Source organism: Bufo gargarizans, chromosome 5 (genome assembly GCF_014858855.1).
Source record: "Bufo gargarizans isolate SCDJY-AF-19 chromosome 5, ASM1485885v1, whole genome shotgun sequence".
Taxonomy (NCBI): Eukaryota; Metazoa; Chordata; class Amphibia; order Anura; family Bufonidae; genus Bufo; species Bufo gargarizans.
The window spans coordinates 72949058-73070953 of NC_058084.1; the positions used below are offsets into that span (position 1 = coordinate 72949058).

Consider the following 121896-nt stretch of genomic DNA (forward strand, 5'->3'; position numbering starts at 1 on the left):
AGAACAACTAACTTCTGTATAGAACGCTCCAACTTGAGTGGAGTAGTGAGACTTTTTCCCTTTTTGTCAAGTTTTGAGTCTCCTATTTGTAACAACTCTCTTCTTACTAGTTTGTCTTCATCCTTTTGAACTTCTAGAACTTTGGCCAATTTCCATTGACTTCTAGGTAAATCATCTTTCACTAACACTATGTCACCAACTTGGACATTTCTTCTGGGTGTTTTCCATTTACAGTGGATATAAAAAGTCTACACACCCTTTTAAAATGTCAGGTTTCTGTGATGTAAAAAAAATTAGACAAAAGATACATCATTTCAGAACTTTTTCCACCTTTAATGTGACCTATAAACTGTACCACCCAATTGAAAAACAAACTGAAATCTTTTAAGTAAAGAAAAGAAAAAATATAAAAATAAAATAATATGGTTGCATAAGAGTGCACACCCTTAAACTAATACTTTGTTGACGCACCTTTTGATTTTATTACAGTACTCAGTCTTTTTGGATATGAGTCTATCAGTATGGCACATTTTGACTTGGCAGGATTTGCCCACTCTTCTTTGCAAAAACACTCCAAATCTGTCAGATTGAGAGGGAATCTCCTGTGCACAGCCCTCTTCAGATCACCCCACAGATTTTCAACCGATTTCAGGTCTAGACTCTGGCTGGGCCATTCCAAAACTTTAATCTTCTTCTGGTGAAGCCATTCCTTTGTTGATTTGGATGTATGCTTTGGGTCGTTGTCATGCTGAAAGATGAAGTTCCTCTTCATGTTCAGATTCCTAGCAGAAGCCTGAAGGTTTTGTGCCAATATTGACTGGTATTTGGAACTGTTCATAATTCCTTCTAGCTTAAATAAGGCCCCAGTTCCAGCTGAAGAAAAACAGCCCCAAAGCATGATGATGCCACCACCATGCTTCACTGTGGGTATGGTGTTCTTTTGGTCATGTGCAGATTTGTTTTTGCGCCAAACATAGTTTTTGGATTATAGCCAAAAAGTTCAACCCTGGTTTCATCAGACCATAACACCTTTTCCCACATGCTTTTGGGAGACTTCAGATGTGTTTTTGCAAAATGTAGCCTGGCTTGGATTTTTTTCTTCGTAAGAAAAGGCTTTCGTCTTGCCACTCTACCCCAGACATATGAAGAATATGAGATTGTTGTCACATGTACCACACAGACAGTACTTGCCAGATATTCCTGCAGCTCCTTTAATGTTGCTGTAGGCCTCTTGGTAACCTCCCAGACCAGTTTTCTTCTCGTCTTTTCATCAATTTTGGAGGGACGTCCTTTTCTTGGCAATGTCACTGTTGTGCCATTTTTTCTCCACTTGATGATGACTGTCTTCACTGTGTTCCATGGTATATCTAATGCCTTGGACATTCTTTTGTACCCTTCTCCTGACTGATAACTTTTAACATTGAGATCCCTCTGATGCTTTGGAAGTTCTCTGTGGACCATGGCATTTGCTATGGGATGCGACTAAGAAAATTTCAGGAAAGGGGGCGTGGCTAACTGCCGACATGAGCGCACGCACTTGAGAGCGGCTCCGTTCCCTGAATCCTATCCTGACTAATCCTGCCAAGCTGCATTCTTCAAACTCAGAGTGGCAAGGGCAGAGGAGAAGGAGGAAGCCCAGGCACCAAGATATGGGACCCAGCAAGGCACAGTCCGCGGCAGACAAGCTCAAAGAGTATGCCCGCCAGGAGAACCAACATGGCGCCGCAGCTCCCGCTACTCCACGTGCAGCGGTGACGCGCGGGCAGGCCGCACAGCAGATGGAGCCTGATGATGCTGGGGAACCTGAGATCACCCTGAAAGCGGTGTCTGAACAGCTGCTTACGGCGATATCATCATGCCAATCCTCCCTTACCTGCAAGATTGAGGAGGTGCGCTTTGACCTGGGTCTGTTGAGACAAGACGTGCAGCAGCTGAGGGAGAGGGTCAAGCAAACGGAGGATCGAGTGTCGGAGCTGGAGGACTACACGAGGCCGTTGGACTCGAGACTGACGGAGGTGGAGAGAGCTGTCGGGTTATGGAGACAGAAGTGCGACGATCTGGAGAACCGGGCGCGACGCAACAACGTGCGGATCCTGGGGCTGCCAGAAAGGGCGGAGGGGAGAGACCCGGCTGGCTTCCTGGAGACGTGGTTCAAGGCCCAATTCCCCGATGCTGCGTTTTCCGTGACCTATGCAGTTGAGAGGGCGCACAGGGTTCCGGCCAGACCACCGCCGCCGGGCGCACCACGAGGCCTCTGCTGGCCAGATTGTTGAATTGGAAGGATCGTGATCTAATCCTCAGTCAAGCAAGGAGCAAAGGGGCAATTTCGCATGAGAACGCTAATGTGTCACTTTTCCCGGATTTTTCTGCGGATTTACAAAAGAAGAGGGCCACCTTCGTATCGGTCAAGAGGCGCCTCAGAGAGCTGAACTTGCAGTATTCGATGGCCTACCCGGCGCGCCTTCGTGTGGTGGATGGAGACCGGCCTATATTTTTCACAGATCCGAAGGAAGCTGAGGATTGGGTCGCTAGGCGTCCTAGGCCGCGCTGATATGGGACTTCACATCCAAGATGCAAGTATTGCTGGGACCCTGGAATGCACGACACGGGCGCCTTGCCATTCAGTTAATGTTATCTTGTTTAACGGTGCAATCTAAAGCTTCACTTATATGTGTTATGTTGCTTTGCGGGCTTTCAGATCTCTGAGGCCTTTGATCCAGATATGTGAGGGAAATTGAGTCCTAAGGGGCTGGATAAGCATGCATGCATTCATTGAGGTTAGATTGCACCTGCAGCTTCATCATCTGCATTGTATGGGGAATGGTCGGCTACCTGTACGGGTATAACAACTTTCCTCCCGTACTGGTCCCCGATTTCATTGCCACATAACTGACACTATGGTATATGTACTGGTTGTATGTTTAGTGGTGTTAGTTGTTCACCTGTTAGGTTATATGTTTATTAGAATACTGAAGACATGGTCACATCATTTTTACACTGAGAGTGTGGGTAGGAGGCGAGCTGTTAGACTGAGCAGGGTTTCTTTTCACTCACTGGTTAGCATCCTGCGTTACTGGAGGGATAGCTTCCTGATTGTATTATGGGTTCTTTAGTGGTGATGTCCTGGAACGTGAGAGGCTTGGGCGCACCGCACAAGAGGATAGCGGTATTTTCGCATGTGAGACGTTATTGCCCTCACGTTCTAGGACTTCAGGAGACTCATCTGACGGCTGACACTGGGCACAGAATTGCTAAACAATGGGTGCAGTGGTCACTTCAGTCATATGGCACATTGAATTCTAGAGGAACTGCTTTACTGGTGCGCAAAGGACTCCTTTGGGAGCCGCAGAAATGTGTTGTTGATCCGGAGGGTCAATACTTATTAGTGTATGTCTTTATTAATCACATCCCGTACGTTATTATTAACCTATATAATCCTCCTCCGGCTAGTCTTTCACTTCTTCAAGTGATTTTGGGGTTTGCGGCACAATATCCCACTGCCCGACTGCTCTGTATGGGGGACTTCAACATGGTCATGCAGGAAGAGCTAGATAGATATAGAGAGGCTGGTGAGGGGGGAACTGGGGTTTATTCGGTGACGACACTGTTTAGAGTTACGACAGAACTAGGATGGGTGGACTTGTGGAGACTTAGAAATCTGCGACTGAGGGAGTACTCCTGTTTCACTCCCGCTAGGGGGGCGCTTTCAAGAATTGACTACGTTTTTGGTAACGCTGCTGTATGTACGGACGTAATAGATATTACTTATGAGCCGCGGGGCCCCTCAGATCATGCTGCGGTTGTGGCACGCTTTAACATCCCTGGGGCTACCTCTGGTGGGGGAAAGATGAGAATTCATCCCTTTTGGCTTTCCCTACTGACTCAAAATGATAGGGTCCCTGACCAGCTGAGAGTCTTTTTAGATGCACAGGGGGAAGAGACGGAAGACCTACTGCTATGGGACACCCTGAAGGCTTACCTGAGGGGCTGTTTGAAGTCTTCAATATCATTTGTTAAGAGGGACTCGGCTCGTCAGGAATTGGACTTGCATACTAAGTGTAGGGTGGCTGAGGCCCTTTTTTGTGCTGACCCCACGGAGAGTAATAGGGTGGAGTGGATGACTAAGGGTAGGTCGTATATGCTGTACCTTAAGGAGAAGAGTGAACGTAAAATATTTTTCATGAAGCAGCAGTCATTTGAAGCGGGTGATAGAGCGGGTAGGCTTCTGGCTCAAATCGCTAGGACCAATCAGTCGTCTCCCCCAGTATTACGGATTCTGAATTCGGAGGGTCAGCTGGTAGAGTCTGTGGAGGGAATACTTGAGGGATTCAAGCAGTTTTATAAGTCACTGTATAGCTCAGCAGCACACTATACGGAGGGGGAATTGAATGACTATGTTGCAGAGGTGGACCACCCCAAGCTTGGTGCGGCGGATGTAGCTCTGTTAGACAGGGATATTTCCCTGGAAGAAATTCAGATGGCTATTCGTGATCTCCCTGCTGGGAAGGCGCCAGGACCTGACGGGATCCCGATAGAAGTTTACTCACGGTATAGTGAGATCCTCAGTCCTCAACTTCTTAAATTGACGCTGAAATGATGCCAAGTACATCAGTTACCCGAGACTTTATATGATGCGACTATTGTTGTCATATTAAAGCCGGATAAAGATCCAACTGCGTGTGGCTCCTACAGGCCAATTTCACTACTAAATTTAGATTACAAAATATTGACTAGGATACTGGCCTCCCGTCTGAACGGGGTGATCACGTCTATAGTTCACCAGGACCAAGCAGGATTCATGCCGGGGAGGACCACCTCTGACAATATCAGAAGGGCCCAGATTATCGCTCAGGTAGGGGTAGCGGAGGGTTGTGAATGGGCTCTGGCGTCTCTTGACACAGCCAAGGCCTTTGATTCCGTGGAGTGGCCTTTCCTCTTGCGGATCCTTAGGGAATTTGGGTTTGGACCGGGGTTTTTGCGGTGGGTTGAGATTCTGTACCAGAGACCTAAGGCGAATATACTAGTAAATGGAACCCAGTCGGACTCATTCACTTTGCAAAGAGGCACTAGGCAGGGCTGCCCCCTTTCCCCCCTCCTGTTTGCGGTAGTGATAGAGCACTTAGCATTGCGTATTAGGCAGGATGAGTCTTTTATAGGGGTCGCAAAGGGAGATAGGGTGGAGAAGATAGGCCTGTACGCGGACGATCTCCTCCTGTTTATGGCCGAGCCTGAGCGGACCCTTACCAGAGCTATTGAGGTAATAGAGAGGTTTGGCATATACTCGGGCTTGCACATAAACTGGACGAAATCGGCTATTATGCCTCTATGGGACCACAACTGGCCGGAGTGCATACATAACTTACCGGTGGTAGATCAGTTTAAGTACCTTGGCATCATGATCACGAGGGACCCTTGTGCGTCTGTGGCATTATTCATTGACAAATTTAAAACGTGGAAGGCATTGCCGATTTCGGTGATGGGGAGACTAAATGTAGTTAAAATGATTCTGCTCCCCAAGGGTCTGTATCTCCTGTCGCACGCATGCGCCCCGGTATCTAAGGCCTTTTTTGACAGACTACATTCAATAGTGGCGGCTTTTGTTTGGGGAAAGGCTAGACGGAAGCTCTCATTGAAAGTGCTACAAAGGACTAAGACAAGGGGGGGGGGGGCTGCTCTACCCGATTTTTTTCTTTACTATCTGGCCGGCCAACTAAAGTATGTGGCGGCATGGGTGAAACAGGGGGAGTTACCTGGGCCAGAGTATTGGCTGAAAGAGTATCTTGGCCTATCTACCCTCTGGCCTGTGCTGGAGTCCCCAGGTTCGGTCTCTGGGAGAACACTGCCTGCCCACAGGCTGGCTCACCAGGTTTGGAAGGCGACTAAATTTAACTCATATGTGGACTTGCTTTGGGATAACCCCATGTTCCCACACTTGGTGAACCTGGAGGGTGTGATGACGTGGAAAGGGTGTGGGGTGCTGACATTGGCTGAATTGTATGATGTGGGTGTATTGCGGACCTTACAGCAACTCCAGGAGAAGTTTGAGATTCCCCACTCCTTATTTTACAGATACCTTCAATTAAGGCACGCTCTGTGCACTCAATTTAGAGGGACGAGTCGCTGTATCTCTAGGTATCCGCGGATAGGAGTGCTGCGATCACAGGGGCCTAGGGGCATTGTCTCAATATTGTACACATATCTACTGGGTGAACGCATGGCTCTGCATCCACTGGAGGTAGAGGCGAAATGGAAGACTAATATCCCGACTCTTGACGCTGAAGATTGGGAGGAGGCTATGCTGGTACCCACTAAGGTTTCCCCTTCGGTAAATAATAGACTAACACAATTGTTCATTCTGCATAGGAGTTATTTGTCCCCTGTTAGGCTGCTTAGAATGGGGAGGTCGACTAGCAGTAGGTGTCATAGATGTCAGGAGGAGGGAGCTGATTTCTGGCACTTGATGTGGGGATGCATGCATTTACAGGTGTTTTGGGGCAAAGTAGTTGAAATCCTTTCCACGATAGTACCGGCACCGATAGGGGTCTGCCCCAAAATATGTATCTTGGGAGTGCTGGAGGAAGAACGGTGGACACATCACCAAAGGGTATTTTTGGGGGAGGCGCTCTTCCTGGCTAGGAAGGCAATTGCCTTGAGGTGGATGGCGGAAAGGACCCCCACAGTGGGTCAATGGAAGACCTTGATGAACCATGCAATGGCAATGGAGAAAGTGGTGTATACTCATAGAAAATGTCCTCAGAAGTTTCAGAAGGTATGGGGGGAGTGGTGCTCCTCTACGCACTCTTTGCAGTCTGTGCATTTACACTCCGTGTCAGAGGATCCCATTGCGCTGGGTGTATGATCACTGTAATGTTGATATAGAATGTCTTAATGCTCAATTGTGCAATATTATGGATACCTGCCTAATACACTGTGTGATTTGATGATATGCTAGGAAACAAGTGGCTCTCCTGCGTGGGCTGTCACTGTTTCAGGCTGTGATGTACCATGTCTGTTGTTAAACTTCAATAAAAGGAGTTTAAAAAAAAAAAATTCAGGAAAGACCAACTAGAGCAGCTGAACTTTATTTGGGGCTACTCAGAGGCACTTTAAATGATGGCAGGTGTATGCTGAATCCTATTTAACATGATTTTGAATGTGATTGCTTAATTCTGAACACAGGTACATCCCCAGTTATAAGAGGGTGTGCACACTTATGCAACCACATTATTTTAGTTTTTTTTTTGTTTTCTTCCCTCCACCTAAAAGATTTCAGTTTGTTTTTCAATTGAGTGGTACAGTTTATAGGTCACATTAAAGGTAGAAAAAGTTCTGAAATGATTTATCTTTGTCTCATTTTTTTTACATCACAGAAACCTGACATTTTAACAGGGGTGTGTAGACTTTTTATATCCACTGTACTTCTTAGCATAAGATTGGGTAAGTACTCTTTACTCCATCTATTCAAAAGCTGATCTGATAGATATTGAACACTTTGCCATCTCCTTTTAGCATATAAAAATCCTCTTTGATGAACTTGCCAGGTGGTGGCTGCATGTAATCAGACTTAAGGTGAAGTAGATAGTTGGGAGTTAAAGGGTCCAAACTTGTTGGATCGTTGATATTATCAACTGTAAGTGGACGATTGTTAACAATAGACATTACTTCATAGAATAGGGTCCTAAGTGAAGCATCATCTATTCTACCGGCATTCTTTTTCAACACTGAACTTAACACATTTCTTACAGTTCTGATTGGTCTTTCCCAAACTCCTGTATGGCTTGCATGTGGAGCATTCATATGAAAATCACAGTTTCTCTAACAAATACTCAGTTACTTTGTCTTTATCGATCCCTTTTAGAGCTTCCTTCAATTAATTCTTTGCTCCGACAAAATAAGATCCTTGGTCAGATCTAAGCTCTCTAACAGTACCTCTTAATGGCTATGAAACATCTCAAGGCGTTGATGAATGCGTCAGTTGACATATCCTCTAACATTTCCAGGTGAATTGCTCTGGAGCTCAGACATGTAAATATTAGTCCATATCTCTTGTGCTCCTTGCGGTTCTGTTTGGTGATGAATGGGCCAAAATCCATTCCGCTATAAAGAAATGGTGGTGATGGGTTTACACAATCTGCCGGTAAATCTGCCATTCTTTGTTCTTCAGTAGGTCTACTTGTTTTTCTGCATACTACACATTTACTTACATACTTTGCTATAACTTTGCTTCCTTTCACTGTCCAGTAACCACCTTCTCCCAAACAACTTAGGGTAAAGCTTCTTCCTTGATGCAAGGATTTGTTGTGGTAGTGATCAATAATCAATCTTGTGAAGGTAGAGTTTTTGGGTAGAATTGCTGGATGCTTCACTCTGCTAGGTAACAATGCATTTTCCAGTCTCCCTCCCACCTTCAGTATACCATCCTGCAGAACAAGATTAAGCTTGTACAATGGGTGGTTGTTTGGAAGCCTTTTAGGTTCCTGACTAAATCTCTTCAACTGTTCACTGTAGAATCTCTGTTGAATGAGTCATATGACTGTTTCTTCAGCTTTCATTCTTTCTTCTACATTCAACAATTCCTTCTTTCCTATTTCCTTTTGCCAAACGTTTAATTTGAGCTACTACATTTATGACAATATTCCATTTTGAACATCTGGCTAGTCTTTCAAGTATGTCATCTTGACACTTGGCAGCAGTGCTCAATGCTTGTACAACTTTTACTTCTGGATCACCATTAGACAATTCTGTGTATCCTTTACTGGGCAGTGATTTCCTTTTCCCAAAGGAACTCTGGGCATGTGAACCAATCAGAATTTTTAAATTCTGTTACAATCAGGCCTCTTGAAGCATGATCTGCTGGGTTATACTTTGTGTCAATGTGATGCCAATGTTCTGGATTTGTTATTTCCTGAATTTTCTCAACTCTGTTGGCGACAAAGATGTGAAATCTTTGAGCTTTATTGTTTATGTATCCTAAGACAACTTGTGAGTCTGTCCAAAAATATTCTTCCTCTATTTTCAATTCCAATTCTTCTTTCAGAAACTGTCTTGGTATTGTCCGAATACTGGTAGGTGCAACTCTGGCCTTCCCCATAACCAAGGCACAGTGTATCTTTTCTTCTCTTATCACTCTGATGTAGGAGCACTGACCATAACCATAACTACTGGCATCTAAAAAATGATAAAGTTCTATTTTCTTGTACCTTCCAAAATCATGAGGTACAAAACATCTGTGTATTCAAACTTCTCTCAAGTTTTGCAAGTCTCTTATCCAACTCTCCCACCTTGGCCTCAAATTTTCAGGTATGGATTCTTCCCATCCTAACTTCTGTCTGCATAATTCGTGCAGTATTTTTCTTGCTTTGAGGATCACTGTGGCCAAGAATCCTAATGGATCATATATAGAAGCCACTGTGGTAAGAATGGTACGTCTAGTTGCAACTTTCTCTTCAATAGATACTTCAAAGAAGAACTTATCATTCTCTACATTCCATCCCAATCCAAGTACATTCTGGACTGGAAGATGATCATAATTGAGATCTACATTCTTCATTGTTGATGCACGTTCAGAGTCACTGATGGATTCCAGTACCTCTCTTTTGTTTGAGATAAATTTATGAAGGTTTCCTCTTGCGCATAACTCTTGGCTTTCTTTCACTAGTTTGATTGCAGATTCTGTGGATTCTGTGGCAATTCGTTTAATTCTGATTGGCCAGGTACTTCATACCATAATTGGCACAACCTGGTGATGCTGCTGCTCCAAACAAGTGTACTTTCATTCTGTATTCTGCTGGCTCTGTATCTGTATCTCCGTCCTCCCACTATAGGAACCTCAGGAAGTCTCTATCTTCATTCTTCACATGAAACTGGTGGAACATCTTTTCAACGTCACACATGACGTACTCCAGGCAGAGTGTTTGTAAGATCTTGTCCTTTTAGTAGATGATCATTCAATGCAACACCATCGTACTTTGCTTAGCAATCAAATACTACTCTAATCTTATCTGGTTTCTTTGAGTGGTAAACACCTTGATGTGGGATGTACCACACTTCTTCTTTAGGTTGGTTATTAACTTTCTCTGCATATGTCCTTCTTTGAGGATGCCTTCCATGAATTTCAAATATAATTCTTGAGTTTGGGATCTCTTCCCATCCTTTTCTTCAAATATTTCAATCTTGCTAGAGCAAGATTTCTGTTATTTGGCAGATGAGTTCGTTCTCTAAAAGGTAAGGGCATTTCAAGATGACCTTGTTGATTCTGCTGAATACTTTATTCTAGAGTGTTTACGAACTTTATGTCTTCTTGGGATACACGCTTTTCTTTAGAACTTATGTCTGCAAAGTCAGATTCAAGGATCTTGATTACTTTCGCTGGACTTACAGTTGGTAACTCTTGAACAGATTTATGATGACACAATCCTGTCACCTGTCTTGAGTTAGCGATCTGCCGTTTTCCTCCAGCAACACCCCATCCTAGATCAGTTTGAACAGTGTAGGGTTCACCTTTTCTCCTTTGATTACCTTTCGTGGTACCAAGGCTTCGGGACAATCGTAACCTATCAACAGTCCAACACCAAACTCCTTCAGCAGGGGACATTTCATGAGATATGACAGATAGGTGCTCCCATTCATTGGCTATTTCACAGGTAGGTATGCGATCTCGATCTAGAGGTATATCATCCTTTGCATAAGCTGGAGGTAGATCTAATGTGAAGTTTTAATGAAGTCCTCTAACTCTGAGTCCTTTGACCCTTTGACTGTTCACTAATGTGTCTCTCTCCCGGCATTGTGGGGAGTTGGAGCTTCACTGGTTCTGTAGCCACTTGTAATTTCTTGCAGATTTCTTGATCAATGAAGGTGACATCACTCTGGGTATCCAGTAGCGCATAGGCATATAACTTCTTGTTTGTCATTTTAGGATTTGAAATGCACACTGGTACAACCATTGATGTGCCGTTGCTTTTTCATTCCCTCACTCTGCAGGAGAATACCGATACTTTATTTTCTTCCTCAGTATCTTTAGGTATTGAGGATTTATCCTTCTTTGGACGTTCTTCATGTAGTGGTGTAGGATGGCGTCCTTTGGAAACTGCTGCATGTGGCCTTTTTCTTACACACCTTAGTAACATGGCCTTCTCCTAGACACCTGAAACACAGATGGTTATCCAGTACAAACATTTTCTTTTCATCTGGGGACTTCCTTCAATTTTTGGCACTTGTGTATGGAGTGGTTCTCTCCACAGAACATACATTTGAAGGTTGTCTGAAGATTTGTCGGTTCCGTCTCTCTACTGATCCCTTTGGACTTGCTCTGTAGGTATCTGGACCTTTAGCTGCTGTGTTGGTTGCAAAGCTAGTTGCTCTTGTGCGTCTTATCTCTCTTGCAGGCCTCTCTTATGAGGACTTTAAGATCGTAAGATGATGTTACTGGAATACATGCTATCCGTGCTTCCTTATTGATGAACTCAGAGAACTCTTTAAAACTTGGGGAGGCCTTACCTAGATCTATCTGTTCAGTCACATAACTATTCCATCTAGAAGCCACTTCTTCAGGTAGCTTAGTTAGCATCCTATTGTTTTCTAAATAATCATTCAGTACTTCTAGTCCTCGTACATGTGAGATGGCATTGCTGCATGCTTGCAGGAAGTCACCATACCTTTGGAGTTTGAAGTGTTCTTTAGGACCTATTTTAGGCCAGTTATTCAGTTTCTCTCTAAAGGCTCTTTGTACTAAGAAAGGATGAACATATCTTGCATTAAATTTTTGCCAAGCTTGCTTGTAAGCTTCTTCTTCTTTTCTATAGAAGTTACCTTTAAGAACTTCCTTCTCTACCAACATATCTCTGAAGGTAGAATAACTTGTCAACTGGAGCAATGATGCTCAATGATCATCTCAAAACTTGCCTTCCACTCTATGAACTTCAGTACGTCTCCTGAAAATACAGTAGGTTCCAGAACGGGAAGTCTAGCTAGGACTGTTCTCTGTTGTCTTGCTGGAACAATGGATGTAACACTCTCCTGAACATTGCCGTGGCACCTAGGAATAGAATCATCCGGTTCTATTTTCTCATTTCTGAATTTTCCAGGTGGAGATAGAGGGTAAATCCACACACCCTTTTCCTAACACTGGACTAGGTCTCTCTTTGCCTTTCTGAGCAGGGATAGAAGGATAATGACTTATTTCCTCACTAAGTTCTGGAGATTCCCTTCCATTCTCCTGGGAGTATGTAGGAAAGTAGGAGTCTGCTTCTTCACTTAGTACAGATTTGAACCATCACTACTCTGATTCATATCCTCTTTGTGTACTCTGAGTCTGGCTTATATGATCTTAACTTCTTTTTGCCTTTTCCAGACTTTTCAATTCAGCTTCCATTTGATGGCACTGTGCCTCCATGTCAGCTTTCATCTGATGGCGTTGTGCATCCATTTTAGCTTCCATCTGATGGCGTTGTGCATCCTTTTCAGCCATCAGTTGGCGCTATGCCTCGATGGCAGCTTCCATTTCAATATTTGCTCTCTTAACAGCAAGTTGTTCAGCAAATTCTTTTCTTTTGGCTGAAGTATTTGAGGACTCTGATATGTGGGTGGCACTTCTGCTAGCGAAAGAAGTCACACTTGAGATTGTGGTACCACCTAAGGAACTAGCATAGTCTCTAATAAAAAGCTCATTCATTCAACTTCTTGCTTTAACTTCATCATAGTTTTCTGCAGATGATATTTCTCTCATGAGCTTTACCAAATCCTTAGTGACCGCAGTACATGTGTACATGTTCCTTACAATATCCTGGGAAGGTGTCGTAAATGACCGCAGTTTGACATAAGCTCCGATTCTGATTCTTTATATACTTTCTTGCTTTAGCTTTCTACGAATGTCTTTAATGTATGATCTCCACCTATCATACATCCGGGCAAACTTTTTATCTTTTATTGCTGCTTCTTGCTCCAAATTTTCCAGCATCTTTGAGGTCGGTTTTCTGGCACGTGATGAACGTCTTAGTTCATCTGTTTGGGCTATATTTGTTTGAGGCAAGACTAATGCTGCATCAGACTCTTCTACCTCAGACAGGTTCCCCTGCTCTTCACCTTCTACCCTATCTATCTTTGCATCCTCTAACAGTGGCATGGTAATAGTAGGCTCCGACATTTTACTTTAAATGCTATAACAATCAATATGAATATTAAAGGACCTTTCACTTTAAATGCAATATTAATAAATGCAGAAATAAATGACTTTTACTTTAAATGTAACAGAGATAAATGCAGGTAATAAAGGACTTTCACTTTAAATGCAATAGAGTCCGTGTATTACAAACTGTCCTTTGTCTTTTATTCCTGAACATGAAAATGTCTCTTTATACCAAAACCTATGTGCAATGATTATTAATAAAAGTAAAGCTCTGACCTTATTCTGAAGAGCAGGAACAAATGTCAGTCTTAAAGGAGACGTGTCTTTTCTTGATATGATGCAATGCTATGCGCTGACTTGCAATGCTGTGTGCAGAATTGCGATACGCTGATGCAGACCTTGAACCTAGTGGCGGGAAACTAGCTGGCTGCAGTATGTGGTCTCTCCGTGGATAGAGGTGCAGGCACTCTAGCTCTGGACTTTGGCCTCCCACCTTGCGTCTGCTTCTCTAGGGATCGCAGGAGGGTTGGCGCTCTTTCTCTGACTATTTTGCCTTTGCCGTTCTGCCACTTTAAGAGTCGACTGCAGTTTGACTAATTCACACATTCTATGGCCTCTATAGTAGCTCCGCTGAGGTGTCTTTGCTTGCTCACTCAGGGAACAGCTGCTGCGTGGCGGTATATGCTGGCGCTCCACTGCTCTCTTTTCTGTGCAAGTTGTGGAGCGCTATCACTTCGCCCTCTGAGGGTTATAGTTCCACTGTGGCAGGCGCAGCACTATGAAGTGCCTTTTGAGCTGTGGCATTAGAAGAATTTTGATATCTCTGACTTTTAGTCTAACCACACTGTCTGTTACTCTGTAATTCCTCTAGCGCCATTCTATGGAAACAGTAGGTTTAAAGAGCACACTAAATGCTTGAAATAACTTCTTTAATAGCTTCAACTTTTCTTCATATATAACACTGCCGCCTCCGCAGCAGATAGCCCATGTACATAACACATGTTGAAAAGATATCACAAGATGGCGGTATGCATAAGATGGCGGTTCAACTATTCAGTCTTGTCATTCAACATAAAATGGTCGATATATTTCTCTCTTGAGTATCTGTACTCTCACTTTAAGTTATTTAAACACTTTATGATCTCTCAGAGGTATATCTGAGGTCTAACTAATAGTTCACTTGCTGAATTTGGTTGCAATTTGCAATATGCAGTTAGCAGTAACTATTTGCAGATTGGTATGGTTGTATGCAATTTGGATTGCAATAGGGAATTAGAATGGTTGCAATTGTTTGTATGGTATTTGTAGTTTGCAATAGAATTTGGTGGAACTGTAAGTAAACACACATAACTTGTTCAGTATACAGTTCTAATCACTATATTAACAGTAAAAACATTATATAACGGTTTTAAAATACCTATTTTGGCCTCTTGCTTCCATAAAACACAGCTCTTAGTGGAGTATGTGTCTGTTCAGCCCCTCTCTCTGGTGAATAATGAATCCAGCAGCTCCTGCTAGGGGGGTTTCCAACACAAGCTGTGTGTGAGGCTAGCTGTAATTGGTCAAAACTCCTGGGCTGTGTGAGGCTAGCTAGTAATGGTCAAGACTCCTGCTTAGGAACAACAGTTTAACTCTATGCTTTCTGTTGTGTTTGCTATGTCATTGAGCTTACCTTACATTATATAATGAATCTTAAAGGCGCATTATCTTTTTCTGCTTCTGTGAACAGAAAATATAACTATTACATGACATTTAAACATGAAGTCATTGTAAATAGCTCTGCTTTTGTCTTTAGCACACAAACATAGGAACTGTATTAAGGTTATTGGCAGGTCTAGCTGTATAAACATATAAGATATGTTAGCAACCTAGGACAGGTCTTAGCTGGCCAGCTACAAGGGGATAGCATATTATAACCGTAATACCCCTTTAACGATCCATTGCCTCATTTTGGTAAACAGGTACATTTAAATCGATATGCAAACTGGCACAAGCCACTCTTCTGCGTGTACCCTTACTTCTCCGGCTTCCTCTACCAGCCCCTTCCTCTCCTTGATTGACATGTATAGGATCAAACATACACAAAGTGTGAGAGTCTGAAATTCAAGTGTTCCTGTTTAGAGATGTCGCGAACATAAAATTTTCCGTTCGCAAACGCGAATTTCCGTAAATGTTCGCGAACGTGCGAAGGAAGGTGAATTTGAAAACCCACAGGGACTCTTTGTGGCCACAATAGTGATGGAACAGTTGTTTCAAGGGGACTAACACCTGGACTGTGGCATGCCGAAGGGGGATCCATGGCAAAACTCCCATGGAATATTACGTAGTTGACGCAGAGTCTGGTAAGTTGAAATCGCAATGCGATTTATAGAACTTGAATTAATCTCATTGCGATTTCAACTTAGCACTGCTATATTCCATATTCGTTAACACAACTTTAAGTTTCATTCGTACGCGAATACAACTTAGAGCAAGGTACCAATATGAAATTTTCCTGCCTAATGCCTATACAGTCTACTGTTTGGTTTGTTATTGTGATAATACGTAATTTAAATAATCGTGTTTGTGGGTCTGTACGCTGTACGTGCGTGCCTGTCTTTGAATCGCGAAGAGAGCGGAGAAACACATTCTACAGACGAAAATGGCAAAAAGCAATTTCGATCCAGAAGAGCTGGAATATTTGATCACTGTAAGTAATTCTACCTAACAAGTATGTCACTGTTAAAGGTGCGGCCACTGTTCAAGTCACTGTTAAAGGGGAGGTCTTTGTCAAAGTCACTGTTAAAGGGGAGGTCTTTGTCAAAGTCACTGTTAAAGGGGAGGCCACTGTTCAACTCACTCTTAAAGGGGCGGCCACTGTTCCAAGTCACTGTTAAAGGGGAGGTCTTTGTCAAAGTCACTGTTAAAGGGGAGGGCACTGTTCAACTCACTCTTAAAGGGGCGGCCACTGTTCCAAGTCACTGTTAAAGGGGAGGTCTTTGTCAAAGTCACTGTTAAAGGGGAGGGCACTGTTCAACTCACTCTTAAAGGGGCGGCCACTGTTCTAGTCACTGTTAAAGGGGAGGTCTTTGTCAAAGTCACTGTTAAAAGGGCGGACTCTGTCAAGGTCACTGTTAAATGGGAGGCCCTTGTTGAAAGTCACTGTTAAAGTGGCGTCCACTGTGGAGTTTAATTCTTAGATTTGCTTTGAATAAAAATGTTTTTATTTTTACTTTACTTTCATATAGTTCCATAGGGAACTATAAAAATATCTACTCTTTTACCATTTTTATATAAAATTTTATTTTTTATGGTTTAGATGACTATAATTACTAAATTATTAGGCTGCAGCGGGAGCACTCCAGGCGGATGAGGGGTGTGAAGGTTAAGTTTACGCAAGAAATGAAGGCCATGGAGGAGTGGCATCAGAAGGCCATAGTGGAGCTGCTCAACCAGCATGATGTCCTGAAAGCCTTGCCTTAGTTTTATTTATTTTTTATTTTCTGTTTGTTAAAAAAAAAAAATTGGATTTTATTTATAAAGTGTGGTTTTGTTTTAAATCATTTTTGTTTTCTGTTTTATTTTAACAACTATGGTTACATTAAGGCCTCGTTCACACTTCAGTGTTTGGTCAGTGATTTCCATCAGTGATTTGTGAGTCAAAACCAGAAGAGAAGCCTCCACAGACATAACGTATAAGGGAAAGATCTGCTCCTGTTCTCCCTGTTCTGTGTTTGGAGCCGGACCTGGTTTTGGCTCACGAATCACTGATGGAAATCACTGACCGAACACTGACGTGTGAATGAGGCATAAGGCAAATTTTTTCCAGCCGAAACTCATCAGTATCATGACATACAGCAGCCGCAGGTACATGGAAATTGGGTAGTATTAGGGCTGTTTCACACGAGCGAGTCCATTGTGGGAATCACGCTCAGTGTGTGAGTGATTCTCTGCTCTGGACTTGCAGGAGCGCACGGCATTATCATGCTTTATAATGCTATGTGCCTCTGCATGGCCTATTTTCCACAGAATCATAGTGACATAAAGCTGTCAGTATGATTCTGTAGAAATAGGGTCAAGCAGAGGCACATAGCATTATAAATCATGATAATGCCGTGCGCTCCTGCAAGTCCGGAGCAGAGGCTCACACTCACACACGGAGCGCGATTCCCGCAATGGACTCGCTGGTGTGAAACAGCCCTAAGGCCTACACAGAACTCATAGTGGTGAGGATAATAGCAACAGTCTTTGTTAACGGTGGAGTATAAGGCCTATGCAGAATTCATAGTGGTGAGGATAATGGCAGCAGTTATTGGTAATAGTGGAGTATAAGGCCTATGTAGAACTCATAGTGGTCAGGATAATGGCAGCAGTCTTTGTTAACGGTGGAGTATAAGGCCTATGCAGAACTCATAGTGGTCAGGATAATGGCAGCAGTCTTTGTTAACGGTGGAGTATAAGGCCTATGCAGAACTCATAGTGGTCAGGATAATGGCAGCAGTCTTTGTTAACGGCGGAGTATAAGGCCTACACAGAATTCTCAAAAATCAGGACAACAGCAGCAGCAGGCAGATAGCAAGTTTCCATTGTAGTTCAAGGCCTACGCATAGCTTTGCCTCACTGGACTAAAGGGGCCTTACAATAAAGTTATCAGTAAGAATTACACCATAACATAACATTTAAAAAAAATAAAATGAAATCACGCGTTATAACTCGATTATTTAACAAAATAAAAAAGGCCTCTATGGCAACATTGTGAGTTGGGAAAGTAGCTCCTCCATTTTCTGCATCCCTTTACGGTGCTTTTTCTCCATCTCCTAGCTGATGACCCGACGTTGCTCGGGTAAATATTTATTGTAATTTTACTTTAAAATAACAGTGACTTTCACTATGGCCGCCGCTTAACGGTGACCGCCGTTTTAAAAGTGACTTTGACCACCCTTGGGTAACGAAAAATACCATAAAAACATTAAACCTGCGTTTATACTCCAGATCTCCATTTTCAGCTCTGTAGGCTGACACTATGCTGGAAAAGAGCCGGTGTATGAAGATGGAGCCGGTGTATGAAGTCTGTGTGAGGGAGGAGGTTCTTTATAGAGGAGGAGGGGTGGAGTGTCCCTTTTCGGTGTATGTAAAGTTGAAATCGCAATGCCATTAATTCAAGTTCTATAAATCGCATTGCGATTTCAACTTAGAGCTTCTGCCGACTTCCGTGCTCATAGAGCGTCCCCATCACCATGGGAACGGCTCAATGCTAGAATGTACTGTCGTATTTGAGAAAGTTGTAATCGCAATGCGATTAATGCAGGTTATATTAATCACATTGCGAATTCAACTTAGAGCTGCTGGGTTCCTAATGGTTGTATTGCTAGAATATAACGAAGATTGAGAATATAGTGCTATATTCGTTATATTCGTCAATTCTAGCAATACAACCATTAGGAACTTAGCTCTAAGTTGAATTTGCAATGCGATTAATATAACCTGCATTATTTGCATTGCGATTACAACTTAGATCTGAGTTCCTAATGGTTGTATTGCTAGAATTGACAACGAATATAGCACTATATTCTCAATCTTCGTTATATTCTATCAATATAACCATTAGGAACCCAGCAGCTCTAAGTTGTAATCGCAATGCGATTAATATAACCTGTATTAATCGCATTGCGATTACAACTTTGTGACACTGCAGCTTCAGAATTAATCTAAGATGGATGCTGTCCTTGCATTTGATAGGCGGTGGGAGGGTCTGGGAGGGAGGGTCTGCTGCTGATTGGCTGGAATGTGTCTGCTGACTGTGAGGTACAGGGTCAAAGTTTGCTCAATGATGACGTATAGGAGGCGGACCGAACATCGCATATGTTCGCCCGCCGCGGCGAACATGCGATATTCGCCGGGAACTGTTCGCCGGCGAATAGTTTGGGACATCTCTATTTCTGTTTTGTATACCTGAATATACAAGGAAATGTAGGACAGACATGTTCTGAAGATGCCTTTGTTTACATGCTGTCCTCATGTTCCTAAGAATATGACTAGAATGCTTTGTTCCTAAATGACCATAAACTTAGATTTTTTTTTTGAGGGGGTGTCACGGTCCCTCAGGTGACTGATGTCAGGAGATCAAGGAGACTGGCTAAGCAGTAGATGACTCTAATAGCCTCCTTGATTTCTCTTGATTCAGTGTTGATAGGGTTAATGACCACTTCCTTTTTCTCAGCTGTTGCTCAGTGGTCATCACTTCTACCCTTTATAGTCTGACCCCACCCTTCTGACAATTCGGTAGATCTCTTCATTTGGGTTTGGCTGAGCTGGTGTGAAGTAGTCTATGGTGTTCCTGCTCGTCCATCTCTTCAGAAGTTAAGTGTCGCGTTTGTTGTTTGTGTTTGTTATATTCCCTGTTTGTATCTGGGCCTGAGACAGAGACTTCCATTCATCCATCTGGGGAGGAATAGGTTGTCTCTGGTCCTAACTTTATTCCAGGGCCTTACAGGGAAATCAGGGCCTATGCATCCTGCATATGAATATTCCTACCTTCAAGGTCTATTCATATAGAGCCCGGTTTGGGGTTGTTTAGGAGATGACCTGTTCCTTCCCTAGTTTCCAGGCCCAGTTACTGTTGCCCTTCCCTCCTGTGTTCAGTATGGAGTTTCCCCCCACACTGATCGTGACAAGGGGGCTACCAAATTATTATTTTTTTTCATGTCACATATTGCCGTTTTCAAAATCTTATTTTTTTTCGTTTTATTATGCTATGGTCCTTTATTTTTCAGATTTGACATTGACCTAAAACTACATCAGATTTTCATGCAAGTCCTAAAAGTAGATAAAGATAACTAAATCAAACAAATCAAAAATATTAGACTTGGTCATTTATTTATTGCAGAAAATTTACTAATATCACATCTGTAAGCAGCAAAAGTATGTGAACCTTTGCTTTCAGTATCGGTTGTGATCACCTTGTGTAGAAACAACTGCAACTAAACATTTCCGCAGATTGTTGATTAGTCCTGCACACCGGCCTGGAGGAATTCTAGCCAATTCCTTCGTACAAAACAGCTTCACCTCTTTTAGGTTGTTGAATTTCCTCCCATCAACTGCTTACTTCAGGTCCTCCCACAACATTTGGCAAGGACATTTTCCTTTAGAATTTGCTGGTAGAATTCATTGTACCATTAATGATGGCCTGGCCCAAATACAGCAAAACAAGTCCAAACCATGATACTAATACCACTGTGTTTCACAGATGGCATGAGGTTTTTATGCTGAAATGCTGTGTGTTCCTTTCTCCAAATCGAACACTTCCATTTAAACAAAAAATTCTGGCTTGTCCAGTGTCTTTAGTAAACTGCAGACGGGCAGCAATTTTTTCTTTTTTGGGAGGCAGCAGCTTTCTTCTTACAATCTCGTTAAGCACATAATTTTTTTTCAATGACTCACAAACATTAACATTAGCTAATGTAAGCAAGGCCTTAGTTGCTTAGAGGTTACCTAGGGGTCCTTTATGACCTTGCAGACTATTATATACTTTTCTCTTGGTGTGATGTTTATTGGTCAACCACTCTTGGGAAGGGTATTATTCTTGAATGTCCTCTATTTGTACACAAATGAATGTGGATTGGTTGAGTCCAAACTCTCTAGGGCTCATGCACATGGTCGTAACCGTGGGCCACAAATTGCAGATGCACAAAACATGGATACTAGCCATGTGCCTTCTGCATAACAGAACATCTGGTACATAAAAGAAAAGTCATCCATATCTGTAATGCAGACAAAAAAAAGGACGCGTTTTATATTTTTTGCAGGTGTAACGGAATGGACATACGGATGCGGACAGCACACTGCGTTGTCCGCATCTTTTGCGGCCCCATTAAAGTGAATGGTGTAGCTGACCAGCTAAGACCTGTCCTAGGTTGCTAGTATAGCTTATATGTGTATACAGCTAGACCTACCAATAGCCTTAATACAGTTCCTATGTTTATGTGTTAAAGACAAAAGCAGATTTACTGTGACATGTTTTGGATGTCATATAACTGTTATATTTTGTGTTCAGAGAAGCAGAAAAAGATAATATATGCCTTTAAGATTCATTTTATAATGTAAGGTAAGCTCAGTGACACAGCAGAAACAAAAGATAGCATAGTGTTAATCTGTTGTTGCTGGGCAGAAGTCTAGACCAATCACACCAGCTTCTCACAAAGCAAGAGTTTTCACCAATCACAGCCAGCCTCACAAAATTGCCCAAGCAGGAGCTGCTAGCATCATTATTCACCAGAGACAGGAGCTGAACAGACACACAGTTCCAGTCAGAGTCCAGTTTTATGGGAACAAGAGGCTAAAATAGGAATTTAAATCAGTTATATAATGTTACTACTGTTAGTATAGTGATTAGAACTATATACTTAACCAGTTATGTGTGTGTTTACTTACAGTTCCACCAAATTCAAATTGCAAATACAAATTGCAAGCATACAAACCAGATTCCATACAAATTGCATACTGCAAACCAAGTTGAGCAAGCAGAACTATTAGTTAGACCTCAGATATATGTCACGAGGGTGTCAAGAGCCACGTCTGACTCTGTTATACCCGGGGTCAGGAAGTCGCAGCGGGTGGCTGCGCGCTCTATGTCTAAAGATCACGGTGTTTCTTAGTGTTTGTTTTCTGTGTTTGCCTTGCTATCCTTTTTGTCTCACTCAGGGATCCGTAGCTTCTCCTCCTCAGCTGTTTCTTGTCTGCCACTCCCAAACTCCTTATATTCTCCTCTCACACTTCTCTTGTTGCCAGTTATAGAGCTTCCTGCCTGGACATCTATACTGACCCACTGGAGCTGAGAATCTGGTTGTTGTTCCAGAGTGATACCCTCCGGATCCCTGTTGGGCTTTTGTTGTCTCCTGTTGTTGCCCACCTGGGATTATATGTTTAGTTTGTATTGTCTGTCCTCCCCTTGGTGTTTTCCTCTAGAGCTAGTGGTGCGGACTAGTGTTCCCACCGCCCTGTTCACTATCCAGGGCTCATCCTAGGGAAAGCCAGGGTTTTAGGCACGTGATCGGCGTACGGGTGAGGAACCCGTCTAGGGACGACAGGGCAGCCAGGTGCCAGACGCAAGGTGAGTCAGGGGTCACCACCTTCCCTCTCACTAGGGCAGGGCCTCCCTCTGTTCCTCCCTCCGTGTCACGTATGTGACAGTTACGCCGATCGTGATATTATAACTGGCCCTTATTTTTTGAGAAAAAAATAAAATAAAAATTATTTAAATTTTTTTTTCTCTACTTAGAATCCAATATGGATCCTATTGCTGCTTTGGCAAAACAGCTTCAAGGCCTGTCTTTGGAGGTGGCAGGATTGAAGGCGTCTGTCCTCCAACAGCAGCAGCAAATGCAGCAGACCGTAAGCCCAGCGGTTGCTATGGGTAACCAGGTTGTTACAGAACCCAAGGTTGTTCTTCCTGACAGATTCTCTGGGGGAAGGGACAAATTTGTGTTGTTCCGTGAGGCCTGCAAATTATATTTTAAGCTGCGCCCTTACTCCTCAGGTAATGAAGAACAGCGGGTGGGGATTGTTATTTCCCTGCTTCAGGGGGACCCGCAATCCTGGGCGTTCTCGTTACCCCCTGGTTCCCAGGCTCTCCGGTCAGTGGAGGGATTTTTTGGGGCTTTGGGTCTCATATATGATGACCCTGACCGTGTCGCCCTGGCTGAGTCGAAGTTACGGAGACTCCTACAGGGAGATCGGCCAGCAGAGGAATATTGCTCAGAGTTCCGCAGGTGGGCTACGGATACTCAGTGGAACGACCCGGCTCTCAGGAGTCAGTTCTGCTCTGGGTTATCTGAAAGGGTTAAGGATGCGCTGGCGCTGTATGAGACCCCCCTTTCCCTTGATGCTGTTATGTCCCTCTCTATCAGGATAGATAGACGTCTTAGGGAGAGATCGAAAATTCCTGAGCAATCGGTAACCTCTCCCAAGCAGCAGTTAGTCTGTACGGACTTGGATGAGCCTATGCAGCTAGGAGGAACTTCTCGTCAGGTCCGTCCTCCTGAGGTTCGCCGTAGGTGGGGGGCTTGTTTTTTCTGTGGGGGGAAGGGTCATTTCATTAATGTCTGTCCCTCCTTTCCCAAAAACAAAAGACCGTCGGAAAACTACTAACCCCAGGCTGTGCGGAGGATGTCAGCCGGGGGGTATACGTTTCCTCCATACGAACATCTCAATTTGTGTTGCCAGCGGTTATTGTTTTTGGTGTTAAGACGGAGTCTATTTCTTTTTTTCTAGACAGTGGTGCAGGGGTAAATTTGATAGATGCCCATTTTGCCCGCACTATGGGTTTGTCTCTCTGTACGCTGCAGAGACCCATTCCCATATTCGCTATTGACTCTGCTCCTCTGTCTCAGAGAAACCTCACTCACGTTGTCCATAACTTACATCTTCGGGTAGGGGACCACCATAAGGAGCGTCTTTCATGTTACGTTCTGGAGGGCCTTCCCTCTCCTGTGGTATTGGGTCTTCCCTGGTTGGTAGCGCACAATCCAGTGGTGGATTGGCAGGCCAGGGAGATATTGGAGTGGAGTGAGCATTGCAGAGAGAATTGCTTAAATAACAATTGCTTAATCGCCTCCATAGCTTCCCTACCTACATTTATTTCGGACTTTGAGGACGTTTTTTCTGAAAAGGGTTGTCAGAAGCTACCACCTCATCGTCCTTATGATTGCCCGGTTAACCTGATTCCCGGTGCAAAATTACCCAAGTCCAGGTTGTATAATCTTTCGGGTCCAGAGAGACAAGCCATGAAAGATTATATCTCCGAGAGTCTGGCCAAGGGACACATCAGACCCTCTTCTTCACCCGTGGCTGCAGGGTTTTTCTTTGTTAAAAAGAAAGATGGGGGCCTGCGTCCTTGCCTAGATTTCCGTGAGCTAAACCGGATAACCGTCCGAGACCCATACCCTCTTCCTCTCATTCCTGACCTTTTTAATCAGATTGCGGGTGCTAGGTGGTTCTCCAAACTTGATCTTAGGGGGGCCTACAATCTGATTCGTATCAAGGAAGGGGATGAGTGGAAGACAGCTTTTAACACCCCTGAGGGGCATTACGAAAATTTAGTCATGCCTTTCGGTCTGACCAATGCCCCTGCTGTCTTCCAACATTTCGCTAATGATATTTTTAGTCATCTCATCGGCAGGTTTGTAGTCATATACCTAGATGATATCTTAATTTATTCGGCTGATCTGAAAACACATGAAGTACATGTCAGGCAAGTACTGCAGGTCCTACGGACGAATAAATTATATGCGAAAATTGAAAAATGTGTCTTCGCCGTTCAGGAAATACAATTCCTGGGATATCTATTATCTGCTTCAGGTTTCCGTATGGATCCTGGGAAGGTCCAGGCAATTTTAGATTGGGATCTTCCTGAGAACCTTAAAGCTCTACAACGGTTTTTGGGTTTCGCAAATTTCTACAGAAAGTTTATTAAAAATTATTCAGTGATCGTTAAACCCCTTACTGACATGACTAGGAAGGGGACTGATTTTTCTAAATGGTCTGACGCCGCTAAAATTGCATTTTCCTCTCTAAAAGAGAGATTTACCTCGGCACCTGTTCTAATTCAACCTGATGTCTCCCAGCCTTTTATTGTTGAAGTTGATGCGTCGGAGGTGGGAGTGGGGGCTGTATTGTCTCAGGGTCCGTCTCCTGGCAAATGGCGTCCTTGCGCTTTCTTTTCCAAAAAATTATCTGCAGCAGAAAAGAACTATGATATTGGAAATAGGGAACTGTTGGCGATTAAACTGGCGTTTGAAGAGTGGCGTCACTTCTTAGAGGGAGCAATCCACCCCGTCACGGTAATTACGGATCACAAAAACCTTCTGTACCTAGAATCGGCTAAGCGTCTCACCCCTAGACAAGCTAGGTGGTCGCTATTCTTTACCAGATTTAACTTTGTAATCACCTATCGTCCTGGGGCAAAAAATACCAAGGCAGACGCATTGTCTCGTAGTTTCCCTGGAGGGGGTAATGTTAGTGATCCGGTACCTATTTTACAAAGAGGAGTGGTTGTCTCGGCTGTACACTCTGTTCTAGAGGGAAAGGTGTTAGAGGCCCAGGGGGACGCCCCGGCCTCTTGCCCCTCAGAGAAATTGTTTGTACCGTTAAACCTGCGTCTTGAGTTATTGAAGGAACATCATAATTCGGCACTTGCTGGGCACCCAGGTAGTAAAGCAACCTTGGAGCTATTGTCTCGTCGTTTTTGGTGGCCAAGGTTGCGTCAGGATGTAATAGATTTCGTGTCTACTTGTTCTACTTGTGCACGCGCGAAAGTCTCTCATACACGTCCAGCAGGGTCTTTATTGCCACTTTTCATCCCCAATAGACCATGGACACATCTATCAATGGATTTCATCACTGACTTACCTTTGTCTGCGGGTAAAACAGTTATCTTGGTAGTAGTAGACAGGTTTAGCAAAATGGTACACTTTATTGCGCTACCCGCACTTCCTAATGCTAAGACTCTTGCTCAGGTGTTTATCAGTGAAATCGTGAAGCTTCACGGGGTCCCTTCCGATGTGGTTTCGGATCGGGGAACCCAGTTTATTTCTAAGTTTTGGAAAGCTTTTTGTACCCGTTTAGGGGTACACTTATCCTTTTCCTCAGCTTTCCATCCTCAGTCGAATGGACAGACTGAGCGTACCAACCAAAACCTAGAAACATATTTAAGGTGTTTTGCGTCTGAAAACCAAGAGGTGTGGTCATCATATTTACCGTTAGCCGAGTTTGCCATAAATAATCGCCGTCAGGAATCCACTGGCAAGTCACCATTTCTTGGTGCATACGGTTTTCATCCCCAATTTTGTACTTTCAAAGAGGGGGGGTCTTCTGGGGTTCCCGAAGAGGAACGGTTTTCTTCATCTCTTTCATCGGTATGGCAGAAGGTGCAAGCTAACTTGAAAAATATGAGTGGTAAATACAAATGCATGGCCGATAAGAAACGGTCGCCAGGTCCGGACCTAGGAGTGAATGACTATGTGTGGTTGTCTACTAGGAATATTAAGTTGAAGGTTCCCTCTTGGAAACTGGGTCCTAGGTTCATTGGTCCTTATAAAATTGTAGCCGTCATTAACCCTGTGGCTTTTCGCCTGGAGCTACCTCAGACTTTTAAGATCCATAACGTCTTCCATAAGTCGTTGCTCAAGAAGTATGTTCCACCTCTAGAACCATCACCGCTGCCACCTCCTCCTGTTGTTGTGGATGGTAATCTGGAGTTTCAAATATCCAGAATTGTTGATTCTCGTCGGGTCCGCCGCTCTCTTCAGTATCTGGTGCATTGGAGGGGTTACGGTCCCGAGGAAAGAATGTGGGTTCCAGCGTCAGAGGTAAACGCCAACAGGTTGATTCAGGCTTTCCATGTCTCTCATCCGGAGAGACCTGGTCCTGAGTGTCCGGAGGCCCCTCGTGAAAGGGGGGGTACTGTCACGAGGGTGTCAAGAGCCACGTCTGACTCTGTTATACCCGGGGTCAGGAAGTCGCAGCGGGTGGCTGCGCGCTCTATGTCTAAAGATCACGGTGTTTCTTAGTGTTTGTTTTCTGTGTTTGCCTTGCTATCCTTTTTGTCTCACTCAGGGATCCGTAGCTTCTCCTCCTCAGCTGTTTCTTGTCTGCCACTCCCAAACTCCTTATATTCTCCTCTCACACTTCTCTTGTTGCCAGTTATAGAGCTTCCTGCCTGGACATCTATACTGACCCACTGGAGCTGAGAATCTGGTTGTTGTTCCAGAGTGATACCCTCCGGATCCCTGTTGGGCTTTTGTTGTCTCCTGTTGTTGCCCACCTGGGATTATATGTTTAGTTTGTATTGTCTGTCCTCCCCTTGGTGTTTTCCTCTAGAGCTAGTGGTGCGGACTAGTGTTCCCACCGCCCTGTTCACTATCCAGGGCTCATCCTAGGGAAAGCCAGGGTTTTAGGCACGTGATCGGCGTACGGGTGAGGAACCCGTCTAGGGACGACAGGGCAGCCAGGTGCCAGACGCAAGGTGAGTCAGGGGTCACCACCTTCCCTCTCACTAGGGCAGGGCCTCCCTCTGTTCCTCCCTCCGTGTCACGTATGTGACAGTTACGCCGATCGTGATAATATACCTCTCAGAGAGATCATAAAGTGCTTAAATAACTTAGTGAGAGTACAGATACTCAAGAGAATAATATATCTACCATTTTATGTTCAATGACAAGATTGAACAATTGAACCACCATCTTAATCATACAGCCATTTTGTGATATCTTTTCAACACTTGTTATGTACATGGACTATCTGCTGCGGAGGTGGCAGTGTTATATGAAGAAAAGTTGAAGTTAATAAAGAAGTTATTTCAAGCATTTGGTGTGCTCGCTTTCCATAGAACGGCGCTAGAGGAATTACAGAGTATTAGACAGTCTGGTTAGACAAAGTCAGAGATACCAAAATTCTTCTAATGCCACAGCGCAAAAGGTACTTCATAGTGCTGCGCCTGCCACAAATGGCTCTGCATCCTACCTGCGGACAAAAAAATATGTTCATGTGCGTGATCAGATAGATTATAAAATACAACTGTGGGATCTTCACTCTTTTAAAAAAAAAAATTTTGCAGCTTTCCACTGTAACTGGGACATCCATACAAGCCCCAGTAACAGGTGAAAGCAGTCCCCTGTTTTGGTAGAACTGATCTGGGTAGCAAATCCAGCTAGGTATTCTACAATACTGGGGATTTACCAATTCATAAACAGGCTGATCTGGCATGCTGCAGTCTGGGAAAGCTGGAACAATCTCTGCAGGGCAGTGATGGGGACATACAGTTATATAAAATACACACAGTGCTGCCCTGATACTGTGTGCATCTTTCATTTGGTACCAGGGCAATATAATCTGCTGTCACCAGTGCAGCTGTACAGTGGTGTTAACCAGCTTTATCGCTACATAACTAGGAAAATTTGGAATTCAGCAGTCTGGGAAAGCTGGGTAACAAACTTTGCAGAGATGCAATGGAAGCCACACTTAGTACATACATTCTGTATACACTATGGTGTTCATTTTTAACTGGTGTAAAGTATAATTGGCTTAGTTGCCCATAGCAGCCAATCAGATTCCTCTTTTCATTTTGGACAGCTCTTTTGGAAAATGAAAGGTAGAATCTGATCGGCTGCTATGGGCAACTAAGCCAGTTCTACTTTACATCAGTTTGATAAATGCCCCCTTATATCCATACATATCATGACAATGGAGAATACATATATTATATATGTTGTTTGATCTCCAGCATACCTCCACATGCCCCCCAGCTTTCCAAAGTTGCTGAAAGGCAAATCTGCACAGTTATGCAGTGAAGAAAATAATTTTATTTCAAGCCACGGAGGCTCCTATTGCTATATCTTCCTTTACTACAAAACCACAGCAGCAAAGAAAAAACTTAAGAGATTAGCATATCTCCATGGTAACAAACCCCTCCCACATGGTACCCTATATATATAGTCTGTCACAGGAAACCCTCCTCTTTCTTTGCTGCTGCCACAGCTAAGTACTTCACTGTGTCATTTTTTCTAATGTTATGCATAGTAGATATATATATTTCTTTCCATTACAGGGCGCACTCTTCTTTATTCACTAACTTAATTTCTGTCAGTTTATTGTTTTTCTCTGGTTTGTTTTGCCCAGGTAGTTTAAATTTTTTTTATCTACATTGCGCCCATTAGGTTTTTCTTCTTACTGCTTCCCTATTGTCTTACTCAGATATTACCCTGCAACAGCACTTCCACTTTCGCCGTACCTGACAGGGTTTCCGTCTTCCATTTGGTTCACTTCTCGGCGGCCATTTTATCAACTGTCACTTATCTTTCCTTTGAGCGTGCGTTTCCACTAAGCCACGCCCCCTCTTTTTTCTGAGGTGAATTTATTCCCTGCATCACTTCAGATAGAACTGCTCTGCGTCTTGTGGGGTAACTCACCCCGTTTATTTGTGTGCCTTTTCTTTCAGCTACCCCATACTTTATAATAGTGACATTTATCACTAATCCCAGGCCATTAATTATTCATTTATACTGTATCCTACATAGGCTATTATGGCTCATACCCCATCTAAACAGTCTATGGCAGAGGATTCTGAAGTAGAATTTCACTCCCCTGCTCCTATATTTAGTGGAGCCCCTTTAATGTTAGAACCTTCCCATGTGGATATCCTACAACGCTCTGTGTCAGAGGCTATTATGGCGGCAATGGGATCCATGTCCCATTCCCTATCCAGGTTAATTGCTGATGCACTCATAGTTCAACCTCCCCCACCCAGGGTTGACACCCAATCAGGTACTGCTTCCCATCCAACCTCCAGAACCGAATTGATTGGTGTGTCCAAAGCCACCCATGATAGCGCGCCAGAATCGCGCAAAAGAGCCTATTCCCGCCAGGCAGAAAAGGCGAGGAGCTGGAAATGTGCCAGAGCACAAATAGAGTCAGATTCAGGATCCGAAATTGGTTCCGACTACGAGGAGGTTAGGTTCGAGGATGAGGAATTCCCAGATGCAGACCTGTCTGACTCCCCATCTGCTCGGCCCATTAATAGTTCCGCTACAGCGGCAGGACCGTCTACTTCTCAAGCTGCATCAGGTTCATCGGGCCCTTTGACCGACCCCTCTGGGGAGCCATTATTTGACCCCGACTCACTACACCATCCAAGATCGGCTGAATGGTTACCGCTGAATCATGTAGCCCAATAGCTGGAATCCAGAGTCCGCTGCCCTCTCAGTAAGGAGGCACGTAAAAAGCTCAAAGCCGAATGCCCACGGCCTTTAATAGCAAACAAAGTTTGCGATACACCAGCAGTAGACCCTAAGATGGTCCAATTTATTTCCAAAACTGGCTGGAATCCTAGGAGAGGCCTAGATTCTGCTCTTCGGGCGTGCCAGGACAAGCTCCTGGACGTCTTTGGGCCCCATGCCAAGATTTTCGAATTGGCTGAGACCGCTAGAGCGGCTAATGAATTTGTGGACCCTGAGGTCCTCCATGGTTGGACACAACGTGCCATTTGTATAGCCGGGAATGTTAACACTTCCCTTTCAATCGAGAGACGTAAGGCGATCTTATTTAAGATCGAACCAAAATGATCTAATCTGGCCCTATCTGAAGCTGGTAGTGAGGCACAAGGTCTCCTTTTTGGCGACTCATTTATAAAAGATTTAAGAAACGTGTAGATAGAGTGAGGGGGCACACACAGCAGGGAAACAATAGATGGATGAATAATTGATGTTTATTGCTCTAAAAACACTCCCCTAAAAAAACATAAAACGTACATAAAAATTTCATATATATTGATAGCAGCCTATAATTCATGTACATATAAACCCACTGATGTGAATGGTGATGTCCACTGTACAGCTGCAGTGCTCTGGATACTACTATGGGTGCGATAAAATAAAGTTCATCCAGACAGTGTCCCAGTTCGTACGGTGCTGTGCAGATTTGTGCAGCACAAGGTAACCAATAGTAGTAGTGATGTAGAATATCCAGAAAATAGCACCAACGAATATATTAAGTTCGAATTAGATGAGGCAATAATAATGACTGTATGTCAATGTCCGGTGTTCAGAGATGCGTACAGATGTACATGCACTGATCTCCAGATTACTTACAGTGTCCAGCCGCTTGTAGTCTCCCGGTCTCACCCCTCCTTGCTGCCTAGCTGCAGCGCTGATTTCCCAGGTGGCCGAACACGGCCGTCTGTGGCGTCCCACGTGACCTGGTGATCTGGGGTTCCGGGCGGACGCTTGGATGACGTCACTGCTATGCGGCGGTAATTTCAAATCTGGATATAGATCTCTTGTGCTTACAGCTTGATGTCCAATTTCTTTATTCTTTTCTTTTCCTTGAATCCACGCTCACTCTGTAATGCCAGACGCGTTTCAGGGTCTTGCGCCCCTTCCTCAGTGGCCACCGAGTGAGTGGATTCTCACTCCTTATGTATGGTATTTGCCCACCCACAATTGCACTTTTTTCTGCTTGTTCCAATATGTGGGATGGATTTGGTTACTGCTGCTTTTCTATTTATAATTTAAATGTCAAATTCAAGTTTAAAACATAATTAAAATAAACAGACTCATAATAAATACATAATAAATATTACTCCCCATTAATTAGTACATTGTTAAAAGCATATTTAAAACATATATATGTAAAAATGTTCTTGGTGTAGGACTGCAAGGTCAAAACTGCATTTTTAGAAAAACCGCATCGAAAACGCAACAGTGTGAACTGCGCTCTCCATGCGGTTTTTGTGTTTCTATGTTCTATAGGGTCAGGTGATCCCACCCAAAAGGATTGGACCAGGATCAGATCACTATATTCTAAATCCTATACATGGCTTTGACATTTGTTAGTTATATTCCTCAGGAATCATATATTGCTGGGGTAGATGATAGTTGTATATAGGAGGAGTCATCCGGTGGGGAGGGGAATCACAGTGTCAATTACTGACCCTCCTGCGATATCTCATCCCCACCGGACAACCCCCCCAATAATTACAGGAACCCGAACACCTCCATCTCAGCATTGAGACCCCTCGGCATGATGGTGTCATACTCGAAAATTCTGCGGGATTCCTGTCGTGACATGTGGGCAATGTGATTCCCTCCTCTCCACATTTTTTTGACCCTTTCTATGGCAGTGAATTTTAAACCAGTTGGGTCGCAATTATGTTGAATTTTAAAATGTTTCGATAGGGTATGCGTTTCTAAACCTTTTTTAATATTCGCCACATGTTCGGCTACCCTCTTTTTGAGTGTCCTTTTGGTTCTGCCTATGTATTGTTTCCTACATCCACATTCCAATAAGTATATGACATCAGTGGAATCACAGGTTAGGCACTCTTGTATTTCTACACTAAATGAGTTTGTTGTAGATTTCACCCTTGTTGTTTTTTTGGGGAAACTGGTGATCTTGCAATTTGTGCATCTACCACATTTGAAAAAATCCATTGGTTGTCAGCCAATTCTTTCTTTGTTGCTGTTGACTGTCTTTCCTACCTTTTACGGTTGGGGCTATTTTGCCTGCCAAATTATTTGCCCTTGTGTACGTTATTTTTGGTACATCGCTCAAAAGTGGGCCAATTAATTTAGTCATTTAACAAATGTGCCCAATGTTTTCGGATACTTCTTTCCACTATTCTATATTGTGAACTAAATGGAAGAATGATTCTCAGCGTTTCGTCTCGCGGTTGTGGTGGGCCTATCTCAAAGAAACCTTTTCGTTCCATCTTTTTCACTTTCTCCAATGATTTAGTCAATCATCTGGACGGGGTAATCTCTCTCCAGCAATTGTTGTTTCAAGTCTGCAGCCTCTTCATCAAACTTGCTATCAACCGTACAATTTCGCTTGAGTCTGCAAAACTGACTGGTTGGTATATTGATCAGCCACCGCGGAAGGTGGCAGCTAGCAAATCTGATGAAGCTGTTTTTGGCTACAGGCTTGAAAAACGTTTTACATTGTAGCTGGTCTTCCCTGATCCATATTTCCAGGTCTAAGAACTCTACTTTTTCTTGACTGACAGTCGGACTAAATACAAGGTTCTTGTCATTTTTGTTGATGTTACTAAGAAATAAATCAAGAGATTTAGCAGTGTCACGCCAAATAAACAGAATATCATTAATGTATCGCCGCCACAGCACCAGATCCGTCCCCAGCCTGGGCATGATGGTCTCTCTCTCCCATTGAGCCAAAAAAAGGTTGGCATAGCTGGGGGCGAATCTGGTGCCCATGGCGGTACCGGTACACTGCAAATAGAATTCCTGCTCGAAAGAAAAATAATTGTGAGTTAAAATATATCTCACTCCATCCAGCAGGAACTCCAATTGTTCCACAGGGAGCCCGGCATCTCCTGACAGTTGTTCGTGTAATGCCTGTATTCCCCTGGTGTGTTCAATAACTGTGTAGAGTGACCCAACATCCAATGTCCCCAAGATCCACCCATCTACCCAATTGACTTCTTCCAGTGTCTTAATGATATCAGTCATATCACGGATATATGACGGCACCCGCTTGACATAAGGTTGGAGCCATTGATCGATATACTTGGATAGATTACATGATATAGATTGAATACCCGACACTATCGGGCGACCTGGAGGTGCTTCCAGGTTCTTGTGGATCTTGGGGACACAGTAAAACATTGGAATTCTTCTCTCAGTGTCTAAAATGAACTTAGCTTCTTGGTCAGAAAGGAAATCTGCTTTTATCCCCTTTGCACAGTAATCTTTCAAATGTTGTAATATTCCTGTGTCGGATCTCCTTTTAGTTTTTGGTAGGTATTCTCTGATCTTAGTTGCCTATAGCATTCCTCTATATAATCTGTTGTATTGAGAATGACCACGGCACTACCCTTATCCGCTGGTCTAATAACAATATTACTTTCCTCCTGTAGAGATTTGATGGCCTTAATCTCTTCTCTGCTTAGATTTGTATTAACCCTGCGACTTTTTATTCTTCTCAAGTCGCGTTCAACATTGTTCCTAAAGGTGGCCATTTCACTGCCAATCTCCTGTCTAGGGAATTTTTTCGATTTGACTTTAAGGTCTGTATGTACATATTTCTTTTTGTTACTTCCCATATCCATTTCCCTATTAATGGGATTTTTAAGGAAATATTTTTTCAGACACAAACGTCTGATGAATTTCTCAACTCCTATGTATGTGGCAAATTTATCCATAGGATTAGTGGGGGCAAACTTTAAACCTTTGTTAAGGAGCTGCACCTGGGTTTCTGTAAGTGCAATATCACTGATGTTTATTACATTGGTGGTTGGTGTTTTTACTTTCTGTGTTTTCTCCTTTTGTGCATGTCGTCCTCTCCGTATTCTTCGTTGTGATCGTGCCTTTGTGACCTGCTGGTTGTTGGTGTATAATGATGTATCGTGTTCTGATGGTGTCTGTGCTCCTGTCTGTGTGTCTGATAGTGCCCTCTGCCCTGTGGATATTCCCTCGGACACTCCCTCAAATTGTAGTCGTGGACATAACCCTGTGTTTTGTGACTGTGTTTCTTTATCTCTTGTCGTGGTGGGGTGGGAGTGCGTGTGCTCCTTATTCGTGCTTGGTGATGTGGTGGTGTAAAGTCTAAAAAATATGGTGTAGCCAGTATTTCATATCTATTTGAGATTTTGACATTCTCAAACTGTGTGTTTGTGTGTTCAACCTCCCTTTGTTCATAAGTCTCAGTGATTTCCTTCCTTTCCATATACTGTAATTTCCTGGATTTTTTACCTATTATTTCTCTTTCTAATATGTCTAAATTTTTGCAGATTCTCTCGTGACATTTATGAACTGCTATATACAACTATCACTACCTAGTCACTCACCAGATCAGATGCAGGTGTCTTGGTGAGTGTCAGACCCTTAGGGATATAGCCCTTGTCCAACTACCCTAGTAACATATGATCCCTGAGAAACACAATTAACAAATGTTCAAGCCATGTATAGGATTTAGAATATAGTGACCGAATCCGGGTCCAATCCTTTTGTGGGAGATCACCTGACTCTATAGAACATAGAAATGTAAAAACCGCAGGGAGAGCACAATTCACACTGGTTTTTCAAAAAAATGCAGTTTTGACCTTGCAGTCCTACACCAAGAACATTTTTATATATACATGTTCGTAAATATGTTTTTAACAATGCATTAATTAATGGGGAGTAATATTTATTATGTATTTATGAGTCTTTTTAATCATGTTTTTAATTATGTTTTAAACTTGAATTTAACATGTAAATTATAAGTAGAAAAGCAGCAGTAACTAAATCCATTCCACATATTGGAACAAGCAGAAAAAAGTGCAATTGTGGGTGGGCAAATACCATATATAAGGAGTGAGAATCCACTCACTCGGTGGCCACTGAGGAAGGGGCGCAAGACCCCGAAACGCGTCTGGCATTACGGAGGATTCAAGGAAAAGAAAAGAATAAAGAATTTGGACATCAAGCTGTAAGCACAAGAGATCTATATCCAGATTTGAAATTACCGCCGCATATCAGTGACGTCATCCAAGCGTCCGCCCGGAATCCCAGATCACCAGGTCACGTGGGACGCCACAGACGGCCGTGTTCGGCCACCTGGGAAATCAGCGCTGCGGCCAGGCAGCAAGGAGGGTTGAGACCGGGAGACCACAAGCGGCTGGACACTGTAAGTAACCTGGAGACCAGTGCATTTACACCTGTACGCATCTCTGAACACCGGACATTGACATACAGTCATTATTATCGCCTCATCTAAGTCTAATTCAATATATTCGTTGGTGCTATCTTCTGGATATTTTACATCATTACTACTATTGGTCACCTTGTGCTGCCACAAATCTGTGCAGCACCGTACGAACTGGGACACTGTCTGGATGAACTTTATTTTATCGCACCCATAGTAGTATCCAGAGCACTGCAGCTGTACAGTGGACATCACCATTCACATCAGTGGGTTTATATGTACATGAATTATAGGCTGCTATCAATATATATGAAATTTTATGTACGTTTTATGTTTTTTTAGGGGAGTGTTTTTAGAGCAATAAACATCAATTATTCATCCATCTATTGTTTCCCTGCTGTGTGTGCCCCCTCACTATCTACACGTTTCTTAATTCTTTGTGGTCCTGAGGGTAGGACCAGAGGGTGAGCACCTACCCATACGTGATAGGGGTGAGCCGCTGTATCCCATTTACGACTTTTTCATTTATAAAAGATATGAGCAAATATGTTTGAGCATTTACGGCCCTTGACAAGGCCCAATCCTCTATGAGGAAGGTTTTCCATCCTCGTTTTTCACACAGGGCCGGCAGTTCCAGGGGCCGTCTGTCCGGCCGCTCCTCATTCCAGACCCGGGACTCGGGTCGAGGTTCCTACAACCACCGCTCCTTCTCTGAAAGATCCTCATTCCAGGATTCCAAACAACCATCGGGTTTCTTCCCATCACGAGGTGCTCCCAATCGTAGAGGCTTCCGTGGAGGCTCCAGCTCCCGTCGCCCTTTCGGTAAGTGTACCTCCACTTCTTTCTTCTCCAATTTGTGTAGGGGGCAGACTCCGACATTTTTCTCGTCTTTGGTCCACCATCACCACGGACACTTGGGTGCTCTCCACAATTCTTGGTTTCCAAATAGAGTTGGTAAGTCTTCCGAGTCTCCCCTTCCCTCCCCGTCCTAAGATCACCCCATCAGACACCCTATTTCATATAGACAGGGAGCTGATGGACCTGCTCAGAAAGGAAGCGATCGAACGTGCACCAAATTTCCCTGGGGGTGTCCTGAGCACTATCTTTCTGGTACACAAGAAGGGCGGCCAAATGCGTCCAGTCATCAACCTGTGCCCCCTAAACAGTTTTGTACAGTATCGACACTTCAAGATGGAGGGCATCCATCTTCTCAGGGATCTTCTGCTAAAAGGGGATTGGATGGTAAAACTCGACCTAAAGGACGCATACCTCACTGTCCCAGTAGAAGAATCCTCCAGAGACCTACTTTGGTTTCTGTGGAAGGGAGAAACTTGGCGCTTCACTTGCCTCCCCTTCGGCCTCTCGTCGGCTCCATGGTGTTTCACCAAACTTTTGCGGCCGGTAGTAGCATGGCTTCGCAGTTGAGGAATTCGACTAATTATCTACCTGGACGACATCCTTTTGTTGGCCCAGGACAGACATACCCTTCTATCACATCTGGAACTCACTTCGAACCTGTTAACCGGGTTAGGATTCCTCATCAATTACGACAAGTCCGTTTTGACCCCAGCACGGACAATGGAATTCCTAGGGTTTTCTGTGAATTCGGTAGCAGAAACCCTCAGTCTTCCGACAACAAAGATCAAGGAGATTCGCAAGGAATTACGCAGAACACTGGAAATACCACAAATTTCCCTTCGACATCTGGCTCGGATCATCGGCCTCCTATCCTCCTCCATCCAGGCCGTTTTTCCAGCCCCTTTACATTACCGGGCCCTTCAACGCCTGAAGACGGCCCATTTACACAGGGGAGCCACCTACGCGGATCTTATTTGTCTAGATGACGAAACTCGGGACGAAATCCGTTGGTGGATCTGCAATCTCCAAGCCTGGAATGGGAAGGCGATTTGCGGTCCTCGTCCGGTTTTACAGTGGATTCTGATGCCAGCCTCCTCGGCTGGGGGGCCCACTGCGAAGGCATTTCTACCGGAGGTCCTTGGTCGATGGAGGAATCTCCTCTGCACATCAATGCTTTGGAGCTCCTGGTGGGCTCATTCGCCATTCGCAGTTTTGCGAAAGACATGATCAGAACTTGCATTCGACTACGCATGGACAACGTCTCCGCTGTCCATTATGTCAATGCCATGGGCGGTACACACTCTCCCATGCTTTCTCATTTGACCAGGGAATTCTGGTCTTTCTGTCTGAGCCGGGAACTTACAGTGGTGGCGGAATATATTCCAGGATTACACAACGTTCAGGCGGACTGGAGCTCACACTATCTCAGGGATGCCAGCGATTGGAGATTAAACTCGCAGGTGTTCTCTGCCATCTCCTCAGTCTGGGGTCCTGTTTACATCGACCTCTTTGCTTCCCGTTTGAACAAACAACTACCGAGATTCTTCAGTTGGCGCCCGGACCCGGAAGCGGAAGCTGTGGACGCATTCCTTCAGGACTGGTCCGAAGACCTCCACTACGCGTTTCCGCCGTTCTCAATGATCCCGAGAACCCTGAGTCAAGTTCGTTTCCAATCAGCAGAGATCATCTTGATTGTTCCGTTCTGGACCACTCAATCGTGGTTTCCCAACCTTTTGGAGCTTCTCATCCTTCCTCCTTTTCTCTTTCCAGATTGTCCAGATCTTCTCTTAGGTCCGGGAGACGTTCAACACCCTCTTCTTCTGGAGGGTTCTCTTCGACTACTAGCTTGCAGAGTATCAGGCGTTCCCACGAAGGCCGCGACCTTTCGGAAGCAACTTGGAGATTACTGGAGGAGTCTTGGGCTCCCAGCACTAGACGGGTTTATAAAGCAGCCTGGAGATCTTGGTCTAGTTGGTGCGTGGACCGGAGTCTGGATCCCGTTTCGGCCCATGTAGTGGACATCTTGAGTTTTCTTACTTCCCTATTCGAGGATGGTAAGGCCTATCGGACTATAAATCTTTTCAGATCCGCCATTTCCTCTTTTCACCAGGGTTTCGAAGGCCGTCCAGCTGGACAACACCCATTGGTCTGTCGCTTACTCAAGGGTTCCAGGATGTCCCATCCTCCCAGACCACGTTTTTCTGCCACATGGGACGTTTCTTTGGTTTTAAATTTCTTCTCTTCCTGGCCTTCCAACTCCGAACTTTCATTGCGTCAATTGTCGGCTAAGCTAGTCACTTTGTTCTGTCTTATCTCTTGCAAGAGAGTTTCTGACGTGAGAGCTTTAGATTATGACGCCAGATTTTTCTCTCCTGAAGGAGTCACTTTTGACATTTCTCGTCGAACTAAGACCCAGATTCGCTCCGTTTCTTTTCCTTGTTTTCCGGCGGTTCCCGCTCTGTGTCCGGTATCTTGTTTGCGGGAATATGAGTCTCGAACCTTATCTCATCGTTCCAACGAGGTCCCTCAATTGTTCCTTTCTTATCGCCATCCGTTCGCCCCGGTCTCCACCACGACTTTGGCCAGATGGGTGAAATGGCTCATGTCTTTGGCAGGCGTTGACACTTCCGTATTCACTGCTCATTCTACTCGGAGCGCGTCTTCCACTTCTATGATGGCAGCAGGTGCTCGTCTGGAAGACGTCATGAAAATTGCAGACTGGTCCAGGGTATCAACTTTCAGAGAATTTTACTTTCGTCCTACTCAACATGTATTTTCTTCTGTTATTGGACAGCTTTAAACTCGCAATAGGAGCCTCCGTGGCTTGAAATAAAATTGGATGATTTTACTAATTTATGACGTAAAGTCATGATTTTATTAAAGACACGGAGGCGAGTATTGCCCCCCCCCTCATTTTCTTATTTCCCTCCCTTGTCACATTAATATATTTATTTTACTATTTTGCTTTTGTATTGATTACTTTATGCTTACTATTTATCATGTTGTTTACTGCTTTGCATACATATTTTATTTTAAAGACTAGTATCTAGAGTTGAGCGAACACCTGGATGTTCGGGTTCGAGAAGTTCGGCCGAACATCCCGGAAATGTTCGGGTTCGGGATCCGAACCCGATCCGAACTTCGTCCCGAACCCGAACCCCATTGAAGTCAATGGGGACCCGAACTTTTCGGCACTAAAAAGGCTGTAAAACAGCCCAGGAAAGAGCTAGAGGGCTGCAAAAGGCAGCAACATGTAGGTAAATCCCCTGCAAACAAATGTGGATAGGGAAATGAATTAAAATAAAAATTAAATAAATAAAAATTAACCAAAATCAATTGGAGAGAGGTTCCATAGCAGAGAATCTGGCTTCCCGTCACCCACCACTGGAACAATTCTAGTAAGAAGCAGGGCGGCAATACCAGAGGGTTAGACGGATCGTTAGTGATAGGGATATGTGTCAAACAAGATTAGACGATATGACCAATAAATTTAGAGAGCGAGGCTACCCCCCTGATCTATTGAAAATACAGCGTAATAAAGCTGAGATTACACCACCAGATAGAACTAAGAAAGAAACAAGGATCCCCTTAGTGATTAAATACCATCCCTGGTCCCAGCGCCTTAGGACTATTGTTAATCAACATTGGCACATATTATCTAAGTCCTATCCACGGATAGGAGAGTTCCAGAGGCCACCCATGATATGCTATAAACGGGCAGAAAATATTAGGGATAAAATAGTCCGGGCGGATGTGGGAAGTAATAAAATAGAAAGAGGACAGAGTACTTTATCTACACCTAGACGGGGCACTTTTCCTTGTTTAAACTGTGTCAATTGTTCCAGCGTTATAAAGGGTTCATGTTTCTCCCACCCTCACTCAGGTGAAAATATTCCAATAAGGGGCACGTTCACTTGTGATAGTAGATTTGTGGTTTACATTCTTAAATGTCCATGTGGATTACTATATGTGGGGGAAACCTCAATGAGAATGAAGGACAGACTAAGTAAACACAAATCTACTATCCGTAAACAGAATTTATTACTCCCAATACCCCTTCATTTTTATGATAAAAAACACAACATCTCGCAGTTGAGGTATCAGATTATTGAAGGTGTATCATTACCCCGTCGAGGGGGTGACAGAAATAAATTGTTATTGAAAAGGGAGGCTTACTGGATCCATCGTCTTCAGACAATGGAGCCCAGGGGCCTCAATCGTGAGTACAATGTGTCCTGCTTCCTATAAGGCATTCGGCCTTATGCAATCTGATAAATATATTTCTTTTTTTCTTCAGCGTGATTAATCACTGCAAGAATGGACTATGTGACTGAAAATCTTCGCCAGTATAGAGTGGATATGTTTTTTGCGAATTTACAATTGCGAATTTTCAGTTGCGAATTTTTAGTTGCGAATTTTCAATTGCGAATTTTCAATTTTCAATTGCGAATTTTCAGTTGCGAATTTTCAATTGCGAATTTTTCAATGCGAATTTTTCATTGCGATTATTTGATATGCGAATTTTATTTAATGAGGGAGGCGGAGCTTCTTTGATGATGTCAGTTCCTTTGTGTTTCATTTATGTATAAATAGCTGGAGTGTAAGATGTTTTATGCAGTCTGATGAAAGCACATCTGTGCTGAAACGCGTCACTATGCCATTTTGAATATGTGACTGAATAAATCTACATTGTGATCTACATCAGCGAAGTGCCGGTCCTTTCCTTTGAAACCACCACTGGAACAGTCCATTCTCAGATATTTAGGCCCCGGCACCCAGGCAGAGGAGAGAGGTCCCGTAACAGAGAATCTGTCTTCATGTCAGCAGAGAATTAGTCTGCATGTCATAGCAGAGAATGAGGCTTCACGTCAGCCACCACTGCAACAGTCCATTGGCATATATTTAGGCCCAGCACCCAGGCAGAGGAGGGAGGTCCCGTAACAGAGAATCTGTCTTCATGTCAGCAGAGAATTAGTCTGCATGTCATAGCAGAGAATGAGGCTTCACGTCAGCCACCACTGCAACAGTCCATTGGCATATATTTAGGCCCAGCACACACACAGGCAGAGGAGAGAGGTCCCGTAACAGAGAATCTGGCTTCATGTCAGCAGAGAATCAGTCTGCATGTCATAGCAGAGAATGAGGCTTCACGTCAGCCACCACTGCAACAGTCCATTGGCATATATTTAGGCCCAGCACACACACAGGCAGAGGAGAGAGGTCCCGTAACAGAGGATCTGGCTTCATGTCAGCAGAGAATCAGTCTGCATGTCATAGCAGAGAATCAGGCTTCACGTCAGCCACCACTGCAACAGTCCATTGTCATAAATTTAGGCCCAGCACCCAGGCAGAGGAGAGAGGTCCCGTAACAGACAATCTGGCTTCATGTCAGCAGAGAATTAGTCTGCATGTCATAGCAGAGAATGAGGCTTCACGTCAGCCACCACTGCAACAGTCCATTGGCATATATTTAGGCCCAGCACACACACAGGCAGAGGAGAGAGGTCCCGTAACAGAGAATCTGTCTTCATGTCAGCAGAGAATTAGTCTGCATGTCATAGCAGAGAATGAGGCTTCACGTCAGCCACCACTGCAACAGTCCATTGGCATATATTTAGGCCCAGCACCCAGGCAGAGGAGGGAGGTCCCGTAACAGAGAATCTGGCTTCATGTCAGCAGAGAATCAGTCTGCATGTCATAGCAGAGAATGAGGCTTCACGTCAGCCACCACTGCAACAGTCCATTGGCATATATTTAGGCCTAGCACACAGGCAGAGGAGAGAGGTCCCGTAACAGACAATCTGGCTTCATGTCAGCAGAGAATCAGTCTGCATGTCATAGCAGAGAATGAGGCTTCACGTCAGCCACCACTGCAACAGTCCATTGGCATATATTTAGGCCCAGCACACACACAGGCAGAGGAGAGAGGTCCCGTAACAGAGAATCTGTCTTCATGTCAGCAGAGAATTAGTCTGCATGTCATAGCAGAGAATGAGGCTTCACGTCAGCCACCACTGCAACAGTCCATTGGCATATATTTAGGCCCAGCACCCAGGCAGAGGAGGGAGGTCCCGTAACAGAGAATCTGGCTTCATGTCAGCAGAGAATCAGTCTGCATGTCATAGCAGAGAATGAGGCTTCACGTCAGCCACCACTGCAACAGTCCATTGGCATATATTTAGGCCTAGCACACAGGCAGAGGAGAGAGGTCCCGTAACAGACAATCTGGCTTCATGTCAGCAGAGAATCAGTCTGCATGTCATAGCAGAGAATGAGGCTTCACGTCAGCCACCACTGTAACAGTCCATTGTCATATATTTAGGCCCAGCACACACACAGGCAGAGGAGAGAGGTCCCGTAACAGAGGATCTGGCTTCATGTCAGCAGAGAATCAGTCTGCATGTCATAGCAGAGAATGAGGCTTCACGTCAGCCACCACTGCAACAGTCCATTGGCATATATTTAGGCCCAGCACCCAGGCAGAGGAGGGAGGTCCCGTAACAGAGAATCTGGCTTCATGTCAGCAGAGAATCAGTCTGCATGTCATAGCAGAGAATGAGGCTTCACGTCAGCCACCACTGCAACAGTCCATTGGCATATATTTAGGCCTAGCACACAGGCAGAGGAGAGAGGTCCCGTAACAGACAATCTGGCTTCATGTCAGCAGAGAATCAGTCTGCATGTCATAGCAGAGAATGAGGCTTCACGTCAGCCACCACTGCAACAGTCCATTGGCATATATTTAGGCCCAGCACACACACAGGCAGAGGAGAGAGGTCCCGTAACAGAGGATCTGGCTTCATGTCAGCAGAGAATCAGTCTGCATGTCATAGCAGAGAATCAGGCTTCACGTCAGCCACCACTGCAACAGTCCATTGGCATATATTTAGGCCCAGCACACACAGGCAGAGGAGAGAGGTCCCGTAACAGAGTATCTGGCTTCATGTCAGCAGAGAATCAGTCTGCATGTCATAGCAGAGAATGAGGCTTCACGTCAGCCACCACTGCAACAGTCCATTGGCATATATTTAGGCCCAGCACACACAGGCAGAGGAGAGAGGTCCCGTAACAGAGAATCTGGCTTCATGTCAGCAGAGAATCAGTCTGCATGTCATAGCAGAGAATGAGGCTTCACGTCAGCCACCACTGCAACAGTCCATTGGCATATATTTAGGCCCAGCACACACACAGGCAGAGGAGAGAGGTCCCGTAACAGAGAATCTGGCTTCATGTCAGCAGAGAATCAGTCTGCATGTCATAGCAGAGAATGAGGCTTCACGTCAGCCACCACTGCAACAGTCCATTGGCATATATTTAGGCCTAGCACACAGGCAGAGCAGAGAGGTCCCGTAACAGACAATCTGGCTTCATGACAGCAGAGAATCAGTCTGCATGTCATAGCAGAGAATCAGGCTTCACGTCAGCCACCACTGCAACAGTCCATTGTCATAAATTTAGGCCCAGCACCCAGGCAGAGGAGAGAGGTCCCGTAACAGACAATCTGGCTTCATGTCAGCAGAGAATTAGTCTGCATGTCATAGCAGAGAATCAGGCTTCATGTCAGCCACCACTGCAACAGTCCATTGGCATATATTTAGGCCTAGCACACAGGCAGAGGAGAGGTTCATTCAACTTTGGGTAGCCTCGCAATATAATGGTAAAATGAAAATAAAAATAGGATTGAATGAGGAAGTGCCCTGGAGTCCAATAATATATGGTTATGGGGAGGTAGTTAATGTCTAATCTGGACAAGGGACGGACAGGTCCTGTGGGATCCATGCCTGGTTCATTTTTATGAACGTCAGCTTGTCCACATTGGCTGTAGACAGGCGGCTGCGTTTGTCTGTAATGACGCCCCCTGCCGTGCTGAATACACGTTCAGACAAAACGCTGGCTGCCGGGCAGGCCAGCACCTCCAAGGCATAAAAGGCTAGCTCTGGCCACGTGGACAATTTAGAGACCCAGAAGTTGAATGGGGCCGAACCATCAGTCAGTACGTGGAGGGGTGTGCACACGTACTGTTCCACCATGTTAGTGAAATGTTGCCTCCTGCTAACACGTTGCGTATCAGGTGGTGGTGCAGTTAGCTGTGGCGTGTTGACAAAAGTTTTCCACATCTCTGCCATGCTAACCCTGCCCTCAGAGGAGCTGGCCGTGACACAGCTGCCTTGGCGACCTCTTGCTCCTCCTCTGCCTTGGCCTTGGGCTTCCACTTGTTCCCCTGTGACATTTGGGAATGCTCTCAGTAGCGCGTCTACCAACGTGCGCTTGTACTCGCGCATCTTCCTATCACGCTCCAGTGCAGGAAGTAAGGTGGGCACATTGTCTTTGTAGCGTGGATCCAGCAGGGTGGCAACCCAGTAGTCCGCACAGGTTAAAATGTGGGCAACTCTGCTGTCGTTGCGCAGGCACTGCAGCATGTAGTCGCTCATGTGTGCCAGGCTGCCCAGGGGTAAGGACAAGCTGTCCTCTGTGGGAGGCGTATCGTCATCGTCCTGCCTTTCCCCCCAGCCACGCACCAGTGATGGACCCGAGCTGCGTTGGGTGCCACCCCGCTGTGACCATGCTTCATCCTCATCCTCCTCCACCTCCTCCTCATCCTCGTCCTCCTCGTCCTCCAGTAGTGGGCCCTGGCTGGCCACATTTGTACCTGGCCTCTGCTGTTGCCAAAAACCTCCCTCTGAGTCACTTCGAAGAGACTGGCCTGAAAGTGCTAAAAATGACCCCTCTTCCTCCTCCTCCTCCTCCTCCTCCTGGGCCACCTCCTCTTCCATCATCGCCCTAAGTGTTTTCTCAAGGAGACATAGAAGTGGTATTGTAACGCTGATAACGGTGTCATCGCCACTGGCCATGTTGGTGGAGTACTCGAAACAGCGCAACAGGGCACACAGGTCTCGCATGGAGGCCCAGTCATTGGTGGTGAAGTGGTGCTGTTCTGTAGTGCGACTGACCCGTGCGTGCTGCAGCTGAAACTCCACTATGGCCTGCTGCTGCTCGCACAGTCTGTCCAGCATGTGCAAGGTGGAGTTCCACCTGGTGGGCACGTCGCATATGAGGCGGTGAGCGGGAAGGCCGAAGTTACGCTGTAGCGCAGACAGGCGAGCAGCAGCAGGATGTGAACGCCGGAAGCGCGAACAGACGGCCCGCACTTTATGCAGCAGCTCTGACATGTCGGGGTAGTTGTGAATGAACTTCTGCACCACCAAATTCAGCACATGCGCCAAGCAAGGGATGTGCGTCAAATTGGCTAGTCCCAGAGCTGCAACGAGATTTCGCCCATTATCACACACCACCAGGCCGGGCTTGAGGCTCACCGGCAGCAACCACTCGTCGGTCTGTTGTTCAATACCCCGCCACAACTCCTGTGCGGTGTGGGGCCTGTCCCCCAAACATATGAGTTTCAGAATGGCCTGCTGACGTTTACCCCGGGCTGTGCTGAAGTTGGTGGTGAAGGTGTGTGGCTGACTGGATGAGCAGGTGGAAGAAGAGGAGGAGGAAGCCGAGAAGGAGGAGGTGGCAACAGGAGGCAAAGAATGTTGCCCTGCGATCCTTGGCGGCGGAAGGACGTGCGCCAAACAGCTCTCCGCCTGGGGCCCAGCTGCCACTACATTTACCCAGTGTGCAGTTAGGGAGATATAGCGTCCCTGGCCGTGCTTACTGGTCCACGTATCTGTGGTTAGGTGGACCTTGCTACAGATGGCGTTGCGCAGTGCACACTTGATTTTATCGGATACTTGGTTGTGCAGGGAAGGCACGGCTCTCTTGGAGAAGTAGTGCCGGCTGGGAACAACATACTGTGGGACAGCAAGCGACATGAGCTGTTTGAAGCTGTCTGTGTCCACCAGCCTAAATGACAGCATTTCATAGGCCAGTAGTTTAGAAATGCTGGCATTCAGGGCCAGGGATCGAGGGTGGCTAGGTGGGAATTTACGCTTTCTATCAAATGTTTGTGAGATGGAGAGCTGAACGCTGGCGTGTGACATGGTTGAGACGCTTGGTGACGGAGGTGGTGGTGGTGGTGTTGGTGGTACATCCCCTGTTTGCTGGGCGGCAGGTGCCAACGTTCCTCCAGAGGCGGAGGAAGAGGCCGAGGCGGCAGCAGCAGAATAGGCCGAGGCGGCAGCAGCAGAATAGGCCGAGGCGGCAGCAGCAGAAGAGGTAGCAGGGGGAGCCTGAGTGACTTCCTTGGTTTTAAGGTGTTTACTCCACTGCAGTTCATGCTTTGCATGCAGGTGCCTGGTCATGCAGGTTGTGCTCAGGTTCAGAACGTTAATGCCTCGCTTCAGGCTCTGATGGCACAGCGTGCAAACCACTCGGGTCTTGTCGTCAGCACATTGTTTGAAGAAGTGCCATGCCAGGGAACTCCTTGAAGCTGCCTTTGGGGTGCTCGGTCCCAGATGGCGGCGGTCAGTAGCAGGCGGAGTCTCTTGGCGGCGGGTGTTCTGCTTTTGCCCACTGCTCCCTCTTTTGCTACGCTGTTGGCTCGGTCTCACCACTGCCTCTTCCTCCGAACTGTGAAAGTCAGTGGCACGACCTTCATTCCATGTGGGGTCTAGGACCTCATCGTCCCCTGCATCGTCTTCCACCCAGTCTTGATCCCTGACCTCCTGTTCAGTCTGCACACTGCAGAAAGACGCAGCAGTTGGCACCTGTGTTTCGTCATCATCAGAGACATGCTGAGGTGGTATTCCCATGTCCTCATCATCAGGGAACATAAGTGGTTGTGCGTCAGTGCATTCTATGTCTTTCACCGCTGGGGAAGGGCTAGGTGGATGCCCTTGGGAAACCCTGCCAGCGGAGTCTTCAAACAGCATAAGAGACTGCTGCATAACTTGAGGCTGAGACAGTTTCCCTGGTATGCATGGGGGTGATGTGACAGACTGATGGGGTTGGTTTTCAGGCGCCATCTGTGCGCTTTCTGCAGAAGACTGGGTGGGAGATAATGTGAACGTGCTGGATCCACTGTCGGCCACCCAATTGACTAATGCCTGTACCTGCTCAGGCCTTACCATCCTTAGAACGGCATTGGGCCCCACCATATATCGCTGTAAATTCTGGCGGCTACTGGGACCTGAGGTAGTTGGTACACTAGGACGTGTGGATGTGGCAGAACGGCCACGTCCTCTCCCAGCACCAGAGGGTCCACTAACACCACCACGACCATGTCCACGTCCGCGTCCCTTACTAGATGTTTTTCTCATTGTTATGGTTCACCACAACAACAAATATATTATTTGGCCCAATGTATTGTATTCAAATTCAGCGGGATATAAATTTGAGGCCTAGTATTTAGGCGCTGGGTGACCGGTATGGATTTAGTGACAGAATTAGACTTGGAAATGCACAGAAGCGTGTGTGTGTGAAGTTATTCTGAATGACCCAATGTGCACCTTGAATATTATATACCCTTTTAGGGATAGATTTCAAATAGCTCTGATATAGCAGAAACCACTAAATTATGAAATTGCTAAATTGGGAATTGTATTTCAACCCAGAACAAGAAATGTGCTTGAACGGACACTAAATAACTCGCCCAGCTACAGCACTAACGAGAGATTTAGCAGGATATAAATTTGAGGCCTAGTATTTAGGCGCTGGGTGACAGGTATGGGTTTAGTGACAGAATTAGACTTGGAAATACACAGTAGCGGGTGTGTGTGAAGTTATTCTGAATGACCCAATGTGCACCTTGAATATTATATACCCTTTTAGGGATAGATTTCAAATAGCTCTGATATAGCAGAAACCACTAAATTATGAAATTGCTAAATTGGGAATTGTATTTCAACCCAGAACAAGAAATGTGCTTGAACGGACACTAAATAACTCGCCCAGCTACAGCACTAACGAGAGATTTAGCAGGATATAAATTTGAGGCCTAGTATTTAGGCGCTGGGTGACAGGTATGGGTTTAGTGACAGAATTAGACTTGGAAATACACAGTAGCGGGTGTGTGTGAAGTTATTCTGAATGACCCAATGTGCACCTTGAATATTATATACCCTTTTAGGGATAGATTTCAAATAGCTCTGATATAGCAGAAACCACTAAATTATGAAATTGCTAAATTGGGAATTGTATTTCAACCCAGAACAAAAAATGTGCTTTGACGGACACTAAATAACTTTCCCAGCCACAACAGGACAGCGTTAACGAGAGATTTAGCAGGATATAAATTTGAGGCCTAGTATTTAGGCGCTGGGTGACCGGTATGGGTTTAGTGACAGAATTAGACTTGGAAATACACAGTAGCGGGTGTGTGTGAAGTTATTCTGAATGACCCAATGTGCACCTTGAATATTATATACCCTTTTAGGGATAGATTTCAAATAGCTCTGATATAGCAGAAACCACTAAATTATGAAATTGCTAAATTGGGAATTGTATTTCAACCCAGAACAAGAAATGTGCTTGAACGGACACTAAATAACTCGCCCAGCTACAGCACTAACGAGAGATTTAGCAGGATATAAATTTGAGGCCTAGTATTTAGGCGCTGGGTGACAGGTATGGGTTTAGTGACAGAATTAGACTTGGAAATACACAGTAGCGGGTGTGTGTGAAGTTATTCTGAATGACCCAATGTGCACCTTGAATATTATATATCCTTTTAGGGATAGATTTCAAATAGCTCTGATATAGCAGAAACCACTAAATTATGAAATTGCTAAATTGGGAATTGTATTTCAACCCAGAACAAGAAATGTGCTTGAACGGACACTAAATAACTCGCCCAGCTACAGCACTAACGAGAGATTTAGCAGGATATAAATTTGAGGCCTAGTATTTAGGCGCTGGGTGACAGGTATGGGTTTAGTGACAGAATTAGACTTGGAAATACACAGTAGCGGGTGTGTGTGAAGTTATTCTGAATGACCCAATGTGCACCTTGAATATTATATACCCTTTTAGGGATAGATTTCAAATAGCTCTGATATAGCAGAAACCACTAAATTATGAAATTGCTAAATTGGGAATTGTATTTCAACCCAGAACAAGAAATGTGCTTGAACGGACACTAAATAACTCGCCCAGCTACAGCACTAACGAGAGATTTAGCAGGATATAAATTTGAGGCCTAGTATTTAGGCGCTGGGTGACAGGTATGGGTTTAGTGACAGAATTAGACTTGGAAATACACAGTAGCGGGTGTGTGTGAAGTTATTCTGAATGACCCAATGTGCACCTTGAATATTATATACCCTTTTAGGGATAGATTTCAAATAGCTCTGATATAGCAGAAACCACTAAATTATGAAATTGCTAAATTGGGAATTGTATTTCAACCCAGAACAAGAAATGTGCTTGAACGGACACTAAATAACTCGCCCAGCTACAGCACTAACGAGAGATTTAGCAGGATATAAATTTGAGGCCTAGTATTTAGGCGCTGGGTGACAGGTATGGGTTTAGTGACAGAATTAGACTTTGAAATACACAGTAGCGGGTGTGTGTGAAGTTATTCTGAATGACCCAATGTGCACCTTGAATATTATATACCCTTTTAGGGATAGATTTCAAATAGCTCTGATATAGCAGAAACCACTAAATTATGAAATTGCTAAATTGGGAATTGTATTTCAACCCAGAACAAGAAATGTGCTTGAACGGACACTAAATAACTCGCCCAGCTACAGCACTAACGAGAGATTTAGCAGGATATAAATTTGAGGCCTAGTATTTAGGCGCTGGGTGACAGGTATGGGTTTAGTGACAGAATTAGACTTGGAAATACACAGTAGCGGGTGTGTGTGAAGTTATTCTGAATGACCCAATGTGCACCTTGAATATTATATACCCTTTTAGGGATAGATTTCAAATAGCTCTGATATAGCAGAAACCACTAAATTATGAAATTGCTAAATTGGGAATTGTATTTCAACCCAGAACAAAAAATGTGCTTTGACGGACACTAAATAACTTTCCCAGCCACAACAGGACAGCGTTAACGAGAGATTTAGCAGGATATAAATTTGAGGCCTAGTATTTAGGCGCTGGGTGACAGGTATGGGTTTAGTGACAGAATTAGACTTGGAAATACACAGTAGCGGGTGTGTGTGAAGTTATTCTGAATGACCCAATGTGCACCTTGAATATTATATACCCTTTTAGGGATAGATTTCAAATAGCTCTGATATAGCAGAAACCACTAAATTATGAAATTGCTAAATTGGGAATTGTATTTCAACCCAGAACAAGAAATGTGCTTGAACGGACACTAAATAACTCGCCCAGCTACAGCACTAACGAGAGATTTAGCAGGATATAAATTTGAGGCCTAGTATTTAGGCGCTGGGTGACAGGTATGGGTTTAGTGACAGAATTAGACTTGGAAATACACAGTAGCGGGTGTGTGTGAAGTTATTCTGAATGACCCAATGTGCACCTTGAATATTATATACCCTTTTAGGGATAGATTTCAAATAGCTCTGATATAGCAGAAACCACTAAATTATGAAATTGCTAAATTGGGAATTGTATTTCAACCCAGAACAAGAAATGTGCTTGAACGGACACTAAATAACTCGCCCAGCTACAGCACTAACGAGAGATTTAGCAGGATATAAATTTGAGGCCTAGTATTTAGGCGCTGGGTGACAGGTATGGGTTTAGTGACAGAATTAGACTTGGAAATACACAGTAGCGGGTGTGTGTGAAGTTATTCTGAATGACCCAATGTGCACCTTGAATATTATATACCCTTTTAGGGATAGATTTCAAATAGCTCTGATATAGCAGAAACCACTAAATTATGAAATTGCTAAATTGGGAATTGTATTTCAACCCAGAACAAGAAATGTGCTTGAACGGACACTAAATAACTCGCCCAGCTACAGCACTAAGGACAGATTTAGCTGGATATAAATTTGAGGCCTAGTATTTAGGCGCTGGGTGACAGGTATGGGTTTAGTGACAGAATTAGACTTGGAAATGCACAGTAGCGGGTGTGTGAAGTTATTCTGAATGACCCTATGTGCACCTTGAATATTATATACCCTTTTAGGGATAGATTTCAAATAGCTCTGATACAGCAGAAACCACTAAATTTTTAAATTGCTAAATTGGGAATTGTATTTCAACCCAGAACAAAAAATGTGCTTTGACGGACACTAAATAACTTTCCCAGCCACAACAGGACAGCGGTAACGAGAGATTTAGCGGGATATAAATTTGAGGCCTAGTATTTAGGCGCTGGGTGACCGGTATGGATTTAGTGACAGAATTAGACTGGGATATGGCCAAAAAATAACCACACTATTGCTGGTTAAATGCACTTGGTGATGGGCGCAGCTTGCCCCTGATGTAGTATATGGCCAAAAAATGAACAGACTATTGCTGGTTAAATGCACTTGGTGTCACAGCTTGACCAACCACACTACTGAGGGTTAAATGCACTTGGTGTGACAGCTTCACCCTGATGTAGGCTTTAGCCAAAAAACAACCACACCATTGAGGGTTAAATGCACTTGGTCGCAGCTTGTGCTGGCGCACCACAAGACACAAAATGGCCGCCGATCACCCCAGAAAAATGTGACTGACAAACGGTCTGGGCAGCCTAAAAACAGTGAGCAATTGAGGATCAGCAGCTCAATGATCCACAGCTGCAGATCGATCAGTTAATCAAGTCCTTTGGAGGAGTTAATCTGCCTAATCTCGCCCTACTGTCGCAGCCGCAACCTCTCCCTACGCTAATCAGAGCAGAGTGACGGGCGGCGCTATGTGACTCCAGCTTAAATAGAGGCTGGGTCACATGGTGCTCTGGCCAATCACAGCCATGCCAATAGTAGGCATGGCTGTGATGGCCTCTTGGGGCAAGTAGTATGACGCTTGTTGATTGGCTGCTTTGCAGCCTTTCAAAAAGCGCCAAGAAAGCGTCACAAAAGCGCGAAGAAAGCGACGAACACCGAACCCGAACCCGGACTTTTACGAAAATGTCCGGGTTCGGGTCCGTGTCACGGACACCCCAAAATTCGGTACGAACCCGAACTATACAGTTCGAGTTCGCTCATCCCTACTAGTATCCCCTCTATGTGATTTCCTGTTTCTGTTCTTTCTTCCAGTGTGACTTAATCATCTTTATTGGCTGGATTACATATGATCTACGTTCCTAGTTTCCAGTTACAGCATCGTAGTTCCAGTTCCTCCGGTTTCTCGAATTCTGTTTTCCAAGGTTCCTGAAGAGTTGGAGTGGCATCCGCCAAGAAAGAGGAGGGTTTCCTGTGACAGAGACTATATCTAGGGGACCATGTGGGAGGGGTTTGTTACCATGGAGATATGCTAATCTCTTAAGTTTTTTCTTTGCTGCTGTGGTTTTGTAGTAAAGGAAGATATAGCAATACTCGCCTCCGTGTCTTTAATAAAATCATGACTTTACGTCATAAATTAGTAAAATCATCCAGTTATCACAGCATAACTAGGCAGATTAGCTATTCAGCTGTATGTTTTATGGCTGGTACTATGTATATGTACTAATGGCACTACGGATCGTGTTCTTACCAAATCTATTTTGTACTATTAGTAACTAGGAGATTCCTTCCAACAAAATGGCCGGACTAACTATGTAGAGCAAAAAATGATGCAGCCTAAACCCAACCACCTGGACCTAAACGTCCTGGCTCATGAGCACTAGCATACGAAGGAGACGAGGAAGGGGGAGAAGACATGGCTGCAGCCTAAGAAAAAAACACTCTGCTTTTCTGTTTTATTTTTTATGGCCTGCAACTGTGATATTGTAAGGAAAAAAACAAAAACACATCACAGACACATAAGGAGATTGTTACGTCCCTTTAAGGCCTCTTTCAAACAGCCATCATGTAGGTACATTTTGGTGTCCACATGACAGGTGCAAATCCCAGCCAGACTGGGATTTACAGCTGTAATATAGATGCACATTTTAGTATCTGTAACGGTCAGCTCTGAGAAATTTACATTTTAGAAGGTTATTTTCTATAAAGGGTAAAATAGTACAAACCAGAAGACTCTAATCTCACTTATTATATGACACTGCAGCTGTTGTGTCCTACAGGAGTTACTACCGGGGTCAGCAACCTCCAGCACGCAAACTGCTGTGAAACTACAACTCACTAGCTTGGTTGTTCTCAGAACTCCATAGAAATCAATGGAGCATGCCACATAAAAAGTTAGTATATAAAATAAGAAAATGTCTGTATGTGGGTAAGTGACTGGTTCAGTGATAGAAAACAGAGGGTGGTTATTAATGGTACACACTCAGATTGGGTCACTGTCACTAGTGGGGTACCTCAGGGGTCAGTATTGGGCCCTATCCTCTTCAATATATTAATGATCTTGTAGAAGGCTTGCACAGTAAAATATCAATTTTCGCAGTTGACACTAAACTGTGTAAAGTAATTAACACTGAAGAGGACAGTATACTACTACAGAGGGATCTGGATAGATTGGAGGCTTGGGCAGAGAAGTGGTAGATGAGGCTTAACACTGACAAATGTAAGGTTATGCACATGGGAAGGAATAATGCAAGTCACCCGTACATACTAAATGGTAAAACACTGGGTAACACTGACATGGAAAAGAACTTAGGAATTTTAGTGAACAGCAAACTAAGCTGTAGAAACCAGTGTCAGGCAGCTACTGCCAAAGCCAATAAGATAATGGGTTGCATCAAAAGGGGCATAGATGCCCGTGATGAGAACATAGTCCTACCACTTTACAAATCACTAGTCCGACCACACATGGAGTACTGTGTACAGTTCTGGGCTCCTGTGAACAAGGCAGACATAGCAGAGCTGGAGAGGGTCCAGAGGAGGGCAACTAAAGTAATAACTGGAATGAATGAACTACAGTATCCAGAAAGATCATCAAAAGATGGCTAAATATATCAGGGGTCAGTACAGAGATCTCTCCCATCATCTATTTATCCCCAGGACTGTGACTGTGATGAGGGGACATCCTCTGCGTCTGGAGGAAAGAAGGTTTGTACACAAACATAGAAATGGATTCTTTACGATAAGCGCAGTGAGACTATGGAACTCTCTGCCTGAGGAGGTGGTGATGGTGAGTTCACTAAAAGACTCCAAAGAGGGGCCTGGATGTATTTCTGGAGTGTAATAATATTACAGGCTATAGCTACTAGAGAGGGGTCGTTGATCCAGGGAGTTATTCTGATTGCCTGATTGGAGACATGGGGAAAATGGCTTCTACCTCAGTTTTTTTTTTTTGCCTTCCTCTGGATCAACTTGCAGGATAACAGGCTGAACTGGATGGACAGATGTCTTTTTTTTTTAGCTTTATAAACTATGTTACTATGTACTACACTAGTATGAATGAAGGTATAACGTCTGCACCGTATTCACATACAGCCAATCTAAGCTGCACCATTGTCGCTGACCCACATCTTTTTTTATTAGTGTGCGAAGTGTGAGATACAGAATTCCTCCTATAAACAAATCAGACACAAAGACTAGAGACAAAGAACAATTAAGAGATTTCAAAATTTCCTTTAATGTGCAGGCGAAGAATGAGACAAGAATAATAATAATAATAAAAAAAACAAAAAAAAAACACTGCAGATGTAAATCCTGTACAGTCTGATGACACATAGCTATAGACAGGCTATGGTATCTCCCCTGCATGAAGGAAGCAGCATCAATACTGGCAAACATCATAAAAAAAAATATATATAAGATTTTGGCGACTGAAATTTTACTATGGAATTCCTGAAACTGTGCAGCATTATCACTCAGTCTTCCCCTTAAAGGGACCAGCATTTTTTAAAGAGAATCTCACACCAGCGACCTCCCTATCACACTTTTTTCGCAGACACATAGCTGTGGTTCACCTGATTAATATGCTTTTTACTTTTGTTGATCTGAGGATCCGTTCACAAGTTAGGATACCTCTTCTTAATATGCAAATTAGGCCTTTGGTGCAATGAAGGCACCACCATTGCTCTTGTTGCACCCAAGCACCACTAATTTCTGTGGCCAGCCCCTCCCTGGCTGTTTTGCCACTGCCTGTCCCCGTTAATCAAAACAGCCAGGGAGGGGCTGGACACAGAAAGGTGTAGAGCTTGGGTGCAACGAGAGCAATGGTGATGCCCTCATTGCACCAAAGGCCTAATTTGCATAATAAGAAAAAGTGTCAAATCGGGAACGCAGCTTCGGTTCAACAAAATAAAAACAGCGTTTTAGTCAGGTGAAGCACAGCTATGTGTCTAAGCAAACCGTTGGATAGGGAGGACGGCTATAGGCGGAGCAGAAGTAGCAGTCGTACCTGATCTCTGGTGCCTGAAGACACCGTACCACATAGAAAGACACAAGTATTATAAATGGAGCCCAGTTGGGGTTCAGGAGCTTTAATCTTGTATGGCACCTACATTACAGAAGAAAAGTTTGCACAGAAAGGTGCCAGTCATACCCAGCTGTTACATCGGGTGAAATCTGGAGCAGCATCGCTCAACCTGTGCGCCAGACTCGTGCTGTGAAAGGCATGAAAAGGGGAAAACGGCAGCAATATAGAACATGTCCTAATCATGTCCTAGAAAATGAACATTTACAGAAGTTATGCAGAAGAAAGGAGACTTCATTTCCAGCTCCACATCATCTAATATTCATCTGCAGTCACCTGTGAAGGGATGGAGATATTATTATTTTTTTTAACAGAGTGGTTTGATTTTTCCAGAAAAAGCTCCACTTTTGTCCAAAGGTTGTATTTGGTATTTAGCTCCCATTTACTTGAGCTGCCACCTGGCAGGCACAGGTCATGGCGTGGGATGTCCAGTGTGGGATTGGACAGCTTCCCCTGCAATAAATGGTCGCCCAATTAATTCTCTAAATGCTTGCAATCCCCCAAAGCCAGTCTGGATTTGCTTCTTGGTCTTATCCAACCTGTATAATGACACCCTCGTCGCTCCGAATCCCTGCACGGCCTCCTCTGTTTTTCCCCGTCGCGCGATGCTAGGGATGCTTGTCCTTGTCACGGCCTGCTATTGGCTGATCCCCCCGTCGCCGGATGTTTTGATCTACGTGACGGGGAGATGCATCGGCGGCTGTGCGGAGATCAGGAGTAATGTGGATGTCGGGAAGCAGCTAGGTATAATGTATACAAGGGGACGGGCATTGGGGGGCGGGGGGCTAGGGCAGAGGTCATTATAGGGGTTTGATAACCCCTTTAATAGAGGGGACTGCAAAATGAATGACTCAGTGGGGCAGATTTACTAATCCAGTCTAATATTTAGACAGTAAAAACAGGCTAGACAGTCTAAAAGTGCACCAAAGGTTCAGATTGTCTCGCTGCCTTAGTCCACATGCACACGGCTGTGTCCGTATTTCGGTCTGCAAAAAACATCTGCTAAAAAATGGATACCATTCCGTTTTTTTCTCACTCCTATCAATAGAAAGGACTATTCTTGTCCACAGTACCAAGAAGAACAGGACACGTTCTGTAGTTTGTGGAACGGCCACATGGATCCGCAAAAAAGTTGTGTGCCTCAGGCCTTGCTTTGTGGCACACTGTCCCGTCTTACGCTACGCCCCATTTCTCTCAAGGAAAAATAGTGTCTATAACACCTAATAAATGCAGCACATGGCCGGTCTGCCAGTTTTTTTGGCACAGATTGAGGCACAATCCTGGCGCAGTTTGATTAGTAATGCCCCCCCCCCCCCCCCCAATGTGCCCTTAGAATGAGAAGTCTTCTAAAGGGGTCAATAAAATGTAAGCCTAAAGTAGTTCTGTCCAACACAAAGCAGCTGAAAGCGGAGGGGGCGTGAAAATATATGATCACCATTAATACTGACATCTACATGCATCCTGGAGCTTTTATCCTTTGTGCAGCAATATTATTATAACACCGACCACTTACTGTACTGTAGTACCATTTCATGTATCAGCACATCCTACACAGAACCACAATGCGGGGAGGACACACTCTACAAGGTTACTTTACTTCTATAATACTTTCCTGTCTTATAAAGACATTGAGAACTTCAACATTGTAATTATTGTAATTATGTCTTAAAAAATAAAAATCAAACTCAACATTTCCACTCAAAGGAGGTCGTCTAGAAATGCTGGGTCATCCTGTATCAAGAAAGTACACTATACAGTACCAGCAGAAAGCCCCGAAAAGTACCCACACTCAACAGGAAGCACATCTACGGCCAGACAACCCCTTCATAGATCAAACTTCCCTCTAATAACCATCATCCATAATTGTCCAAAAATAGCTAAAAGGGTTTTCCAAGATATTTTACTCCGTGGAGGTCTGACACCCGGGACCCTGCCGATCAGCTGTTTGAGAAGGCACCAGAGCTCGCAGTAGCGCCATGGCCTTCTCCTTGCTCACCAAGTACAGTGCTGTACATTTTGGTATCGCAGCGCCGCACCATTCACTTCAATGCAGCTGAACGCCGCTGCCATCTCAAACACTTGACCGGTGGGAGTCCCGGGTGTCTGACCCCCACCGATCAGATACTGATGACCCATCCTAAGGATAGGTCATCAGTATTACAATCTTGGAAAGCCCTTTTAAAGAGGTTTCCCACCTATTAAAAAGAGGACCTGTCAGTTTTCCAAAAATGTCTGCTTTAGTAAATTCATGAATTCCCCCAAAATTATGATTCTGGATCATGCCTATTTTTATTTATTTATTTTTTAACAATTTTGTCATGCAGTTTCTTTTTTTGTACCATATACACCGTGTCCTACACACCGCGAATCTCTCAGCACTAATTGGATAGCATGTAACACCCAGTTGTCCCTGACTTGTTCTTTCAAGGGGAATACAATTATCTAGTAAAGCAGACCTGTCCGGAGAGGTTACACGGCTTATGGATGTAGCAGTGTTAACAAAGTCATAACGAGTTAACTAGATGTGATAACTCACCCAGTGTGTGTTAGCTCTGCTGCATTTGCATTAATTTGCAGAAGAGGTACAGATGCACCAGCGATGTGGGGGACGAGTGTTGGGAGGGAAGCATTCCCTCCCAGAAATCGCCTGCTCGCTAGCGAGGAGACCGCTGCTGTTACATGCAGCGATCTTCTCTGCAGCATGAGGAGGAGTGATCGGTATGCCATCGCTTGTCCCCATGTTGTATAGTGGTTTGCCAGCGGCAGATTGTTATTAGACACCACAATCTGCCACCTGCAAACAATTTTTTAACATGTCAAAATATTTGGATTGCCCGCCTTTCCTGGATCGACGTCCGTATTACACTGCAAGATGATCGCTAACGAGCGTTACTATGAACGCTCGTTAGCGATCATCTGGTAAAAAAATTGCGCAGTGTAATACAGGCTTCAACAGACAAATTAGATGTGAACAGTGGAATCAATGGGGATCTGACCTCTGAGACTGCGATCCATTACACGGGCCCCTAAACCCCCATTCTAAGAAGTTATCTGCCTGCACATACATATCCACAGCAATGACAGACATGAAGGCAGGTAAGTGCACTGGACCCCATACATCCGTAGTCAGACTCCATCGCTCAGAAAACCTCCTTCTAGGCAGAAATTAAATTGAATTATGGAAATACTGAGTGACACAAAACACATGTAAAACCTATGAAACGGGTCATCAATATCATACAATGCACAGGCTCAGAACAACATTTCAACAATATAAAAATGTCAAGTTAAATTAAGATACACACAAGTAAAAATTGCTGATTTTGAAGTTGGTTCTTTGCCCTGCTATAAAGGATAGGATACAGGAGTACCGTAGAAATTTTTCAAGTGCAGGGTCATCCAGCTTTTTTGGCAAATTTCCAACATTAAAAAAATAAAATAAATGGCACAATAAAAAAATATGCAAATGTCTGCATGCAGCAGGGAGACTTTGTCTTTGTATGCAAACGTGTGCTTTCTCTCTGACGTCAGTCCACTACTAGGTAGGATATATGATCACTACCCATTGAAAGGATTGTGCTCTATTAGCGAAAAACCCAATACATTTATTTTCGCATTCCTCAAAGTCTAGTGTAGTCTCCATTTTGTTGCAGGTCCCCAATACTTTCATAGTCACTCTCACCATGCTGGAGAACCCCCTGACAAGACTGAGAGAAAGTAATAGTCCTGTCTTCTTCATGACTTAATGCTGCAATGGCCTCATATTCAGGGTCGGGCCCACCGTTTACCATGTCCATTGCAGCTGGTAAGCCAATGAGGTTGGGGCTTTTATCAATATCCCTGACCGTCGCATATGTACCATTACAGGCCGCTGGTGAGAGCTCAACGTCTTGGATGTAGGAATAATGGGATAGGTCTTCCTGAAGTCTCAGGGATTGTCCAGTTCTAGAAACTCTTGAATACATGGCAGAAATCTAGAAGGAAACAATTCACATAAGTAACACAGTCCAAGTAAGTTCAAACGTATAATAAAACAATTAAATATCATTTAAAGGGGTTTCCCAAATATGCCATTGATTTCCAACCTCTGGAACCCCCCCACTGGTTATGAGAATGAAGAGGCTGCAGCATTGGTGTAGTGCTGCGCCCCTGCATACCGGTGGCCCGGCCACCCAGCTGTGCAGAGAACTGCAGCCGGCCCCATTCATTTAAAGGGGATCTCCAAGTTTTATTAAAAAAATCTTTCTTTGTGAAGATACTCTGCACAATACTTACTTACTCCATTGCCATCATCTCCACTGCCAGGACTGGATGCAGGCTCTTCTGCTCAGGTCCTGACTGGATGTATTCTACCGTCTTTCTGTATGCAGGAAGAATCTTACAAATCCGGTCAGGACCTTAGCAGAAGAGCCCGCAGCCGGTCTGGAGGGGTAAGCACTGAGCAGACTATCTTCCCTCCACAGATCAGCACAAAGCAAAATCAAGATCAAATCAAGAAAGCCCAGAGAACCCCTTTAAAACATGGCTGGGAACACCTATGTGCAGGGAAAATAAAGGAGCGGGTGCAGCAGTAAATCACAGCTGTAGCTCCTTCTTTCTCATGATGGGTTTGGGTGCCATAGGTTGGACTCCCACAAAGTGAAGGCACATCCCTCTGATAACCGCGTCGAGGTATCGGTATTGGCCAGGTGGACCAGACATGGGTAATATTGTAGCTGATCTGTATACTTTGACACTCGGCCCTTATTTATGATCCTATGCTGCAGTGTTAGCACTAGGTGATATTCTTTTTCGATCACCGCTATTTGTGATATATATTTATAATATTATTGTGTATTTTACTTGATTTTGCACATTTGTTATTGTGCTTGGCTAGTGATACTCTGCATTACACTATCAATTATATTAAGGGCTTTATACTTTTTTAGCTGCTTGGTTAGCCATCGTGCTATAAGACCTTTATCAATTGTGACCAGGCTATATCAAATAGGGGCCAGAGGCGATCACTGCCTGGGATTTATATCAATATCTAAGGAATGGCAGAGTCTGGTTTGCACCTGAGCCGTGTTTGTTCTGCAGGGGTATAGTGGGATTTATTACATCTGTGCCCCCTTTTTGTCACCTTCTTTATATATTGATATATTCTTTTATTTGTGCTTTAATTAATTTTGATATATTTTTAATCTATTCTGGTATTATTGTGCACGGGTCATTAGTACATGCTTCTGATAAGTCAATTCATTTGTTTTTCTTTTGTAGGAAAAATCTAATAAACAATGACATAAAGAAGTCCCCTTGCAATCACTTCTTTGTCAATTCCTAGAGCTGAAGACCTGAGAAATCTGAGACGGAACGGCTGCTAGCGACTTGTTCCAGGTCATTTAAAAATGGTTGTTAAAACTGTATATACCTGGCAACCAGGCAATCACCCAGCTGAAAGCTAGACTGGCATTGAGCAGAGGTCAGAAAGTGGCATTCCCTATATATGAGCCAAATAACTATATATATATATATATATACATACCACTCTATAAGGGCCCGCATACAGTGCGTCTGCAATATACAGGCACTAGCGCTCCGTATTATGGATGCACACTCATTCAGTTGAATGGGTCCACGATCCGCAAGACACGGAGCAGAAACCCACGGAATCACTATGGAGCGCTACGATCCGTGCCTCCAGAATGGGTCCGCATCCGCAAACGTCGGCCACACGGCTGGAGCCCGTGCATTGCAGACCACTATCTGTGGCCTTCAGAACAGGCACGGGGCACACACGTTCTTGTGCACGAGCCCTTATTCACTGGATGTCCCAATTTGATCCCTCGGTTAACATCTTATGGATTGTGGCTGTGTGGCCATTCATACACCAGGTCCATGGACTCAGCTACAACACTGCACACCCGAACAGCTTTAGTCCCCGAGATCTCAGAACTGAGATCACATTTTGAAATAAAAAATGCAGCCAATAAGAATATGTCACAAAGCCCCTTGGTCTCATGCAGTCCTATCATTTCCGCAGACTTCTGTGAACTGAACTGTCCACCATGTGCACACGAATCAGTAGAAGGGGCATATGGATAGTGAGGAGTCTCCTCTAGTAGCCAGAGTGGTTCCTGCAGTGGAGGACTCTGTATTACAGCAGTTTCCAGCAACCGGCTCATGGACGTCACAGCTGTCTTTAACCCCTTCACTACAGAGCCACTTTCACCTTAAATCCCAGGCCGATTTTTGCTATTCTGACGTGTTACTTTATGTGGTAATAACTTTAAAACGCTTTTACTTATCCAGGCCATTCTGAGAATCTTTTCTAGTCACATATTGTACTGCATGACACTGGTAAAACCAAGTCAAAATATTTCCTTTTTATTTATAAAAAAAACAACAAATTTACCAAAAATTTGTTAAAATTTCCAAATTTCATTTCTCTACTTTTATAATACATCGTAATAACTCCAAATATAGTTATTACTTTACATTCCCCATATCTCGACTTCATGTTTGGATCATTTTGAAGATGACCTTTTTTGGGGACGTTAGAAGGCTTAGAAGTTTAGAAGCAAATCTTAAAATTTTTAAGAACATTTCTAAACCCTAAATTTTTCAGGACCAGTTTATGAAGTCACTTTCTGGGGCTTATATATTAAAAACCACCTATAAATCACCTAATCTTAGAAACTACACCCTCAAGCTATTTAAAACTGATTTTACTAACTTTGTTAACCCTTTAGGTGCCCCACGAGAATTAAATGAAAATGAAATTTGAAAATTTCACTTTTTTTTTTGCAGATTTTCAATTTTAATCTATTTTTTTTCTGCAACACATCAAGAGTTAACAGCCAAACAAAAAACAAAATCTATTACCCTGAATCTGGAGTTTACAGAAACATCCCCCCATGTGTGCTCAAAAACTGATGTATGGGCGCACAGCATGCTTCAGAGTGGAAGGAGCACCATATGGCTTTTGGAGAGTGGATTTAGCTGGAATGGTAATTGGGAGCTATGTCACATGTGAAGACACCCTTAGGTGGCCCTAGAGTGGGAACCCCCAAAAAGTGACCCCATTCCGGAAACTACACCCCTCTCAAAGGAATATTCCAAAGGTGTGTAGTGACCACTTTGACCCATCAGACGTTTCACAGACTTAGGAAACGCTTCGCTGTGAAAATGAAAAATTACAATTCTTTCCAGAAAAAGTTGCTTTACACCCACATTTTTCACTTTCACTAGGGGAAACAGGACAAAATGCACCCCAAATTTTGTTCCCCATTTTCCCCCGAATACGCCAACACCCAATATGTGCTCAAAAAATTATGTATGGATGCATGGCAGGATTCAAAAGGGAAGTAGCGCCATAGGGCTTTTGGAGGACAGATTTTGCAGGATTGCCTTTTGGGAGCTATGTCGCATATGAAGACACTCTGAGGTACCCCTAGAGTGGAAACCCCCAAAAAGTGACCCCATTCTGGAAACTACACCCCACAAGGAATATTTCAAGATGTGTAGTGAGAACTTTGTCCTACAGTGCTTGGTGGTTTTAAAATGCACGTAGATTGTGCGTTCGGACACTAACTTGAATTGAGATAGATATATATATATATATATATATAGTATATATAATATGTAACTACCTACCACTAACTGCAGGTCTTTTTTCACAGCAAAAAAAATAAAATGTGCAGATGTAAATGAGCACACTAGTTATCGGTGCTCTGCAGCACGCACGCACACAGATCGTGCGTGTGCGTGCAAAAACTGTAGTATAAAAATTCACTACAGTGGTTAAAAAGTGAACACTGGCTAAAAATGTACCGTATTCTTTGCCCTATAAGACACACCGGCCCATAAGACGCACCTATGTTTTACAGGAGGAAAATAAGAAAGAAATTTTTCATCAGACCTCAGCTCACAGCCCCAATCAGACCTCCAATGTTAATAAGACCTCAGATCAGACCCCAATGTGAATGACCCCCAATCAGATCTCAGATAAGAGCCCCATGCCTCTCTCGTCTGCCCCCATGCCTATAAAATAAAGAAACCACTTACCCTTCCTGCTCCTCACCGCCCACGCTCTTCATCCTGCTGCTGTTGGCTGTGCTGTGAACTGGCGCGCAAAGCGTGAGGTCACAGAGCGCCCTCACTCTGTGCGCAGCCACTGCACAGCCGAGCGGAGGACCAGGAAGCGGTGAGTACAGAGCCTTCATCGCTTCCAGGTCCTCCGGTGCGAATGAGGGCTTCCATAATAGAAACGCTCATTAGCATTCGCCTCATAAGACGCAGGAACATTTTCCCCCCACTTTCTTATAGAGCGAAAAAAAATACGTAACATATCTACATACATATATATATATATATATATATATAACCCCTAACTACAGTTTCTTCTTTTTGACCAAATAAAATGAAAAATTGGCAAAAAAATAATCCCCAGGTGCTGATCAGGCAGGTATGCACTGAACAGCAGTTGGCAGTCACAGCTCGCACGCAGAAAAAGTTGTGCAGAGCTTTAAAATAGTTTTTTTTTTTTAACGCACAGACCAAATGAAGTCTGTAAAAAAAGGAAGGGGGGGGAGGGACAGGGACGAAGGGTGGTATAGAGATCTAGAACTGCTGCAAATGGAAAAAACAAATCAGTTCCAGATGATGTTGTTCTTTACAGGAACAGTTGAAGTCGCAGTGGTGGTGCACCACAGTCACCAGCTAGAATGGCTGCATGCAGGGAAGTTCAGCCCTTTCGTGTGCAGCTGTAGCACTGTCATTGGCTGGAGCGTTGTTCCAGCCAATAGCAGCTCTGGTAGGGGACGCCAAACACTGGTGTCCCCTGCCTGACCCAGGGGGGACAGGTGCTGACAAGTTCAGACCCAGTCACCCCTGTTCCACCCCACTGAAGCTTCCTGAATGAATTTAAAATCATCCGGAGCTGCGATTTGCCGGTCTGCAGAAATCGGCCAATTGCAACGATCGATCAGAAATCTCCCTGTACCCATAGGGAAGATGGCTGCCTGCCGTCTTGAGAAGCCATAGTCCCCCGGTTGCCAAGCGATTTCGCTCAGGGACCGGGTGAACACCGCGCCGTAGCTGTACTGTGCTGGTATTTTGTACCTAGTTCGCAGCACCGTACAGCTATGGCGCTGGTAGCAAACGGATTAAAACATACCTGTCATATTATTCCCTTTTAACTGTTACACTTGCAAAACTAAATGCATTTCTTTCCCAAGTAGGGAGAGTCTCCCTTCTGTTCAAGCGAGTGACCTCACTTCTCTTACTTCCTACTATGTTTGTTTTCTTCTACGGAGCTCAGAAAGCTGATCAGGAAGGAGAGGTCAGACTTCTCTGCTCTTCAGAAGCCGCATACAAGCAGCTCTCCTATCAGGGTCAGATCTCAGCTAGTTCTGCCCCCCCCCCCCCTCTCTGTGTCTCTGTTACTAGTGATGCATCTAACCCAATATCAGGCAGTGGACTGGAAGTTAGGTGGAAGTGAGACCCCCTAGTGGCCATGACTTTACAACTTTTTTCCAGGTGGATGCAGGCATATATATTTTTATTTATTTTTTATTATGAAACAATTTAGAAATGTGCTAATTACAACTTTCTGTATTAAATTAAATTGTGTGACAGTACAGCGAGTCTTTAAGGCCTCTTTCAGACTAACGAGTTTTCACGCTTCAGTTCTGCGTTGCCTGAAAATCGCAGCATGTTCTATATTCTGCTTTTTTCACGCAGCCCTGGCCCCATAGAAGTGAATGGGGCTGCGTGAAAAACGCATTGCATCCGCAAGCAAGTGCGTTTTTCACTGATGGTTGCTAAGAGATGTTGTTTGTAAACCTTTAGTTTTTTTATCATGTGCGTGAAAAACACATCAAAACGCATTGCACCCGCGCGGAAAAAAACTGAACAACTGAACACAATCGCAGACAAAACTGACTGAACTTGCTTGCAAAATGGTGCGAGTTTCCCTGAACGCATCCGGACCCAATCCGTCACGCTCATGTGAAAGAGGCCCAAGTCACACATTCTGCTGTACTACATCTGCACATAACTAAGTATCTTTTTGTGCTCATCATGTTAAAAAGAGGATCCAAACCACTTTAATGCCTCCATAGAGCAAGGCGAGGAAGAAACCTAGATGAAGCATACAGAGCGTGTGTCATCTCCATACTTACATCGTCTTCAGTCAGGCAGGGGTCTTCTTCCCGAGATTTGTAGGATATACAACTCTCTCTCTAAAAGAAAAGAGGGCGAAAAGAAAAAAAATCAATACCCTGTGAAGAGCTAAAGCAAAGTTTATTCTTTCCTGAATCCTCGGGGGTTATTCTCTGAAGAGTCAGAACAAAGGCTTTCCTCTAAATCCTAATAGAGAGGCTAATATGTAAAGTGCACAGTCCATGAGCGGGCCTCCACGGAGAAGCCACATACCGTATCATTACTACTCCAATAACCAGCTTACATTTCTTTCCCTAAAAAAGCCTTTATTTACCTGAATTGCATTGTGTGTAAGGTCAATGTCCAGATGTCAGAGGATCCATCATAATTAACCTGAATTCTACATCACAAAACCTGGCAATTTCAGTAAGTGTCTGGCAATCTATTGTACTATATCGGATTCATCATAAAATAGGTTAAAGTTCCAACTCATTTGCAATTCCATTTCTAGAGCAAGAATAATAACACAAAAGGGGTTATCATGATATATTGCATCTCCTTAATGGCTTTACCGGGATTAAATATTGATGAGCTATCCTGAAGATAGACTCCCACACTCCCAGTAGTTTGAAGGGGCTGCAGCGCTTAGACAAGCACTGCAGCCTTTTTTTTAGTATATCAGGCAGAGCGCCGTACGTTGTATAGAGGCTGTTCTTGGTATTGCAGCTCAGTGCCATTCACTTGAATAAGACTGAGCTGCGCAAAGACCATGTGACTGATGGACATGATGTCAGAAAGCAAGGATGAAGCCTTAGCACCGCTGCTTCTTCCAACAGTTGATCAAAGGGGGTGTCAGAAGTCGGACCTCCATAGAACAGCTATTGATAACCTATCCTGAGTACAGGACATCAATCTTTATGTGTCAGACAAACCCTCTAAGACCATGTTGGAGTTGTGCCGTTTTCAAACTATATAGGGATCCTGTCACAAGGAAAATGCCGTACAATCTGCAGGCACCATGGTATACAGCAGGAGGAGCTGAGCAGATTGATGTATAGTTTTATGTAAAAATAAAAATCTGTATAAACTTGTCATTTAAATCCTGTATTTTTCGCATTATAAGACGCACCCCCCCACCCCTCCAAAGTTGGGGGAAAATGTCAGTGCGACTTATGGGGAAATACAAATGAGCGATTTCATTATGGAAGTGCTCACTAGTACAACAGGACTGGGGAGCGGTGAATACAGCGGTGCATGTGCGGGCTCTGTACTCACCGCTCCCTGGTCTTCTGCTGCAGGGCTCTGCATGCTGTGCCGTGGGGACATCGGTGCACTCTGTGAACTCACACTGTGTGACGTTGGGTTACAGCACAGTGCGGCAAGAAGAGCGCTGGATCTCAGGAGCGGTGGTGGCATCCGGAGCAGTAGAGGCGAGTTGATATATTTTTTGGTCTCATCTAAGGTCTTATTAACGTTGGGGGCCTGATGCATGCGGGCTGCCTCTCCATTCATTCTGTATGGGATTGCTGGAGACAGCAGAGTATGGCACTTGGTGATGTTCAGTAGTCCGGTACAGAATAAATAAAGAGGGCGTTTTCGTGATCTGTAGCGACCGACCACTAGGATGCTTAGTTGATCAGATGATTAGTTGATTTTGTCCTTTATTTATATAAATGAGAAATTAGGCTGAATCTTTTCCCATAAATACGTATATTAATTTGATCAGCATCTCCTGCTCTGTAACATGCTGCCTGCAGATCAGACTGCATTTTTAAGGGGCATTAAAAGGGAATCTGACACCTGCTTTTACCATTTTAAGCTGTCACCATCGCTATGTTCACTAAAGTACCTTATTTCCAGCAGTCGTCTTTTTACTTTATTTCATTTTGTCCTTTTGATATAAAAGCGCTTTTTATGATATGCTAATGAGGCTCCAAGGTGCCAAGAGGGTTTTTTTTTTCCTTCTCCGGTGCCCAGTGACGCCCCCCTGCAGTGCCCAAGAACGCCTCCTGATCCTCAAATAACCTCCCACAGTCCCGGCAAACGGTTCTGCCCCCTCCCCACGTCATAGTCTACCTTCTAGAAATGCCCCGTCCTCCTTCCTGTCGGCGGCCAGAAAACTTGCGCAGGTGCAGTACTGTCTGCGGCCTGCGCGATCATCAAGCTCCTGAGGGCAACAGCCTCAAAAGTCTCACTGGGCATACGCTGAGCCCAATGATGTAACCTGAGCGCTGTTGCCCTGAGGAGGTTGATGATCGCGCAGGCGGTACTGCGCCTGCGCAAGTTTTCTGGCCGCAGACAGGAAGAAGGACGGGGCATTTCTAGAAGGTAGACTATGACGTGGGGAGGGGGCGGAACCGTTTGCCGGGACTGTGGGAGGTTATTTGAGGATCAGGAGGCGTTCTTGGGCACTGCAGGGGGGCGTCACTGGGCACCGGAGAAGGAAAAAAACGCCTCATTAAATAAACGCCATCACCTTGGAGCCTCATTAGCATATCATTAAAAGTGCTTTTATATCAAAAGGACAAAACAAAATAAAGTAAAAAGAAGACTGCTGGAAATAAGGTACTTTAGTGAACATAGCGATAGTGACAGCTTAAAATGGTAAAAGCAGGTGTCAGATTCCCTTTAAAGGGGTATTCCGGTTAGAGATTGGTATCCCCTATCCACAGATAGGGGATAACTATTAGAGTGGTGGAGGTCCTATCGCTGGGACCCCCAGCACTCTGAAATGGACAAAGCAGCTGCTCCATTCATTTCTGTGGGAGGGCCGATGATAGCGAGCTATGAGTAGAACCCTGACCGATCTACTAGGTAGATGTCCTGTGGAGAGGGGATAACTCCCTCAAATCGAAATATCCCTTTAAGTAATGATCAGAACATATTTGAAGAAATAACTGATTCTGTCTCTACAATATAAAAGTAGACTGAAGCCATAGAGGAAATTCATCAAAACTGGTGTGAAGGGAAACTGGCTTAGTTTATATACCAAGTCATTACAGTCATAAGAGCAGTGCATCTCAGCCAGATTGCTGATTGTGAGTAACAGGCCCTGAATCTTCATCTTTGGAAAACTGATGTTATAAGAATCTCTCCCTTTGGCATCCTATTCCCCATGCTTACTCCAGTTTAGTTTAACATGGTAATTCATATTCCATAGTGACCATGGAAAGTGTTATTACCGGCCCTCATTTATGGTGATATATGTTTATTACAGTCTATGTAACCATTATTTTCTAGACAACAGAAACAATTAGACGAGCAATAGTGTTGATATGGCCATCTGCAAGGTAGGAGAATCACCTCCTACAATAAGAACAGAGTCCTCACCTTGCAATCTGTGCTTGCCCCTCCTTCTGGCTCCTGCTTTTCTTCCTCCGTTTCTTTACTCTGCACATTCTCGTTTTCGTCCAACAGTTTTTTTGGAAGTGGCGGGGGGATGTCATCATCTTGATAGGTCGGAGTGCTTCCTGCACTCTGAGTGTTAATACTCTGACGGCTCTTTCTATTATGGTCCACAGAGGCGTACTCAACGATCACCTCCATTTTAGACTCTGCATTTGCTAGATGCTGCATATTCATGGTGGGACTCTTTTCCTCTGAGCTGGCCGATGAGCTGATATCCTTCAGTTCTTTTACAGTCTCGTAGAGAGAGTCCTCAATGATGTTGTCATGGGAAGAACTGTCTTTTAGTACCTCATAGGGCCCCTCACTATACAGAGGCACGTCTTCTTCAAGATTTCCAGATTCCAAGTTATTATCTGGAGGTATCTGAGGCAACTCTCTGGCCTGAGGGCATCTCATAGACTTTCCAGTGAAGTCCTGAGGATCACACAGGTCAGGGAGAGAGCTCTGCACATCTTCGTATGTGGGAACACATGTAGCGGCACTGTCTTCTGAGACTGAAAATAACCAAAATCTGCATCAAACTCAATCTCAGTAGTGTAAAACACATTCTGGGAATACAATTTAAAGGGGCTGTGCATTGGAGAAACCCCTTTTTCAATACGGGTGGTGCTGTATAAGGCTAATTTTTCCCCAGGGTGGTGCTGCAGGAAAATGGAATATTTACTGCCAGTATTTCACAGCTGATTGCAGGGTGGCCTATTGTGATCAGCTTCTAAGGAGGGACCCTTCTAAGGCCTCATTCACACGACTGTTGTTTGGGTCCGCATCCGAGCCGGACGCAGAACCATTCACTTCAATGGATCCGCAAAAGATGCTGACAGCACTCTGAGTGCTTTCCGCATCCGCTGCTCCGTTCCATGGTCCGCAAAAAAAAAAAAATATAACCTGTCCTATTCTCGTCAGTTTTGTGGACAAGAATAGGCAGTTATATTAATGGCTGTCCGCGCCGTTCCACAGATTTTATTTACAGCAAATAAAATGGAGAAAACAGGACGAGAAAATGGAAAATAAAGTATGGAACACTTTATACTGCCAAACTATTGAGACGTGAGATTCAAAAAAATGAAGTTTTCTAATGAAAATAATAATAGCTGGTGTGAAAAAAAAATCACAGAGTAGATGTGTAAATTAGCACCATCAAATGCTAATCTGTCAAGATGTGAGCCGTCATGTACTCCAAAAATTGTTAAGGTAAGAAGGATGAAAAACAACATCCACCCTAAATATCACAAACTCAAGTATTAGGTTTGAACTAGGAAACACATTAAGGTCCTTTAACACGGACCAGAACAAATTTAGGTATAAATACTCGTTCCCGACAAATGCCCTGCTCATCCGATTATTTATGTGATAAAAAAGGTCAGTAGTACATGTGCTGCCCACAAACAATAAATCGGTATGGGGAAGAATGATTGCAGGAGCGATCATTCATCCCCATACAGCAGTGATGATTCCTGCATGAAAATCCAACAACCGGACAATGATCAGTAATGAATATTCCTATGAAAGTTCGTTCCTGGTCACTGCTTTCTTGCATTCGCAGTGTGCTCTTCATTCCTTTTTATGGGAGTTCATTCTGAAAAAAGCTGAGCGAGTGTCCTATAGAAATGATGTGTGATTGCACCACGTAATCGCAGCCACCGCCCACGTCGGGGGTCCTGTTTTGGAGATAGGTTCAGGTCCCAGGGGTGGAACCAGGACCCATCTGACATTGGTGGCAACGTCTCAGATGAAACAACCCTTTTAAGGCTGGAACTACATGACGATCTTGGCCGTGACAACGTTGCACTGCCAAAGATCATTGTATAATAGTTCAGCAAATAAACTGAATGAAGTCACAGCGAGACTCGCGGCAACTTGTAAGTCGCACTGCGACTCCATTCAGTTCATTGGTTGCATTGCTACACAGCGATCTTTGGTTGCATGACAATGACAAAGCCAAAATCGTTGTGTAAGGGTCCATTCACACATCTGTAATTCTGGCTCTGCATCCGTTCTGCAATTTTGCGGACCGGGTGTGGACCCATTAATTTCAATGGGGCCGCGAAAGATGCAGACAGCACACCGTGTGCTGTCCGCATACATACTTCCGATCCACGGCCCCGCAAAAAAGAGAGCAGGTCCTATTCTTGTCCGCAGACAAGAATAGGCATTTCTATCATAGGGCCGGCCAGTGTGGTCTGCAAAATGTGGAACACACGCGGCAGATATCTGTGTTTTGCGGATCCATAATTTGCAGACCGCAAAACACGTACAGACGTCTGATTGGACCCTAACCCTGCCTTACCTCCAAATGTAAAACACTGTACTCACCATCACCAGTGCTGACAGCACCATTCCGGTAACTACTGGCCGGCGCTTCGGTTCCTAGGCTGGTCACAGAGTGGCTGTGTGTCTCCTTGTCAGAAGGCTATAATCGGATTGTGAGGAAATTAATATAAGGCGTGTAACTGCAGTACATGGCAACTACCACTATGCAACTGGACACAGCACCTAATGCCAAGTCTTATAGGAAGCAAAAATATCATGCAACAAGCACACATCACAGCCAAGGGTAAGGTTACTGTCCACTTAATGGTAGCAACGCATTTCCAAAAGGTCTGCAAATCCAACTCTACACCTCAGCCATTGCATCTATATTACTTTAACAATGTCTGACTTACCGCATTCATCAGGTTTTCATGGTCACCATTTTGATGTTTCTTCTTCTTCCCTCTATGAAATACAAATGCAGAAAACATTAATATATAAAAATATAATTCTGAAGATGCTGGAGAACAGTACAAATACATCCTGTAACCAGAAACAGACACGTGGGGCACAGGGATGATGCAGCTCTTATCGGTTACCGCTATCGTCCAAATAAAGGGATGTATCCAGGAATCGAGTTTGAAACTTCACTCAATTATGTGGTGGTCTGGCAGCCGGAACAGGTCATCACAACGCAGGCAGTCTTTGATCAAATATAACCCTCAACATTGAAGCTGCAACACCAAGGTCAAGCTGTAAGGAAATACAAATCGAGGTAGTAGCAGGTGTCGCCAAGATCTGGAAATGATCAAATTTTCAAGCACCTAGCTCCAATCTGCGACATGTGGGGAGGACACGAAAGCTAGATAGAAAGCAAAGTTTTTTAGCCTCAGAAATCAGATTAAGTCGTGTGGGATGATTGTGTGATGTCTCCTGTTCATCGACGTGCCAAAATCCTTGAACTGAAAGACTTTGGTTTATCACTCCGGTAGATCGCTATGTTCCTAGGCTGAGATGTCAGCACTTTTTTTGCATGTCCCAAGGTTTGGGAGAACGAGGATGAACTGGAATGTGAGCAAGAGGTGCACAAAGGCGAACCTCTGCATGGACAGATCGTCTGATTAGAAGAATGGCTCATAGTGATCCATTCTGTACTGCAAGTGAAATTGGACATCACATCCCAAGCCTAGGGCGGCAGTGTCTACACAAATCAGAAGAAGAAAGAGTTTGCAAGACACTGGACTACGAGCCAGATGTCCACCTGCAGGTGTTTTATTGACCTCACACCACCGCTCTCAAAGGCTATCATGGTGCACAGCAAGACAAAAATAGAAGCTGGAATGGAGGTCTATCCTTTTCAGCGATGAGTCCTGCTTTTGGCTCCGACACAACAATAGCAGGAGATTGTTTCGAAGACCACGCGGGCAAGGTCATGAAGAGGCCTTCACAAGGGAGTGTCAAACCGTCCTAACTCCCGGGATTATAGTGTGGGGTAGCATAATGTACAGGAGCCAAACCTCTCTAGTCTTCATTTCAGGTACACTAACAGCTCAGCATTACATTGATTTGGAACTAGTCGTACAGACATTTCTCCGAAGTGTTCCAGGAGCAGGTTTTCAACAGGACAATTGCTCATGCTACTGTGAGCAGCCTGCGTGGCCTAGATGTGCTACCATGGCCTGCAGCGTCTATGGACTTGTCTCCCATCGAGCACATTTGGGATGTCATTGGTCAACAATTGCAAAGGGAGCTGCTAGCAGCGGATCTTGATGGTATGTGTGCCCTAGTGCATTCAGCGTGGCAGTGATAGCATGCCAAGTCGTGTAAGCGTCTGTATTTCTGTGCGTGGTGCTCATAGTCATAAATCAAGATGTTTTGAATATTTTGTTTCTATTTTTTTATCATTTGCATATCATTAAAATGTCTATCGCCCCTGTGTTTCCCATAAATCCATGACTTTTCGTTCTTGGTGTTGCAGTTTCAGTGTTGAGGATTGTATATTCGGCAGGTTATTTTCTAGGGATAATCTACAATTTCATATGTTTCTTAATCAATATGGCTGCCTATGAAGATTCATTAGAAGTTGTTAAACTATGTATTCTAAGCCCTCTCTGGGCAAATTGACTTGTTCGTCTATAATAACATGACAAAAACAAAAAAATATGTTCTCACTGTACGGTATAAACCACAGATAACATCTTATGACATTAATTCTCATAACTCAGTGATGGGTAAGCTCCCAGGGTTTGGGTTGATAGATTACTTTCCAAAAATGACCTCCAGTATTCTCCATGTCTGCATCTTTTTCTGAGGCTTTGCACTAAGTAGTCCCACAGCTACACTCTGATGTGTCTAGTAGGTGGCGTGTTTATTTATGCAGAGCACTGGCGGTATTATAAAACACACTCTTTACAGACACATGGTGTGTTACGAATGGGATGGAACAGCCATAAAGAAGCTTGATGATCTTCACATTCTAGAGCTATGACCAGCATCAATTTAATTTAAAGGGGTTGTCAGTCAGACTCAATATTTTTTTTATATAGGAGTTGCTCCTGCTATCCTACAACGCTGGTCAGGTCTCTACTTCCTGGTGCCAGCTCAACACACAGGAAGTGTCTGAAGATGCCTGCTCAGCCAATCACTGACTGAGGCGGGTCACAGCTCTGGTCTGCGATTGGCTGAGCAGACATCTCCAGAAATTTCCTAAGTGTTCAACCAGAACCTGGAAGTGGAGACCAGCGGGAACCTGGTAAGCATCTGAATGGCAGCAGGGGATCGGTGAGGTGACTAATGCTTTTTTAACCCTTTCACCTTTAAGTTTTAGTGGACAAATTTTAGTGACAACACAGCCCAAGCTGAATAGTGTTACCATATTTCGGGAAAGTTGTGCAATAAAATGGGGCATAAACTGATAAATACATGACATGGTGTCATCTGGTAACTCTACAGTCACAGCATTCAGACAGTAAGGACCAAGAAAAAGTCCCATTAGTCACAATTTTAAATTGAAGGGGGACATTTATCAAAACTGGTCCGATTGTCCATAGCAACCAATCGGATTGATCCTTTTATTTTCCCAAAGGAGTTCTGAAAAATCAAACGTGGAACCTGATTGGATGCTATGGGCAAGCTAGTTTTCCTTAGAACCAGTTTAAGTAAATGTCCTCCTAGAGTCACAGAAATAACTAATTTCAATAGGGTTCAAATTTTGCACCAGCAAAACAGACATCCTCCTGTTAGGCCTCATGCACACGACCGTTGTTTTGGTCAGCATCCCAGCTGCATTTTTTTCAGCTTGGAGGCGGACCCATTCACTTCAATGGGGCCACAAATAATGTGGACAGCACTCCGTGTGCTGTCTGCATCTGTATTTCTGTTCCATGGCCCCGCAAAAAAAATAGAACGTGTCCTATTCTTGTCCGTTTTACGAACAAGAAAAGGCATTTCTATTATGGGCGGCCCGTTGCGTAAATGCGGAATGCACACGGCCGACATCAGTGTTTTGTGGATCCACAATTTTCAGACCACAAAACACACCACAGTCGTGTGCATGAGGCTTTATAAAGATATATAAGGAAATAAACCAGCACAGACTATTGGACCTAAAAATTAGAGGGTGTTAACAGGTAGATTCTTTAAGGCTGTGTTCACATGACCGCGGTGCGGACCGCAAAACATAGGCGCCGGCCATGTAAACTCTGCATTGCAGACCCATTGACTTCAAAGGGTCCGTGATCTGAAAGATGCGGCGAAAGATAGGATATGTTCTATCTTTTGCAGCACGGGGGCACGGACCCGGAAGGCCACAGAAAGGCTTCAATGTGTTTCCATGTGCTTCTAGGTCCGTGCCGCTAAAGATAGTATATGTACTATCGTTCAACACATCTTGCAGACACATTGAAGTCAATGGGTCTGCACCATAATGGGGAGTTCATGTACAACAAAGGCACGGTGGCACCATGGTCATGTGAATGTAGCCTAAGGGCCACGATTAGACTATGGACTGTTATGACCGCGGGCCGTTTCTGGTATTACAGTTCAGTTTTAGTGAATGGTGTTCACCTGCAGTACCAGGTGCAGCCTAAAGACAAAAGTGGAGCTCTGAAAACGAAGAAAAAAAAGCAAACCCCATTTTCTACCCCTGAAAACCCCTTAGTGAATAAGGTTACATTTCTGGATAAATGGAAGGAGAAAGGGAATTAAAACTCCTCAGACATAATAATTACCGGCAGTTATCGTGCAGTATTAGAAACTTGCTGATCCGATCTCACCTGTCACAGCTGGAGCAGAAGAAGACGAGGACAGTGATTATGACCAATGTGGATACAACGGCTACACCGCCATATGATATGAGGAGCACTTGCTCACTGCTGAGCTCCCAGCCTCCAGCTAGTCTCTGTAAGATTGGGGCCATCGTCAGCGACCGGGTAAGTAGTCACAGCAAGTCCTCATTGGTAGAGCTGGAGTCGATGCTGTAAGGTAACAGAGTACATTAAGGAGAGCGGAACCTCTGAGAACATACTGGAGGAGACCTATCAAAACTGATGCAAATCAGATCCTTTCATTGTCCAGAGAAGCTTTGAAAAACAAAGGGTGGAAAAGTTGGAAAATTATCAACTAAGCCGGTTTTTCTTTGCATCAGTTTTGATAAATCTCCCCCATTGCCTTCTTTCACAGTTACAACAAAGAAATGACGACCATCATTACATTATATTCCCTTCTGTCATCCCTGGTCCTGCTGGTGAGGTGGTGGCATCTAGGCAGAGAATGAATGCAGAGGAGGTTGTGCATGTCCACAGCTCTCTCCATTCACTTCTATGGGAGTCACAGAAGCAGTGCAATCCATCAGTTCTCCACCTGGATCCAGGAGACCACCAGTTTCAATAATTTTTATATAAGACTTTTCCTTTTTTCCTTGCATACCACACATGGCCACAAGGTGGCAGCTGTGATCCGTTTCCTAAGACTGTATACCACTCAGCGCAGGCGAGGCTTGACACCAGAGTACCGCGCTCCTGCCGAGGGGGTGAGAATACCATGGAAAGCTGGCCATAGACATTAGATTATTACTGGTAATCATGAAAAATCCTGACAATCCTGACTCTGTGCTGCCCAAACAGAGCTATGAGGGAATGCACCTACTGCAAAGTTCAGGTTTTCACCCCTGAATCATAAAATATCCACAGTAGTCATTTCTCAGAAGGTCATTAAATTTCCATCAATGAATCTTTTATTAGAAAGCCTTTAAAAAATACAGAACTCTATACACGTCAGTAAGGGGGTCTTCACCTCCAAAATATGTCCTCATGTCTGGTGTATGACATAGATCCATACATGCGGATACTGGATTACCTGTCGAGAAATGACTGTAGTGGAAATCGGATTCCGACAACAGTTTGTTTTATATTGTGAAACCCATAATCTAATGTTGTCAGCCATATTGGAAGCCATACTGGTTGTCACCCCACGTTCCCAGAAACAGGTAAAGTTAAGAAATGGCTAGACAGGACTTTCACAGAAGAGGAAACCTCATGGGGGGCAGGCATTATACGATTTTCGACATTGAGCCTGCGCCTCCTCATAACTCCAGTGGATCAACTGCCAGCTATGGACCTTTATTAAGAATGGCGTCTAAAATGCCTGTGATTGACTGCAGCAGCCACTACCTGGACCTGCAGCAGGCAGGAATGGGGGGGTTGTCAGCTCCTAGGCCGGACATCACTCTTAGGAACAAAAGGTTCAGGTATGTTGAAATCCTACTACCCTATCCTTCCCTCCGCCATGATCTGCTACCTGGCAAGGGTCAGAAGGCCCACCCCAACCATACACATTAGATCATCAGCCAGGTCACCATTGTTGGCAGTCATTGGCTTCAGGATCAAACCAGATGTCGTTGGGCTGGGAGCAGAGCGAGGCGGAGCGAAGGAGCCGGAACCCAACAGAGGTAAGTATGCTTCCATCTGCAGGCCCCCCCCCCAAAAATGAACAACCCCTTAAATAATATGTAAGTAATGCACATGAGGACTCAATCAGTTAAAGAAAAAATGAAGATCTATTGTAAAATAATTACAATCTAATTAATTATAATTGGCTACTGCAATCACAAATGAATGTAGAAAGCTCCGTTACTCTAGAAACCTCGGAAGGAACTCTGCAAAATAAAAGGGACTTTGAGATGCCAGTCTGAATGAGCCCAAGTGGTTGTCAGGGAGATGGTGACAATCAGGTGTAGTGTTCCTGTCACCGCGCACTGCCACTTCTCTCCCTGGACCGAATTACACGGCATCAACATTCAGAGGGTATTCCAGTAATTTATACCTCAGAGCAGCAGTAAAATCAATATTTCATTCCGGGAGCGCAGAGCTGAAGTGTAAAAGTGATGCTTGGGGTTATTATACAGCAGCCCATTCAGCAATAAGCCATATATTGTTTTATCGAAAAGCTGCTGCCTCTTCTGATCCGGAGAGTCACCAGAAGGGGCGAGACCTCTCCAGAAAGGGCTCATGTAAAGGAGAAGGTGTGTGCGGACCACTATACTATTAGTTATAGGGGGCCAAAACAATGCAAATGGTAACTGGTGGGCCAGGGGTCCAAAGATAGAGAGGAGTGAATTTCTCAAAATTAGTTTCGGGTCCGATTCAGTAGCATCGGCTGGCAGATTTGATTTGGTCCACAACATTATTTTATAGATATAAATCCAATTCCTTTCACATTCTTTAACACGACAGCATAAGGCCTCAGCAAACGACCGTATGTTCGGTCAGCAGCTGATCCACAAAAAATGCGGATCAGATGAAGACCCATTCATTTCAATGGAGCCGAAAATAATGCGGACAGAACACTGTGTGCTATTCGCATCTGTCTGTTCTGCAGGCCTGCAAAAAAATAAAAAAATAAAATAGAACACATCCGATACGTGTCCTCAAAATGGACAACGATAGGTAGGGCATTGCTACAGGAGTTAAAAAAAAAAATATATATATATATATATATATATATATATATATATATATATCGGCATGTACATGCCATGTTTCGTGGACATGACCAACATCAAAACACTACTGTATAGTGGCCACAAGGCATTGTTTTATTGGGGGCCACCATATGTCAGTATAATAGTAAATATAAATCACAGCAAAATTCTGTTTCTTTGAGTTTGTCTTTTATTACTCAGTTTTCTTGGTGTTACTAACCTCTCTTTAGCACTGAATAGTGCCCAAATATTTAGGTGTTGCATCCTTACATAGGAACTTTTGATCCCTACATCCCAACTGCGGCAGTGTGTCTGATGAAGGCCTGTGAACCGAAAACGTTTACACAATGCCATTCAACTATATGTACCAAGAAAACGGAGTAATAAAAGACAAACTCAAAGAAACAGAATTTTGCTGTGATTTATATTTACTAATGTAAGAAAGGGGTGGGAACCCTATACACAGCACACTCAACGGGAAGCGACAAAGTTTGCCTTCATATGTCAGTATAACGTCTCCTTGTGGCTGCCCCCATACAGTATAACGTCTCCTTGTGGCTGCCTCATACAGTATAACGTCTCCTTGTGGCTGCCCCATACAGTATAACGTCTCCTTGTGGCTGCCCCCATACAGTATAACGTCTCCTTGTGGCTGGCCCCATACAGTATAACGTCTCCTTGTGGCTGGCCCCATACAGTATAACGTCTCCTTGTGGCTGGCCCCATACAGTATAACGTCTCTTTGTGGCTGGCCCCATACAGTATAACGTCTTTGTGGCTGCCCCCATACAGTATAACGTCTCCTTGTGGCTGCCCCCATACAGTATAACGTCTCCTTGTGGCCGCCCCCATACAGTATAACATCTCCTTGTGGCTGCCCCCCATACAGTATAACGTCTCCTTGTTGCCCCCATACAGTATAAACGCCTCCTTGTGGCTGCTCCCATACAGTATAACCTCTCCTTGTGGCTGCCCCCCATACAGTATAACGTCTCCTTGTGGCTGCCCCCCATACAGTATAATGTCTCCTTGTGGCTGCCCCCCATACAGTATAACGACTCCTTGTGGCTGCCCCCCATACAGTATAACATCTCCTTGTGGCTTCCCCCATACAGTATAACGTCTCCTTGTGGCTGCCCCCCATACAGTATAACCTCTCCTTGTGGCTGCCCCCATACAGTATAACCTCTCCTTGTGGCTGCCCCCATACAGTATAACGTCTCCTTGTGGCTGTCCCCCATACAGTATAACGTCTCTTTGTGGCTGTCCCCATACATTATAACGTCTCCTTGTGGCTGCCCCCCATACAGTATAACGTCTCCTTGTGGCTGTCCCCCATACAGTATAACGTCTCCTTGTGGCTGTCCCCATACATTATAACGTCTCCTTGTGGCTGCTCCCCATACAGTATAACATCTCCTTGTGGCTGCCCCCATACAGTATAACATCTCCTTGTGGCTGCCCCCCATACAGTATAACCTCTCCTTGTGGCTGCCCCCATACAGTATAAAGCCTCCTTGTGGCTGCCCCCATACAGTATAAAGCCTCCTTGTGGCTGCCCCCATACAGTATAACGTCTCCTTGTGGCTGCTCCCCATACAGTATAACATCTCCTTGTGGCTGCCCCCCATACAGTATAACCTCTCCTTGTGGCTGCCCCCATACAGTATAAAGCCTCCTTGTGGCTGCCCCCATACAGTATAAAGCCTCCTTGTGGCTGCCCCCATACAGTATAACGTCTCCTTGTGGCCGCCCCCATACAGTATAACGTCTCCTTGTGGCTGCCCCCATACAGTATAACGTCTCCTTGTGGCTGACCCCATACAGTGTAACGTCTCCTTGTGGCCGCCCCCATACAGTATAACGTCTCCTTGTGGCTGCCCCCATACAGTATAACCTCTCCTTGTGGCTGCCCCCATACAGTATAACGCCTCCTTGTGGCTGCCTTCATACCCTGTCTGACCCTGGTTTTAGATATTAAAATAAATAAATGAAAACTAGACCAACCTTTTAATATACTTTGGGAGGAATTATTAACTAGTTTATGGTGCACACTGGGTTTACACAAATTAAAGTTGTATTCCCATCACAGACAATGGGAGCAGATCGCTAGGACGGGGGTCAGCAAACTTCGGCACTCCAGGTGTGGTGAAACTGACTTCCAGCATGTACACTTGCATGGCTGTTCTCAGAACTCCCATAGAAGTGAATGGAGCATGCTGGGAGTTGTAGTTTCACAACAGCTGAAGTGTCGGAGGTTGCTGACCCCTGCACTAGGATATGCCCCGATTGTCTCATAGGTGCGGGTCCCACCTCTAGGACCCGCACCTATGCCGAAAACAGAGCGGGGAGAGTGCTGGCTGGAGGACTCTGGGTTTCCCGAGGGTCCAGCCACGGCCAAGCGCTCTCCCCATACAAGTGAATGGGAGTGCGCTGCTCTTGCGTGGCCACCGCTCCCATTCATTTTGTATGGGGCCGACAGAAATAGCCGAGCCAATGCTCGGCTATATTAGGCGGCCCCATAGAAGTGGATGGAGGGCAGCCGCGCGTGCACCCTCCGCCACCTTTCCCAGCTCCGTTCTTGGTGTAGGTGCGGGTACCAGAGTTGTGACCCGCACCTATTAGACAATGGGGGCATATTGCTAGGATATGTCTGTGATGGGAAAACCCCTTTAAATAAAGTTGAAGGATCGCCACTACTGCTGCTAAACAGCCTTTGAGCCACTGTGATGGACAGACAGATGTGTAAGGGCTCTTTCACACAAGCGGATCCCGTGCGAGTAATCCGCTGCGTGAAAGACGGCCAAGCCCCGTTCCGTACAGCAGAGACACGGAGCAATAATGCTCCGTGCCTCTCTGTGATCTCTTTACTACGAAATCACAGTGACAACTTTATCTCACTGTGATTTTGTAGTAAAAAGATCACAGAGTGGCACGGAGCATTATCAGTCATGTTACTGCTCCGTGTCTCTGCTGTCCGGAACGGGGCCTGGCTGTCATTCACGTAGTGGATTACCTGCACGGGATCTGCTCGTGGGTAAGAGCCCTAAAAGTCTACAGTGGTGCTCTTATAATAGATCAACCAATATTCAGTAAAGCAAAGAAGAATCTGTGGCACTCACCATCTGATACAATTATCCTTTATTCAGCTGGCACATGGGATATGAAGAAAAAAAAAAAACATATCCTACATATCCCATGTGCCAGCTCATAAAGGATTTTAGTATCAGATGGTGAGTGCCACGGTTTCAGATTTGCTTTACTGGGTTTACACAAATATTCGCTTTTTTTTCTCACTTATTTTTACTCCATTCAGTGCTTTTCAACAAAGTGGGCGGGGTGGGCCTCCGTCAGCCCATCAGATTTACCATAATCTGTACCAGAAACTGGTGTAAATCCCAGTGCAAATCTACTCTCTGATGGGCTCTCTTGGGAGAAAGGTTGTCAGGCCACTATAGTCTATAGCCGGGCAGTGTGGTGATGGGTGAAGGGGCACATCTATCATCTCTAGGGGCCACAGCTCCCAGGACCCATCTTCTTCTACATGGTCTTCACTTTGCTGAGTAAAGTATAAAAATGGGTGGTGAGGAGCTACAGTGTGTCTGGAGCAATAAGGGAGCAGCGGAGATGTAGATCAATGACACGGGGGAAACTATAGGTTGGCTCAGTTTCACTTTTAAAGGAGTTTGTCATGTTTCTTACAATCTCAAAAAATCCATTATTTCTCCACCCCCCCCCCCCCAGCAGGATCTTCATCGTAAACTTCAAGTAAGTCATAACAATAGATGCCCCAGAATTGTTATCACATGGGGGAAGCAAATAGTGAAAAAGGTTATCCCATGATTAATGTAAAAAACTGAAAATCAGACATCACAGCACATGACAAACTCTTTCTAGCAAAGCTAGAACCAGCCCTGTACCTGACATGGATCCAGAGATCTCCCCATTCATTGCTCCAGTTCTGCTAGTTTTATGCCAAGCTGTCAGCTCAAGGGGCATGTCCTTTCTTAGGTGTGCCCTTTCTGCTGCAGCTGGTGGCAGACGAAGGATGGAACTGAGCACTTGCTTCCGTCTCAGTTGGCAGGCCAATTTTAAAAACATCAAACAGCAGGTGGCGCTATACAGATAGATTTCAGTGAAAAACTCAGTAGCTATAATACAGTTTAATGACCAGCAATTAAAACACACGTCAGGAGCGGTGACAGGTCCACTTTAAACAAGCCTTTTTCCCAACATTTACTGCTTTTCGATCGTAAGCACCAAAAAGCAGGATCCTCTCTGTTAGGCCTCATGCACACGACCGCAAATTGCGGATCCGCAAAACATGGAAGCCGCCTGTGTGCCTTCCGCAATTTGCGGAACGGAACAGGCGGCCCATTGTATAAATGCCTATTCTTGTCCACAAAACGGACAAGAATAGGACATGGTTATATTTTTTGGGGCGGACCACGGAATGGAGCAACGGATGCAGACGGCACTCCGTGTTTTGCAGCCCCATTGAAGTGAATGGGTCCGCACCCGGTCGTGTGCGTAAGGCCTTAGGCTAGGGCTACAGGACGACATCTGTCGAGTGACAATTTGTATAATGATAGTTTATGGTGTCGCACTGCGACATGCTGTGACAGTCACAGAAAAATCCATCTTGCGCATGTCGCAGTGCGACACCTTAAACTATCATTATAAAAATTGACGCGTGACATTGGTGCGACACATGTCGTCCTGTAGCCCTAGACTTGATACCTAATTATTTCCAGACATTCTGTGCACATATTTTTTTTTGTATGGTCCCCTACTTGGCAATGGCTAAACTTGCAGGAGTGGGCTTCTAGTCTGAGCTCCTCCTTTATGTAAGGGATCATGCACACGACCGCATGTATTTAATGGTCCACAAAAAAAAAAAAAAAAAAAAAAGATGACATCCGTGTTGCATCCGTTTTTTTTTTTGCGGATCCATTGAAACAATGCCTCCCCTTGTCCCCAAGACAGACAAGAACAGGACATGTTCTATTTTTTTTTCTCTGCGTAACGGACATACAGACACGGAATGCACATGGAGTCTTTCCGTTTTTTTCAAGCCCCATACGTTTGAGTGCATGAGCCCTAATAGGGCAGTTACATAATGTAATAGACAATTTTTCTTCCATGGTAGCGGTGGAACCCTTTGCCTGTGGAACACGGAAGCGGCTGCACAGGTCGCAACATTCGGCATGTTCATCCAGATCAGCATAATATATACTGTCCATATACAGTAGGATCGTGTTACTTACGTCTGTAAACAGTTAAGATGTGTACGTGATGTTTGAGACTTTGCTATGGCTCTGTCCTACATTCACGTGATTTAGCAACAAAACAAATCCTCTATGCCTCAGTGGACCAGCACAGGAAAACTAATCTGCCGTCTCTCGGGAATTCCTTCCAAGCAGTTTTCCCCTTGTACAGCCACACAGCCATCGTAATTATATAATCTAATGAAGCGAAACTAATGCAATCTCAAAAATCTTTACAGCTGATGCAAAACAGGTTTCTTCCTCCATATGTAGTGAAGACACAGATACATACAGCAGAACACCCCCTGTACCGATATAAGACGGTATGTTAGTAGATTATAAACGGGCGCTCCCGCTGTGACTAATGTGATCTCACAAAACAGGTAATGACAAAGAATCTCTTGTCTGTAGAAGTACACGTCATAAAATATACTGGCAGCAGGTGGGAGTCTAATGGAAGCCATATTCACTCTATAGAAACCCATTAGCAATTATTTTCTTATAAGAAAAGCAGTGCTCGATAGATATAGGGAAATTATCCAGAGAATTTTTTTTGTAATTTGAAATGATATTATTACATGAATTATCCTTAAAGGGGTTGTCCATGAAAATATATTTATGGCTTCTCCATCAGATCTGCGGGGTGCAACACACATCTGTTAGAAGAGGCCTTGAACGCTGCAGCCTCTTCCTAGGCCAGTGACATCACTGTCCATCGGTCACGTGGCCTAGTTGCAGCTCAGCCCCATTCAAGTCAATGGGGTCGAGCTGCAATACCAAGCACTGCCACTATCTGATGTACAGCGCTATCCTTGGAAAGTTGCCGGGAGCCTGCATCGCTCACCAGAGCTTCGGTAAGAAACAGATGATCGCAGGGATGCTGGGACTTGGACCCCCGCTGCTGTGATAATGATGACCTATACTGAGGTCCTATAACCCCTTTAAGGGGCTCTCCGGTTTATAGATATTGATGACCTATCCTCAGTCCTTGTGGACTATTATACGCGGGGGAAACCTCTATGAGGATCAAAGACAGGTTGAGCAAACACAAGTCCACCATCAGGAAGGGTAACTTATTGCTCCCCATACCATATCATTTTCATGAAAAGAAACAGACAATAGCACAAATACGTTACCAGGTGATTGAGGGTGTACCACTACCTCGCCGTGGCGGTGATCGAAATAAATTCCTTTTGCAAAAAGAAGCGTATTAGATCCATTGTTTACAAACGATGGATCCAAGAGGCTTGAACCGAGAATACAATATAAGCAATTTGATTTGATGTTTAAAATCTCTGTTTCACCTTCCAGCGGATTATTTAAGACATGTATTGAGGATACTTATGTATAGTCTGATGAAAGCACATGTGAGTGCTGAAACGCGTCACTATGAATGAATAGGTGACTTAAATTCTGCATCAAAAGAAACAAGCGCGAGTGCCGGTCCTTCCTTTACAGCTATCCTCAGAATAAGTCACCAATATCAGATCTCTGGAGGCCACCTGACAGCCCCAACAAACAGCCGTTTTCAGCGGCCATTAGCGCCAGAGACAAAAGCAAACAAACGGTACATGTAGCAGCTCCAAGTGCAAAGACACACGCAAACACTGGAAACATGGATTATTCGGAATTGCATTACTGCTGTATTTAAAATATATACGAAAATTTGAAGCACATTTTTGATGAAAATTGTGTTGGACCATCTACCAATGGTAAGGTGGCTTCTACAGATGGGACCTTCACTATCAGAACTGCCTCCCTTGGGCTTAAAGCCTACAACATTCAGGGCGGTGTAGGATCCAGCTACAGTATACTGTATATAAAAGCCTTGGGCAGATGGGCGGGAGTGCACTGAGCAGACACTCCCTCATATGTACAATGCGAGAAGTAAAACTAGACCAGCACCTCCAAACAATATGTAATAAAGGGCAGTACACACTACCATGGCTGACATCATGCAAAAGCAAATAGTACCGTATATGTAAAAACACCCTGCTCCAAGCCCAAAGACATGTGCAAGTGCTCGAAACATGGATAACTTGCGTTACTGCTATATTTCCTATACATGAAAATTTGATGCTCTTTGCTCACATTTTTTATCTAAATTGTGTCGGACCCAATTATCAACGGTGCTCTAAACCAGTGTTTCCCAACCAGTGTGCCTCCAGCTGTTGCAAAACTACAACTCCCAGCATGCCTGGACAGCCTTTGGCTGTGCGGGAATGCTGGGAGTTGTAGTTTTGCAACAGCTGGGGGCACACTGGTTGGGAAACACTGCTCTAAACAGAACCGTGAACAGAGCCAGAAGCAGAATGCCCCATCTATGGCGGTGTTATTGCAGCTCCCATTCACTTCAATGGGAGCGGAGATGGAGGAAGCTGACACTGCTGCTACACATAGACCCCTTTCACACGGGCGAGTTTTCCGTGCGGGTGCGATCCGTGCGGCGAACGTATGGCACCCGCACTAAATCCTGACACATTCATTTCTATGGGGCTGTGCACATGAGCGTTGTTTTTAACGCATCACTTGTGCGTTCAGTTGAAATCGCAGCATGCTCTATATTGTCCGATTTTGACGTGACACAGGCCCCATAGAAGTGAATGGGGTGTGTGAAAATCGGATGGCATCCGCAAGCAAGTATGGATGCGGTGCGATTTGCACGCACGGTTGCTAGGAGACGATCGGGATGGAGACCCGATCATTATTATTTTCCCTTATAACATGGTTATAAGGGAAAATAATAGCATTCTGAATACAGAATGCATAGTAAACCAGCGCTAGAGGGGTTAAAAAAAATAAAAAAAAATTTAACTCACTTTAGTCCACTTGATCGCGAAGCCCGGCATCTCCTTGTGTCTCCTCTGCGCTGAGCGGCTGAACAGGACCTGGGGTGAGCTGCTCCATTAAATACAGGTTAAGGACCTTCGATGATGTCACTCCGGTCATCACATGGTCTTTTACCATGGTGAATCACCATGGTAAAAGATCATGTGACGTACCATGTGATGACCGGAGTGACGTCATCGAAGGTCCTTTACCTGTATTTAATGGAGCAGCTCACCCCAGGTCCTGTTCAGCCGCTCAGCGCAGAGGAGACACAAGGAGATGCCGGGCTTCGCGATCAAGTGGACTAAGGTGAGTTAAATTATTTTTTATTTTTTTTTAACCCCTCTAGCGCTGGTTTACTATGCATTCTGTATTCAGAATGCTATTATTTTCCCGTATAACCATGTTATAAGGGAAAATAATACAATCTTCAGAACATAAATCCCAAGCCCGAACTTCTGTGAAGAAGTTCGGGTTTGGGTACCAAACATGCGCGATTTTTCTCACGCGAGTGCAACGCATGACAATGTTTTGCACTCGCGCGGGAAAATCGTGCATTTTCCCGCAACGCACCCGGCTTTTATCCGGGCAAAAAAACTGACGCCCGTGTGAAAGAGGCCATAGGATGTAGTCTTCTGTGTTTTTATCTGGAGGCTGCCAAAAATATCTAGAGACTGGAGAACCCCTTTAAAGGTGTAGTCTCAACACAGATAACTTAATTAATATTGGAGCAGACAGCACAGCAGGGGAAATGTAGCCCTACTTGGCGGCCACAGTGAGAGACTCTTATTAAGCTGGTAATACACCTCAAATGACATTGAGCAACTCCCATTATGAATGTGCTGAGTGTTATCTCGCACAAGAACAAAGGATCAGGCAGGTTGAAACTGCGGGTTTGGCATCTTCTTGCAGACCTACGTGCCCACATGGTAACAGCCTACAAACAAGTCAATGCTATCCATCTGCCCCCCACATCTACTGAACGCATGCTAGGAAGAAGTAGAGGGCAGTAAAGGGGAGTATAACAGAAGGATCAGACTACACAGAGTTTGTTTGCAGTCTGTTACCATGGAGACACCAACATATGCATAGTAGTTGTAGATACAGATGCTGATTTGTTATTTATTTTATTTTTTATTTTACATAGAATGACAAAAAACAAATAGTGAATGTGTCCTTAGCTAGCCCCTCTGTGACCTCCGCCGTAAATGTACCCACCCCATTTGGAATTTTCCCGCTTCCCACTACATTGTATGCAACTGTAAATGGTGCCATTAGAAAGTACAATTTGTCCTGGAAAAAAATAAGCCCTCATAAGGCTATGTGAATGAAAAAAAAAAAAGAAAAAGAAAAGTTATGACTGGAGTGAAAAATGAAAACGCAAAAATCACCCTGTTCTCTAAGAACTAGGACAATTACATTTATACTTTTCAATACTATGCCGGGATGCTCATAATTTATAAGAAGTAATAGATGGATCTCTGCAGACATTTATTCACATCCTCTCATTCACATAGACGAAGTGTGAGATTCGCTGCATGATCCTCCATAGTAATGAAAGAATATTAAGCGACTTATGGCTCCAAACCTGTAGGCATATAATGTGCAGATAAATCCTATCTAAGGAGAACATCAGCCCAATCCTCAATAAATTAATGCAACTGAAAATGTAATCGTGCAGCCTATGAAAAGGAAAGAAATGCATTAATTAAATTACAGTCGCTAATTAGCTTGTCTTGTCATTTCAATTCAGTAAGCTCTGCTCAATGGACCAGATAAATCCAGCGTGCCCGCCTCGCCCTGACAGTAATACATTTTATTCAGCCCCCAAATGGCATCTGGGCAGAGTTGGAGGTTAATGCATGGCGAGGATCATCAGCTTCACTTAGCAATGATTTGTTTGCATTGCATCTCTCTATATCACCATTAGTTAGTACAGTAATCCTTTCACGATTACACAGTCGAGTCACATTATTATGACCACTTCCTACTTTTGATTTTTGATTTCGGCAGTGTGTAGTGCATGAAGGAAGTCACTTCTTGTGAGCTGGTTTGGTGGGTATGTAAGGTGTGCGATAGGCTGTCTGCACACATATCCCTTGTTCCCGTCATGGCTAGAAGGGGGGATATAGTAGAGTTGCAAAAACTGATGATTATTGGTTTTCGAGCCAAGGGTGGAGATGTTTCTGAAACTGTGCAGTTTGTGAACTGTTCTCGTGCTGCGAGATCCGTCCGCACCGCCAAAAAATACGCACACGTTCGTGTGCATTAGCCCTACTGCATATGGGGCTCTGAAGCAGACAGATGTACAGCACCTCGAAGTTGCATCAGCAGAAAACACTTCCGTTTTTTGCATCAGTATCAGAATTGGTCCCCCGCTGATTGGAAAGGGGTTGCCTTCCTTGATGAGTCACATTTTCTGCTTTATGGAATGGATGGACATTGGTGTGTCAGGCGAGAAACATCGGAGAACAAAAACACCCTGCAACCACTGGTGGAAGAACACAAGCTTGTGGTGGCAGAGTTATGGTCTGGGGAATGTTTTTGTGGCATTCTCTGGGCACATTCATCCATGTGGAAGGCACTCCCAACCGATTTGGGTAGGAATCCATGATTGCAGATCATGTTCACCCATACATGCCGATTGTCTTCCCTGATTGAATCTTACAGCAAGATAATGCAACATGTCACACGGCTAAAAAAAATGTCTGACACTAATTGGAAAATCCTGACCAAGACTTAAAAATACTATCCTGGCCCCTAATTCCCAAGACTTTAACCCAATTGATCATCTGTGGTACAGCCTCGATCGTCATGTTCGCTCTATGGATCTTTCAGCAACCACCCGCCAGCTCCTGTTGGATGCACTGCAGTCAGCATGGCTCCAGATACCTGTGACAACCTACCAGGACCTTACCGAGTCACCTCCAGCCCATCTAGCTGCTGTCTGTGCTGCACAGAATGGTTACTCTGGATATTAGCCGGTGGTCATAATAATGTGACTCGACTGTGTAAATGGCAATATTAAAGACCAAGATAACCCATTTATTTCTCGAATATTTATATGCATTAACATTTACTTTCGTCTCCAGTGAGGATGTGGAGATCATAAAAAATCCATGTAGATGTCAACTACCTTATGATGGGTTTATATATATATCAACTGTGTCTGGCCAATTGTTTTATACCTAAGTCCGACACAACCGATTACATTATTGTGCACCGATCCGGCGTCCATAGCCGGACAGAAAGACTGCATAAAAGACTGCAGAAAGACGGCACCTCACTACCTAGAAAAAACTGCAGATGGTCAAATAAATGGGAATAAGCCCTTAGTTAGGATGAAACCCATTCCAGATTATCCTTTCTACTATACACAAATATCCATGTAGGTAATCCATTATTTACCCTTCAAATTCAAAAATAATCTAAAATGAAAAGTGCTCAATCTATAAAAATAAAATAAGGAGTTCAATAACACCAAGGTCACGTGTCACTGCAGCCGTGCGCTCAAAGCCATCAATGTACTGGAAAGTAATCTGGTGCTTATAGTGTCTAAAGAATGTCTTGTCCAATATAAAAAGGGAGAGAAGTAGGAATAATGAATAAAACAATAGTTGGGGGGTTACCTGATAAGAAGGGACAAAGTACATTTGTAACGAGCACACTTTCCCTCCTCCTGATCCCCAAAAAAGATTTCATCCCAACAGTAGGATGCCCACAGTTGCTTCATCACCACAATTAGTTAGGAACCATCTGGAGCTCATGTCCTCAATGTCATGGAACAAAAAATAAAAAATAAAATACAAACACGATGGAGACTTCATGTCAGTGCTAGTCGTGCGCTTCCAATCCACCTCAGTGCATATAATATGACTTGGAATTATCACTCCCCCACCAGTAGGTTGGAGCAGTAGTAGATTCTCCTAAGCCATAAAATCCAAGTAAGTCTTCAATAGAGATGTCGCGAACATAAAATTTTCAGTTCGCGAACGGCGAACACGAACTTCTGAAAATGTTCGCGAACGGGCGAACCGCCATAGACTTCAATTACTCAGGCGAATTTTAAAACCCACAGGGACTCTTTCTGGCCACAATAGTGATGGAAAAGTTATTTCAAGGGGACTAACACCTGGACTGTGGCATGCCGGAGGGGGATCCATGGCAAAACTCCCATGGAAAATTACGTAGTTGACACAGAGTGTGGTAAGTTGAATTCGCAATGCGATTAATATAACCTGCAGTAATCGCAATGCGATTACAACTTAGAGCCAAGTTCCTAATGGTTGTATTGCTAGAATTGACGAATATAATGAATATAGCCCTATATTCTCAATCTTCGTTATATTCTAGCAATACAACCATTCAGTGGCGTTGCAAGGGGGGTGCGGTGGGTGCGGGCCGCACCGGGTAACAACAGTCTGATGGGGTGTCACCCGCGGCCCACCGGCACAAGAGTTCTCACTCACAAGTTCAACTTCTAAACTTCGCAAGCACGTCCCGCCGTCACGTGGTAAAGGGGGACGGGGGTGTGACTCACTGCAGCCTGGCGAGTGGTGGGGTGCCACGGCAGCTGCCCTGCAGGAGTCTCTGGTGCCGGGAGGAGGAGATATTTAGAGCGGCTCTGACTTTATAGACCAAATTATTTTAATAATACCCCAATAATAATAAGTTAATAACCTAACCCCATTAATAAATTACTGTGGATTATTATAGAGATGGCCCCAGGCCAGGAGACATAAGGGGTTGGGTTGAACTGTGGGCTGGGGCCACCCGGCCACATTTACTAATCTTTGCTCAGGGGGGCCCTCATAAATATAGGCCCACATGGTGTGGACTGGTCATTTTTACTAAGGAATATAGTCTAAACGTTAAATGTGCAAAAGAGAAAATAAGAAGTCCGCTCCAATCTGATATCTGCACATAGACCAAGACCTCTTGGTCTATGCAGATATCTGATTGGAGCTGACTGAAGCTACTTTCACACTAGCGTTCGGGGCTCCGCTTGTGAGTTCCGTTTGAAGGCTCTCACAAGCGCCCCCGAACGCATCCGTACGACTCCAATGCATTCTGAGTGGATGCGGATCCGCTCAGAATGCATCAGTCTGGCACCGTTTGGCCTCCGCTCCGCTCAGAAGGTGGACACCCGATCGTTGCTTGCAGCGTTTGGGTGTCCGCCTGGCCGTGTGGAGCCAAACGGATCCGTCCAGACTTACAATGGAAGTCAATGGGGACGGATCCGTTTGAAGTTGACACAATATGGCTCAATTTCAAACGGATCCGTCCCCCATTGGCTTTCAATGTAAAGTCTGGACGGATCCGTCTGAGCTACTTTCAAACTTAGAATTTTTTCTAAACTATAATGCAGACGGATCCGTTCTGAACGGATCCCATCGTCTGCATTATATGAGCGGATCCGTCTGTGCAGATACCAGACGGATCCGCTCTGAACGCAAGTGTGAAAGTAGTTTAGTGACTTCTTTTTTTTCCTCTTTATCTCTTTTTATTATGGCTTCGGGGGGGCAAGGGTGACACAATTTTCTACCACACCGGGTGACACCAGCCTTAGCAACGCCACTGCAACCATTAGGAACCCAGCTCTAAGTTAAATTCGCAATGCGATTACAACTTAGATCTGAGTTCCTAATGGTTGTATTGCTAGAATTGCCGAATATAACGAATAGAGCACTATATTCTCAATCTTCGTTATATTCTAGCAATACAACCATTAGGAACCCAGCAGCTCTAAGTTGAATTTGCAATGCGATTAATATAACCTGTATTAATCGCATTGCGATTACAACTTAGTCAACTTTGTGACACTGCAGCTTCAGAATGAATCTAAGATGGATGCTGTCCTTGCTTTTTGATAGGTCGGTGGGAGGGTCTGGGAGGGAGGGTCTGCTGCTGATTGGCTGGAATGTGTCTGCTGACTGTGAGGTACAGGGTCAAAGTTTGCTCAATGATGATGTATAGGGGGCGGACCGAAAATCGCATATGTTCACCCGCCGCGGCGAACAAGCTAGCGAATAGTTCGGGACATCTCTAGTCTTCAAATTGTCTTTCTCGTTAAAGACTTCAGTGGCTCAATAACCGTCAATTTCTAAACCCATATCACAGGGTTTTCCCGAGGAAGGAGTGATCAGACCCTTGAAACATGTCGAGCCATTTCTTATATGATAAAGGTCAGAAAATGTATATTATTGAGCCAGCGAAGGCTTCACTGAGGAAGATGATTGTAGTAAATTTTCAAGGGATTTTTCCAGGATCCTGATATTGATGGCCTATTTTCAGGACAGGTCATTAATAACTGATCAGGGAGGGTCCAACACCTGCACACCCTCTAATCAGTGGTTCCCTGCGGTACCCAGTGCTGGCTCACGTTGACGTGAATGGGAGCTGTGCTTCCTGTTCCATTCAAAATGCTAGTTCCCGCGCCAGAGGCTGCAGGGAACAACTGATCAGCGGTGATGTGGGTGTTGGACCCTCACTGATTGGCTATTAATAAACTACACTGAGGACAGATCATCAATATCAGGAGCTTGGAAAGACCCTTTAAGGTTTACTAGGATTCTATAAGTGCTGGCTAGACATTGCCGTTGTGTTTGTATTTATTTTCTGCGGGTCCTCCAGATGCCTCCAGGACAGACTGCGGGTCCTCCAGATGCCTCCAGGACAGACTGCGGGTCCTCCAGATGCCTCCAGGACAGACTGCGGGTCCTCCAGATGCCTCCAGGACAGACTGCGGGTCCTCCAGATGCCTCCAGGACAGACTGCGGGTCCTCCAGATGCCTCCAGGACAGACTGCGGGTCCTCCAGATGCCTCCAGGACAGACTGCGGGTCCTCCAGATGCCTCCAGGACAGACTGCGGGTCCTCCAGATGCCTCAAGTGCTGCCCATTTGCCAGCCTGCATAGTTTGCCCCTGCATGGAAGCTTTAGCAGGTGTGTAACTATAGGAAGCACATCTGCAAATGCAACCAAAACCTGATGCCCCACAGCCACATAAGTTTCCTCCAGATGGAAGGAGGCACTGGAGCCTACAATCTTTAAAGGCTATGTACACTTTTGCAGTAAAAAAAAAATTATGATTGCATTTAACTTATTTTGGGCTGAAAATCATATTTTCAATTGACCTTTATTAAAAATGTTGAACTGTTCAGTCAGAAAGGATTCAGTGTTTTTCCAAGCGCTCATTCAGAAGGCCATATGCTGTCCGCAAAAATGCGTTTTTACATTCCTTTTTTTTGCTGATCCATAGACTTCAATAGGGCCATGTTCTGATTTTCACTGACAAGTATAGGACATGTTTCATTTTTTTGCTAAGCCGTGCAATGGAAGAAAAGGGCCCCATAGAAGTAAATGGGACAGCATCAAATCCGCAAAAAAGCGGATCCGCATTTTTGTGGACAGCATACGGCCGTCTGAATGAGCCCTAACTGTGTGACTGGTACTTTCACTTTGTATTGGTCATCGAATTACCCTTATTTCTAAACTACTGAGAGGTCATAAACACTTAAAGGAAACCTGTCACCATGATTTAGCGCATAGAGCTGGGGACATGGGCTGCTAGATGGCCACTAGCACATCTGCAGTACCCAGGTCCCATAGCTCTCTGCGCTTTTATGGTGTTAAAATACCGTTTTTAGTGATATGCAAATTACCTCCTATGTGTCCTGTAGCCGGAGATGAGTCCAGCGGAAGGGAGCCCAGCACCGCCCCGCGTCCGCCGAATCTCCTCCTTGCCTGCTGACGTCATAGAGCTGCAGTGCCGAAATCTCGCGATGCGCGAGCTAGCGCATGCGTAGTTCGTTCCCTGTGCTGATTCCAGTACAGGGAATGAACATGATGCCGAGACTGCGCATGCGCTAGCTCGCGCATCGCGAGATTTCGGCAATGCAGCTCTATGACGTCAGCAGGCAAGGAGGAGATTCGGCGGACGCGGGGCGGTGCTGGGCTCCCTTCCGCTGGACTCATCTCCGGCTACAGGACACATAGGAGGTAATTTGCATATCACTAAAAACGGTATTTTAACACCATAAAAGCGCAGAGAGCTATGGGACCTGGGTACTGCAGATGTGCTAGTGTCCATCTAGCAGCCCATGTCCCCAGCTCTATGCGCTAAATCATGGTGACAGGTTCCCTTTAAGCCACATTCTTATCAGTAAGATAAGGATTGAGCTTTGATGAGTGTTTATAATGTCAGAGAGCAGAGATAAGGAGTCTGTCTGCCCCTCAGATGACGGAAAGGACAACAAATCCACAGGCAGCTAGTAGAGCATGTCAGCTCTGTACAGAAAAATGGATTCCATATTGTTAATAAAGACCAATAGAATTTTTTTTTTAGCTCAAAATAAGTATAATGCAATAATTAAAAAAAATTGCCCCCAAAGCTGTACATAACCTTTAAGAAATTAACAGAGAGATGAATGAAGAAGAAATGAGTAAAGGACTCAATCTGTTCACAGCGTCTATACCGTCATTTCATACATATAGCCAACACTGACATACCAAACAATGGTCAAACAGATGTTTAGCCTATCACATAGCGCACCTTGCACCTGCATTGTACTGACATTACTGGAAAACCAGGGGCAACACAAATCCTGTCTAGTAATCAATGTTTTTTCTAGGGCTGCAATCTCCTATCTAAAAGCTGTAAAACATCACATAAATCTAACCACAACATAAACCACCACAGTATGTAAATCAGCCATTAGCCTGTAAGGCTTCGTTCACATCATCGTTCAGCCTGTCCGTTCTCCTGCCTAGTTTAGGAGCAGGAAAACCGAAAGGACGGATTCAGCACATAACTGAGCAGAACGAAACCCAAGTACCCCACAGACTATAATGGGGTCCGTTAGGTTTCCACTTAGACGAAGATTTTTGAAGCGGAGCCAAAAGTCCTGCATGCACAACTTTTGTCTCCGCTCCAAAATAATCTTCTGAGCGGGAACCTAACGGACCCCATTATAGTCTATGGGGTCCTTAGGCTCCGTTCTGCTCAGTTATGTGCTGAATCCATTCTTTTCGGTCTCCTGCTCCTAAACTAAACAGGAGAACAGAAAGGCTGAACACTGATGCGAATGAAGCCTAAAACTCACCCTCCGCCACAATGCAATGAACGTAAAATTGTGACACTGAATAGAAGCAACTGCTGTAAACCGGAGTTAAGAAATTCGAAACATAAATCTGTTTCGCAAGATCTATTCATGTGTCAGACTGGCGAGGAGAAGAGATTTCCAGCCGATTGCATTTATTACATTCTGAGAAGCAATGTTCAGTGAGGCAATACTTCTAGGACTCCGATAACACCGGGCTATGCTCCATGCCACTGATGACCCCATAAAGCCCCTTCACACAAGCGGCATCATAACACAGGTGTATGTCACCTCACAGATGAGCCCCGGACATTAAAGGGAACCTGTCACCGGGATTTTGTGCATAGAGCTGAGGACAAGGGTTGCTAGATGGCCGCTAGCACATCCGCAATACCCAGTCCCCAGTATAAAAAAAACGACTTGATACATATGCAAATTAACCTGAGACGAGTCCTGTCCCCGAGATGAGTCATAGGAAATGTACTTCCTTAAACGGTTATTCCCATTATAAAGGGCTATTCTGGGACTTAAGGGGTAACTGGTACTTTTATGCAACTTATTTTAAAACGTCCCAAATGTCCTAAAAATTACTTTTGTAATATACTTTAATAATGGATTTTGCCTTTTTAATAAAGAAATTGACACCCAACGTCCTGATTTGTACTTTACACCTCACTGACTTCTCAGCGGTGTACAGAGAATAAATTCCTTGCATTGTAGCAATGGGGCCGCAGCGAACGGTGTACGGACAAGAGCATGGCTAAAGGCTGGCATAGCACATGGGTACCATATAACAATGTGCTATGCCAGGATTAGCAGAGCGGAGCAGGCTCCTGCCTGTGCCCGTTGCACTCAGATAAAAGTCTCAGTTTTCTGTCGGCCCCATTGCTACAATGCAAGGATTCCATACTCTATAGACTGCTGAGTTGCTGATTTAAAACGGGATAGAAATCAGGACTTTGGGCAAAATTCATTAATGAAGTATATTAGAAAAATGATTTGAAGGACATTTGGGACATTATTAATAGTTATTAAATAAATAGTAAAAAAAAAAAGTAAAATAAAAAACAAACACCAAAATATTAAAGTTTAAATCACCCCCTTGCCCAATTTTACATATAAAATATATAAACAATAAAAAAAATTACATATCGCCACGCCCGAAAAAGTGCGAACTATTAAAATATTTAAAAATATCTCCTATGCGGTGTACTCCGTAACAGAAAAAAAAACAACTTGCAATTTGCCATTCTTTAGTCACCTTGTCCCGACAAAAATTAGGTTAGGATTGTTCTATTATGGTCCAGACGTTCCATAAAATCTGGAATGCACGTAGCTCTTTTGGCGTTTTATTTTTTTTGCGTGGTATCGAGTATCGCAATACTTTTTTATGGTATCGAAATGGAGTCAAAAGTTTTGTATCGCGACAACCCTAGGTAAGACATGTTTTTTTTATTATACCGTAATTATATGTATTTTAAATTTGGTGACTAAAAATTTAAATTTGGCTCCTAAATTTTTCAGGTTAGGCCTTGATATTTTTTTTATGTCTGGAGCCTTGGGTAGACAGGCGTTGTGCCTTGTATGGTGGCCGTGACTGGGCTGCACTAAAAAAGGCCACGTCACCAATGTGACATCATAGGCCATGGAAGAGGTCACAGCACTCATCATGGTCTCCTTCCAACAGCTGACTGTTGGGGATACCGGGAGTTGGACCAACACCAATGAGCTAGTGATGACCTATCCTGAGGAATGGTCATCAATAGACATCCCTATAACTGAGGTCCCGAGCACTGTACTGTCACTTCTATATGCTGAATGGCATGTTCAGCCGCTCCATTCAAATTCTTCCCCACTGTGGTCTTGCAGTGAGGAGAATTGTGGGCTCAGGACACCCATTCTAGTCCAGTCTAAGTGGGCGTTCTAGGGTCAGACATTTTTCATCTGCACTGTGGACATTTGGCTCTTTCCATAATGGACATTCAGTAAATGGCGGTACACCAATTCACAAAACCTATTTTTACAGTATAAACCCTATTAAGGAATTCTGAGCAAATAGAGGGGGGGGGGGGGGTCATTCGGGACCCTCATCTACAAGGAGTGCCTCTCTTTCTGGAGGTCCTGTCCATTATTACACAAACAACTCATTGATGTGAATTGGCACCATGTAATGTTGTCATACATTACAGCGTGTTCGTACGCGCTGTAAAACGCTCAGGTGTGAACCCAGCCTCACAGTCTCCCTTTCTCCTGCAAAAGTTTCTTTATTTCTGCTTGTATCTTTCTGCTCAGCCCCTCCAGCCCTGCACAGGCCTGAGTGCCAGTTACAGAAAGAAAGTACATCTGATACAAGAAGGGTGCTTTAGGACCCAGGGAGCAGCACATTCCTTCAGGCATGGACGAGTTTGCTCCTCCATAGCACCTGCAGCTATGGCAGCGGCGAGAGCGGGCCAGGAGGGGGCGTGGCAAGAGCGGGCCAGGAGGGGGCGTGGCGAGAGCGGGCCAGGAGGGGGCGCGGCGAGAGCGGGCCAGGAGGGGGCGCGGCGAGAGCGGGCCAGGAGGGGGCGCGGCGAGAGCGGCCCAGGAGGGGGCGCGGCGAGAGCGGGCCAGGAGGGGGCGCGGCGAGAGCGGGCCAGGAGGGGGCGCGGCGAGAGCGGGCCAGGAGGGGGCGCGGCGAGAGCGGGCCAGGAGGGGGCGTGGCGAGAGCAGGCCAGGAGGGGGCGTGGCGAGAGCGGGCCAGGAGGGGGCGTGGCTGCCAATAGCAGGAAAACCAGGCAGATCTGCTGAAGAAGATAGATTAGTAAGTGTAATATCTCCCTACTTTCTTTACAGTTGTAATAAGTGCTAACAAAGTGGCCAGCCCCTTTAATTTACCCTGTGGTGGCGCTGAAGGGAAAATTAACACTGCTCAATTATCCAGAGTCTAGCTGATTGTTGGGGGTCCCTGCAGTAGGGCATTTTCTGAGCAGCTTGTGGCCAAGGGATTCTTCTAGCAAGGAGAACCCCTTTAATAAACTAGTGCAGAGGAACAGTAAGTATTGTCTATAGCAGCCAGGTTGTCACTTTTTATTCTCTATCATGCCTAAGGAAACAATCAGCTTCAATCTGACTGGTAGCAATGGACAGAACAAATGCATCATTTTTATCTCCCCGCATAGTGCTGAGAGGGGCGCCCACCAAACTAGACCCCGCTCCCAATTGCTGACCTAATTTACAAGCAATCGTCTTAACATGAATTACAATTATGTACTAGTTTACATTCTAGACATGATTTAATATAACTTCAGGATAATTTCCTCAAATGCAAATTGTTCTTCGGAAAATTCAGTTTCCACATAATGCAGAGACTTCATCAAATATAGTGAATCCAGTCCTGACTTAAATCAATCCCTAATTAGTTCATTAACGGTAATCACCGAGAAGCAGCAGTCCGTTTCTGGCCTGAGCACAATTTCTGAATGAACACATTTCATATCCATTCATCACATTATTCCATTGTCCGATTTGCAATATTGGTTAAAAGGAGAACCTGGCATGTAGTCATCATACTCCAAAACTGCCCTCCGCCACCCTGGTTTATGACCTTTGTCCATCCTATACTTCCTAAAGAGGTTGTCTGAAGTATTGGTGACATTTTGCTAGGATATACCACCAATGTCAGATAGGTGCGCACCCATACCCAGAATGGGACCCCTGAAGTGAGTGGAGAGCAGCCACACATGTGCGGCCGATCTTCATTCATTACTATGGAACTCCCAAAAAAAGGCAGAGCTGGTTAGCTTAGCTCTGGCAGTCCCACAGAAATGAATGGTGCGGTGGCCAAGCTTGCATGGTGCTGTCTCCATTTCTATGTGATATCTGAAAATAACCGAGCTCACTCTGGGAAAATTTCTGAACTCCCATAGAAATAAACAGAAAGCACACTGCGCATGCGCTGTGCACTCTTCACTTTTGGGTGCCCATTCTGGAGATAAGTGCGGGTCCCAGAAGTGGGACCTACACCTTTCTGACATTGGTGGCATATCCTAGCGATATGCTATCAGTGTCTAAGATGATACAATCCCTTTAAGGGGCTCTCAGAACTAAAGTACTGGCCGAACCCCAATAATTAGAAGAACAGAGGGGCCCAGAAAAAAACTGCATCATCCAGATGGCCATCTGTACCTGCCACTGTAGCTGGGCGAAGTCAATGGAATGGGACAAGCTGCAGTAACCGGCACAGCTGTCTGTACCGATGAGATGCTAAAGGAACATGCAGAAGTTGTTTCACAGCCCAGAGGTCAGACCACCACCAATCAAACATTGAAGGTCTATCCTAAGAAAAGGCAATCGAACCCCGGAGAACCCACTGTTTCCTTAAACCACAGCATGTATGAACCAAAAGTTTCTTCCAGGAAACCATTAATAAACTGCTGTTGATGGACTCTTAATTTATGTCTCTACTACTTTGAGGGTAGTAGGTTTTCTAGTCCTACACAACCCCTTTAAGTGAATGGCCACATGGTCAGGTTTCTGCATGCAGTTTTGGAAGCCAAAACCAGGAGTGAATTCAAAAAAAAGAGTAAAAGTAATATCTGTCCTCCTTTTATAATCCACTCCTCATTAGGACTTCCAAAACTGCATCAGAAAACCTAACTGTGTGGCCATATATCAAAGAGATGGAGGTGTTTGAACATCTGAAGATAGTGTTTGAGGTAGACAGCCCAGGAGCCATGGCGCCTGAACAGAATAGCAGGCAGCAAGTATAAAAACCTTCACAGGTCCCACTGTCCAGACAATCCCTTTAAAGGGTTTATTTATTTATTTATTTTTAAATATAAACAGTAGGCTTCTATCCCCCGCCGATCCAGTGCAGACACTGCAGTGGTTCGGCCAGTCCTTGTTTACAAGCAGTCAGCATGTGACCCCTGCAGCCAACCAGTGGTCTCAGTGGTCATGTGCCAAATTGCTTGCATCTTATCTCCCATTGCTGAGCAATGATGCCAGAAGTAAAGGTGACCAATCAGCTTGTAACCCATGCCTGCCGCTCTAATCTGTGGAACTATGGGACTGACACTGTATAGCTCTTGGCTATCTCCATGAGTCCCAACATCTTTGAAGGGGCCGTGCACATCCATAACCGTGGCTCCTTTCAACACCCCTTTCCTCCTGGAACATGGGCTTGGGGCCCTTGTTCTAGTTGTTAGTGGGATTCCCAGTAATGGTGCCCCCAACTACAATGTATAGATGAATATATATATATATGGAACCTCATATACTTTCAGACTTGCGCTGTTACATGTACAGTACTTTTGAACACAAGTAGTGTATGGATGCAACACAAGGCACGTCCTCAGCATGTGTTTTAAGACAAGCAATCCCACCACAAACCACAAGCATAACATTTAGAGGAAGGATGTGATGTGTGATGTATTAAGTATGCTATTTAACCAATCCAAAGATGTGAAGTTAAAACGGAGATAGTCAGTTGGCCCAGAGTAATCAGCACATGATAGATAAGTGCCATAGAGATGTAAAGAAGCTTTTGTTATATATAGAAATATGTATGCCGGGATATTTTTCATCAAAGTAACCCCAGTGCTGTGCATTCCCATGTAATGACCTAACAGATCACACAAAGAACTTCCTGGGAGCTGAGGCAAATGCAATGTTCTAAGAATCTAAGCATCTCACGAGGACCTCTCAAGACCTCAAACACCATCTTCAGATCACAGACATCTCTTTGATAACTGACAACTGATAGTCCTGACAACTAATATGGAACTTGTCATTTAAAAACTATATATACATATTTATGCAGCTTATTTTGGAAGATGAAAAGTCACTCGACAAGTAACGGAAGCAAAAAAAAAAAAAAAAAATGTGGATTCTTCAATAGCGGATACTGGAGGAATCTTTTAAAGCAAAGTTTCCCTCGTTTTTCTACTCCGACCTGTCCAATTTTTTCTACTACTGGCTATGGACTCAAAACATAACAAGGTAAGTTAGGGTGGTTTCACATCATGTTTTTTTCTCATCCGTTTAACATATACAAAAAATTGTATACCTTAAATGGATGCCTCAGACTTAAGCCATACAGTGGCATTCGTTCACCATAGAGTATATATTTTTTTTTACCGGACTCTGCAGGATACAAGAACGTGGTGTGCTGCATTTTTTTTATAACAGAGGCATAAAACGCGATATGAAGCCAACCTAAGTCTGGAATTCAGCCACTACATTTTCACATTCAACTTTTGATGAGAAAGGGTGATCACTTTTGAGTCAGTGGGCTGGTAAAAAGGTCCTCCACCACAGACGTATCTCCAAACATAAGGCAATCCTAGGTTTGATTTTTTATTTTTAATACCAAGACAAAACAAATCTAAAAGAAGAAGCACAGACAGTGCTGGATTTCATCATGCTATCGGCACCTTCTTTAAAACAAAACGGCTTATCTAAATATCTGAGAGATTGATGTTGCGTTACCGCCCTAGACCATTGATCCCACCACCTCAGTGCATGCTAGCAACAGTTCATTTTTCTTACCTCACCATTACCTATGATGGAAGACGCCTCTTCATCGGAGGTCATACAATCAGTGGATATTTTGACGTGGTAAATCTCTTTTTGTAATGCTGAGTGTTAGTGCAGCTGCCTGCAATACTTGTGGTGCACAGGGAGGATAGTTTCATACCACGTTTAGGCCTCATGCACACAACCGGTTTTTGGGTCTACATACGAGCCGCAAGAAATGTAGACCCAAAGAACCCCATTTCACTTCAATGGGGCCGCAAAAGATGCGGACAGTACTCCGTGTGCTGTCCACATCCGTTGCTCCGTTCCGTGGCCCCGCTCGGACTTGAATAGGCATTTCTATAATAGGCGGCCCATTCAGCGAACTCTTCAGCCACCCGAATTAGCAGAGCCCATTTGCAGGCTAAAAAAAAAAAGCCCAAGATACGAGACCTCTAAAGATGTGGGAGGAAACAAAGCAAACAGCATGTTGTTCCCACTGGTCACTTGTGGCATCCCCGCCCAGCATGTCACACAAAGAAAAGGAGAAATAAAACCAACTTGCAAAAGAATAAAACTCTGAGCGAGTCCCTGATGAGAACGCTGAATGACTGACCTTGTATAATTTTAAAGGCACATGCACAGTATGGCACACAGTTGCTTATGCATGCACTAGCGGTCTACTGTATATGCCGATAGGTAAACATGGCAGCACGGTGGCTCAGTGGTTAGCACTGGTGCCATGCAGCACTGGGGTCTTAGGTTCAAATCTGACCAAGGATAAAATCGCCAAGGAGTTTGTATGTTCTCACAGTGTTTGTGTGGGTTTCCGCTGGGTACTCCGGTTTCCCCCTACACTCCAAAGACATACTGATAGGGAACTTAGATAGTGAGCTCCATTGGGGACGGTGTGATAATGTCTGTAAAGCTCTACGGAATATAAAAAAACAAAAAAATGTGGTGTGAACTGTGCCTAAGATGTTATAAGGTAGAACGTCTAATTTCAGAATTATTTGGAAATGAATGATGAATTAATAGACCATTTAGACATACATGATCACGGCTTCTTCGTCACGATGCATCAGCCTGACATTCACATAGTAAATGATCCGAACGTCAATGCTGCATTTTTATACAAGGGGCTGTAACCGGAACGTGAAGACGACAATCGCCCCCACTCCACCAAGGTGAATGGCTGCTATTCCCCACGATGGGAAGACCCCTCGGCCTGGAGACATTTTTATGCAGGTCAGATAACGAGCTGATTTACACATGACAATTAGAGCTACAATCCAGCGCCGGGTCGCGCGTGTAAAGCCAGCCTTAGAAAAGGATGGCCATTAATTATTCATTACCTACGGCTAAAGTGCAACTACTCCTTTTGCAGCACTTAGCCGCTGGTACTGTTAATTGGTGATAAGGAGCATGCTTATACGGGCTGTCAAGATGTATTGCAGGCATATTGTCTGTGACTGAAAATGTAGCTGCTCCACAACTGACCTGCCTTGCTGGAATTCATAAGAGCCTCACATACACTTGGACCATCATTCATTTTAATAGGCTTCCCCAAGACCTGGTTCCCCGAGACCTGGTTCTTCCCAGAAGAAGAATGCCATAAAACCTGCACATATCACAATCCTCCTTCGCTTGGCTCTGGTGATTTGAGAAAATTGAGAAGACTTGTGCTGCACTCACTCTGAAAGATGAATCAATGCTAACAAACCCCAATGGGGCTATCCAGTTCTATCAATAAATACATGGACGGGCCCCGAATAAGGCTCGGCCTGGCAGTGATCAATTACGCAGCACTGTCACAATGTCCCTGCCTTCTCGCTAAATGCTACATAACATTTCATTGCCCTCATTAAATTTCCACCAGTGACTATATTTCATGGCCAGGAGAAAAAAAAACATTAGCCACTGCGCCTGCTGCCTACAATACGGGACATGTGGGACCACAGGGCAGTATCTCACGTCTAGAACGCTGCTAAAATAAAGTACATCCATATATTGTATGTTCTGCAACGCAGACGCAACATAGGAAACGTGGATTGCTGAAATCTGTTTCTTTGGCTTGCAAGCTGGGGAAAAAAAGACTCAATGCGCAGTTTTATTATCGATTTAGATGTATTTGGGGCTAAAACATTTTTATAAGAGGTCATTATTAAAAATGTTGCCTAGTTTGGCTCCTGCGGCATATATGTTTCACATTACATGGCAGCTGCAGAATGCCGTTCTATGATAAATCCATCAGACCGGCTTTCTGACGGTTTGGTCTCCAGATCCACTCTTCTCCTGAATGAGCTTCTAAGCCAGTGATGGCTAACCACCGTCACTCCAGCAGTGGCGATACTACGACTCCTAGCATTCTTCATTCATTTCTATGGAGTTCTGAGAACAGCCAAGAAAGTGTGCATCTTGGGAGCTGTAGTTTTACCACAGCTGGAGTTCTGGAGGTTAGCCATCACAGTTCTAATCCGATTCATGACCAAACTTGAACAGGTCATCTCAAGGTCTTTTTTTTATGTTTAAGTGGATTGTTCAACATTTTGTCAAGAGTAGAGCTCTAATAAAAGAGCACACTTAGCCAGAGCTGGATTTAAATTGGTGAAGGCCCCTTGGAGAAATATTTGGTGAGGACCCTAGACCTTCAAGCCCTGTTGCAGTTACATATAGTAGAGGCAACTGTGTATGCGTGTGGTCTTCTCCACTGAAGTCTAAGAGACTTATGGAGCTACCCACCCCAAGGACAACCACACACATATAATGCCTATGCTTCCACCTCATCTCAGCTGGGAAGGATCACTAAACAGCCATCAGAAAGGGTGGGTGGTGGACGCCATGGGGCATGTGTCCAATATGTCTTTCATATAATCCAAGCCCTCACATACCACCTTGTTGGTCCACTGGTGCAGAGGATTTATTTACATGCTCCTAGGTTTGCAATTTTCATCTATAATCAACATTCCCTGAGATCCATAGAGCCACCTGGACAGAAGAGTGACTGTGGAAGTGAATTAACCATCAAGTGTGGGTGCTCCATGTGCCCTCCGTCACCTGAGCTCCACCACTGAACCACTTTATACAACAGTCTTCACTGATGGATGGTTTTGGCCCATGTTCCTTTCTCATTCTTTAATTTTGACTTCATGATACAAGTGATGAGCACAGACAGAAGCAAGGAGTCGCTGTAATTCTATTCAAAGGATGGCGGCTATGAGTATCACTCTGGCCTTCTTCTAAAAGACCGCTGGCAGACTGTCACAGCCATAACATAGGTTCCTTGTAAGATTGCCCCTACCTGCGTCAGACGATCTGTCATGTTTCACAAAGCTTCAAGTCATCAGATTCTGCTGTAATTCAGGATTATGTCAATTCTGTTTTGCTCTACTAACACAGTCAAGGTGCAGCTAACCTGTCAATTAGTATGCTGAAGTGGGCCACAATACCTCATCTATGCGATGGGGGCCCAACGTTCTTAAAGAGACAGACCAACATTTGCACATCTGGACATTGTGCGTACTGGTATCGCCTGGAAATTTATTTAGTGCTCAATTAATTATGAAAAGAAATAATGTACAATTTTTGTTTATTTTACTCATTTATATATCACTTACATAGTCTGCCGCGCTGTACAGAGATTGCGGTTACTCCTTTAATTCTGAATTAAACAGGTATTGCCATATCAGACATTCATAGCATATCACTAGGATGTGCCATCAATGTCAGATAGGTGTGGGCCCAACCTCTAGGACACACTCCTATATCCATAACAGGGCACCCGAAGTGAAGAGGAGTGTGGCCACCCTCCATTCACCACTATAGGAGCGCTGAAAATGCCCTCGTAATGGAGAGGTGGCCATGTATGCCTGATGAACTCTCTATTCACCACTATGGGACTTCCGAAAATAGCCAAGTGTGCTTGCTCCTTTTTTTCCAGTACTCCCATAGTCTGTTGTGCATGTGCATTGTGCCCTCCATGATTTCGGATTCCCTGTTCTGGAGATAGGTGCAGGTACTACCTCTGGGACCTGCTGCTATCTGACATTGATGGCATATCCTACTGATGATGGGCATTTAACCTGCATGTTTTTGAGGTGTAGGACGAAACCTGAGCAAACACAGGGAGAACATACAAACTCCATGCAGATGTTTCCTTTAGTTCGGATTCGAACCCAGGATTGAAGGACGACATGGCCATGCAGGGTCTACCAGCGCAGGCTGCAGTTACACAAAATTTTTGTACTGGCATATATCAGGGGATCCCTTCTATGATACCGAAATACTCTAACAGGGCATATGGACAGGGGTAGTCTTTATGAAGTATACCAAACCTTGTGGACCACAGATTACATCTGTTTTAGCAATAACTTGGGTTCCATGAAATAACTATTCTGCAGCATTGTTTCTTTGAATTCTGCAATGTGTCATTCCAGGGAATGTATGAAATTAGTGCTGACCGTGTAGTAACAAGGGGAATGGTGACACCCAGTTGTCACTTTATTTATACACTTAAAGAAGGTATAAAAGAGGAACAGCACAACATAGACTTCTAAGGAAATAAGCTCTATCGCTATTTTTCTCAGGGGAATTGCATTGTGTTATTCCCCTAGAGCGAATACAACCAGTGCTAACAGTGTTAAGATTGTGTAGTGATAGGGGGAATGGCGACACTCAGTTGTCACTCTATACATTTTAGGAGGTATAGGGGAAGAACAGCACATAATAGAGTTCTAGGAAAATGTGCTCCAACATTGCATTTCATGGGTAATAAAAAAAAATTTGTTTTTTTTTTTTTTAACATTACATTTTTATTTTATTGTATCTGCTGTTTGGTCTTTAGATACTTTATCACATTTTATCCTCAAAAACCATGCCCAGGACCCAATTAATTCTGCAGTAATGAAGCTACAGCTATGGGGCATAATCTCTGGGCAGACAAAGAGGCATTGCTGTACAAAACTGAATCCAGTACAGTCAATGCTGGTTTATCCTGTACATCTAGGACTGTCACAGATTACTGCATGTGCCTAGATTGCAAGTTTCTGAGCCCAAAATAAGTCTACAAAAAGGTAGTTTGGAAGATTATACAACATTATTTTCTAGATGTAATGTTGAGAAGACATTTAACGTGACTGGCTGCTCCTAGATGAAGCAGTAGCAGCAGGCAGGGAGATGAGGCTAGCTTTCATACATAGCCCTGCAGTGATCAGCCAGCTCTGAAGTGATAAGATAGGGGCTAAAATACTCATATTGTATTATCCGATGCCGCTGAGCCAGGCAGGCCGCTGCATACCAATGCAGATAATGAAGTTATAGCACCCCTCATGCCGCGCTGGTGAGCACCACAAAAATAGGAACTGTGCTCCATTACACACATCCACAACGGCTGTAATCTCCAGAAATCAACATTTTAATTGGATACATATGACTACATCTATTTAAGAAGGGTGTGCTGCACTTCACAAGGATTCATAGAACACAACAGAACAAAGTTGTGGGGCACCCAGAAACCCATGCACACAGCAGCGTATAAGCCTTGCTTAGAGTTCTCCTTTAAATTCACCACTAATGTTCAACACTAAGGACTTGTATAATTATCATAAATCCCATGTTGCTGAAGGCACTTTATTAGGGCTCATGCACACGAACGTATATTTTTCCGTGTCTGTTTTGTGTGCATTCTGTTTCCGTATGTCAGTATTTCCATTCTGCAAAAAAATAGAACATGTCCTATTATTGTCCGCATTACAGACAAGGATAGGACTGTTCTATTAGGGGCCAGCTGCTCCGTTCCACAAAATACAAAATGCACACGGACGTCATCCGTATTTTTTGCAGATCCTTTTTTTGCGGACTGCAAAATACATACAGGTCGTGTGCATGAGGCCTTAGAGGGGTACTCCGGGGCCTAAGCATTGATGGCCTATTAGTAGGCCATCAATATTTTATTGGTGGGGGTCTGACCCTTGGAGACCCCTATCAATCAGACACAATGAAGAGGCTCCAGCATTCCTCCCACCTTCGCGTCTCCTTCATTGATTACACAGCCACAGACAGTTTATGGATGGCTTTGCCTGAGACTGCAGAGAATCCCTTTAATAAATACTATTAGAGTTATCAATATAAAACTGCAACAGGGCAACAGAACCATTTTTTATAAATAGTTCTATATGGGTGATCCCTAATGCAGTCCGGTGGGAGCTGAGGACCAGAAGCATTGTCAAGAGACCAGTGAGAACCTCCCACAAGAAACCTTCAAAGTTCTATAGAGAACAACCTACAACAGTTTGTATTCAGCCCTTTTTGATGCCCCCATTTGGAGGGATCCTGTCATGTTGAACATGTAGTCCGACCTGCCAGCAGCATGCTCTAGAACAAGAGGAGCTGAGCCGACTGATATAGAGTTTATTGGGAAAAGGTTACGGATTAAAAATCGCTGCTCATTCTAGTGGGCATTCCTAATCAGTAATTGACCGGTATCTCTGGAAATCGTTGAGTGACAATGCCTACTGGACTCCTAAGCATTGAATGCAGGGATTTCAGTCCATAGGTCACAATTTATAATCTTTTCCTACAAAACTAGATATCAGTCTGCTCAGCTCCTCCTGCTTTATAATATGCTGCCATTAGACAGGATAGGGTTTAGAAGGTAACCGGTTCCCTTTAAGAAATTCTCCAGCATATTCCAACTGAAAGGGAAAGGAGGCCATACTCCAGTAATGTATGGAAATCACAGATGAGATGTGCCAAGGAGCGGCAGAGAAAGCAGGACACAATCCGGTCATTGCTCATCATTACCACATTTTCCCATGCAGTCTCTAATGAATATATTATCTGAGGTCAAAGCAGCGAGGGGGCAGTGTGAAAACACACAACATGCTTTATAAAGAACTGGGAAGTGGTTATATTCTAGAAATGCCTAGAATAGACTTGGCCGGACTATCGTGATGAATATCCAAAGCCAGATGAACAATGGTGATCATTTCCACAAACAAGAACCATCTCCCAAGCACTTGCTCTGCACACCATGGCCATACATCCAAACCGTTCTGGAATGTCTCAAGATGAAAAAATGTGAAGAATCTCCCCACATCAAGTAAAACCTGGATTCCTAAGGTAGAATAAACATTGTCCAAAAGCAGTCTCCAGTCTTCCTGAAATAATTCAGTCCAGACAACTGCGTCAACGAAGAGATCACTGTAGGCCCATGGCGGACTCTTAGCGTGCAGGGTAGTGACCCTATAAGAGCAGGCTCAAGAGTGCGGTCAAAATGAATACTGACAAGTAAATTCAGACGGAAATTATTCAGGTGCAGTGCCCCTGGCGCTTTAATTTATATTCAGGGGTGCATCTATTGGAGGTAGCAGTTACACCCCTATACTGGCACCTGAAAGGACCCAAGGAACGCCCGAGTATCAAACAGCGCATAGCAGGTAAGGTGCCCTATCACAAATATTACACTGGGGCCCAGGAGTGTCAAATTATGTAGAACATGGTACTGCATGAAAAAACCTCCAAACTTAAATATACTGCAAGTCACCCTGCCTTTCTCTTCTTCGCGTCACAGTGAAAACTGTTTAAAGTGGGCGATCCGCAAGTGGTCTGCCCGGACACTGCTGTCCATACCATAAAAAGGCACCCAACTGCTCCCCGCTGCTCCATTCCACCCCTGAGAGTCTGGTCCTGCTACTTCCAGTCCCTGGTCTGTCAAATTTCTGATGCAGTCAAGTGCACCACTGCAGCCAATTACTGGCCTCAGCAGTGATGTGCTGCTTTGGAAAAGCTCACCTCTGAGGCCAGTGACTGGCTACAGCAGCACACGTGATCCTGGCTCGAAGTTTATAGGTCCAGGATCGGAAGGAGCAGGACGTGATCTGTGTGTTGGAATGGAGTGGTGGGGAGCAGGTGAGTGTTTTTTTAACATTATATATAGCCCTGTCCAGGACACAGGTAAAATTGTTGTAGAAGCTAAACAACCTCCTTTAAGACAATTTTGTTTAAGCTTACAGTATAGTCACCCCGATGCAGAGTAGGAGTTGAGGAACCATTTTTCAATGGTGTCGCCATTCCCGCATTACTTATTGACACCAGAAATGGCATTCTCGGATGCCATCTAGCAATAAGAGGAACTGTCAGTCAGAAGGAGTAATTTTCTTGGTTAGTTGTGGAGGACCTTGCAGGGCTAAAAGTGCTCCACCACAATATCTGTCATATGTCCATAAAAGTTTGTGTTACGTTGGTGGCTTATGCCTGTCACTGTCCTGATACTTCTATTAGGAATATTTTTCACTGAACATGATCTCATTCTGCAGTATCGAAAGGGTTAACCTCCTCTTGCTCTGTGTGCTGCTGCATGGCTGCTTCTGCTGTATAAGCTGTTTGCTTCATTCCTTGATGAACAATTCGGTTCCTAGCATGCTAGTTCCTTGCTAAGGTGGTTGTTCCTATTGTCTATGTACTGACCTATGCCTGTTTACCGGATTGTGATCCTCCACTGCCTGACCTGTGCCAGTTTGCTGTATTGACCTTCCCTTGCCAGACGTGACCTTGAGCCTGTTACACAGATTTGCACAAACTCTGCCTGCCCTGACCTTGGCCTGTTGCTAACAACACTATTTTGCCTGATCCCTCAGTGTTCCCTGGGGTCAGGTGTTGTGTTTGTTGTGTGTCTGTAACTATTTATATGGTAATGCAGTGATTTTAATGGGAGTGAACAAAGGGTGTATCTGCAAAATAGGAGAGGGTCGGGGGAAATTGGTCAGATGAAGTGGGTGAAGTACACCGAATTTTTTTATACCAGGCTTTCATACAAGTTTTAATCTTGGGAGTATAACAATAATGGAGATTTAAAAGTGTATGTGGATTCCACCCAGGGTGTTTGTTCCTTTGCCTCCTGATTGCTCATTCAGGTATTTCCTGGAGCACTACAAGTGTTAACATAGGTCTGAAGAAGATAAGCTACACTGAAAGGGGAAGGAAAACCTGGTTGTGATACAGCTGACATCAAAGTGGTGTTTTAGGCTCATCCGGAGGAGGACTGCAAGCACGCAAAAAAAAAACCCCCACAAAACGCAGATAATATACTTTAAGAAATTTTGCTCTGAGTCCCATCAATTTTATTTTTTCAGAGGATTCTCGGTCAAAAGAGACTTAATTGGAAATTGCTTTGAGTGTCATTTTTATTCTATGTATTTTTACAGTCTGACCTCCAGGGTCAACTGTCATCCACACTAGCACTCCAAGAGGTAGCAGCCTGATGGCTCCTCCGCAGCAAAGGCTAGATCCTTGCATACTGTAGGGGTTAAAGGGGCAGAATGGTGGCTCAGTGGTTAGAACTGGTTCCCAGCTGTAGGACCCCATCCATCTAATCTAATCGCTATAGAGGATAAATGAATATAAATCGGAATACCTCTTTAATTAAAAGTGACCCTATGACTGTCACTTGAAAGCGAGAGCGCTCATTACTTTAAAGGGAACCTGTCACTTTGAAGATGGCGTCTTGAGCTGCAGGCAGCACGTTATAGAGCAGGAGGAGCTGAGCAGATTAATATACAGTTCTGTGGGGAAAAAACACTGTATACAAAGTCAGAGGGAAGGCTGTCACTGATAGGACCGCCTCCCTGTCTTCAGTCACTGATAGGACCGCCTCCCTGACTTCAGTCACTGATAGGACTGCCTCCCTGTCTTCAGTCACTGATAGGACCGCCTCCCTGACTTCAGTCACTGATAGGACCGCCTCCCTGACTTCAGTCACTGATAGGACCGCCTCCCTGACTTCAGTCACTGATAGGACCGCCTCCCTGACTTCAGTCACTGATAGGACCGCCTCCCTGACTTCAGTCACTGATAGGACCGCCTCCCTGACTTCAAAGCCCAGAAAGAGCTGAAATTTTAATGAATGAAATACAAATTATAATGAACAATTTCCCACATACTATATATCAATCTGCTCAGCTCCTCCTGCTCTATAACATGCTGCCTGTAGCTTATGTTGCATTTTCATGATGCAATTTTAATGGGCATTTTAATGGGCAATGATTGCTTAACTGAGCCCAAAAGGTATCAAATGTTTTTTTCACCAGTCCGGCTGCAGTGTTCACAGACATCAAAGAGTAGCATGTGTTTTGGTAAATCATATTAATGACCAACAATTTGCTGAGTAAATCTACAGCTATTGTTCAGTTACTTTCCAAACTCCATGCTTATTGTACTCTGACCTTGGGTAACAATAAGATGTTTTATAATTCAGTCCTATTCAGGGACGGTGGCTTCCTCCTGGCTTGAGGCTGCCTGACCTCACATGTTCCTCAGACCTTCTTCTTAGTCAGGGTCAGTGCAGGTTATGAAGGTGTTCTGGGGCACTGTGGTGTAATTGTTGGGTGCAGTTTTGATAGTACGTCTTTCAGACCCAGCCTGTATACACCATCCATGATGGCTACATTAGCTGATACTGCAGATAGGTACATCTAAGAGATGTGCTGAGAAGTGATGTGCGCTGTGTTTATTCCCCATGTGTAGACCAGGAAAGCTCCTGATGTGCACGCTAAATGTATCCCGTAGCCCAACGTTGGTCGAAATAGTGAATTTTTGGCCTTCATCTGACTCTTATACATAAAAAACGAAGAGGCATGGAGTAGTTGTAGACTGTGCTATTCCATACAACGTATAGCGTGTAGCATACATTTAATTAATACAGGAGCTCATGGGTGATGGACGCCACAGTATGGTAACCATCACAGGCCTCCATTTAACGTATACATCAAGCAAAGGCTAATACGATATGTGAACAGAGCCTGGCATACTGTATATTACACTTTACAATGTGTATAGAATATACAGTATATAGCACACACAGACAGTCAAGGAGATTCATGAAAACTGTCTGTTGCCCATAGCAACCAAAAACTGCGCAAGTTTGACTTTTTATAGGGCTTTTGAAAAAGAGTCCGTTGACTTTCCCCCATTGAGAATACACTTATTACACTTCTTAGTGCAAAATATTACCAAGTAATTTCACAGGATATTTTTGTCCTTGGTTTTCCCCTACTCTATAATACACGGTTATGGTTGGTGCCTTGCTATAGAACAGAAATAGAATGGCAGAGGCCCAGTGTCCGCCTGTGGTTACACTCTGCGTGGTCTCCTAGCACGTCACATGAGCAGAACTGTGTAACGTATAGCTATATTTAATGGCAGCCATAATAGAATAAGGGAATGTACTAGGTGAAGAAAAATCACCTAAAATGTTCTTTACTTTACTACTGGAAATGCATTTGGCACTAGTGAGCCATCTGAAGCATTTGGAATCTTGCACAGGACTGCTGGGGACAAATGTAAAGCTAAGATATGGACAGCAAAGAGAGCAAACAAGGGGATCATTTTAAGTAGAGTTGAATTCACCAGAATGTCAGACATACGAGAAGACACACAGTTAAAGGGGTATTCCCATCTCAGACACTGATGGTATACACTACGTGCAGAATTATTAGGCAAATGAGTATTTTGACCACATCATCCTCTTTATGCATGTTGTCTTACTCCAAGCTGTACAGGCTCGAAAGCCTACTACCAATTAAGCATATTAGGTGATGTGCATCTCTGTAATGAGAAGGGGTGTGGTCTAATGACATCAACACCCTATATCAGGTGTGCATAATTATTAGGCAACTTCCTTTCCTTTGGCAAAATGGGTCAAAAGAAGGACTTGACAGGCTCAGAAAAGTCAAAAATAGTGAGATATCTTGCAGAGGGATGCAGCACTCTTAAAATTGCAAAGCTTCTGAAGCGTGATCATCGAACAATCAAGCGTTTCATTCAAAATAGTCAACAGGGTCGCAAGAAGCGTGTGGAAAAACCAAGGCGCAAAATAACTGCCCATGAACTGAGAAAAGTCAAGCGTGCAGCTGCCAAGATGCCACTTGCCACCAGTTTGGCCATATTTCAGAGCTGCAACATCACTGGAGTGCCCAAAAGCACAAGGTGTGCAATACTCAGAGACATGGCCAAGGTAAGAAAGGCTGAAAGACGACCACCACTGAACAAGACACACAAGCTGAAACGTCAAGACTGGGCCAAGAAATATCTCAAGACTGATTTTTCTAAGGTTTTATGGACTGATGAAATGAGAGTGAGTCTTGATGGGCCAGATGGCTGGATTGGTAAAGGGCAGAGAGCTCCAGTCCGACTCAGACGCCAGCAAGGTGGAGGTGGAGTACTGGTTTGGGCTGGTATCATCAAAGATGAGCTTGTGGGGCCTTTTTGGGTTGAGGATGGAGTCAAGCTCAACTCCCAGTCCTACTGCCAGTTTCTGGAAGACACCTGCTTCAAGCAGTGGTACAGGAAGAAGTCTGCAAGGTAAGAAAAACATGATTTTCATGCAGGACAATGCTCCATCACACGCGTCCAAGTACTCCACAACATGGCTGGCAAGAAAGGGTATAAAAGAAGAAAATCTAATGACATGGCCTCCTTGTTCACCTGATCTGAACCCCATTGAGAACCTGTGGTCCATCATCAAATGTGAGATTTACAAGGAGGGAAAACAGTACACCTCTCTGAACAGTGTCTGGGAGGCTGTGGTTGCTGCTGCACGCAATGTTGATGGTGAACAGATCAAAACACTGACAGAATCCATGGATGGCAGGCTTTTGAGTGTCCTTGCAAAGAAAGGTGGCTATATTGGTCACTAATTTGTTTTTGTTTTGTTTTTGAATGTCAGAAATGTATATTTGTGAATGTTGAGACGTTATATTGGTTTCACTGGTTAAAATAAATAATTGAAATGGGTATATATTTGTTTTTTGTTAAGTTGCCTAATAATTATGTACAGTAATAGTCACCTGCACACACAGATATCCCCCTAAAATAGCTAAAACTAAAAACAAACTAAAAACTACTTCCAAAAATATTCAGCTTTGATATTAATGAGTTTTTGGGGTTCATTGAGAACATAGTTGTTGTTCAATAATAAAATTAATCCTCAAAAATACAACTTGCCTAATAATTCTGCACTCCCTGTACAGTATTGCTAGGATATTTCATCAATGTCAGATGGTGGGACCCGCTCCAACCTCCAGAATGGGCCCATACATGGCAACTTCTCCATTTACCGCTAGGGGACTGTTGCAAATAGCCGAACCAACATCCAGCTATTTTTGGAACTCCCATGAGTTGAACAGAGGGTGGGCATGCTTGCACAGCCCTCTCCTTCACTTTGAGGGGCCCATTCTGGAAATAGGAGAGGGTCCCTGAGGTGGGACTTGCACCTACCCGATATTGATGACATATCCTAGCGATATATCATAAATGTCTGAGATGGGAATAATCCTTTAAGTTGGCTATACACATTACATTAAAGGGGTTGTCTAACCTCCACTGCACTTGTAGATATGGTCTAGATGCTGATTTGCCTCAAGAAACGAAACCACTTATTGACTCACCGCTTCTCCTTGCCAGCAACAAGAGCTTCTCCCCTGCTGCTTCTGGTCCCCTGGGGACTAGATGTGTGATGATCTGTCCGCCATCACGGGGGCCACTGTTGTCATTTGCTGGCCTCAGCAGTCACGTACCACTTGGAAACATGTCACAGCTGAGGCCAGGGAATGGGGCAGGAACCTTGATGCTGAAATGGAGCACCGGTGACTAGGTAAGTGGTTTTGTTTCTTTAGGCAGAGCAGGTTTTGGGTCATATCTATAATGGTGGAGGTCAGACAACTACTTTAATATCATCCAAACCCATCAATTACAGCAGGACCGGATGACCATCTTACGGGTATGGGCGTGTACCTACGACAACAGACCGTTTTGTCAAACTTTTTGCTGTTAAATGGGTTTTTACAGTTTTTCCAATAGCTTCAATCTATTTTATGCATCATAACTTGGTCCTGCCATGCAGCTGAGGTCCCCCAGGTGCCGTCTGTGGGCTATGTAAAGTCCTACAATCTTCGGCCACGACTGCATCCATATGGTGCAAGATGGCCACGGCAGTTGATTCACCCACATCACTGCTCATTTACTTAACAGTGACTGAACATGCCCATATTAATGATCTATGACTATCCTTAATGACCCATCAATTAAATAGTGTTTTCAATGGCTTGTGGTCTGCATTTTGGGGACAGTCTAGGTTTTTGAGGAATGGACATACAGAAGTGGAAAGCACATGGGTGATCTGTGCGCTTTCTGCATCCGGATGTGCGTTCTGCAAAAAGATAGAACATGTCCTATACTTGTTCACAAAATGCTGACCCATAGAAGTCAATGGGTCTGCAAAAAACATGGATGCAACACACAGACTGCATCAGTATTTTCCTGATCCATGATCTTCAGACCACAAAACATATACGGTTGTGTGCATGGGGCCTAATATTTATCCTGCTAATGTTGCTTAAGGTGGTCATGACTGGAGGATGTACAATGGCACACCATCTTTGACAAGCCTGATGAAGAGCAACTTACAGAAGACACCAAATAAACGAGCACCACAGCGGTGAATGTTTTCCCTGACCCACTATTCAAACTTTTTTCAGTATTAGAAGAATGAGAATGATCTTCCTGTTGCAGACATTATCCCCAGTACATATATTTTCTCATCTCTAGCTGAATGATTTCTATAATTGTAGCATTTCCTCAGTAACAGCCAAGAAAACTTTGAACCAAGCCCTGGACTTGTTCTGTCTGATGGAGAAAACATCCATCTGTCGGAACGGATTGTTTTACTTCTATGTCTCTGGCCGGCTTATGTCCATGTAGTCTCTGAGCCAAATGCAATCTACTGTTCCCATGAAGCAGTAAAGTCAGGCTGGGGAGTGGACATGTGTAGTGTTCTGAAATTCGATGAGTAACAGGCTGACCAGAAAAATGTCTGCCCCCATGATGACTACTTGTATCACGTATGTCCAGACACATTTTCACCCATATGTGGGAATGACATTAGCAGCTAGTTTTGTGCGATCAAGACATTGTCTCCGATATGCACCGAGAATCCCACAAGGTCCAAAGGTAAAGCTTCAATAGCTATTGGCCAACAGCTATCACTCCCGATTCCCCCATATACATACATGGTTGTATGTCTTTTCAAGGGGGAAGAGTGGAATTAGCAGCTGCCAGACACCTCTGGTGGGGGTCTACCTCCCAGAAGAGTTGGAATTCACTGCACCTCATCCTTCTCCACCCGACCTTAGCTGTGAGGGCAGAGTCTGGACCTCTCCATCAGTTGTCGCACGTTACCACTGGTGCAGTTCTTAGGCTGTGCTGACATCTGTGTCGGAAGCCCCCGGTGACAAATACCTTTTAATTTTTGACAGAAATAATGGCACTGTATGCAGTTCTACTTTTTCCACCAAAACTGCCAGTTATAGGTCAATGGGGTCTGACGCACACCACCATTGTCCATATGAAATGGGTCCACCACTGCATTGGGTTTCCCCATAAAGACTGGAACCACATTGCAGATTTGAACACCTAACCTGCACCAGTACTTTTCATTTTATTTTTGCCATTCGATTTCCTCTCTCTAACGTTTTACCCATTGGACAGAATGTAGGAAAAACTAGTAAAAATTGTGTAGGAACGTATGAATCCCCATTTATTAAACAGGAACATTTGCAGCTGTAGATTATGCAACATGGATATCTGTGAGATTGGTTTCATATAGAAGCTGATCCTGGGCACAGTCACTATAGGGGATTAGGGGGATTGTATTCTTATGTAGTACAAAGCTGCTCTGTGCATAAGATATATTACACCTCTCTGCGGAGGTGTGCTATGCACAGAGCATGCACACAGTAGTACGGTGACATAAGCCCTCCATACGACACCGTATTAAGGAGATGATTTTTGCATTGTGCAATGCTTGTAATGGAGAACACCTGATGGAGCAGGACTTGTAATGGAGAACACCCGATGGAGCAGGACAGATGTCCAAGAGGACATCTGATGGAGCAGGACTTTTTCTCTGATATCGTACAGGGGAAAAAATTCAGTGTACCTGAAACTTGAGGCATACTGAGGTGTAGTAGAGCTCCACAGACTTCTATGGGTAGGTATTACAGCTTCATACTAGTTGGAGATTGTAGAGCTGTAATATGTTATATGCCTGTGTGCATGAGTCCTTTATCGTTCTATTGCCTCTTCCTCATCATACTGGTCAATGATTGAGACCTAAATAAGGATATGAAGCCAGCACAGCATGACCCATGGCACTAGCTGATAACTCTATGGCAGTGGCTCCACAGATTTAGTTAGTTATTTTATGCACTTATATAGCACTACTATATTCTGCAGCACTTTCCAGACATTAGCATTGGGCTCTCCCCAATGCAGCTCACAATCTAAGGTCCCTATCAGTATGTCTTTGGAGTGTGGGAGGAAACCGGAGTACCCGGAGGAAACCCACGCAAACACAAAGTTGTTGTCCTTGGTCGGATTCGAACCCAGGACCCCAGCACTGCAAGGCACTACTGAGCCACCATGAGCGTTATTCCACAGGTGACTTCCATACATCGCTGGGTTGCTATCTAACCGATTCTACATCGCAACCTCTGGATAAAACACTGACCACCACGTACATAACATTACAGACAAATTCTGGAATCGGGAACCTGGCAAGTTTTACTATATGCAACTAGTTTAGTGCTCTCATTAAGAGAAACAAAATAAGAGTATTGCAGGTTTGATACCTTTCTAATGGCCAACAAATATAGAAGTAATGATATTACATAGCGAGCTTTCGAGACATCACCAGTCCCTTCATCAGGCGTACTACAAGAATATATGAAGAAACAGCAATATATATATACCGTATACAATAAGAACAGAGACAGGGGGGAATGAATGGACATTTGAAAAATAACAGAACAACATATCAAAGATCTTGAGAATGAGTCCTTAATTATCTTACAGATAAGGGGCGTGAAAGTTTTATGGTCTCTAAATTGATGTTATCTCAGAGACCTGGTGCCCCGACTATGTCTATAGAAGACTCTTTAGATATTAGTAGTGGGTCGTAAATCCCGGGGACAAATTCAGTTCCAGTATTTCATAGTGTCAAGCAGTGTAACATCATTACTTCTATGTTTGTTAGCCATTAAAAGGTATCATACCTGCAATACTCTTCTTGTTTCTCTTAATGAGAGCACTAAACTAGCTTTCTATTGGCTAACACGGTACCAGACTTTTTCCTTTTACTATATGCAATAAATGCAGAATGTTTCTACCAAGTTAATGGGCAGACCAGCTTCACCTGATATTTGGGAAACATGCGAAAAGTGTCGGTGGCAGGTGATGCATGCTGTTACAATATTTCGGTCATATATTGTAGGTCAGCGCATAAACTTTCCAGTTCATTGGAAATGTACAAATAAATAATGACATGGTCCCTATACACTGAGACATTTCTAGGCATACGTCCCACAGCCGACGGTCTCCAGAGAGAAGGATCTGCAGTCGCAGAATATATGCCACAACAAAAAGAGTATATAAAGACAACTGTACCTCATTAGACAGGCACATGCACTCCGGTCTTACTATACTGAGCACTGCAAGTAGTGAGCGCTCTCTCTATACTGTCAGCTCATGCAGCATGCTTCCCCGAGCCTCGGCTACAGAGCTGCAGCAATCCTGTGCACCATGATATGCAGAAGGCGAGCAAAAGGCAGCACTTACCAGCATACTGTAACTTTCACCCCGGCTAGGAGAGGAGTGACCCGAGAGCGGTGCAGAAGCAGGCTCCAGACAAAGCCAGGCAGCTAATCCACCATCACACTGGAATTTAAAGCTTGCTGTAAGCTGGGTCACAGAGAGAATCTGCATGCAGAGCACAGAGCGCTTCCTTATTAGGCTGCCAGCTCCCTCCTCAGGCAACAATGCCGCCTCTGTACATTACCACAATGACACTGCCCCTGTGCGGAGACGTTAACTCACTCCCCGCTGGCCTCTCAGGGGTTAATGCCATCACCTTGAAGGGCGCAGGATATGGCTCTATAGATATTGATTCATCCCCGGGCATACAGCAAGCTGGCTCTATAATAAATAGTGGTCAGCTCTTTTGATCTGATCGCCTGTTCAATAGTAGAGATCCATTTTTTTCCCCTAGAAACCCCTGCCATAGCAATACAAGTAAGTAAATAAATAAATAAATAAATTTACAGACCCCAGGTAGCTTTAAAGAATGTGCCACAGAATAGTAGGTAAATAGGGCAGACTGTGCTAAATATACTGTATTATATATCATGTATAAGGACTGCCTATTGGTGGACGTACCGTTGATGCAGGGGACCCATACCACAACAAAGTACCAAAGTTTCCTTGGCTCAAAGTTACTGATTGTTTCCGATTACTGATGAGCAAACTGATTGTACAAATCAAATTCGATCAGATCATAAATCAGCCTCCTTAAAGGGTTAAGCCCAGGATTAATGTAAAAAAGGAAAATAAGAGATCATATATGGCAATTTCTTTCCAACAAAGCTAGAACCAGCCCTGTACCTCACAACATGGATCAAGAGGTCTCACCATTCATTACCCTAATTCTTCTGCTACATTTATTTCAGGTTGGCAGCTTAAGGGGGCGTGTGCTTTCTCAGGGAGTGTGTCCTTTCTGCTCCAGCAGGTGGCAGTTGAGGAATAGCACGGATCATGTGCTTCCATCTCAGTGACCAGGACAGAGAAATTAGAAAAAGAGCAAACAGCAGGTGGCGCTATACAGTCTGATTTCATTAAATAACTCAGTGGCTATACTAAAAGTTTAATTATATGCAATTATAAAAGTATTCAAATTAGGGATCGACCGATATTCAGTATTTTGACCGTTATTGGCATCTATTTTGACCGTTATTGGCATCTATTTTGCCGATATTCCGATAGCTTATGGGGAACACAGATCGCGCTGCTGTCAGCGCTTTCCGTGTTCCCTCAGCAGCACAGAGGAGAAGGAAGCAGCGTCTCCCTCCCCCTGTGCTGCTGCTGCCACCAATGGGAGGAGGGAGGACAAGAGGAGGGAAGGGGCTGTGGCCACTGCGCCACCAATGAAGATAACACTCTTATTAATTCATATACAGGAGGCGGGAGCTGCAGAATCACATAGCCGGCTCCCGACCTCTGAGTGGTAGCTGCGATCTGCGGTAGTTAACCCCTCAGGTGCCGCGGATCGCAGCTACCGCTTTATAGAGGTCGGGAGCCGGCTATGTGATTCTGCAGCCAGCTCCCGCCTCTTGTATATGAATTAATGAGAGATTTCTCTTCATTGGTGGCACAGTGCGACCCCCACCCCCACCCCAGTATTAAAAACATTGGTGGCGCAATGCATCCCCCCACCCAAGCCCCCCCCCCAGTATTAATCATTGGTGGCAGTGGCCACAGGATCCCCTCTCCCCTGCTCCTCCGATCGGAGCCCCAGCAGTGTAATCCTGGGGCTCCGATCGGTTACCATGGCAGCCAGGACGCTATTGAAGCCCTGGCTGCCATAGTCTGCTCCCTGCTGCTGTGTGCACAAAGCACAGAGCAGCAGGGACAGTGTGAGCTCCTATTCACCCTGATGGAGATCTATCAGGGTGAATAGGACAAGGGTTCTAGTCCCTAAGGGGGCTAAAAGTTAGTAAAAAATAAAAAAAAATATTAAGTATTAATGAAAAAGAAAGATTTACAAAAAAAAAAAAATACACGTTAACAATAAACATATTAATTTACTGCAGATTTGTGTAGGAATTTTTTTTCTTCAAAAATGAAAATTCCCAGAATATCGGTATAAATTATCGGCTATCGGCCTGAAAGTTCACAAATTATCGGTATCAGCCCTAAAAAAAATCAATATCGGTCGATCCCTAATTCAAATCAAGGTGCTGGTTTGAAAACTGTAGACTATTATTCATGGGACAACCCCTTTAAGACGTGAGGGCCTGGTCCTACTGCTCAAGAGACTCCTCCCACCCCCCCGCAAGCACAGAGG

At 44.4% G+C, this 121896-nt stretch overlaps 1 protein-coding gene across 1 annotated transcript; it reads right to left on the minus strand.

The window, feature by feature from the left end:
- Positions 1 to 56770: 56770 nt before the first annotated feature.
- On the minus strand, positions 56771 to 119772 carry PAG1 (phosphoprotein membrane anchor with glycosphingolipid microdomains 1). The gene is made up of 7 exons (XM_044294141.1): positions 119616 to 119772; positions 75553 to 75753; positions 71692 to 71743; positions 71342 to 71438; positions 68951 to 69522; positions 65641 to 65700; positions 56771 to 59451 (listed from the first exon to the last, which is right to left on the minus strand). The coding sequence occupies exons 2-7, from the start codon at positions 75693 to 75695 to the stop codon at positions 59098 to 59100; spliced, it is 1278 nt and encodes a 425-aa protein (XP_044150076.1). The 5' UTR covers positions 75696 to 75753; positions 119616 to 119772; the 3' UTR covers positions 56771 to 59097.
- Positions 119773 to 121896: the final 2124 nt, after the last annotated feature.

Excerpts from the sequence above, each read along its gene's own strand:
- PAG1 (XM_044294141.1), bottom strand. The coding sequence starts at position 75,695 with ATGGCCCCAATCTTACAGAGACTAGCTGGAGGCTGGGAGCTCAGCAGT. Across the intron at positions 65,701-68,950 it reads GGGCAAGCACAGATTGCAAG|AGAGAGAGTTGTATATCCTA; the intron begins GTGAGGACTCTG and ends CTTTTCTTTTAG. Across the intron at positions 59,452-65,640 it reads CCTGCCTGACTGAAGACGAT|ATTTCTGCCATGTATTCAAG; the intron begins GTAAGTATGGAG and ends GTTTCCTTCTAG.